We start from the raw sequence: 119728 nt of genomic DNA, 5'->3' as shown, positions 1-119728 counted from the left end.
GCTTTCCAGAGACCAGAGATTTCCATTTCAAAATTCAAGATTCCTGTTGCCTGGCTTACTAAATTTAAAAAAAAAAAAAAAAAAGTATGGATGCTATTTTATTGCCTTTAGTGGGCAAGAGTAAGACAATCTTGAGTCCCTCCAGACTTACCCTGTGTCCCGGTAACCAAATGTCTTTCTGTGTGAGTCAAACAACACTCTCCACCCCCAAGAAGGTAAACAAAAGGAAGAAGTTCAAATTTCTATTTCTACTGCTATTTTCTGTATGTCTTATAAAGGGAAATTAATTCAGTACTTTTTTAAATTCACTGTTCTTCTTCCTAGAGACCCTCTAGTAAGATGTTTCAAACTGTCAACTAAATAATACAGTGTCCTCCCACCTTTGTGCTGTCAGCGTGTTTGGAGTGGTGATGTTTGTGTCTCCTCTCTTGTGAATGGCTTGCACATTGACAGAGACTGGCAGCTAGGCCAGAAGGCATACTGCACACAACCAGATTTCACTCTTATTTTTACTAGAATGATGTCAACTGAGCAAAATGATTGTTAACCAGACATATTAATACAGGTCTATCAAACTACCATCAGAAGAAATTAAAAATAGGCCAATATTTCCTAATTGAAGGGCCTTGTCTTTATGGTTGTGAGACCAGCCCTTTATGGGCTGATCCATCTCTCCAACCCCTAACGTTTTTTTTCTGAATGGGTGATGCATCTATGGTCCATCAGTCCTTGGGGGGGTGGCCTTGATCTGGAGGTGGTGGGAATGGGGGGGTGGGCTGGGGGGAAGGGGAGGGGGGCAGGAAGGGGGAGAACAAGGGAATCTGTGGCTGTTATGTAGAACTGAATAGTATTGTAAAATTTAAAAAAATGAAAACTCCAAATTTTTTTAAAGTATTCTGTAACCAGATCAAATAGACAAGACTAAACCATAAATGAATTGGCAAAGTAAAAATGCACCTGCCATAAATAAGCAATCTTTACAACTAGGGCTTTTTCAAGGTCTGAGAAGAGAGTCAAGTGTTGGCCACACAATCATGAGGATCTGGGTACAGATCCAGATGCAGTGGCACATGCTACTGATTCCAGTTCCCAGGAAGTGGGGCCAGGAGAATCTCTGGACTGGCCAACCAGACTCGATGAATTGGTGAGTTCAATGTTTAGTGAAAGATGCTTTCTCAAAAATTAAGATAATAGGGCTGGAAAGGTAGCTCAGCTGGTAAAGGCTAGGCTCACAACTAAAAATATAATAAGCCACAGAGGGTGACACCTAGTGTTACCTCTGGCCATTACATTCATGTACACATACATCTACATAACACTGTATACACCACACACCAAGAAATTGATGGTACAAATGAGGATGACCACTATAGGCTCATACATTTGAATACTTGGTTCACAGTTGATGGAACTGCTTAGGAAGGATTAGGAGGTATGTCACTGGGGGTAGGCTTTGAAGTATAAAAAGCCCAGGTCATTCCCATTCTCTTGCTCTCTCTGCCTCTTGCTTACAGGTCAGATATAAGGTCAACTAGTGCTCCAGCACTGTCTGCCTGTCTGTTGCTGTACTCCCAGCCATGATGGTCATAGACTCAACCCTCTAGAACTGTAAGCAGGCCCCCAATAAACTCTTCTATAAGTTGTCTTTGTCATGGTGTCTCTTCACAGCAATAGAAAAGTAGCTAAGGCAGAAGTCTAGGAACATTTCAGTCAATAATATAACACTACTGAGGGAAATAGTTACTGTGCTAGCTAGTTTTGTATGTCAACTTGACACAAGCTTGAGTCATCAGAGAAGGAGCCTCAGTTGAGATGCCTGCCTAAGGCATTTTCTCAATTAGTGATCAGCGGGGAAGGGCCCAGCCCATTGTGGGTGGTGCCATTCCTGGACTGGTGGTCCTGGGTTCTATAAGAAAGCAGGCTGAGCAAGCCATGGGAAGAAAGCCAATAAGCAGCTCCCCTCCATGGCCTCTGATCAGCTCCTGCTCCAGGTTCCAGGTCTGCTTGAGTTCCCATTCTGACTTTCTCCTGTGATGGACTATGATCTGGAAGTGTAAGCCAAATAAATCCTTCCCTCCCCAACTTGCTTTTTGGTCACGGTGTTTCATCTCAGAAATGGAAACCCTAACTAAGTTACCAGTATCATGAAGGGGGAAGAGGTACTTATTGCCTTGCGCTAAGTGAAAGAAAGGCCAAGCCTGTGTCTCATGAATATTACTTTCTTTCACGGCTGGGGTAGGAGGAACACTAAAATAAGTCGATATAATAGAAATACCAGATCATTAGCTCCTATCAAATTGGAAATTTAGATGACATTTGGAGTTCAGGAAAGAGGTTAAAGATTACCTGAGAAGATGGAAGAGCAACGACAGATAGGAAAAGTTGCAGATAAAAAATGCTTTCTGGTTGCTTTGAGCTGCAGGACCATGGTCCCTTTTATATAGTCTGCTCAGGAGGCAGCATACCATCATGGTCAAGATTACGGACTGTGAGAACTGCCAAGTGTTTAAATCCACTTTCTTTACTCATTGTCCCCCTTATGCATTCTAAACCATGTTTAGACTTCCATTTTCTCATCTTTCTAATAAGAGTCCTAATATCACACCTCAAACACGCCCTGTGATGAGTAAATTTACTACTTTATCTGAATTACTTAGCGTAGTGCCAAACACCAGCCTGTACACTGCTTAAACTGCACCTAAGATGGACCGTTTATGTGTTCACCTTAGGAACTGGCAGGCCACTGAGTTATCCATAGAACTACACTTTAAAGAATTTAGGACTGGGCCAAAGTTCTGAAGAAAATTTGGACATCCAGGAAGGAGACAAATTTATGTCACAGCTTCCAGGAAAGCACCTGACACCAAATCAAAAAAGCAGACCCACCTAGAACCTTCCTCCTCACTGCATCTGCTCCCAGACTGTCAGCACAAATTTACTAAAACTCCAAAACGGTACCACTAGCTTTTGAGCAACCATTTGCCCTGGATCAGTCTTCAGGGCCTGGGAATGGTCTGAAGGTGGAAAGAGCCATGATGTAACCAGCACATCAGAGCCCCAGTGGAAAAGCATGTGACTGAGTAAGGACTTTGTCAAGTGTTTTCCTTAGATTGCACGGCAAGAGATGTAGTTATTTAGTGTCTCACACTCAAAGCAAAACTGACTCTTAGATCTGGAACCTTCTAGTTGTACAAACTAGGCCAATGATAATATTTTCATCTATATTGAGAAACCCAAGGGAGTCTGCTTAAGGGGTATAATGAATTTATTAGGACATAAATTGGAAAAGACAATTCACTAAACAGAATAGGCGAATCTTTGCAGGGTCCTAGAAGGCTAAGGTCCTGTCCCATACTGTTCTGCCACCTGAGTGAGTCTGTACCATCCAAGGCCATGAGGGAGAGAGTGAGCATATGTCTTAAGGGTATAGTCTCTCAGGTCTTAAGGGTAGCCCCAAGGCCACACCCCAGGGGCTGGTACTTCAAGGTCATAGGTAGAACAGGTATCCACCAAATGTCCCCCCTTTGTCTAAATAAGAAAGTTCTAACTAATAAAACTATAAATCATTATACCCCATAAGCAGACTCCCTTGGAATTCTTGCTATATTCATCTTCTCAGAGTGGAAACAGAAAAGGCCATCTACAGAAGGCTGAGAGATTTAGACAGGCTTCATCAAACAAAGTTGTTTCCCTCTGGATTTACTATCTCTTTCAGGAGCTGAAAAGATGGCTCAGCAGTTTAGAATGCTTGTTGCTCTTCCATAGGACCTGAGTTCAGTCCCCAAGACCCACTAGCCAGGTAACAATTGCATATAATTGTAGCTCCAGGGGATCTGACACCCTCTTCTGGCCTCCATGGGTACCCACACACAAATGACGCATCCCTGTTGTGGGATATTTGATTGCATTGTGAAACCCAAGACTGTGTTAATAAAATTAACCTTGGATGGGGGGGGGGGTTAGAGCCAGCAACTAGTTGACAGGAATTAGTCATAGAGAGTACAGAGGAACCAGGAAGATGGATAGAGAGATGCACAGGAAGGAGTCATGAAGGACTTGGAGTTTCTCAGTCTTTTTGGTTTGGGACAGCTGGAGAGATGCTCTCTTGCTGGGTCTCCCACCAAAAGGGAAGGTCAGCTGGTTGCTTCTCAGCCTCTCTGGGCTAATAAGTTTTCACCCCAACATCTGACTTCTAAGTCTTTACTGGTAAATAGAATGATAGAGACTTAGTTAAAAACTACATTTGGTGTCAGTGGGACCAGAAGTCCCACCAGGCAGCAGCCTAGGTGGCAAGGGGTGGGGACACTAACTGAGGGGGCCACTGGCCACAGATGGTAGTTAAAATATCAGTAGATTCAAGTACAGCCACTAAGCTGACAGAAAAATAACATATCCTCATATAGATAAACACATACACATAAAAAAAGTAAATCTTTAAAATATATTTTTCAGCCAGGCAGTAATGGCCTATGCCTTTAATCCCTGCACTCAGAAGGCAGAGGCAGGTAGATCTCTGAGTTCAAGGCCAGCCTGGTCTGCAGAGTGAGTTCCAGGACAGCCAAGACTTATACAGAGAAACAAAAAAGGATTTTTTTTCAAATGTGAGGGTGAGAGGGGAGGAGTTATGTGAAGTTGCACACAAACTTTCAATAAATACACAACAAATGAGAAAATAAAAAATATTGAAAAAACTAAAAACTCATAAACGGAGAAGAGTATAGAAGGTGGCTGGACAGGAGGGTAGTGGAGACATAATTGATAAAACCTATAAACAATTAATGAATATAATGAATAGAGATGCCAAAATGCAGGGACTGCTCAGGTTCCTAAGAAGATAAGAGTTATGAATGAACCACCTGTTGTCTGTTTAAATGTTTTCCTTTAGAAATGATTATGTGTCTCCTGGGCATTAGGGAGTCTAATAACTAGGCAAGATTCTTTGGTTTCAGTAAGTCCACTGTGACTATGAACTGTTGTCTCCAGCCTCGGGGTAGAGAGGAGAAACGTATTGCACTGTTGTACCTCATGCAACCTGAGGGCAAGAAGGCAAAACCTGAAAGACAGGAAATCAAGCCTGGGAGCTGTTAGGATGTCACTGCTGCTAAGACTCTGCAAGCCATTTCTTCTCCCATTCTGTGGTTGATTTTCTGTCTTGTGGATACTCTTTGTAGAATAAGACCACCCTCTGTTCAGTGTAAGTTACATAAAACATCATAACATGCAGAGGCATTCTCCTGGTTTCATCTAGAATTTTTTAAAGAATCTTTAAGCATTCTTCCTATAGTCTTACTCATCGGAGATACTTTTTTGATTATTATTTTTAACATGAATTTAAGGGCTGAGGATATAGCTCAGTTGATAGAGCCACTTGCCTATCATGCACAAAGCTGTCCCAGCATGACAAAAAGCAGTTGTGGTAGTGTATGATTGTAATCCTGGATTCCAAGAGAGGCAGAGGCATGAGGATCAGGCTACATGGCCAGCTCGAGTCCAGCTACATGAGACTCTGTCAAAATAAATAAAAGGACATCATCATCTTATTTTCTAAATCAGTGGGGGCCAAAAATTAAACCTGGTCAATCTGTATAATATTACGTGTATGTATGTTTTCAGGGCTGACCATTTAGTATTTCATAACCATTTGATACATTTTCCCCTGGAGAAGACTAAGTCTCCTCACTCAGAATTCCTTGGTTGCCTGTCGTTCTTTGTATAGGGTTGATGGTTCCTAGGCTCCCCGACACCAACACCCCTATCCACATTAGCATGTGTACTCTTCTCCTCGTTGTTCATCTCATGTTTATGCAGTCATATTGGTGAGACTTTATGGCTGTAGCTTCTGACATTCCTAAAAGACACAATTTTACAGCACCCTCCTGGATCCTCTGGCTCTTACAATCATAATGACTCCTCTTCTGCAATGATCCCTGAGCCAGATTTGAAGGGAGAAAAGGGAAGGGCAATGGTGTAATTATATTGTGATCTCCAAAAAAAAAGAATAGTTAAAATAAATCTAAAAACTAGGGCTGGAGAGATGGCTCAAGCAGTTAAGAGCACTGACTGCTCTTCCGGAGGTCCTAAGTTCAATTCCCAGCAACCACATGGTGGCTCACAACCACCTGTAATGAGATCTGGTGCCCCCTTCTGGCCTTTAGGGACACATGCAGGCAGAACACTGTATACATAATAAATAAATTAAAAAAAAAACAAAACTAAAGACCAGTTAGTTTTATGTGTTTAACACTATCTCTAGAGGCCTATATATTTACAATACTGCTAAAGCCTTATGTGAGTATCAGGGTTACTAATCACTTAAAAAAAATGTGCTGGAACTTTTTCATCAGAGCCATGCTCTTCAGCAATCACAGGGGAAGATAATTAATTCAATTTATAAAATAGCTAACTATGGCCAAATAAGGAAGGATATCAATGAATAAGAAAATAGGGTTGAGTATAACATGTTAGAGAACAGTCACGTATTCAACAAGCATTTATTGAGTGCAGCTGAATACTGGGGACCCAATGTTAAATACCCCCATCTCCTTACCTAGAGGAGCTTATAGCAAGAAAAATGAATATTATTTCTGTTCTCAGTGCTCAATTTTGAAATGTTTTTTATTGGGTAATATTTTATATACCAAGGGTAATTCATCTTTATATCTAGCAATAATTTTAATAAAACAAAGTGCTTACCTTCATGGTCTGTGCCCAGGCTCAGCTGACTGCCTGTTTCTGGGGGCCACTCATGCAGATGTAGGAAGTCAACGACTGTGAGCCTCAGCTGAGCCCGGCATCCAAGACGGTTCGTTCAGATGGAAGTTATCCTCTCAACGATCAGCAAGCACCCACTTGGATTAGTTAGGGTTTCTGTTGATAAGATAAAGAAAGCACCATGACCAAAAGCGACTTGGGGAGGAAAGGATTTATTTCACCTTATGGCTCCTACTCACAATCCATCATGGAGGGAAATCAGGGAAAACTCAAGGCAGGAACCTGGAGGCAGGAACTGAAGCAGAGGCCATGGAGGAACACTGCTTACTAGCTTCCTCTCTATGATTTGCTGAGCCTGCTTCCTTATAGCATCCAGGATAAAGGGCCACAAGAATATATCATAGAGATTCAGCTGTGTATTAAAGCTGAACTTTGACCGGCCAAGGGTCTGTCAAGAGGCAAGCCATGTATTATGAATATTTGGTGCTATCCAGCCTTTACTATTCCAGCTGTCTTCTACTATGAAATTCTTGCATGCCCAAATATTTCCAGACATGCTGAACTCCTAGGTTACTAACTCTACCCCCCGCCCATTTTCTGTAATAAATGGACAGAACAGCATGGCGAGAGAGAAGAGAGGACGACAGAGGTTCTGTAGAGGGTGAGCAGATCTCTGGTAGAGTGTTCTGAATGCCAGGAGTAGAGAGCAGCAGAGATGGAGAAAGAGGACACAGGGGACCAAGATGAGGCTGGAAGCAAAGGAGTTTAGTTGTTAGCAGGGCTATGAGCTAGGGAACTGGACGGAACTGAAGCTATGGAGACAGGATTTCAGACCAGAGAAATAAAGTAGATGGACAAAGAGCTTGGTGTCTCTAGAGTTGTTCCTGCCCTGAATGTCCGACAGAGCTGTAGCTGAATTGATAGAATTTTGTCTTAGAGGAATAAAGTTAACAGACATAAGAGCACAGTATACGTAGTTTTTTTTTGCCTCAGACATCCCACACACGCCAAACACAGCGAAATCCCTGGGAACCCTGGGTGCTCTATATCTGGCACCGGAACAGGAACTTGAACCCTGGACCCTCAGATTAAAAGTCTGATGCTCTGCCGACTGAGCTATCTGGGCCCTAGAAAGTGCCCCACACTCTTGCCCATCGGCCAATCTGGTGGGGGAGTTTTCTCAACCTCTTCCAATGTGACTTTAGCTTGTGTCGAGTTGACACAAAAAAAATTTCTGTGTGACTTTGGTTTTCCATAGCATGTTCTGGAGAGAGCATAGCAAAAATAATCATTGTTTACAGAGCAGAAACTGTTTCCTAATAACCAGAAAGGTAACGAACAGTTAATGACCGCTCCCCAAGAACTAACACGTTTTTACTTCCACTCTGCCGCTGGCCAAAGTACCTATGGGGCTACCCAAATTCAAGGGCATACACAGCAAACCTCACCTCTTAATGAGAGGGAAGAGGGGTATCAATGCCACACTGCAGTGTAACATAGGATTACACGTATTTTGGGGTATCCTCCAAAATACCATGTGATGCAGGTAGAAAAGTCATTGTTTCCTGCCATGTCTCATCTCATATTATTTTAACCTAGCACTAAACTTTTAGGTGCACTAGGTGATAATAAATCTAAGAAAACAACGGTCATTCTATCTATAGTTTCTTGTTGTAAATAAGGGAATATCTCAGTTGGAAAAAGACCTCTCACAAATGGTAATATAAGTATATATTCTGATTTGGCCTGTACCCAGCACACCCTTGCCCTCTCTGTATCACAGAAACAGATCTTTAATATCCTAGACAAGACACTACATACAGATGTCTAACCCATCTCGGGACATTACATCCTGGTATTAGCAACCTCTAACAAAAGGCAGAAAATTACCTCTTCTTCAGTATTACTCTCAGTGACAGTGGCTGTGTCTCCACACCTTTACTGGGGGATTTATTAAGGCAACTCCATGTAGTTTAAAAAGGAGGTTTATTTGGGGGTAACTTATAGCCAGTAAAGGGGTTGGTTACAGGATCCAGGAGAGGTGGGGTACAGTCCAGCAGTGTTCTCTGGAAGACTCTGCTCGGTCGTCTGCCATCCAGCATCCAGGATCACAAGGAGCCAAGAGAGCGAGCAGATCCGGATCTCGGTTCTTTTTTTTTTTAATTAATTATTTATTATGTATATGGTATTCTGTCAGCATGTTTGCCTACAAGCCAGAAGTGGGTACCAGAAGATGGTTGTGAGCCACCATGTGGTTGCTGGGAATTGAACTCAGGACCTCTGGATGAGCAGCCACTGCCCTTAACCACTGAGCCATCTCTCCAGCCCTCCCAGATCTCGGTTCTTAAGGGCTCCTGTATTCGCCCCGCCCCAGGGGCAGGTCATAGGTAGGTGTGGCAGTTACCAGAAGCCTCACTAGGGGTACTGCTTCCAGGTCAAAGCTGGAACAGCTACCCACTACACACCTTCAAATAGCTACCTAAATACATTGCACAGGTACAGAATTTGATTTGAATATGATGATTTTTTACCTTCATTCATTCAGAAACAGTTTAGCATTTAACAGAGTGTAGGGAGTGAGTGCACCCTGAATGGATGAGCATTCATGACATGATCATGGCCATATCAAGGGCCCCAACACCTCAGACCTGTGGCAATGACTAGGCCTTCCTGGGTCAGACTCAGGTAAATGGCAAGGCCTTCCCTTGGTTCAAGCATGGATGGCAACTGTATGTAGAAAGTATCAACCACAGCTTCCTCCTCACAGATGACTGCAACCTGAGCCTGCTCACCTACAGAGACCTTCAGCTATGTAGAACAAATGCATTGACTTTCCAGGCTGCTGTGCCTCGGTCAGAGTGTGCTGTCCACTGATCCAAGCTTTTCTGACCATGTATCTGTCATTTCTTCCTTCCCTGCTGCCCCAGTCAGGTCTTCCCCAAAGTTGCACAGGACTTCATTGATGATAAATCCAACACTTATCTCAGGACATTACATCCTTTCCATTCAATTTAATAAAAACTAGCCTGTGAATTCCATGTGTTTGAAGAGACAACACTTGTCTTAGTTAGGGTTTCCATTGCTGTGAAGAGGCACCATGACCATGGCAACTCTTATAAAGGAAAAACATTTATTTGAGGTGGAGGCTTACAGTTTCACAGGATCAGTCCAATATCACCATGGTAGGGAGTATGGCAGCCTGCAGGCAGATGTGGTGCTAAAGAAGAAGCTGAGAGTCCTACATCTTGGAGGCAACAGGAAACAGACTCAGATACTGGGCGGTATTCTGAACATAGGAAACCTCAAAGCCTGCCCCCACAGTGACACACTTCCTCCAACAAGGCCATAGCTACTTCAACAAAGCCACACCTCCTAATAATGCCACTTTCTATGAGCTTATGGGGGCCAATTACACTCATACTACCACAACGCTACTTTAATTTTTTCACTATTTTATCCCCAGTGCTCCACATTCAAAACAGAAGCATGAGGTGGCTGGAGAGACAGTTCAATGATTTAAAAACATTTATTGCCCTTAGAGAGGCCTTGGGTTCAGTTTCCTGCATCCACATGGTGGCTCCCAATCATCTGTAATCACAGTACCAGAGGATTCAATTCCCTCTTCTGTCCACCATAGGCACCAGGCATGCACATGGTGCAAATATATATATGCAAGCAAACACTTGTATACATTAAATAAAAATAAATATATATTTTTAACTTGTTTTTTAAAAAAAGAAGAAGAATGTGCATTTTGTAACCAACATGATCTAACTTTGGGAAACGGTTAGCCCACTAGCAGGTTTTAGAATATTAAAATATTTTCCCAATGCTTAAAAACATCTCTGTGGGGCTGGAGAGATGGCTCAGTGGTTAAGAGCACGTAAATAAGACTGCTCTTCCAGAGGTCCTGAGTTCAATTCCCAGCAACCACATGGTGGCTCACAACCACCTGTAATGAGATCTGGTGCCCTCTTCTGGCCTGCAGGGACACATGCAGGCAGAACACTGTATACATAATAAATAAATAAATCTTTAAAAAAAAAAAAAATATCTCTGTGAAGCCAGGCAGTGGTGACTCACGTCTTTAATCCCAGCACTCGGGAGGCAGAGCCAGGTGGATCTCTGTAAGTTCAAGGCCAGCCTGGGCTACCAAGTGAGTTCCAGGAAAGGCGCAAAGCTACACAGAGAAACCCTGTCTCGAAAAATCAAAAAAAAAAAATCTCTGTGTATTTTAGTCTTATTGAAAAGAACATTTAGTGATGCAGAGACCTCGAACATCCTAGATTACGGTAATAACAGGTTCTCATAGAGCAAGATGAGAGGAAGGCATGTTAGAAGCACTCAGGTGCAAATTTTTCCTGACAAGAATTTCTTCCTGCTTTGCCTTTTGGTTCAGTGGAGAGAAGCATATCCCATAATTCTTATCACATAAGCAAAGTTCCAATGCCTTTCCCTAGCTGGTGTCACCAGCAGGAGTATTGCTACTTTTTGTCAGTATGGGTGAGCTACTCCTTCCTGTGCTTTCCTAAATGATAGGATTACAGAAACTGTAACTGGAGATCAAGTCATTGGAAGATGCCGGAATCAATTGTGAACATGCACTGTATATGGGCCGAGAGCTCCTTGGCTCAGTGAAGACAGTTGCGTTTTTGGGATATTTCTGACTTCAATTTAAAAAACTTCTTTATCATCAGGATTATGTTGTTTTAAAAGTAAACTGGAGAAGCCAATGGGCAGCACAAGCCTTGCCTATTTTGAAGCCTCTCCCGGCCCCACAGAGATGTGATGCACTTAGATCTTTGAGGGAAAATGAATAGGACCAAAGCAATAGAGGTATAGAAAGAAAATTTAAAACAATTACCAATAAAATAGAATTTTCCATTTTGATCTGCCTCCATCCAATAGGTAGAGTGTGGACCAAACCTTCTTTGTTTTAAAAGCATTGGGGATCAAACCCAGGGTACCCTGCACACTAGGCGAATGTTCTCCCATTGAACTGAACCCCCTAGCTCCTAAAAATACAGTCAATGTATTTGTGCTTGAAACAAGATAACAACTTTTTCTTTACTGATTATACATTTGTTCACTTGAGAATCTTATTCGCTTTCTCAAGGTCACTAAGTTATATCAACCCCAAGCAACTACAGTGACCTCTGTTATCCTTGCCCACACCTATTTCCCAACTATCCCCAGCTGCTTAGATATGTTTAGGCTAAACAATTAAACTACTAAATGAACATTTGAGGTGATATGCCAAGTTTCAGAGACAAAGAAAGGAGAAAGTGCTCTTTTTACCCCACCCATGGAATATGAAAATGGTGAAAGAAACGTTGGCTGTAATCCAAACTGCTGCTGAAGGCAGGAATGTGGTGTTTCAGATAGAGATCTAGGACATTCTAGCCCTGGGTCTTCAGTGTCTCCATCTCCTACCTTTGAATGACTCATCTCTACAATCTGGTTTAGCTGGCCTTCCTCATCTGCAGCTTTCACAGAGCTGGCCTATTATGTAAAACAAGATAAATTTCCCAGCAGTACTTCTGAAATCTCTTTCTCATGAGATATTGTGCAAGGAAGCTTTCCCTTTGATATGTAACACAGCACAATATTGCATCAAGTGTAGATTAATGTGGCATTTGCCTCAAGATCAATTACCTGACAAGTTTGGTTATCTAGAATGCATCTGATAATAAGTAGGAAAATGATAAGTTATTGGAACCACTAATGAAATCTTTTATCTGAGTATGTGTGTGTACATGAGTGGATTCATGTGTGTATGAATGCATACATCTGCATGTAGAAGCCAGAGGACAACTTCAGGTGTTGTTTCTCTGGTGCCATGTGGCTTTCTTTCTTTTTTTTTTTTTCTTTTTTTTTTTTTTTTTTTTTGGTTTTTCGAGACAGGGTTTCTCTGTGTAGCTTTGCGCCTTTCCTGGAGCTCACTTGGTAGCCCAGGCTGGCCTCGAACTCACAGAGATCCGCCTGGCTCTGCCTCCCAAGTGCTGGGATTAAAGGCGTGCGCCACCACCGCCCGGCGTGGCTTTCTTTCTTGTTGGTATGTGTTCATGAAGGTTTGTGTGCACATGTGCTTGTATGCATTCAGGGTGTGCATGTATGCATGCAGGGTGTGCATGCATACATGTACTTGTACATGCACAGGCCAGAGACTAATGCCTTCTTAAGTTGCTCTCTTCCTTATACTTTTTGAGACAGAGACTTTTACTGAACCTGGAGCTCACCAGTTCATCTTGGCTGACTGTCTAGTAAGGTCCAGGGTCTACCTACCCCACCCCCACCCCAGTGCCAGGGCTATACATGCATGACAACATGCCCGGCTTTCTATGTGCTACACACTCCACTCTCATCCTCTGTCTTTGTTTAATTTTGTATCACTAAGGCCTGAAAGATAAATTGTCTGTGTATTCCTCATGGCATTCTCAAAGTTACTCTTAGTCTAAGGCAGGCAATAAAGGTACAGGATAACTGACCATAGTTCTCACTTCCTGCAGGTGCACCATAGCCCCGTTTCCCTCAATGGGATGTTTATGACGTGATGAGAAGACGTTTAAGAAGGCGATGAGAAAGCCCAGTAAATCTCATTGCTCATATTAACTGTGTAAATCAATAAAAATAATAGATACTAGAACCTGAGGATGCATTTTCTCATATTAATGTAAGAACTAGTCACCTATTGTTGACATTATGAATCAAATATTGATTTTTTTCCCTGTATTGACTTTGTTTTATAAAACTCAAAGCCAAAATGGTGACCCACTTCGCTAACATGAAGGAATTCATGGCAATTATTTTGCCTACTGCATTTTATTCATACACTTTTTGTCTAATTCTTTCCACCTATTCTGAATTTATATTTGAGATGTTAAGAGATTAGCAATCATGTTATTTTAGTCTATTTTCTAGTGTTATAACAAAATTCATGGTTCTGAGTAATTTATAGAGAAAAGTAGATTGTGTACCTCACAGTTCTGGAAGCTAGATGTCCAACATACAGGGTCTGCATAATCTTGGCTTCTAGGAAGAACTTCATGCTGTTCCAGGCATGATGGGAAAACAACAGAGCAAGCAGGTACATGTGGAGGAAAGTATGTGTGCAGAAGAGAAAAGGAGATTCCAGACTTGTTTATAACAACCTGTTATTACACAATTAACACACTGCCATAGGGGTTTCACTGACCTCTTCATAGAGCTTCAGCCCCGGACCCAGGCACCTCTTCAAAGTCTTGTACCTCCATCACATCAGAGACTGAACCTCCAGCATGCACATTTAGGGAACATAGAAACCATATTACATATAACTCTTAATCTAAGTAAAATCTCACAATCTGCAATTAGTTGTTAAATAGAGTTAATAGAAAATTCATTTATATGAATATTTCCATTTCCCAGCAGGGTCAAACGTATGAGTGTGTGTATTTGTACATTGCATGCCTGTGTGTATGCATGTTAGCTTAAATGTAAATGACAACACTGGACATGGTGGTGCATATCTATAATCCTTGAGGAGGCAAGAGGATCAGGATTCAAGGTCATCCTCAGTTAACATAGTAAGCAACAATAAAAAAGGAAAATAATTCAAGTAATGTTCACTTGTTTTATGTTTTTGAGATTCAGTCTTACCACGTAGCCAGTACTGCATAACTTTTCTGGGGTGCCATGAACAAACATCTGTTCACCCCAGACAGGTACTAACAACAGACCAAAGAAACAATTCTACCCAAGTCGAGCCTAGAGAGACAGTGAGCTTACTGGAGTTGCTGATAGTAGCACAGCTGAGGAATGACTCACACAGGTGCACACTAACACCTCACTGCAACGCTGGTCCCCACAGCCCCCTGCCCAACGTGTAGGCAGTTCAGCTAGTCCCAGACTCCTCTGTCTAGCATTGCAAATGCTTATATAACCTCGGGGAGGAGCCTCATCATTCTAGCTCTACAGTTTCCTGAGACATGAGTTCTGTTTACTTTGAGAGACTTTATAGTTAACTTCCTTTCCCTCCTGAGTCTTAAAGGAATGTTTCAGCAAACACTCTGTGTTGGTACTACTGATGCATCCCACCACGTCCACTATCAAGTGATTTCAAAGTCTGTTTCTGATGCCCTGTAAAAACATCTGGGTGATCAGTTGTGAGGGTCTACAAGCTCTACTGCTCAAAGAGAAATGAACCATGAGAGGTAAGAGGGAAACCCAGGTCAGCATGACTTCGTGAGCCAGGCAGGTTCAAACTTCTGGAGTCTGACCCAAGCAGTTTATTTTTACATACTTAAAGACATTGCAACTTTGGGGGGAAAAACGGTTTTCTTGTGACACTTATCACAATAAAGCTCAGAGCAAGTGTCTTAGTTAAGGTTTCTATTGCTGTGAAGAGATGCCATGACCATGGCAACTCATATAAAGAAAACATTTAATTGGGGTGGCTTGCTTACAGTTTCAGAGGTTCAGTCCATTATCATCATGGCAGGAGCATGGCGGCATGCAGGTAGACATGGTGCTGGAGCTGAGAGTGCTATATCATGGAGGCAACAGGAAGTCAACCGAAAGTCACATTGGGGAAAATTTAAGCAAAAGTGTGGTGATATTGTGTTCCCCAAAATATCGTGTACCTTAATAAACTTATCTGGGGTCAGAGAACAGAAAAGCCACTAGTTAGGCAGTGATAGCACATGCCTTTAATCCTAGCATTCCAGAGACAGAAATCCCTCTAGATCTCTGTGAGTTCAAGGCCACATTGGAAAAAGCCAAGCATGGTGACACACACCTTTAATCCCAGAAAGCCAGCCTTTAATCCCAGAGAGTGGTGGTAGAAAGCAGAAAGATATATAAGGCGTGAGGACCAGAAACTAGAAGCATTTGGCTGGTTAAGCATGTGGCTGGTTAAGCTTCAGGCTTTCCAGCAGCAGTTCAGCTGAGAGCCATTGGGATGAGGACACAGAAGCTTCCAGTCTGAGGAAACAGGATCAGCTGAGAAGTTGACCAGGTGAGGTTAGCTGTGGCTTGTTCTGTCTCTCTGATCTACCAGCATGGACCCCAATAACTCACCTTGGGTTTGATTTTATTAATAAGAACTTTTAAGATTCCTGCTACACAAAGGAGACCTCAAAGCCCGCCTCCACAGTGACACACTTCCTCCAACAAGGCCACACCTCCTAATAGTGCCACTCCCTTTGGGTCCATTTTCTTTCAAACCACCACAGCAAGATGACACTGGAACTCCTTTGCAAAGCCCATGTCTTTTGTGAAGTACCACCCTGTAAATGAGGAGAGCAACCCCACCTCATTCCACACCTACACCAGAGAGAATGCAAAAGGAAAAGGATGACACTGCTGTACCCGTTTCTCAAAACTCCCAGAGACCACCAAGGAGCCGGTTTCCGATGCAAGCACATGAGGGTCCTTTTATTCAGGTTCAACCTGGGCCACTGCATGGCAGATGGAAGGAAATGTGGCAGTGGCCACAAGCCCAGGTGTAGAGAGTTTTTATAGGGAAAAACCACAAGCCAGGAATTGGCAACTTGGGATTGGGTAGAAGGGATATGGGGCAGGTGATTTTTTAAACTATTGGTCTAGGCTTTGGGTGCAAAACCACATTTGAAGCCATTGGGTTAGACTTTTGGCGGGGAACCACAACCCACTGAACAGGATTATCTGGACTGCTCAGCAGGGTTATCTCGATATCTTCTAGGGCCATAAACCGCAGACAGGATGTCTGCAGGAGGATACCGCCATTCAGTTGTCATGGCACATCCCTGAGGTCCTTCCTGGAACTGAGTACAGCAGGTGGTCTGAGATGGTGGCCCTTCCCTAAGATGGAGCGTATAAAATCAAGTCTAGACCTTCACAACAGAAAGTATATTTCCTGGCCAAGAAGTTGGATTCCAATCCTGAGAACAAATAAGGAGCTTTTGTAAATTGAAAATATCTAATATTGAAATTAAATAGCTCACTGGAAAATTGAAAAACTAGCCCAAGAAACCTCCAGGATCAAAGATCCAAGTGATAGACAATGGGGGAGAAGTTTTTGTTCCTGTTTTTCATCTAAAGCAACAAGTCTGGCTGTGAATATTAACTCAGTAACTAATGAAAACTAAGCTAAAATAACACTGGAGGAAGAGAGCTAAGGAATGCCAAATAAAGGAAAATTTAAGTCAATTTGCTGAGAATTTTGGACAGGAAAAGCTGTAGTACACAATTTAATCCATTTTAAAATCGTTCTTGTTGTTATTTTACTTATGTGTATGGGTGTTTTCCTTAAATGTATGTCTGTGTGCCCTGTTTATGCCCGCTGCCTTCATTTCAATAAATAAATAAACAAATTTTAAAAGTTTGTTTCATTAAATATAAGGATAGGCTTGGCTGGGCAGGGAGAAGGGTATCATATACAGGGCACATGTTCCTGAGTGTCCTCCATTGTCTGCACTTTGCCATACAATGTTTAAAGAGATGGTGATGGGTATCAAATCACTATGATACATAGATTTCTTTCACTATGTGAAAAAGATATTTATTTTAAAATGTCAACATTTAAAATATATCAGAAATCATGTTTTGTTATAACAAAACATATTTAAGTCTGTACTTAGAAAATCATAAAGTGAAATGTAAACTCTTTTAGAGAATTTTAATTTCAGGATGTCTTAATGAAATACTCTTGCAAAACACCACTCCAAAGGTGAGCACTGCAGTTAATTTAATAAATAGGTGCGTACTGCCCCCTAGTGGTTAAAATGATCAGCAACACATCTGGTACATAATGTTTGGGGGAAATTTTTTATTCCTTTTGTTGCACTAAATAAATAGAAAAATTTATAAACTCTGGATACAGAGAAGAAATATTCTGAATATTTTCAACTCAGTGGACCATGAGAACAATGCATATGCCCCCATCCTGATCAACAAGACTGTTTTCTCTACTGGATCATTTCAACAGTAGAACACATCAAGTAGAACACATCAAGTTAGAACAACTCCCCTCAAAAAGAAAAAAACAAAAAACCTCCCTGAGGACATGACAGTCCATGTTGTTTGAGCTTGCTTTGAAGGCACCCTAAGCAGCTGGTACCAGAAGCTCTGTGCCTCCACACCCTTACAGCTGTGGACCTGCTTCTGTGGCTTGTGGTACTGACTTCCTGGAAAAGTTGATGTAACCACACTTTGTATTTTCTCAGTGAATATGCACCTGGGTTCACTTGCATTTTCTTTCCATTTCACTGAAACTTTCCTGTTAGGGTCTACAGTTAGTTGTCTGGTTGCAAATCCAGTGAAACCTTCTCTGTCCTTATTTGAACACCTTGGTAGTTTTGCACAGTTGATCACTTAAAAAAAAAAGGTATTATGTAAAAAGGGTCCCTAGGAATGACTTGATAGCTAGAAAAATATATATATAAATCGTGCAAACCTTCCAGAACGGAAGAATACGTTAGAAAACTCCCATGCAATCTCACAAAATACAAGGGAAAGAAATACATGCAAGCCCTCAAGGGGACTCACTGTGTACCCTGGGTCCATCCTATCTGTTATTCCTGCTTCTCACTACTCATGCCCATGCCCTTTTGAAGATGACCAGCATGTAACAACCAAGGTTGGGGAGCAAGAGCTCCCATGAGAAACACCCAGTCAGCACAGCCTACTGTACCCATCCTTTCTCTGCTGGCTGTGCAGGTCCACTATGATGAGAAAACTTAATGTATCATCTAATCTGTTCAAGGACCAATCCAAATGTTGTGTGGAAGGTTTCTTCTTAGATGTATTATGGTTGCCTAAGTGCACTGACATTGAAACAAGTATGTTACAAGTATCCCATTATAATAGAGGCATTCATTATCATAAGTTTTGCATAGATCAAATAAACAAAGAAATCCAGCCAAAGAAATAAACCTATAACCTAGCTTTAAAAAAGTGAACATTAATTCATTTCAAATGAATTAATATAAAGACAAATAATATAATACAGGAAAAGAGTTTATGACTTATGTATAGAGAAGGGACTTAATTAAAATGCAAATGTTTTACCTATAAGGCAAAGAAAAAGAATTAAGGGTTTGACTATCTTTAAGAATTTCTGTTCAGGGTCTAGGGAGATGGCTTGGTGGTTAAGAGCACTTGTTGTACAAGGGCTGTACTTGTAGGTACAGTTCCCAACACCCACATGGTAGCTCATAAACCATCCATAACCCAGTTCCAGGGGACTCAATGACTTCTGACCTCCATGGGCACCGTGCATGTACATGGTGCAGAAACATACATGAAGGTTATGGTGGTCTGAGTAACAACCGCCCCATAGGCTCATGCTTTAATACTTTGAATAATGTTTCACTTAGTGAAACTGTTTGGGAAGGATTAGAAGGTGTGGCCGTGTTGGAGGAGGTGTGTCACTGGAGGCAGGCTTTGACTGCCATTTTGACTCCATTCCCAGTGTGCTCTCCGCCTCCTGCCTGTGGATCAATACACAAGCTCTCAGCTGCTGCTCCAGCTCCATGCTTGCCTGCTGCCATGTTCCTTGCGTTGATGATCATATGACCTCTGAAACTGTAAGCCCCAAATAAAGTCTTTCTTCTGTAAGTTGCCTTGGCCATAGTGTCCCTTCATGACAACAGATCTGCAGCTAGGGCACAGACAAAAACGTGTTGTGGAATATTTCTTTACACTGTGTGAAGGTGTGTCAGTGTGAATGGTCAATAACTAGGCAGGAGAGAATAGGCGGAATCTCCAGGTAAAGAGAGAACTCTGGGAAGAGGAGAGCTGGAGATGCCAGCAGACTGAGCAAGTCAGATGTGCCATACTGAGTAAAGGTAACAGCCACATAGTAGAATGTAGATCAATAGAAGCAGATTAATTTTAAGTTATGAGCTAGTTGAGGACAAGTCTAAGCTAAAGGCCAGGCTTTCATAATTAATAAGAAGTCTCCATGTCATTATTTGGGGACTGGTGATCCAAAGATAGTCTGAGAAGAAAGCTTGCTACAAAAATGAATACATCTAAAAAAAAATTCAGAAGAACTTATGAGATATTCACCAGTTACATTAATTTGTTTTATCATGTGACTGAAACAATCAACTTTCTGATCCTGAAAGGCATAATCTTTTGATTTGTATGTTTGAAATATCTTGAGACTGTGCCACTAGCTGGTTTAACCCTCACCTTTAGTGCCTCATACACTATGGGTCCATAACTCACATGATGCAATTCTTCATCACTTCCCTATACTGAGAGCAAACTGAAAAGGGGCTTTCTTCCCATAATTTCAGATCCATTGGGAGGCCAGAGCAGGGCACTAGACATCCTCCTCTATTGTTTTTCAACTTACTCCTTTGAGAAAGGATCTCTCACTGGATGAGAACCTCACTAATGGGGTTTATTCGAATGGTTTACAGGCTGTTGTCCAGCTAGTCCAACAATGGCTGTCTACCAATGGAAGGTCCAGGAATCCATTAGTTGTTTATTCCATGAAGCTGGATGTCTCGACTAGTCTTCAGTATATGCCAGAATTCCAAAGAAGCAGGCTCTAATGCCAGTGAAGGAATGGACTTGCCAGCAAAAGCAAGGGCAAACTGTCAAAGAGAGAAATCTTCCTTCTTCCATGTCCTTTATATAGGCTACCACCAGAAGGTGTGGCCCAGACTAAAGGTGGATCTTCCCACCTCAAAAGATCTGAATTCAAAGTGGGTCTTCTGATTTCAAATGACTCAATTAAGAAAATCCTTCACAGGTGTACCCAGCTGCTTGGGTTTAATTCCAGATGTAGTCAAGTTGACAACCAAGAATAGCCATCACAACAGGTAAGACATTATATCCAAGGACACACATATGTGGTCAACAGATTTTTTTATATATGTAAAGAAGTTAAAATAACCCAATTAGAAAAGAACACTATTTTCAACAATGATTCTCGAAAAATTGAATCTATGTGGAGGAGTGATAAATCTCAAGTTGTTCTTTTTCTGTTAAAAACTGGTATGTGGGGGCTGGAGAGATGGCTCAGTGGTTAGGAACAATGGCCGCTACTCCAGAGGACCTGCGTTAGAGTCTCAGTACCCACATGACAGTTCTCAACAGTCTGTAATTCCATTCCAAGGAATTCAACACCCTCTTCTGGCCTTCCCAGGTATCTGGCAGGCAATTGGCACACAGACATACATGTGAAGGCAACATTGACACACACAAAATAAATTTAAAAGCTTTACTCAAAAAAATTGATTCATGCCAGGCGGTGGTGGCGCCTTTAATCCCAGCAGTCGGGAGGCAGAGGCAGGCGGATCTTTGTGGGTTCAAGGCCAGCCTGGTCTACAGAGTGAGATCCAGGAAAGGCGCAAAGCTGCACAGAGAAACCCTGTCTCGAAAAACCAAAACAAAAAAAAAAATTGATTCATGATGGGACAATGGCATAAAAGTAAAACCCAAAATGAAAGCTCAAAACACTTCCCCAAACCATAAAAAGCAATTTTATGCTTACTGGGTCCCCTGGAGCTAGAGTTAGATGGTTGTTAGCTGCCATGTGGATGCTGGGAACCAAACCTGGGTCCATTGCCAGAACAGTAAGTGCTCTCAACCACTGAGCCACCTCTCTAGTCACCTAGTTAATTTTTTAATGAAATCACAAAACCCTATTTGATAAGGCATCCCAAGGAACAGAACACAGCAGGAGGCATTATTACACTACTTGACTTCAAAATATAATACCAAACTCTAGTAATCAAAATAGCACAGTACTGGCATAAATACAGACCAGTGAGGCAAAACAGAGAACCCTAAAGTCAATCCATACAGCTACATCAACTGAATTTCAAAACATGTGCACAGAACATGCATCAAAAACAAGATGCTAAAAGAAGTGAAGATCCACATGAAGAAAAAAGAAACTGGGTGCCTATCTTACACAGTATACAAAAAGCCAACTCAAAGTATATTAAGTAAATAGAAGGCCAGAAACAGTGAACTGCTAGACAAAAGATCAGGAAAATGCCTCAAAACTCAATAGGAAAAAAAACTCATAACCTAATTTACAAACACATAACGGGTCCAATTAGACACTTATCTTCAAAAACATATAAATGACTAATAAGTGTATAGAAAATGTTCACATTAGCCGGGCGGTGGTGGCGCATGCCTTTAATCCCAGCACTCGGGAGGCAGAGGCAGGCGGATCTCTGTGAGTTCGAGGCCAGCCTGGGCTACCAAGTGAGTTCCAGGAAAGGCGCAAAGCTACACAGAGAAACCCTGTCTCGAAAAAACCAAAAAAAAAAAAAGAAAAAGAAAAAGAAAATGTTCACATTAAAGAAAAATACAAGTCAAAACCTCAATGAGATATCAGATTACCTCAATCAGAATATCTAGGGTCAAATTGCTGGAGAGCATGTGGAGAAAGTAGTACCACAATACACTATTGATAAAAATATAATTTAGTCATTTAGGAAAAGCATATGAGACTTCCTCCAAAAAAAACTGGAACTACCACATGATCCAGGTATTCCACCAGCTGGTTATAGTAACAGGGAAGAAAATCATATGTTAAAGAGGATTCACGTGCCCAAGTTCTCTTACTCACAATAACCACAAAATAGAAATTCAGAAATGGACAGCTGACAGGGGGGTGGTGGGAAAAGGTGGTACATATAAATGACGGAATACTGTTCACTCATAAAATAATGAGATATCATTTATGACATTGATGGAAAGGAGGCATATGTTGAGATAAGACAGGCAGATTCAAGCACCGTATCTCCCTTGTTCATGGGATCTAAAGGGTTAGTTTATAAAAAATGAGTGTTGGCTCTGGGAAGCTAGGGAGAGTAATGGGGAGAAGAGGCAGTGAACAGATGGCCAGTGGGAACAAAGTCACACTGAGTAAGGGCAGAAAGTTCTAGTGTGCTGTATGAAAAACGTTTCGAGTGTTCTTAACACACACACACACACACACACACGCACGCACACGCACACGCACACGCACACGCACACGCACACAAAATGAAAAATGCCTCAGTATATGTTTATCCTTATTTAAAGCTCCAGTAGCTAGTTCCAATACAATAGTCACATACATGGCTTGAGTTACACTAAAGAGGTCACACACAAAAAAAAATCATGAATCTGTGACAGGGACTCGTAGGGATGACATGGGGTTGACAGAAATAGGAGAGAGATAACAGAATGTGTGGAGGAGAGTAATAAGAGTATATATGTGTTTGAAATTATCAAATAACAAAATTTAAATTAAAAAAATTCAATGTTCTTGCCACACGCCCAAGCTAAAAACATATATAAAACAATTTTCAAAAGAAAACAAATAGAAATGTTATTCCTGTTAACTAAAAACAAAGCAGCCTCTTCATTAGGTGAGGAGCGCACCCACAAATAGAGTATCACAAGGCAGTTAGAGGGACAAAAAGAGTTGGGCATGGCAACACATGTGTTTTGTCCAAGCACTTGGGGGATGGCAGCAGGAGGGTCAGGAGTTCAAGGCTATCCTCAGAAACAAAGTGAGAATCTGTGCCACCTCTAGCAATTAAAAACAAAAGACAAACAAACAAAAAACAATGAGCTACTGACACACATGGATAACAGAATCTCAAAAACTCTGAGTGGGGCAAAGTCAGACCACGTGAGTATGCACAACATGATCTCAACTACTGGCCATTCAAATTCAAATCCTGGCAAACACAGATACATGCTGTTGTACCTTAAGGCAGATCAGTGTGTGGTTTCCTGCACCATGGATTCTGAATGAGGGTTAGTAGAGAAGGGGCACAATGAAAACTTTCAGAGAGAAGGGAATATTCTGCATCATTATTATAGCAGGATAGCACTGTCAGGGCTCACCAAGCACACATTTATAACGCACTATATGTATTTTACTATATGTAGTGTTTCTGGATAAAGTTGACAAAGAAAAACAAAAGGACAACTCACTGATGTTTTGCTTCTTAAAACACAGATAACTTACAAAAGAATGCACCTCTTATCCTAAGAAAAACAAGCAATGAATTCCAGAAAGTGACAGAACTTTTAGAGGAGTTAGACTACATGAACTCTAGACTCGAGGTTTGGCAGGAAGCATGCATAAAGCTCATCAGGACAATCAGTTACATCAGAATGAATGCTTACAGGCTCAATGTGAACAGCAGCTGTCTTGCATGCACACCAGTGCTGCAGGCAAGTATTCACAGGAAAGACAATGTCTATTTGGGTACAGCACAAATTACCCATTTGAGATGGTTCAACATCATCAGTAGATGCCAGTACATCATAAAGCTCTTGGCTGGTCATTTCTCTGAAAAAAAAAAAAAAAAAAAAAAAAAAAAAAAAAAGCAAGTATTGTGAGATCAAGACAGAACAGGAAGACCGAGTGGCAAGGCCAATGGGATCCCATGACTCCCAAGTCATCTAACTTCACAAATTAGTTTATGGGGTTTTGTCAGGGGGTTGTAGCGCAAGCCTTTAATCCCAGCACTCAGGAAGCCGAAACAGGAGGATCTCTGAATTTAAGGCCAGCCTGGTCTATAGAGCAAGTTCCAGGATAGCCAGGGCTACACAGAAAAATCTTGTCTTAAAAAACCAAAATAATAGTAATAATATGGTGGCTATTCTTGGTTGTCATCTTGACTACATCTGTAATTAACTAAATCCCCAAAACAGAGGGCACAACCTATGAGAGATTTTTGTTTAATTTGAAGTAGGAAGATCCACTTCTAAACTGCATCTATGAGGTAGGAAGACACACCTTTAATTCAGATCTTGAACTGGAAAAACCCACCTCCAATCTGGGCCCCCCCTTCTGCTGGAAGCATTCATAAGGACGTGGAAAAAGGAAGCTTTTGCTCTTTGCCTGCTTGTCCTTGCTTCCATAGCAAGTCCATTCCTTCACTGGCATTAAAGCTTACTTCTTCAGGATTGTGGTAAATACTAAAGACCAGCTGAGACATGTAACCTCATGGACTAAGCAACCACTGGATTCTTAAACTTTCTGTTCATAGCCAGTCATTGTTGGAGTAGCTGGACCACAGCTTATAAGTCATACTAATAAAGAGATCCACTTACAAGATCTGTTACTCAAGAGAACTCTAGTACAAATAAAACACATCTTTTTAAAAATTGCAACAGAGTATAAACAACTAACCTGATGGTTAATACTGTAAACAGTAGTTTAAAATGGAATTAATTCTACTCAGGGATAAGACAGATATCTCCTCTTAGGAACACTAGAAAGCCTACAGAATACCTAGTAAGTAAAAAAATAAAAGGTGTTAAGATTGTGATGATACAAATAAACATTTTTTTAAGACAGGGATATGGAAATCATCAAAGAGCCTGGAACATAGTGGCACATGCCTTTAACTCCAACACTTGGGAAACAGAATGAGACAGATCTACACGAGTTCCAAGCAAACTAGGGCTACATAGAAAGACCCGGTCCCACCCTAACTGACCCCCTCCCCAGGGGAAGAAAAAGAAAAAATTTGATGTATACCAAGGTCAGAGATCACAGTCATAAAAACAAGTTTTATGAAATCCTAAAAATTACAATTGTGTATGTCTAGCAACATACACAAAAGATTGGTAGCACACCAATGAAAGACAATCTTAAATAGTGGAGATCTATCCTATGTTCATGAGTTGAAAATCTCAATACTTTGAGACTATTCCCCAATGTGATTGCCACTAAAATCTCAGCATACTTTTAATAGAAATTAGTAAACTGGCTATAAAATAAATGTGGAAGAAAAGAAATTTAAAGAATCAGAATCATTCTAAAAAAGTACATAGGACTAATATTTGTAAACTTGGGAGCTTACTGCCTACATTAGTAAAAAATAGTGTGCTCTGGGCATAAGGACATAAATATAAGTGAACAGGGCAAAACAGGTACCTCAACAACAGATTAGCACATGTTCGGAAGCCTGATCTCAGAAAGACTGAAAATGAAATTCAGTGTTCAACAAACCATGAAAAAAATTTTAAGGTCAGATTGTTAGTATTATCTATTTTTACAATAAATTCATGGAAAATCGAACAGCTACTTGGTCTTATTCTGTGTGTGTAAACTAATATTGAAAAGTTTGGTAGTTTGCATTTTTTCACTTCCTTATATAGACTATAATGTGCACAGAATGCTGTGTATCTGCTAAAAATGTGTGTATTTTAGAATTCTGCATGGTGCCTATTTTATTTTGCCTCACTGTATGTCAGCAAAAACTAAAACTCCTCATATTAAAAAAAAAAAAAAAGATTTAACTAGAGTGAATATAGAATTTAAAATATTTCATTTGGCAATTTGTTCCTCCCTTTTTGCTATAGTTCAAGATGGCCTTATGGATAAATAACCCAGCATGGGAAGTACCCAAGAGAATTTATAGCTAGATTTAGGTTTAACTTAAAAAACAAGCATTAGCCGGGCGGTGGTGGCGCACGCCTTTAATCCCAGCACTCAGGAGGCAGAGGCAGGCGGATCTCTGTGAGTTCGAGAACTGCCTCGTCTCCAAAGCGAGTTCCAGAAAAGGCAGGCCCAAAGCTACACAGAGAAACCCTGTCTCGAAAATAAAATAAAATAAAATAAAATAAAAGCATTAAGTTTTTACAAAAGCTATTCAGAGTAGAAAATATAATTGCAATGGAAATTTTTTCTTCCAAATACCTATAACTGAACATTCTAAAACTTTTAACCCAACAAGTATCTCCAGATGCTCACACTGCTGCAGTGTCTTCACTCATGTCCCCTCTCCACCCCCACAAATCTTCCATACAGTAGCCGAGCAAACAAAAAAGATGTCTTGAGTTTTAATGTTTTACTTATCAATTCAGAAACATCTAAAACATGTTTTCTAAGTAATGAACCAAATTGATTGCTAAGTAATGAACTTTTAGAAATTTCAACAGAGGTACTTTCATATGTAGATGAAGCTGGTAAATCTTTGTTTTTTTTTTTTCTTGTTTTTTTTTTTTGTTTGTTTGTTTGTTTCTTGTTTTTTGTTTTTTGAGACAGGGTTTCTCTGTGTAGCTTTGCACCTTTTCTGGATCTCACTCTGTAGAACAGGCTGGCCTCGAACTCACAGAGATCTATCTGCTTGCCTCTGCCTCTCAAGTGCTGGGATTAAAGGTGTGTGCCACCACCGTCCGGCTGCTGGTAAATCTTAAAAACAACTTTCAACACAGTGGTTAGTTCTCCCAAGCCACAACGCTCTCCTGCCCCTTTAAAACTGTTGGATATAACAAGTTACTTATGACCCAATGGTAATTTTCTAGCCAAAAACAGTTATTTTGGTGCAGATAAAACTGTCTAAACATGAACTGAACAGCAGGTATCCCAAAGTAGATGGGGAAAGTCCACCAGGCCTCAACCATACGTAAAGAATTACAGGCAACTAAGGAAAGCCCAGAGTGGGAGAAATGGTTTCCCCAGGGAAGAACACCAATTGGCTGTCCGATACCGAATGGATCAGCCCTGAAAACATGCATACAAGTTAACATCATACAGACTGAGCAGGCTCTATTTAGGAATACATACACACACACACACATACACACACACACACACACACACACGTTCATAAAACAATTAATGGGAAAAAATCCATGAATGTGAAAGAAAGCAAGAAGGGGTATATTGGAGGGAAAGGAGAAATGATGTAATTATATTATAATCTCAAAAAAAAAAAAAAATACCATGCCATTTCAGTGGGACAGCTTTTTTAAGGCTGGCCTGTACTGCACGCCCAGTGAGTTCCAGGTGCAGAAAAAGTTACAAAACAAAAGCAAAAACCATAGAAGGCTGGTGAATATTCTCGAATAATCTTACCACAAAGTCCAGTCAACCCTTTCACTGTGAGTTGCAAAAATAGTAACTGAAACGATCACATGGTTAACAGGCTACATTGTACAAATTGCAGAGGTTCTTGTTTTACACAACCCTGGAGTGGCTGAAGCTGTTCTGGTCTCTCACTAGTCCCCAGTCTGAAGACTAACTCTTACGCCCTGAACAGAGGGTTTTCTTTATAAGCAGACAAGCCATTGCTTTTCATAAGAATTTTTATTGTTTGTTATTAAAATGGAAGGTTAATTGGTACAATGCTATGCATAATCTCTCATCCTTAAAAAAATTAAACAAACGGATAAAAATAGAGAAGCAGAGTGAGCATGTAAAAGACAAAAAAATAAGCATTTTTATAATGCCCTGTTATATCTACGGATTGATGTTATTCATTGCATCTCAGTACTTTATGGCTTGCTCCTTTACTATGTAATTGCTGGCTTTTTACAAATAATTAACAGACTCAATAAATGTTACATACAGCTTTAGATTTTCATTCAACTCAGCTAGTTAACTCAATTACTCAATTAAATGTCAAACTTTAAAAAAAAAAGCCCATTCTCCAAAAATGCATTATTTTTCTACAAAATTTGTACAACAGTCTTTTAAGCAAATGACCTAGCCACACAGGAATCTAGTGCTGACCCTGAGCTATTTGCTGTGTTAATATTAAGATTTATGGGAAATGTTCTTCAGGAATAAAATGATCATTTACATTAAATGTGGAGAAAGTGAAAATTTTAAAAATTTTGTGCCAGCACTGGGTTCTATCATCATTTTTATCTTTAATTATAACTAGATGTTTAAAAGTTGAGTTACTCCCCAACACATTACCTCACATATCAAAGATAAAAACACATTGTTTGCTTTAGGATAACTTTATGCCAAAGATATAACTGCTTTTTAAAAAGTTCGTTTTGTATAAATTTTAGACTTAACTATATAAAAGGAAAATACAAAAATACAAATCCACAGACCAACTTTGGATTTCCCCAACAGCTAAGCCATGGAGACAAGTCCAGGAGTAAATATTCTAATTGGTTACACAGCATACATCCAAAATTCCCACCAAATATAAGAAAAAAAAATTGTGAGTAAATAAGGCACCCAGCTATAGGAAGCAGACATCTATGACCTGTTGTACTTCATACAAAGATTAAGAGTCTTCAAACAGATAGTTGTAGTACTACATATTATCAATTTCCAATTGTTTACCAAGATACCTTTTTTTTTTTTCTAGTGGCTGTTACTTAACACACACACAAAAACAAAACAAAACAAAAAAAGATAAAACATTTGAGGGAACAAGAATGGAGCAGAAAACTACAGGAGCCCACATATCCTTTTTCTTAAATTTAATTTGTCATATATAAGGTTTTTATTTACAATCAGTGTGCACTGTAACAGTTTATATTAAAAAGTTAATCAAATTCATCTAAAATGTTAACCTGGCTGCATAGCACATTTGACATTATTGCCCACATGAAAAGGGAAAACAAATGGATTTACAATAACTTTTGGCCATTTTGAATTCTGAAAGTGTTCATACACATACCCTTTTAAACCAAATGCATCTGAAAAAAAGTTCCCAGAGCATGAAGTTTATGATTCACATATTACCCTCACCAGTTCTTCTGTAAAACTACAAACATAATATTGACTTTCAAAAGGAGGGATAAAACATGTATCTAATAAAAAATATTCAATATAAAAAGAGGACTAAAAGAAAGAAGTGGCCCCTTTCCCCATTTTTACATTCTAAACAATGATTCTATCAAGACAAATCATTAAAAAGTGTTATTACACTGATTTTTTTTTTAAGAAGGCCTGAGTTGGTAGGGAAAGGAACAGTCAGAAACAGCCTGAGAAGGGCAAGGAAGGAGAGCTCATTTAATACATTTACAATAATTTACAGCCATCTTCTTCTGTAAAAAGGCATAATAATAATCACAAACAGGAAATTCCCGGCTATATTACAGACATAAGTACAGGATTTAAATATTCAAGCTTGTGATGGGAAGCGGCAAGGTGGTCGCAGGGCACAATGTAAACAAGTAGCTTTGGAAAGTGAACAAAGTCCTTGAGTGTTTTTTCTTTATTAAGAAAAGAACTCTCTTTCATTCCTTCCTGAAACATGATCACAGGTCAGAGTCAAGTTCATATACAACATAATTTAAATGGAGTCAGTCAAAAATCACTGACATAAAAACAGTTTTATTCAGCCTAATACGGGAGGGCAGTGTTGAGGTCCCTGGTATAGTAAACATTTTCCATTTCTTTAAAAAAGAAAAAAAAAAAAAAGTACTACAGCATTTGCAGTACAGTGCAGCATAATCCTTAAATATAAAAATATTCTCTCTTCTGTTGGGATAATAGACCTTGCGTCCTGGAAAGAAGTAACAATACTGCTACTGATAGAAGAGTTGTTTGCATCTTCAAGTCATGTAAGGCAATTACTGTGTTGGTTTATGATCTATGGCTAAAACCAAAGTCCAGATAGACAAATTATCAGCTTCTGTTATGTTTTTCGGCTACTCCAGGTGTGCTCAGGTGTACTTTTGTGTTCAGCTGAATGTTCAAATGGAGACCTGGAACCATAAGGAGACCTCTGATCTAAAGGTGACCGAGGGCCAGTGCTGGCAGCTCGGTGGTCCATTTGCCAATCAGAGAGAAACCGATAATCCCTGGAAGATTTATGATGTGTATACTCAGAACTTGATCGATGGTCTGAATGCAGTCGATGGTCCGAGTGAGGTCGATGGTCAGAATGACACCTGTCCTTCAAGCTTCCTTCCAAACTTGACCTGTGATCGCGACTCCTGTGGTCGTCCAGTTTTCTGTGTTTCTCTCTGTCACTATAGTACCTAATCAAAGAGAAATTTAGCCTTTTAGTCAAATTAGTAAGTTAAAGTTCCCAGATAAAACCTTATACAAAATTATAAATATTTTAAAACATATTTTAATTGTGTAGAAGTTCAGTGTTTAATCAAATTTAGAATCCCTTCTCCACTGCATGACAGGGCCACCTCATAAAGTAGCTTTAGAAGTCACTAGACATCCCTACCTAGAAACAAATCACTCACTAGAAATGCCCATGAACATGATGGTTCACAAGACCATACAGAACCACAGAGAGCACCCTAGAAGCATTTTAATTTCACTGATGAATCATTTATATCAGTGCACCTCAGTGTCTGAGATGTACTCAAATAACCACAGCTACACAGAAGCCCCTCAAAACTGAAGCCCTTTACTAGCTTCTAGGAGAAGAAATTAAAATACCAGAATGTAGTCTAAAAGAGTCATATAGGAAACTTTTCACTAGTTTGAGATGTCCATTGAACATGTTCTCACGCAACTGGTTATGTAATAAGTCAACACATACACAAAGAAATTTACCCCAGGAGAAATCTCTAACATATTTTTGCCTTTTCAGATAAAAATGATCCTGTTGACCAAAGATTCTTGTGATAAACCCTTCCTCCAGAAGTTTGTGATATTACTGGCATATGCAGCTACAGACAGAGCTTTTCTTCCTGTTATATGCCCCTAATGGAAAGTCTTTCTACAATTAATGTGCTTATATTGTGATGGCTGTGGCCTTACACACTTAGTGAGTCCTCTTATTTCTTTCTGACCATTACTTTTATTTTTCGGTTTTCTGAATTTAAATTTTAGCAATGATCACAGGTCATGAAGGAGACTCTTTAAACAATAAAGGAATAAAGTATAGTTTGCAGTTAAATCATATTTTGCCTCACAGGATTTCAATATCCAACGCAGAAATCTCTCCATAGGAAGCCTGTACTTGAGCCAACACGCTGCCAGTGCAGCTGTAACACACTGCACTACTTAAAATGACAACACTTCAGATCTCATCACATATTCTGATGCCAATTTAATACTGCAAAATCATGAGAGAAAAAACTATAAATTTTTAATTTATAAGCAAATAAGATTTGATATGCTCTCATAAAAATGGAATAGGTCTATCCCAAATGCAGCAAATATAATTAAAAAGAGAAGGAAGGGTAGAAGAAAAATTTTTAAAGTTGCTTTCCAGTTTACCTGCTGTCTTGCTTGTAGTGATCCCATTCACGATGGTCTTTGCCATTGCTGAATGAAGAGTAAGGTCTCTTCCTGGACTCTCCCTGGTGGCGGTCTTTGTGATGGTCATGGTACTGAGATAAGTGTCTGTCAGAAGAGTAACTGTCCCTGCTGCTGTCATCATGGTTTGTGTTCTCTTTTAGCCTTTCCATATCTATTAGAGAAGTAAGTGAAACTCCATTAATGGATTTTAAAATGTGCTACAAATACTTAAAATTAAATTAACAGTAACTCCTGCCAAAACAAAATCAATTCTGAAATACTGGTAGCTAAAGCATTTTAAAAATGGTTTATAAACACAGAACTAAAGCTTTTAAAGCGTTTTGCAGTAAGTGTAGCTAGGATCCCTCACCAAAGCCTCTTTACAGCAAATGGAAACCATCACAGAAAACCCCAAGTGGACACTATGAAGGAATCCATGGCTCATGGGCACAGCTCGGTCCCAATGGACCACAGTTCCTCCATCTATGGTTGAGAGAGCATTGCAGAAGAGGAGGTAGAGAAGCAAAGCACTAGGAAGTCTGTGGTAACACAAGTCTCTCCTAGAAAGGACTGCAGAAATATGCCCAGAACAATGGCAATATTAGTGGACATATTAATATGGGACAAGAAATTTTATGAGGTCTCACCCTAGACAAAGAACTACAGGCAGCTAGGGATGGCTCAGGGGAAGCTTTCTAGCCTCTGCCAGTGATGAGCCCTTACTGTTGTCCGGTGCAGAGTGGTGAGCCCTGAAACCATGTACAAACCACAAATACAGGCTCAGCAGGCTCTACGCACGCACGCACGCACGCACGCACGCACGCACGCACGCACATACACACTCACTAACCGAAGAAAAAGAGGCTATCAACATGAGACTGGGAAAGCATGGGGGGTGGGCAGAGACAGATTAGAGGAAGGAAAGAGAGGGAAAGTGATGTAATTCTCTTTCAGATAAAAATTTTTTTTTTAAAAATCACCACTGGAAACTATTGAGGCACATATATTTGTCTCAGACTATATTTTGTGACTAACAGAATGAGCATTTTTTTTTAACAATAGCCCTACAATAACTGGCTTAAAGGCTTGTTTTTAGAAGAAATAACTAAAACATTATTTTAAATGATTTAAATAATATAATGAATTAGAATTACAGCACTTTCTCAATATAAAATACTTTGAACAAGAATAACAACTTTTTTTTTTTTTTTTTTTTTTTTTAAACAACACATTTATTTAGTGTATGTGCCATGGTATGTGTGTGTGTGTGTGTGTGTGTGTGTGTGTGTGTGTGTGTGTGTAGATCAGAGGACAACTTGAGGGAGTTGGTTCTCTCTCTCTACCATGTAGATTCCAGGGATCAAACTCAGGTCTTCAGGTCTGGTATCGAGAGCCCTTACCTGCTGAGCCATCTCACCTGGCCTAAGAATAACAACTTTTAAAAAAAATAATTTTGTTTAAAGAACAAAAGGAAGGAATTTGGACATCTTACAAATTAAAAGTGTTTATTGCGCCATTATGAGGCCTTTAGTTCAGATCCTAACAAAAACATAGCAAGCCTGGCCAAGCTCCAAGGAAGCAAACAGAAGAGGATTACTAATACTTGCCGGATTGCAGGCTGAAAATTGTGGGCTCAGGTTCACAGACCCTTCCTCTGAGGACAGGTAGAAAGTTACAGGGGAGGACATTCAAACCTCTCTCTGGCCTCTGTGCTCCCATAGGCACACACACCTACACACACACACACACACACACACACACACACACACACCTACACACACACACTCACACCTACACACACACACACTCACACACATACACTCACACTCACAAAAGAGAAAGAAAAGGAAAGAAAAAGAAGGAAATCTTAAAGGTTTACCTGGATTTCTAATCACATGAGTAGTAACGTTGCTATTCTGGTCACTGTTTTGCTGAAATAAAACAAACATCAGACACATTCAAGTAGCTTAAAATACTCTTATAGGACAGTATGTGCAGTGGTGGGTTTAAGTTGGGTATCGTTAAGAAAATGCTGATGTTGAATAAGGTATACATACTATATATGTACACATACTATACATACACAGAATACATAAATATAAAATTTACAGTTCTCTTTAGGCAAAAAACTTTCCTCCACATTTTTAAAAACTGATTTTAAAATAATTTTAGACTTGATAGAGAAGCTGAAGAAGATGTGACAGTCTCCAATGTGCACCACCCATCTGCTGATGTTATTCCATATGTGACACAGCATGATATGATACACTATCAGCCCAACTACGTTCCAGTCAGATTTCTCATTTCTCCTATGTCCTCTGCTCCAGAAGCCAATCTGAAACCCACATTTCAATTAGTCATCATGTCTCTGAGGCAGTCTTTTCTTTTATAACTTTGACATTTTTTATGGGTATTGTTCAGTAATTTTATTGAGCAACACTCCAATGCAGTTTGTCTGAAAATTTCTAATGGTTAAATACAAAGCATACACTGTCAGTGACAGCATCACAGATAGGGTGTGCTTCTCTGTACTGTAGCTGAGGTTTCACACTGTTTTGTTGTGATTGTTCTAGATAATACCGAGCAGTTTCTCTTCCATATAAATATTATGTTCCTTTCATAATTACTTCTCACAAGGCCAATTTAATATCCTGTTTCCCTGCCTATTAATTTAAGCTTATGCTATGGATCTTGTTTGTGCCAGGCACAGCACTCTAGTGGTATTTGTCAATTTTTTCATTACTTCTACATTTTCTTAACTGAATTCTCCATGTTATTGGATAATAAAGAATGTGTATGGTTTTAATGACATACTTTAAAGAATAAAGTATTATATACCAATTACCTGAGATTCTTGTCGTTTTTTAATAGCATGCTTATACAATTTATGCAATTTTCTTGCATCAAACTCAGTAAACTTAGATACAAAAATCCACAGGTTTCTAGAAGAAAAAAATGGCAAATTAATCTGGTAAAAAATATTTAGTTTTGTCATAGAACCTCTTATACTCTCTTAGCCATAGCCCTCTATGGAAGAAACAAAGTCCATACTAAAGAAGTTAATTATCAGAGACCAGTAAGGTAGCTCAGCAAGTACAAGATGCTGAGCCTCACACCTGACTTCAAACCCAGGACTTCCATGGTGGAGAGAACCAAGTCTCTCAACAAGTTCCTACATGTGCTGTGGCGTGCTCAGGCACACATGCATGCACATGCACATACACAAAGAAAAAACAAAATAATTTTTAAGTAATAAAATAATGAAATTAATCTTCATGTTTACTTTTCAAAATTTCATGCACACATAAGTCTCCAATCACATGAATGGTTTTATTTCTCTTTCAAATCCCTTCATTTTTAGAGGATGAAATCTAGTGTTTTATCCTAATTTGAAATGTACCATATATATATACATATATATATATATGGTACATTATATATATTAGTGTGTGTGTATATATATGTATGTACACACACACACACACACACACACACACACACTAAGCAAGCAGTCAAAGATCCATTCAGTAATATAGATTATGTGTGTAATATCAGATATGTTAATAGTTGAGTAAGAACAATAGCAGATAACAGATTAAGTTTATAAAGAATGGTCCTAAGTAATACATTACAATAATTTTCATTTTTAATGGGACATAATAGCCACAAGAATAATAAACAGGGAATATGAATCTGGAGTATAACACAGTACATCTAGTGTCTAGGCCTTTCCCATACAAAGGTAGACATTAATAGTGGTTATCTCAATATATATATATATATATATATATATATATATATATATATATATATATATAATACAATGCCAAATTATCAAATATCCTTCCAAATTAAACCTGTTAGATTAGTTGTCATAAGACAAAAAAGGCAGTAGTTATATTTATCTTAAAATATAATTTGAAAGCAAACTTGGTTGAAATAACAAACTGAATAATACCTGAAATCTACAGAAACAGAAAATTCACCTAGCTTTTAAATTATAGTCTACCTTTAACATATACACAGTCTGCAGTTACAACAATAAGAGGTAGGGTACTTATTAGTAAATTGCCTTTTGGTTAATAATTAAATTTTCTATAAAATACATTTATCTTTAGAAAACTCTAGCTAGAAACCAAATTCCTGATTATGTGTCACTTGAACAACTTCTCATCCTGGGCAAAGCGCCAGAGGTGAGTGGGATTACCATCAGGACTCACAAAGACCTAGAACAAGCACCACATTCAAGGAGTTCCAGTGCAGGGTGCTTCCTTTGCCATACCCAGTGCAGGCCTACAAAGACTTCCCCCTTATTTTTTCCCCCTTGTAAAATATTAGTATTACTTCAAATATTTTGTGTGCTGGTGTGTAGTGTGTGACTATGTTCACATGTATGTGAGTACATGTGTATAGAGTGGCACGGACACATGCAAAACTGTGTCTTCCTCAATCACATGACACCTTACAAACTGAACAAGGTCACACCTCACCTGGCTGACAAGTGCTCTTGGGATTCCTGTCCTCCACTATACACACACTGTGGTCTCTGGATTTCCAGAGGGCTGTCACACCCACCTGGCTTTTCTGTGGGTTCTGGAGATCCAAACTCAGGTCCTCATGCTTGGAATAAAAATTCTTTATGCATGAAGACATGTCCCCAGCCCTAACTTCAGATTTTTTCACAAGATATTGTTGTATAAAGGGTAAGCATTTGAGACATATGAAAATGGCAAACAAATAAAATCCCGTTGGTCCTCAATGTATTACAGTGGCCTTTAAATGAAACAGCATTTCATTTTAGTTGTTTTTAAGACACATGAAACAAAAACAGAGAAGCAGGGAGCAATAACTAAAGCAGGCAACTAGGACTGCTGTGGAGACATGTCTAGTCGCTGGCTCTACAATCACGGCTCCGGTCTTCACTATCAACTTTTTAAGTGCAGTCTTTTGTCTTCTTTCATCCTGAAAACTCAGTAACTATTCTTGAGTTGTCAGGAGGCCAGCTCTTTTATTTTATCATTTGCTTTTATTTTCTTTCTTGTTTGATTTCTGTTTCAACAGTGCTAGCTATAAAATCCAGGACCTCATGCCCAATGATAGGTCTAAATGTAAGCTATTCTTTCTTCTGTTATTTTATTATTTTAAAAATATTTTTATTTATTTTGTCCATGTTCTATGTGCATGTGTGTGGGCATGTATGCCGCAGAGCACATGTGGTAGCTCTCTACTTCCCATCATGTGGATACCTCCTGGGGATCAAATCAACAGGGTTGGCAGGAGGCACCTTTACCCACTGAGTGATCTTGCTAGACTCAACTTTTGTTCTTAAAAAAGAAAACCTTTTCTCCAAGAAAGGGAGGAACAAAGGAACATAAATAAAGAGGAGAAGGGAAATTCATCATTTACTGAGCCCAATTTATAAATTAAATGTCATTACAGGTATGCCTATAGAGAGAAATAATAGTGTATCATCCAGCCTTCAGTACAACTGTGGTATCACGCACCATCCATGGGGAAATGGTTGTCTTGAAACCTATCCCTATAGAAAAGGGAATTACTTTCTATCTATTCCATCCACAAGGGAAAAATTAAGCCAGACATTATGAATACAGAACTTCAGGGTTGTTTCTCATTGTTTGCAATATACTCAAAGTATACATTAGTTGAAAAATGAGCTTTGACTGTGTATGGTCATAAAAACCAAAGTTAGCCAAGGCGAAGACTGAACAATTCATGGCAAACCCTGTGATCACTCCAATAGGTGAGTGATTTCTCTAATGTGACAGCTCAATTTTTTTTAACACAAATTCTTTATTTAACCTCCTAGTTTCTTTTACAAATGGGTCCTCCAGGAGTGTAAGAAGACATGGGCACAAGCATAGAACACTTTAGAATTTTAATCACCATCACTCGGTACAAGTGTCATTAACTTTGGTTTGATGTGTAGCTGAAATGAATACGGAGTGAAGAATCAGTAGGTTAACGGGCCAGTGTCATTCAGGGGCGCCTGTTTTCTTTCCTAACTTGTCTAGGAGACTGAACACATCCACACCTAATAATCTTTAAAATGGCTGACTAATGAAAACCACACCTGATCATATTTATAATTTTAAAATCGCCTGTTTCTACTAGTCCTAAAAAAAAAATAGGTTTGTATTTTGCACTGTTAAAAAGTGAGTCTATAGCATAAAGATTAATTGCCAATTTCATTTTGTGAATATAAACACATTTTTAAGTAGAATGTAATCTGAACTTTAGTGAAATTATTTTCTTTTTTAAAGATTTATTTATTTATCACGTATGCAGTGTTCTGTCTGCATGTGTCCCTGAAGGCCAGAAGAGGGCGCCAGATCTCATTACAGATGGTTGTGAGCCACCATGTGGTTGCTGGGAATTGAACTCAGGACCTCTGGAAGAACAGCCAGATGCTCTTAACCACTGAGCCATCTCTCCAGCTGGGAGATTTCTTTTTACTACTCACTGTTTTCTAAAGGCAGAGATGCCACTTGAAGCTTATGAAGCAAAATTAAATACTCATGAACAAAAAAACGTAAAAGGAAAGAAAAATCGAAACCAGGTGTTGCACAGACAGCTCAGGCGTTACAAACACACACTATTCTTCTAGAAGAGCGAGGTTCAGTTCCTAGCATACAGTCAGGCAGCTCACAATCGCCTACAATTCCGGATCAAGGAGATGAAAAACCCTCTTCTGGCTTTCATAGGCAACTACATACACACAGAGACACACATAAAAACAAGAACCATTCAAGTTTACCCTCTACGCACTGTTTCCCACTATGTGTTTGGAAGTAGAAAAATAAGTGAAGAAACACTGTTACACTTAAAATTATGAATTCAACATCTCCTCAAAGGTGTCCCACTTACTTTCTCCACTGCTTAATTTGCTCAGGATTAGAATACTCCTTCAGACATTCTGTGATATGGTCTCCGATCTTGATCAAACACTGTCTAGTATGTTCTAGTTGCTCTCTTTCCGAAAGGCCTTTCTCAGGCCTATCAAGTTGTTTCAAAGCTGCTTTCACTGGCCTCATTCTTTCTTTACACTTGAAAACAACAGAAATACACGTATTAAAAACCCAATTCAGGTAAACTGTATTGTTCATGATATTTACATGAATGAACACAGCATTGCCTAGTTTCAAAATAAGCAGTTACACGTCACCTCAAACATTCTATACATTCGGTATTTTCTTCTTTTGCTTTTTTTCAGGCAAGGAAAGCTTCCATTATCACCTGACATCAGCTTTTGTGGAAGTAAAAGCTTTTGATTTTATAGAGCTTTGGCTACTTTTAATACTACAGTGTACCATTCTAAGGAGTTTTCAACATTAATGACTAGAAGTATAACAAGTACATTCCAGGCTGAATACATTATAATAGACGGAAAATGTTAGAGAGCAGATCCACATAATGAGCTCACTAGCAAACGAGCAAAAAACCAACAAGCAAGCAAAAAATTATATATATATATTAAAATGAATTAAGCAACTGGTATAAATCATCTATTCTTTAAAACCTTTAGGGCAGAACACTGTGGCTACAAAAACTTCTGCTGCTTCTCTGGAAGATTGGAGAATAAGGCAAAGCCAGCAGAAACCACTTTTCTTAATAAATACCTTACACAATTATAAAATGATACACAAATTTTCTGACTCAGTTTTACTGAAGTAACACTAAAAAAAGCCCAAGAGTTTAGATAAATTTATGAAAATGACTGTTAAGTACGAATTTAAGTTTATATTGATGACAAGGAAATTGGTTTAGTTCTACAAATATACAGATAAGTCATCATCAGATAATATTTAACTAACATAATGCTACTTGGTTTTAAAAAAAAAAAAATCTTTGTACTTTTGCCCTGAGAGGCCATTATGAATTTTTTTTTTTTCTTTCCGAGACAGGGTTTCTCTGTGTAGCTTTGCGCCTTTCCTGGGACTCACTTGGTAGCCCAGGCTGGCCTCGAACTCACAGAGATCAGCCTGGCTCTGCCTCCCGAGTGCTGGGATTAAAGGCGTGCGCACCACCACCCGGCATGAATTATCTTAGTTGTAGATTTGTTCATGAATAATTTACTCTGTTTTACTACCTATTGGTAGAAGTTGGTAGACAGTTCTCCATTATTTGTCAGGAATAATTTAAAATCAAATCTATGAATTATAGTTTTTTTCAACTGAAAAATTACAGTCCTGCAACATGAGAAGGCAGGAGGATCTGGGTGGAAGGACGTCCTGAGCTGCACAAATGGTCAAGGCCAGACTGTGCACAGGACACACACAGCCCCACCCATGAAGAGAGGTCTGTAGCTCAGTCAGTAGAATGCATGTGGAGGGCTAGATCTGCAGCAGAGCGTAATACTGGGTGTGGTGGTCTGTGCCTACATCTAAGAACTCAGGAGGCAAAGACAGGAGGATCACAAGTTCTAGATCTTCCTTGGCTATGTTTGAGGCCAGCCTGAGCTACATGACATACTTCCTCAAAAAATAAACAAAACAAAAAATTTTAAGAGCCAACCACACTAGAAAAAAAAAAAAAAAGGAGGTTTGGGGCTATGTGAAAGAACTCTTCATTTCCTACCCAATTTTAGTTTTATTTATAATTGCTCTCTGCCAACTATTACTGAAAACTTTATAAGCCAGGCAGGTATGGTGATTCAAAATTATAATCCCAGTACTTCAGAGGCTAAGGCAGGAGCATGAGTTCAGGGTCAACCTGAGCAACAGGTGAGACCATGCCTCAAAAACGCAAGTGGGCTTGAGAGGTGAGGCACTGAGCACTTGCTGATCAAGCCTGGCGACCTGAATCTGAGTCCCGGAACCCACAGCAGGAGAACCAAGTCTCAAAAGCTGTCCTCTGACTTCCATGTGTGTATGTCCTGCTGCAGGTATCAGCACTGACATACACACATTATACACTCACACAAGAAATATAAAATTTTGAATTTAAAGAGATAAAATATGTACACAGTGTATATATTGCTTTATGAATAAACCTAGAAAATAGAGAAGTAAACAAAACAGGTATGACTTTATGGAATCAAGACTCGATGATAAAAGAGATGGTAAGAAACAGTGATGACAACTAAGATAAAGACAAAAAGAAAACAGGGAGCCTTCTACGTAATTAGAATCCAGGAAAAAGTGATGTTTGTGAAGATACTGAAAGCGTTTTTTGACAACAGGTTTAGATCAAATGCTAGTGTGGCTGGAACCATGTGGGAGAGGTGGCAGATGGTGAGAACTAACCAGACACTTAAGCCTTTTACAAGTTTGAGAGGAATTTTTAATCCTGAAAGAGATGGAAAAAACTTTGAGAGCTCTATGTACAGAGATGACATGATGTGATTCACCTTCCTTATCATTGTAAATACTGTGGGGACTGTTTCGAGTACAAATTTCCATATGGAAAGAGTACGGTGTAGGATGGAGAAGACCAAAGCAGTAAGAGCCTCTGAAGGACACAAGACATAGCAGCTATAACTTAGTGATATAGTAGCTATGGCTTCCTGAAGTAGAGTCAACAGAACTTGCTTGCTAGTAAAATCCAGTGGAAGCTCAGAATGATTGTCTCAAGAATATATGCTTAAAGTTATTACATTCTTTTTCTCTAGGATATACAAAAGAATAAAGAAATTCATGCACTGGGTACAATAGGAAACTTTCTATTTTAACAATTCCTTGAAAACCAGAAGGCTAAAGAGGACGTGTGAGGAAAGTTAAGAGGTATGATCTCCCCTTACTCAGTAAAGAAGCAGATGGAGTAGGGGAAGAAGTTCAAGTGAAGAATTTAATGTTTCCACCTCAAAACACAGCACACGATCTTCCCCTCCACCTCTCTCCTCCATGGCAGAATAATGAAAAGCAATCAATTTTAAAAATGGACAAGGAAGTTAGATCTAAGTCACAAGCAAAAAGGCTATCCTGAAAAAGAAGAAATGGAATCCCAGAGTTCATAAACCCAAAGAAGAGACACAGTCCAGACATAGCACATATGCTTATGCAAAGAAAATGGAAGCCTACAAAAACTATTACAACCCATTATAGTTAAAAGAACATGAAAAAAAAATGATTAAACCTACATTAAAGCACATCTCAGAATCAGATAATGAATAAGCGCTAATTATTTCATACTTTGGAGTCTAAACACAAGGGACAAAAGCCAGAGTTGGGCACAGTGGCTGCTGAGGTGACAGAGTCTCTTTCAAGTGCTAAAACTGATTAACAGTGACAAAACTGACCTAAGACGAAATTCAGGTCTAACAACAAGCAACTAAAGAAGCTAATGACTCACACTAGAAAAAGATCCAAATTCTACAACACTCTAAGAGGAGACACATGAACAAGGTATGCATTTGTACACAGTAAAACTATTTGTATATTTATACTATTTCCTTCTTGGCAGCCTGTAACAACACATTTTCTATTCTTAGTTTAAACTTCAGAAATTTCACACCTTCTTGTTGTATCACTGGGGGCACTTCTCCATTATTTCATCTTGATTTCCTTTATAAGTGAAATTTTAAGTCTTTATTGATCTATAGTAATTTTTTAACTGATCTATAGAAGGTTGAATTTAGTAAGAACAACCTTTGTACACTAGTACTGGAGCAGGAACTGAAAAATTTAAAATCCTCAATATAAAAGTTGCCTGAGTTTTTTAACCCCTCTACTTCAGTCTTTATTGAAGACTGAACAGTTCTCATAAGAAGCTCTGGAGCTTACAATACTGAATGTCTTCTGATCCAGCTCCTCAGACTCCTCAGCTATGGGAACTGGCTCTCCACTGGCAGTGATATGAACTGGAGCATCTGACACCACAGACTTTTTAGACCGGTCTTTACTTTCAGGTTTGGATTCATTCAACTGGAAAAAGAGAACAAAACAAAAGCCCAACTATAAAGACAACATGATTAGCTCTTTCAGAATAATTACTCTTGTTTTCTTCTACAAGTACTTATTTCAGTGAATAGTCATCCATTTCACTTTCTCCCAGCTTCACTGGAGACCTCTCAGCCCTTGAACATGGCCCACTTTAATATTGCTAAGTTTGTTACTAAAATTTCCTTGCTAATTTGCTAAATAACATCAACAACAAAGAATAAATGTCTCCTAGTAATGTTATCTTGTCAAGGTGTTCAAACCAACTGCTCCCCTCAAATATACGCCCACACAAACTTCTGAAGAACTCAGTTACTGAAAATAGTTTGGGCTGATGCTATTATCTTCCAAGATGTAAATATACAACTTTTTACTTTCTAAGTTTTATACTATGATTTGCCTACTTTTTCTTTATGTCTTTTTCTTTCTACATAGCTTCTTTGTCTTATTTTTCCTTAAATTATTTCCCTATCTTCCTTATCCTCTTTATCTTTTACCTTCCTTTTAACTCTTTTTGCATGTATGTGGGTTCTAAAAAATATAACTCAGAATCCTTTTACTAATGATACATGCAATATTTACCTTCCTCTAAAGTAAGCCAGTCTCATTCAAGTTCAGAATAAAATTAAAAGAGATGGCTCATTTAATTGGCAAGAGTATGAAAGGAAAGGGCCTTTGATCTGTGTCTCACCCATGTATCTATTACAGCTATGATAAATCTATATTATAAACCACCAAAAAATGAAAAAATTCCATTTCTAAAGCTCAACTTCCCTTCCACACTAACAGCTGCTGTTGCAAAAGTGTACCTACTTTATCATCATCTTCGTCAGACTTCTCTGAAGGCAGAGGAGATGAGTCACTCTTTATTTCTTCTTTTATTTTTATGGACTTCATTGCTTTATTCTTTTTGGTTCTTGTTTTTCTCCTCTTTGAACCTCCCTAGAAGTAATTATTTATATTTAATCAATGTCACTGATTTCCCATTTTAAAAACATCAAAAACCTATTATGAAGCTTAGACACATAATACTGGCATGTAGGTAATGAGTCGCACCAAGGTTAGAGTCAATAGAGGGAACACAACTTATTACATCCAGCATATTAATGTCAAAGGTACTGACCACTGCAATTCAGAGAGACTCTCAGGTTATCACCTACAACTAAATTCAGTGGCACCAACACAGTGATACAAGTTTTTTTTTTGATACCACACAGGTAGTTGTTGACATCATGGTTACAGGCAAACTTTTAAAGGTCTGAAAAGATTCGGGAGTGAGGAATCAATCCCTCTGGGGCCTGTAGAGATAACTCAATGGTTAACAGCATGTGCTGCTCTTGCAAAGGACAGAACTCACATGGCAGCTTACAACCATGCATTATCTCCAGTTCCAGGAATCTGATGCCCTCCTCTGGACTCCATGTGCACCAGGCAACATACATGATACAAACATGCACAAGAAATGTTCATACACATACAATGAAAATACATTTTTATAAAGTCTTTTTAAAAATCTTTTGAATGCCTAATAAAATCTATAACCTTTGACACTCTCCATTAAACTTTATAATACTTTGAAATAATATATAGGCCTGGCCTCTCAAAAAGCATTCCCTGTACTGTCATAACCAAATAAAACTATTAAATTAAAGAACAATGCAGTTCTTAACATTAACTACAGACATCTAGCATGGTCAAATAACTCTACAAGAGTAAACTGATTTTAAACATCCACATTTTTAACTTACCGCACCAGAAAGTCTCTGAGCCTCTTTTTTTGCAAGGTCTCTGCTAAGTAATTTGATGAGGTAGTCTGCACGTGTCTGTAACTGTTTTGCTTGTGGCTTTTTATCAGGATCATCTGGAAGAATCTGAAAGGGCAATGCATTTTTCAGGCTGTCTTTTGTAAATAACATAAAAATTTTACTGGTGAAAAAAATACAATTTAATAAATATGAATATATCTCACACACTAAAGTTTTTAATACTTATAATATTATTGGAAGAATAAAGTATGTAGTATACTACAAGAGGGCAGGAAGCTGGGTAGTAATAACAACTTCGTCTGGCTACAAAATACAGTTTTTAAACTTGTATCATAAACAAATTTAATTTCCTTGGAAACAAATTCATTCTTCTCTCTCACTCTCTCTGGTTGTTGTTTGTTTTTCCAAGACAGAGTTTCTCTGTGTAGTCCTGGCTGTCCTGGAACTTGCTTTATGGGCCAGGCTGGCCTCAAACACAAGAGATCCACCTGCCTCTGCCTCCCAAATGCTGGAATTAAAGGTGTGCGCCCCACTGCCTGTCCATTCTTCTCTTCTTTATTGAGATCCAGTCTTCAAACTTGGGGTAATTCTCCTGTCTCTGAGCACTAGGATTATTACCGGTATTCACTGCCATCTGTCTCTTGGAATAAATGAATAAATTCTGTAAGTATACTGAAGAAGAACCCTCTCAGATTAGCCACTGTAATGGCAAACACATGAAATCCCAACATTCAGGAGAAAGACGATCACAAGCTCAAGGCCAGCCTGGATGAACAGGCTAGTAAGTCCTGTGTCAACACACTGCATGCACATGCACACACAGCCTCAAAACACATACAAAGGCCAAACAAACAAACCAAAGCAACAAGAACTCTCATGCTACAAAACAAAACTGTCTAAGGTACTCCCTGAGCACTGCAGAGGAAGAGACGGGAGGATACCTGGGGCTAACTGGCCAGCCAGCCTAACCTAACTAGAAAACTTTACGACAATGAGAAACTCTGTCTTGAAGGAGCCAGATGAACTTTCTGAGGATGACAGCCAGGATGCTCTCTGATATCCACAAACATGCACACATGCTCCCACAAACACATATACACATAAGATGGAAAAAGACAACACAAAGAAATGCTTCCAATATTTTCATTTTATAAAGAAAAGAATAGGAAGAAAAGGAAGGAAGGAAAGAAGGAAGGAAGGAAGGAAGGAAGGAAGGAAGGAAGGAAGGAAGGAAGGAAGGAAGGAAGGAAAAGGTGTTAGCTAGTACAACAAAATAAAATCACCCAAATTACTAACATTAGTTGATATTTCCTTAAAATATATGATTTTCTAAGACACAATGATCCCAGAATTCAAGGGGCCATGACAGAAGAATCAGGGTTCTGACATAGTGAGACCATTACTTAAAATTACTAACTTTTTAAAAGGGTATTTTAAGACTTTAAGGTTCCTTTTTGTTTCCTTTAATAATGGAAAAATTTTAACCAAGTAATGTGAAGGAAAATTATACCTGTCTTAATAACAAAAACGTAATTCAGAAATAAAAGCAAAATCTTCAGATTTAAATTCAATTATTTCATTAGAACCAAGCTGTAACGTAAAAATCACATAATTAGGACCTTTATTTCCTTATTCTCAATTACTTATTTTCAAATATTTTCAAAATAATTTTTAAAAATTAAAATAACTCAAAGCCAATATTAATAATTAACAGAGTAAAAGAATAAATACTTAAGTACCTTGTGTGTTAAACTGAGGTCAGGATCCATTTTAATCATTTCCCAGCTTCCATAGCCATACTCATAGATGCCAATTAACAAATTGGAATCATCTTCTCTGCCCCAGTCTATATCAAAGTGAGCTGCCTTTGTGTGGCATGGGATTGTATACCTAATATTAAAGGAAGAAATAACTGCAACTTAGTAACTCCCTAAAATAAAAATTTTTATAATAACTAAAACTTTTCATTGACAGATAGTCAATGTCAAAAAAATGTAGCCTATGTTCATAACACAATTACTAAGTAACAGAATCTGTAAGGCAAGTCACTCACTGCTTCCTTTCCTCTGGATCCGAAGGAATGGATTTATGCAAAGGTATCAATTCGTCTTCATGAGCAATGACTAGCTTCGCATTCACTTGTACTCCTGATATTCGGAATGTTGGCCCCTTCACTTTTCCAAGTCTGCCACCTTATTTTAAACAAGAGTATAGAAAAGCATATCTGTACATATATCTATGTATAGATATGTGGATATCTATACATATCTATATATAATTATGTAATTCACAAAACAAAACAGCATATGCTAGTACTTATTTTATATTTAATATGTATTACTTTTTTTGCTAAAAAATAAAATCTCATCAATTTAACTAACTATACATACTACTAACTAGACCAGAAGGTATGAATTCACAAAAAGTCCCTTGTGAGATTGTGTCAGTTAGTGCAAGAGATAGGTTAACACCAGCAGCCCCTAGACAAGAATTTCACAATGATTTCTCCAGTGCATCAGATTACTAAACCTTATGTAGATATTCTTCCTTAGGTAGATGAATGAGAAAATAAGCATAATGAAATAACTATGCATGTTCCAAAATAATGCAGCCTGTGGATATTTAAAAATCTCTTCATCCACTCATGTACTCAAGACAGCATAACAGTAATTTCTGAAATTATGTTCCAAGAGAACAACACATCAGGGACTAAAGCACAGACTCACACTGCCATCAAACTCCGATTCTCTTCTCCACTCTGCACTTCCTATCGCTCAGAATGGCTCAGTATCATTTGAAACTGACAACCAGGTTAACTGAGGGGAATCTACCTGTTCGCTCTGTTCCGGAAGAACTGTCCTTTAAAGCTTTAACACAACCATTATGCACCAATTCTCCTAGTCTTCTGAGGTCTGTTTCTGACTTGTCAACCAATTCAGCATCTCGAGCAATTGCATCTAATCTGTATTAAGATGATACAATTTTCAGGTAAATATGCTAAATGAAATGATACAATTAAAAAAAACAAACCTAAGCTTATTTTATTTCAAAATCCAAGTATTACTCTATTGTTTACCCTTTAAATTCCAGTTCGTATAACAGAAGACAGAAAACTAGGATGACTTATCAGAGAACCAATTCATTACATGTTCATGAGCAATAATAACGGTGAACAATTCACTACAGAACAATGGTAGGCTCCTGGAGATTGTATACACCAACCATGAAAAATCTTAAGATCTGGTTGAAAAAGGAATGATAAAATTTTATGAAAATTATAAATGAAAAGGTCCTGAAACTTGTATTATCGTGGAACTGATAGATTAACATTCAACACTATTTCCATTATCTAAAATAACCATGCAAATGTTGTTGCATTTTAAGCAATCCAGCTCAAAATAAAATTGAATTTATCTCTATTTTGTGAATTTTTATGAGAAAGAAATGAACAAACTAATTTGAGTCTTTGATGCTCTGTATTCAGTGAGTTTACTACTACAAAATACAAAAAAAGCCAGGTTAGGTTAGTAACTTAGTCCCTCTGTAGTAAATCTGTACACTTTCTTAAGTAGTTAAGGAAAAAGAAAATAAGATAAAGTAAAAATGCATTACAGTTGCCAAATTGCAAATTAAGGTGTGTTTTGCAGACATTGATTTAAAGACAAGAAAATTCTGGAAACTTAAAATCATACAAACATATTTAATAATTAACCTGCAACTTGGTCTCTACCAATTTTTAAAAAATGTTCATTAAAGCAAATTCAATCAAGTAGCTAAACTGAATGGCAACCAAGCAAATAAACATGCCAATATATTACACATTTTATAACCTTGTGAGAATGACAAGTGTATTTACCTTTCCAGAGGGCCACCAAATTTCTTATAGCTCTTGATAAACCTAACAGAAAATAAATGTTTGGTTCAAATGTGTTTTATAAAAAAAAATGTTTATATATGTATATATATATATGTGGGGGTGCGTGTATATATGTATTATGTATGTATATAATATATACTATACACACACACACACATATATATTTAAGTGGACTGGGGATGTAGCTCATTGGTATAGAGCTAGCCGAGAATGCACAAAGACCCTGGATTTGATTCCCAGTACTGTAAAAAACAAAAACAATAACCACAGACACAGACACACACCCCTCTGCATTCACAATGCATATAAAAACAGAAACTACTTGAGTGCACGTCTACAGTGCTAGCACTGGGGAGGTGGAGGCATGGGGATAAAGGGGTTCAAGGGAAGCCTGAGACCCTGTGTCAAAAAAATAAAAACCAAATCAAACCAAACCAAAACACTTTTTGGTAAAAACTTAAAGGACTGTTCCCTGATTTAAAAAAAAAGAAAAGAAAAGAAAAAAAGAATGAAAAAACTAAGCTATAAATTTATGACATTAAGTTATACCAAATAAAACATTGTAACACCCAAGAAGCAGCTAAGATAGCAATATAAATAAAACAATAGAAGCTAATTTTTATTTTAGAAATTACTTTATTATTTTCATAAGACAAAAAAAAGGTTCAAAGCTACCACAAGTGGAGTGTCTCCAGAATGCTCACCAACCACTATGCCTCATCACACTCCTAAAGCTGATCAAGGTTTACTCAAAGGGTTAATTCAGGTGATCCTTATACCAACAATGGAAAACAAAAAATTACGTCACAACAAAGCAACTTAAGTGGTTGAGAGATGAGGGAAACATCCAGAAAGTAGAAGATGAAATGCTTCTTCAACTAAAGACACAAAGTCCAGCAAATCAGATGGTCATAAAAGTTCCCTTAATGAAAACTAACAATGCATTTAGTTTTCTTGTAGGAACAATGAGGAAGAACTTTGTCAGGTCTATGATTTAAAGGAAAAGAGTTAAAAATAACTTGAAAGAAACAAACTTATAAAACACAAAAATGAACAAGCTTTTATCAGACTTTACAGGTGAAGGTACTCCATAAGCTAAGCTGTTCTCACTCCCTTGAAGGCATGTGCAGACAAGTATACTCTCAACAGAGGCAGGCTTATCCTCACAGCCAGCCTGACTTGACTTTTACTTGCCCATATCAGAGACAACATTTTTGTTTGTTATTTTTCCTCTTTTTTTCTTTTTGTTTTTTGTTTATATTTGTTTTGTTTTGTGGCACTGAGGATGCAACCCAGGTTCTTAGACAGGCAAAGCCTGAGTATTATTGCTGAGTTCCATCCCTGCCCCAGAAATGCATGGCTACTTTCAAAGAACAATCACCTCAAAGTTAAACAAGAAAAATACAGAGCTAAATTAATCACCTGCAAATTTAGCAATGCTGGGAAACATAAATGTAGTATGAACTGTGCTAAAATGACTTTTTTTTCTTCAAAGGGATCATTCTAAACCACAATAAGAGGAAACAATTTTAATATTCAAGTGGTGTAATAATAAATAACATGCAAACATTAGATGTTACACCTTTTTTTCAAAGTTATAATCAGTACCTAAAAGCAGAACTCTCCAAATATTTATTTTTACCCTCTAAAACCCTTTAATCTTGTTTTTATATTTAGTTTCATGCTCTAAAAACACCAAGTTAGCAAAATGGTCTTATGTCCTCTTACCGCCTAATTTCTGCATCACTAAATCCTTTAATATTCTCCCGAGGGATGGTGCGTGGTCTCCCACGTTTCTTCGGTCGTTTCCTTTCCGAGATTGAATCACTATCAGACCCAGAGTACCGTCTGCTTCTGCTCCGCCTCCCTTCACTTCCATTGAAACTTATCTGGAAAACAAAAACAAGAATATCCCCAAATACAGAGTAAAGAAGTCTTATATTTTATGGACAAAGATAAACACAGTGAACTTACTATAAAAACTTGAAAAGTGCTTGCTTAGACAGCACATATACTAATTTCTTCTGTATCCCAGAATCTAAGCAATATTTATATGTATAATTCAGCTATCATTTGGCTTAAAAGGGCTTATTGGGAAATGTTATCATTTATACTATTTTCTACAGAGAAAATATTTTACTGTTTAAAATAACCCTGGACTTTTAAATTATAACCTGTTTTTATGTTCAGGCTATCTGAGTATTATTTCTCCTGCAGTTACACATAAAATGTTTTTACATTCAAGAAAAGGACAAATACTATAGAATTGTATTACATGAAAAATACAGAATATACAAATTCATAGAGACAGAAAGGTTAGACGTTATCTCAAGACAGAAAAGAAAGGAATATAGAGCAATGATTTCCTAAGTACAGAATTTCGGTTTTGTGTGATGGAAAAACCCCACAAATGGACAGTAGTATCAGGATATAATATCATGAATGTAAAAAATAAATTAAAAAAAACCTAATGTTAAAATTTTTTTTGCCGGGCGGTGGTGGCGCACGCCTTTAATCCCAGCACTCGGGAGGCAGAGCCAGGTGGATCGCTGTGAGTTCAAGGCCAGCCTGAGCTACCAAGTGAGTTCCAGGAAAGGCGCAAAGCTACACAGAGAAACCCTGTCTCAGAAAACCAAAAAAAAATTTAAATTAATCCACATATGGCATATATTCAAAGCCAAAAGCTATAATCAAATAGAGAATTATATAACACGTAATGATAAAGGGCTACTGAACTTCGTGTTTGAGGAATTCTTATAAAGCAACAAGAAAATAATCAGCTTTCTGAAAAATATAATAATGGCTATTAATTGGCAATCAGTTAAATGGCATAAATACAAAACTCTATTAGCTCAGTTATACTTAAAAGAAAAATAATGAAATATAATTTCTTCTTAAATGTATCTACTTGATAAACACTAAACAATAATGGTCACTATCTGCAATGTTAGAAATAGGTACAATTCTTGTATGTCTGCTGTTTAATTAAAACAGGATAATTTGGCAATATTCTATCATAAACATCAAACGTCATCATTCTGCTGACCCAAACACATCACTTCTAGGCATTTTTCTTCAGAAAATGAAGGAGATTGATCAGTAAAATTCTTTACATAAGGAACAATAAAGGAATTCAGGCATTTCCTAAAGAGGAAGTAGACAGTAATCCACAGAATGGAACGCTGAGAAGCTATTCAAACGTGTGTTATAAAGGGAAGAAAAGAAGTTCAAAATTAGCTCATGTGCCAAGTAATGGCGATTCGAAATGCTGTGGTGATGCATGTTACAGCAGCATTGTTAGGGATATATCTGGGGAATCAGATTCTTCTCCCTTTTAAGTATTTTCCATCTAAATATCATCCTCCATTGCTTTTCTAAATAAGCTGATCAAATATTTTCAAGGAAAAAAAACACAGCACATGAATACCTCTTTGTAACATTTTATTTTTAATGAATATGACAAACCATAAACTGAATCTCTAGAGTTTTTCCAAAGCCTTATGTGCTAAAGACTAAGTAAGTCAGTACATTCTTAATTGTTTTAATTTCATCTTACCCTTTCAAAAGAACTAATGTCTTGCTATGCTTCCTGTTCACTATTTAAAAAATGTAACTGGAGTCTGCAGAAACAAGCACAAATATGAAATACCATTTATAGTAATGTTACTTCTGCCTGTTGTGTAAGAAGTTGGTAGGGACACTGTTTCCACCCAAACTGAAAACCTAATTTATAAAGATATAACTTTAAACATATAGCAAAACTAAGTCCCAGAACAACTTCAACATCTAAATCAAAGTATTTCCAAGAGGAAAAGAAATTTGAACCATGGCTCATTTGTGAGGACACAGGTGGTGGAAATCGAGGACTATAAAAGCAGGTACAAGAACTAAGCCAGCTGCAATTTACTAAAGGTGAGAATTAGCAAACCTGAGAACACAAGACACCTGTGTGCGAGGGCTCCTGCAAAACCCCAAAAACCTATGCTGGGCATTTAATAAAGACCAGCAGGGTGAAGGACTTGTGAAACTGACTTTTAGAGTAAGCCTAAGAAAAGGCAGGAGTCGACTTTTCCAGGATGGGTAGCAAGCCTCAAGATTCTTACTGACTCGATTCTACTCCTTTGGGGGAACAACAAGGAACAGAAGTTTCTCACTTATTCAAAATGTAGTAAGATGCCAAAACACTCAGTAATCAAGACAATCTTAAAATGTAATATCCCAATAAAAGAAAAAAGAAATCTAGTACTGAGTGTTTTTCTTTTCCAAAAGATATTAAAAATATCTTGGGGGGGGGGGGAGCTGGAGAGATGGCTCGGTGGTTAAGAGCACTGACTGTTCTTCCAGAGGTCCTGCGTTCAATTCCCAGCAACCACATGGTGGCTAATAACCATCTAAGCAGCAACAAGCCCTATGAATAAAGTTTCTGACCTTCCACGGTGAAAGAAAAAAAAAAAACATCTTCGGAAAACCTGCCAATTAAATTATGGATCAAAGAAGCCAAAGTGAGAAGTAATACAGTGATGTGAACAAAGGGAAACACCCACAGATGATAAAATATGGAAGATTCAAAAAAGGCTGTGTTTAAAAGAAAATTATAGCACTAGATGTGGTAATAGTGAAGAATGATCTCAATTTAGTTTCTAAACTCATCTTGTAAGAAAGAACAAATTAAAATCAAAAGAAATGATACAGAACAGAAACATAAAATAGCGAAACAAAAAACTAGTTCAGGGGGCTGGAGAGATGGCTCAGAGGTTAAGAGCACTGCTTGCTCTTCCTAAAGGTCCTGAGTTCAATTCCCAGCACCCACATGGTGGCTCACAACCATCTGTAATGAGATCTGGTGCCCTCTTCTGGCCTGCAGGGGTACGTGCAGGCAGAACACTGTATACATAAAAAATAAATCTTAAAAAAAAAAAAACTAGTTCACTAAAAAATACATAAAGCTGATTAATCTGTGCCTAGAATGATCAAGAAAAAGTTACCAACATTAATTAGGAATGAAAGAGCATTCATGACTCAATACCTTAAAGACATAAAAATAATAGGGAATGTTGCTAAGTTCATACCTGCAAATTCAGCAACATGGAGTAAAAGGGCAAATTCCTCAGAAGAAACTATCAAACTCATTCAATAAGAAAGATCTCGTAACAGTTCTTATACATAAAAGAAATGGAAGTCAGATAAAATCTTCCAACAACAAAAATCACAGGCCAAGATAGTTTCCCTGACAATAATCGCATCATTTAATAAAGAAAAACTCCCAGATCTAAATAATTTGCTAAAATAGAAGGAAACACTTTCCAACTCATTTTATAAGGCAAATTATCAAAGACATTAAGAAAACAAAATTATGAATCATTACCGTTCATAAACCAAAGAAAAAGAGCATTTCACTATAAATGTGATACTGATATTATAACAATATTCTAAAATTACAAAGTCACCTGCTTTGCACAGTTTCTCATTCTTGGGAGCATATAAATTTCTTCAAGTTCCTTTTGTCTTTCTTCCTCCTCTAACCGTCTTCTTTGATCTTCTGGAATGATTTCCTCCCAGTTCTTTGAATTTCTTTCAGGTTCCAATTCAATGTCATCTTCATCCATATTTGAAAAGTTGGCAACCTGATAAATTCCAGAATTTTAACAGAGTAAGTATAACAGACAATATTTAACCCTCAGTCACATATTTATTCTTTTAAATGAGAAATAGTAGAATGCCAGAAGATAGAACTAAAACCTACGCATCAGCCACCACTGCACCTGGCATGATCAACCCTAGCTAGTATCCCCAGATGAAGTACAAGAATCATTAATGCCAAGTGTTTGAGGCCAACCTCAAAACCCCTCCCCTCTATCTGAACAACAAAACAAAAACCTAAATATCTCAAGACAATGACTATAAATTAAACTATCACTGCTAATTATCTAGTTATTTCATTAGAGCAAAGTAGATCAAACCAAACCAACTGACTTCTACGATTCCTCCTTCCTGCAATGATTCTCTGTGCTGTTATTCAGCATTACTAGTAATTAATAACAGAACTCAGGGCAGACAACAAACTAGTAGTTGACAAAGTAACAAGAAAACAGTAATGTGTATTAGTCAGATGCTGTATGATATTCTGAAGGAATTCCGAGACTAGTCTATGAACTACTAAGTGCCAAAGAATGATTCTCCCCTTTCATAAAAACAGAACATGAAGAGTAGCCTACAGATTCCTAGAGCATTAGATAAATAACTAAGTTTCTAGACCATTTCTAAAGTAATGGATAGAAACTAACTTTTGTGAGGATAATTTAATACATTTAAAGTTCTAAGAAGATATTTTGCCAACACTCATCAAAGCTAATATATGAAGACTGACACATAACTGAATGAAGACAAGAAAACTTATGCCTACTATTCATACAGATAAAGAGCGTGAAGGTATTTATTATCTAATATTAAATGTGCTCAGGCATGCCAGTACATATCTGTAACCAAAGTACTGAAAAAGTGGTTGTCAGAAGCTAAGTTCCAGACAAGCATGCACGCACTCTGTAAGTCCTTACCATAAATAAATAAATAAATAAATAAATAAATAAATAAATAAATAAATGACAAATAGGCAGCTTCAATAGGTAGCTAGCCATATAAGAGTACCAATGCACTGGTATTTAAGTCATCTGCATTTATTCTAGTTATTACTCAGCTGTGAATCCATCCTCCCCTTTTCTTGCCTCTCCCCCACAAGCAGTTAACCAAAGGCAAATAGTGCAATGTAATTACAGGAAAAACAATTTGTTAGATCAAGCCCAGAGTGACAGTTTCCAAATCTTTCTTTTTTTTTTTTTTTGGGGGGGGTGGGTGTCGAAACAGGGTTTCTCTGTGTAGCTTTGTGCCTTTCCTGGATCTCACTCTATAGACGAGGCTGGACTTGAACTCACACAGATCTGCTTGGCTCTGCCTCCCGCGTGCTGGGATTAAAGGTGTGCACCACCACCACCTGACTCAGTTTCAAAACCTTTTATTTCATTTTGTCTTCCACTTTATTGCCCCACCCCCAGTCCATTCTCTAGCCTCCAGAGTATTGAGTGACTGACTTCTAAGTCCCTGGTATTCAGATACTACAATTAGTACCTGTTGAATGAACAAATGCCAACTAATCCCTAAGAACTCCCACTCACAGAAACTGGCTAAGATGCAGGGGAATTTGTTTGTCATTTTTGGTTCTGAGCTTGAGCCAAGGAACTTGCTTTAAAAAAAAAAAAAAAAAAAAAAAAAAAAAACTGAACACTGCTCAACTACCCCCTGAAGTCAGGTGATTTATGTTGTGTCAGCCCTCAGCAAGCCAGGGGCGTTTACAAGTGGTACAGCGGTTACTTACTCTGTCTGACTCATTTGCTGCTGCAGTGTTCTTATTTTTTTTTTAAAAGATGTATTTTTTTAAGATTTATTTATTTATTATGTACACAGAAAAGGTGCCAGATCTCATTACAGATGGTTGTGAGCCACCATGTGTTTGCTGGGAATTGAACTCAGAACCTCTAGAAGAGCAGTCGGTGCTCTTAACCTCTGAGCCATCTCTCCAGCCTACTGCAGTGTTCTTATTTTTGATAATTTTTCAATTAATTTTTGTTGAAATCTGCTCCAATAAAAATCCAAGTTGTGAAGGAGGCAGAGTGAGGGGCACTCAGGAGAATTTGAGTTGTAGTAGTAGAATATGATCAAAATTCATTATATAAATGCATAAAATTTCCAACGAATAAAAAAAATATTATCTAAAAAAAAAATCATCTGAGAAGTTCAAGGCCAGCCTGGTCTACAGAGTGAGATCCAGGACAGGCTCCAAAGCTACACAGAGAAACCCTGTCTCAAAAAAACAAAAACAAACAAACAAACAAATCAGCTGAGAGTCTTCAGTCATGGAAACCTGAATACATTCATTCATGTATTATCCTAAATATGTGGAAGATGCTATCTGCTGAGCATAATTCTGGCTGTGAATTAGGAACCCATCTCACACAATGAATTTCATCATCCATAAACAACTTGGCCTCATCAGGTGCTGACAGTTTGAGCACAAACTTTTGTATTAACATAAAAACTATCTTGTTAGTTCTGTTTAAAGATATCAAAATATTAACTCAACCGCATAGCAATCAGCAGTGACGGAGAAAGGAAAGAAAGACTTACCTTGAACTGGGAAAGCAGCTCATCTCCTACAGTCAGGGGACCTGGCTCGTTTTCATGAGTTTCAGCTCTCTTTAAGATTTCATCTATATCCATTTCCTGTATTAAAAGGAAATGTTTAAATGAACTGGAGTCTTTCCCTTATCTAAAAGACAGCACATATTCTGATATAACTGTTGTTAACCTGGGGCTCTTGCTCTTCTCCTTCAGGCTCCTTAAAAAGCTCCTCAGCACCAAATTTTAAAATGGCTGATAACTCCTCTTTATTGAAGGGGGTAGAACTGAAAACAGGAAAAAACAAAAACTCAATCTTAACAGCAATATTTTCAGAGCATATTCAGTATAGTCATTTTTATAAATGATGAGGAAGTCACATGGGTAAAGTTATTTTAAAACTAAGAAACTTGAGACACAGAAATTAGGAGAATGTCTCTGGATCATCAATATGCAATGGTAAAGCCAAGTATCTGTATGTATGCCTCTAACACAAACCAGTCTAAACATCTTTAAAAAGTAAGTATAAAAATTAACTGCACTAAATACAGGACACTGTCAGAAAACATGAGTTTAGGTGACCCCTAACGTGGCTTTTCTGTAGTGAAGTGCCCACCTGGATGGAGCAGAGCCCGTGTGTAGCACTGTCTTCCCAGTGGTGTCCATCCTTTGAATCACAAGATGATCTAAAACCATTTTCTTTTTGGCCCTTTCAAGAATATCTTCTTCAACTGATCCCTTTGTAACTAGACGATATATATTCACCTATAAAGGCAAGCATGAGAAGCAGCCACAGTAAAAAGGGTCTTTCTCTAACTTGAATGCCCAGATGGCAGTACATAGATAGTTCATCCTCTACTAATTTCCAAATTCTCAAATGTAAACCAAAAATTTTAAATTTTCTAACACACTGTTAGAAAGCTAAAGTTCTGCCATTTATAAAACTATTTGAGGAGCAGGAGAGACAGCTCAGCAGTTAACAACACCAGTTGCTCTTCTAGAGGAACCTGGGTTCAATTCCCAGCACCGACATGGCAGTTCACAACTGTCTGTAACTCCAGTTTCAGGGGATCAGAAACCTTCACACAGACATGTGTGCAGGCAAAACATGAGTGCACACGAAATAAAAATAAATTATTTAAAAAAAAAAAAAAAAAAAAAAAACTATTGAATGCATCCTTCCTTCATACTTTTTTTTTTTTTGGCCTTAGCTCTGCTTTATTGACCTAAAAGCACACTTTGAATAGTTTTAACAACAAACCATACACACAGTGGGAATTGGACCCAGGCTGGTGCCACTTGACTCCATAATCCCAACTGGTGTTTTATACAAAGTGTCAGGGAAATGAGACAATATGGTACTGAGTTGAGTGGTCTGGTTGGCAGAGAGGCAGTTCAGGGATGGCCAGGTCACGACTCCTTCAGCCCACACCGCCATGGGTGAGTCAGGTGCTTCCCATCACTTAGCTCCCACACAAGCATATTCAAGGGACTTGACTTTCCTGTGATATGCTGTTGTCTCATCAAACTCCACCTCCAGCTGTAAACTGATCACTGTGTTCTTGAAGGTGCTATGTGTCTCAGTGCTAGTACTCTGTTCTCCAGGTTCCTCTGGAAGAGCCACCAGTGCTCTTAACCACTGAGCCACTTCTCTACCCCCAGGAGTGATTTGTTTTTAAATTATGATTTATCTAGTGGGGAAAAAAAACTGTCATTATACAGTTTCTTTGATTATAATGTTTTGTTATATGTTTATATGTATTATAAATATATATATATGTTTACATATTTAAGTTTTGTTATATATTTAAGTACATTCTAGGACACTACACAGATAACAAAGCTGTGTGAGCTATCCCTGAAGTTCCACTATGAACAAACTTTAACCAAATCAACAAGGCTGATGCTTGGATAAATTCATCCTGGTCAAAGAATTAGGACCACCTTGTTCTGTACAGAATCAGTCTACTGGCGCTGGCAATTGTGTGTGGAGAACCTTGTATACCCACTACTTGAACCATCAAAGGTTAATAAACAAGCTAACAAACGAAGTTTTTATACTGAATAGGTCACATTCATTCTAGTTTACAATCTAAACAGAATGCAGAGCCTGGCATAAAGTTCTCTCAGTTCTATCAGACTCTGGGTTTCCTGCAGCTCATCAAAAGCTATGTGACTGGGTCTCAATGATCTTCCCATTGCCTTAGTCAAATCTACACAGTAGTTTTGAAAAAGAAGAAAAATATTCAAAACAGTCAAATAACGAATTAAAATACCTGTTTCTTCTGTCCAATTCGATGAGCTCTTGCTTGAGCCTGAAGATCATTTTGCGGATTCCAATCAGAATCAAATATAACAACAGTGTCAGCAGAGGCTAGGTTAATGCCTAAACCCCCAGCTCTTGTAGAAAGCAAAAAGCAGAAATCCTACAAGGAATTTTAAATATACAAAATTTTAGATCTTCTAAACTGTTACCAGTATCAGACTCAAAGTAATTTTACAACTGATTTTCTGAGTTGAAGGTGTTTCACCAATGGCACTATTAAACTGAAAGGCAACACTGATGCTCCTGTGGGAGAGCACTTGCCTAGCAGCACAAGGCCCTGGGCCTGATCTCCAACAATGTAAACAACAATAATAACAATGATAGTAACTAATGTGTAAACCTTTATGAGGATCAACCAACAAGATTTCAAAACATAAACCCATGTAATAATAACAAACACAAAATTCAACATAGTGCTTATTACTTCCAACAAACAGAAGAGGTTGAAATAGGAGAGTAATTTTCTTCTTAAAAAATACAAGTCACACAACAAATTCTAAAGACAGAAGGCTAATTTTTACTGAAGTACATTAACTATAATATGTTAAAATGCCAGTGACAGATCAGATTTAGCATAAACTACAAACTCAAAGCTAGTGAAAGCAGGCCAGCACCAACTCGTTCAAAAACCAAGGACATGGGCTGGAGAGATAGTTCAGTGGTTGAAGCACTGGCTGCTCTTCCAGAGGAACCAGGTTCAATTTCCAGCAGCACATGGTAGCTCACAACTGTCTGTAATTCCAGTTCCTGAAGACCTGACACCCACGGCAAAACACCAACGCACACAAAATAAAAATTTTAAAAAGGACATATGGTGACTAAGCAAAACAAAATAATTAAAACAAAATGTATAATTTTAAAAGCAATCATACCTCTGATCCCTCAGCATTAAAATGATCTAGAGCTTGTTTCCTCAGCTCCCCTTTTATTGATCCATCCAATCTCTAGAACAAAACAAATTAAAATACTTCATAAACCACAGTCAAATGTTAAACAACTAAAATCACTAAGTCCAGTGTGCTTACTAGGTAACAGCATTGGAACCACCTGAGCACAAAGAAACTGTGGTTACAGAGCCCAACCCAGATCTTCTGAACCAGAACCCTACTGCTAGAGTTCAGCAAACACCATCTAGCTAATTCTGATGATGCTCAAGTCTCAAAGGTGGAATCTGGTCAAGCAGCCTCCATGAGTGGCGTCTTCAACTCAGGCAAGTGATTCAATTTTCCCCTTCCCTGTTTCTTTGGCAGTACAGCAGAGCCAGTGAGAAAATAGCACAGCAGTCAGTGAAGCGTCTATTAAACATCAGCTATTACTGAGCTTGGGGTGGGACTTCATAGTAGAGAGCATTGGCCCAATGTATGTGAGGCTTCTGGTTCAATCCCTGGCATGGGGAAGGGGCTGTTACCTAAGTACCCATTGGTTATACACTAGAACTAACTTGCTACTCCAATCCATCCATTTTCTTTTCTGTTTTTCCAATGCTGAGGAGTAAGTCCAGAGACTCACGTATGTGTGGCAAGCACTTTATCACCTGAGCTACATCTGCTGCCCATGAGCCATGCTTTCAGTGGCTCACACATTAAGTATCATTTTGGAAGCAATATGCCAAGCTCTGCTTTGTTGGCATTTACCTTTTTAACAGCTAATAACATGCAATAAATCATTTTAGTACTAATCTCCATTGATATCAAGAAAAAAATTAATATGCTGAAATTTATTCATAACCAGTGTTACAATCATTGTTGGACCATTATAATTTTCAGTACTGTCAGGAAAAAAATAGCTCTAAGGATTGGCACAAATGTAATCATTATTCAGAGATAATGACTGCTTAAGAAATGAAAAGCTGGATGGATGGTGTTGGCACACGCCTTTAATCCCAGCACTCAGGAGGCAAAGCCAGGCGAATCTCTGTGAGTTCGAGGCCAGCCTGGGCTACCAAATGAGTTCCAGGAAAGGCGCACAGCTATACAGAGAAACCCTGTCTCGAAAAACCAAAAAAAGAAAGAGAGAGAGAGAGAGAGAGAGAGAGAGAGAGAGAGAGAGAGAGAGAGAGAGAGACAGAAGAAGAAGAAGAAGAAGAAGAAGAGGAGGAGGAGGAGGAGGAGGAGGAGGAGGAGGAGGAGGAGGAGGGAGGGAGGGAGGGGGAGGAGGGGGGAGGGAGGGAGGAAAGGAAAGGAAAGGAAAGGAAAGGAAAGGAAAGGAAAGGAAAGGAAAGGAAAGGAAAGGAAAGGAAAGGAAAGGAAAGGAAAGAGGAAAGGAAAGAGGAAAGGAAAGAGGAAAGGAAAGAGGAAAGGAAAGAGGAAAGGAAAGAGGAAAGGAAAGAGGAAAGGAAAGAGGAAAGGAAAGAGGAAAGGAAAGAGGAAAGGAAAGAGGAAAGGAAAGAGGAAAGGAAAGAGGAAAGGAAAGGAAAAAGGAAAGGAAAGGAAAAAGGAAAGGAAAGGAAAAAGGAAAGGAAAAAAGGAAAAAGGAAAGGAAAAAAGGAAAACGGAAAGGAAAAAGGAAAGGAAAAAGGAAAGGAAAGGAAAAAGGAAAGGAAAGGAAAGGAAAAAGGAAAGGAAAGGAAAAAGGAAAGGAAAGGAAAGGAAAAAGGGAAGGAAAGGAAAGGAAAAAGGAAAGGAAAGGAAAAAGGAAAGGAAAAAGGGAAGGAAAGGAAAAAGGGAAGGAAAGGAAAAAGGAAAGGAAAGGAAAAAGGAAAAAGGAAAAAGGAAAAAGGAAAAAGGAAAGGAAAAAGGAAAGGAAAGGAAAGGAAAGGAAAGGAAGAAAGAAAGAAAGAAAGAAAGAAAGAAAGAAAGAAAGAAAGAAAGAAAGAAAGAAAGAAAGAAAGAAAGAAAGAAAGAAAGAGAAAGAAAAGATGAAAAGCTGGGTTGGACAATTAGCTCAGTAGCAGAGCAAGCCCTGGGTTCAGTCCTCAGCTGGGGGGGGGGGGGGGGTGGAAAGTCTAAAGAAATTCTCCTTAAAATCAAGATGAATAACCAAGTAAACCAGCAACAAAACCAACAAAAAAATTAAGACACTATCTACAACAGTAAAGACAAAAATTTGGGAAGATATTATAATACAAAATACATACAAAAATGTTTCAGGTTTCTGGGAGTGTGGCTCTGTGGAAGTGCACTTTCCTATCTGTACAAGGCACTGACTTGACTCAGTGTCACAAAAAGCAGAGGAGACAGTACGTTTTTGGTTGCTTGATAAGCTTTACTTTTGGGGGGTTTAATCTGTTAAACAAAAACCAATTAAACTGAAATCTAGGGTATGACTTAGTTAAGTTTCAAGCAGAGTAGAGGTAAAAGAAGTTTAGTGTTTTTGTTTGCTTGTTTGTTTGTCCCTGGCTGACCTTAAACTCACATCAATCTGACTGCCTCTGTCGCCCCAGTGCTGAAATTAAAGGTGTGCAATAACATGACCAGCAAAACAGGTCTTTTCAAAACAGTTTTCAACTACATTTAATTTTACATATATTACAGCCCTACCTCCTTCCATTCCTCCACTCTTACAAAACAGTGGGCTTCTCACATCTCACACTGACAACTTAGTGCCTGCTTCCTCCAGTCTGTTACCAAAGCTACTGAGCACCCAGATCCTACTTTTCCACCTCCTGGCACTGAGCTTGTACAGCTTCCTTTCTGTTCCCAGACCTCGATACTTTCCTCATGTTAGACTTTCTTGGAAAATGAAAAGATAATGTATGTTAAAGTTACAATTTTTTAAGATTACTTTTATTTTTGGTTGTGTGTGCATGTGTGGTTCTGTGTGCCCTTGAAAGCCAGCAGAAAATGCCCAATCAGTGGGATGAGCTTCCAGTGGAGAGGAGTCACCTGTATGTGTGCTAGCAACCAACTCAGGTCCTCCAAGAGCAGCACATGCTCTGAACTGCTGAACAGCCCCCAGCACTGATCTTTAAAGATACCTGGGACTACTGGAGCATCTTAGGAGGCTGAAGTGGGAGGATCTTGCTCAAGGCCAGCATGAGCAATACCTTGTTATCTTAAAAAAAATAGAAAGAATGGCGGTCATGTAGCTAGCATGCACAAGGCCCTGGGTTCTTTCCACAGCACGACATAAAACAAGCATGACTGTACATGCCTAGTGCTTGAGGGAGATACAAGCAATGTAATCCATGACTACACAGTGAGTGCAAGGCAAGCCTGAGTAGAGAATAAAAGGATTGAGAATTTTACTAATGTTTTTATATTATAAATGTAGTTTTAACTCTAAAAACTTTGTTTTAATTTTATTTTTTACTATGTATATGTACACATGCATGCAAATTCCCTCAGAGGCCAGAGAGGGTGTAGAATCCCACAAAGCTGGAGATTCAGCTTGTTGTGAACCACCCAAAATGAGTACTAAGAACTGAACTCGGGTCCTCTGAAATAGCAGGAGGTGTCCTCATTGGCTTCTCTTTTCTATCTCTCCAGGCCCAAGAAAAACATTTAAGGAACTCGTTCTCACTGGTTTTGAAAGAAGTGGTCTAAACTTTCTCCCAAATGAAGCGGTCTAAACATGAAATAAGAATCACTTTTTTTTTTCTGCTAAAATAAAAATTACAATTAGTAAAACCTAGAATGCTTATGTATCATTTATTTTGGCATGGCTTAAATAAATTAAAAAATATTTCCAGCCAGGCAGTGGTGGCGCACACCTTTAAATCCCAGCACTCAGGAGGCAGAGGCAGGTGGATCTCTGTGGTCCAGAACAGACACCAAAACTACACAGAGAAACCTTGTCTCAAAACAACAACAACAACAAAATATTTCCATCTGGGAAGTAATCTAGTAATGAGAGGAGATCTGGGCAGAGGACTGGAGGAGCTTTTAGATGAATTTCTGTACATTTTCCCACTTGGTACAGCACGAAGCAGGTGTTTAATTACAAATAGTGGTACTGTTGCTCCCCTTAAATTACTACTTTTTTTATGTACTAATATCTCCCAGTAACTGTCTTTCACAACACATAACAGATGTAGTATTTCCACTTTGAAATTGGTAACATACCACAACGTAAGCTTCAACAGCACATAGACTGTGTACATGTTCCCATTTGATTCTTCTGCCTACATTAAATATATACCACTTAGTAGTGTGTATACTGAATGTCTGCTGTACTGGTACTATTCCAAGCAGACAGTAAGATGACTTGGTAGGTAGAGGTGTTTGCAAAGCAAGCCTAGGGACCTGAGTCCAACCCCTGAAGCCAACATGAATGTGGAAGAAGAAATGGCTCTGGCCTCCATGAGAGCACCCAAGCACACATTCAAACACAACTGATGAAATTATTAGAGGTTAAAGTACTGAAAACAGGACCTGACTGTAATATTAAAACACTCATCAGTGTAGGCTTTAATTCACGGAATAAATGTCAACATGAATTTTAAGTAGACAGAAAGGACATAAGCCTACTTTGATCTGATCCCTTCTCTAGTTTTATTCAGCAAACTACGGATCAGACTGACCACAAGTACACAGATCATCAGAACCTGTACCATCCTGGCAGTGTGTCCAAGGACGGCTTCTCCTTCCTCAGACTTCAGGTTAATTCACAAAGATTCTTAACCTAGAAACACTGCCTTAGTCCAGCTTTTAACAATATACAACATAAAAGACAGAATTAAAATAAAAATTGGTGAAAAAAATGAAACTCTTAGAGAAAGAACAGTGGCAAATATAATCCTCTAAGCAGATATGTTTAAGAGAAATATAATTTATATGCAAAATAATCTCAAAAGCAGTTCTACAAAATAAGCTCAAGAACATGACGAAACTTAAAGACAATGAAATGCTTACTTGAAAAGGGAATTGACGATACTTCAAATATTCTGCAAGTATATCTAACATCCGCACCATCTGAGAAAAAATGAGTACTCGGTTGCCTCTTTCTCTTAGGCGAATTAACAGCTTGTCTAGAAGAATTAATTTTCCGCTACTACGGATTAAGTGCTAAAGAAACAATAAATTAAAACTATTATAACATGTGATAAAGAAATAAATAGTACAGTGCTCCACCTAATCATGTACTTAATAATGTAGTTCCTCCAATTATTTCCAATTGAGAACTTAAGTTCTTCAAAATGCTGAAGAGAAATTTAGTTAGCTTTCAAATTTTCTAGGACTTTTCCCATTTTACCCTATTACAAAATTAAAACCACCCTGTCCGTGCAGCACTGCCCTCTTATTGTTCAGCAGGAGAATGGTGCTGCCTCGTTCTATCTGCTGGCATTTCACTATTTCTCCAAATATTAACCAAAACAAGCATACATTAAAAAACAAACAAAAAAACAGCAATTAAACAAACAATATTTTAAAGAGCAAGCAAACATATTCTTTTTAATTCAACGATTCTCACCCCTCAATGCACTACTGTGAATTACAAACGTCTTCCAACAGTAATGGATGGGTAGGATCTATGGAGATGAGCCCTCCTTTAGAGTACCATCTGCAGTACTAAGGGATTTTTGTCTGATAAATCACTACAACCCACTGGCTTGGAAGACTATGCTTTTAAATTATAACTTTAAAGCTTTCATAAATATAAAAAATAAATATAAAAAATAACCAAGACCATTATTTAAAAGAAACATTACCCAAAGAGAACTTCTGATGAATATATTAAATCACTGTGCCATTTTAAGCTAAATCTGAAATAAATATTCTTAGAATTCTGCTTTACCAAAAGTAATAGTTAAAAATTCTTACTTGTAAGGCCTCCTGTTTATTATAGAATTCATTATTATCTGGTGGTTTAATGAGGTAGCAATGGTTACAACATTTCTTTAGCTCCATCATAATGTTCAAAAAGCCTGAGGTACTGCCCTTGGAACCTTTGCTGAGGGCTTTGTAATTCCTAGTTAAAATCCATCTTCAAAAACAAAAGTCACACAAACAATGTTCAGCAGATCACCAAGACAAATTCTGAAAGCTTAAAAAACAACACTAGAACCAAATCAAAATTTCACCATTCTGAAGCCCATGATTAGATATAGGATGGACTGAACCTCATGTAAAAGACTTAAAAAACAAAACAAAACAAAAAAAAACATAACTTGTCTGATCCATCAACTACACACAAAGGCTTAAAGTCATATAATAAATACATTAATTCTTTTTTCTTGAGTTTTCTGGAGCAGTGAGTAGTCTACTATATCAATCTTCTTACAAATTTCATTTCATCTGACAAGTTTTTAGAACTACATCTTTTCATTTTAGTCATACTGTCCTCTCTAAATTGTAATTATGTAATGCGCATACAACTTGGGGGGGGAATACTTCAAACTACATACAGTGCTCACCAAAACCTACTTTAGTTACCTATTTATTATTAACTTAAAGCCCCTAAATTATCTAGATATTCTTTTATTATCTTTCTTTTCTACTGGTTACTCAGCATTTGCCTGAACTTATGAAGCAAAAAGGAGTCCATGTGCAATGCTCGATTCTGTAAGAGGTCTTAAAGGCACAAAACTTACTTTACTATATTGACAACTTCTCCTGTGTTTTTCTGGAGAAGATACTCTAAAACTTTTTAGAGAAATTTGTGGCAGTCTTTCACCTAGGTTCAAGGCTAATTTGGGCATCTGAGAAGATTGTCTCCACCACCACACCACCACCCCAGCAGGAGGTACATATAAAATTCACAACCATATTTTATTACCATAGTAACAAGAAACTACCCAGAAGATGAACAAGTTTATAATTAATAATGGGTACTGAAAGAATTACGGGGTTATATCTTTCTCCTTCTAACTTCTACAAATTCACTTTTTAAATTTTCCCATTTTTCCAAACACAACAACAACCACAAACAATACTTAATAAGAATATTACCTTTTCCATTACAAAGTATTCCCTCCATAAACAAACACCCAAATCTAAACAAGCACCTCATCTACAGGAAATAAAGGGAATATTTTTAAACATTCCAGAAGTATATACTATGCTAAATCCATACTGTACAAAAAAACTTACCCAGAAAACTGTTTTCCTTATCAAAGGAATTTTAAGGGGGAAAAAAGAGAGGAAGGAGAACCCACAAATGCAACACTGAACTGCCATAGAAAGATCCTATTCATTTCTGAATGAAGCACAATTTACTGTCTGAGGTAACACAGGAAAATCTGATTGAACACTGACATCAAAAACCTTTAAAATTTTAAAGTGGGGTAATAATATTTTAAAAAATTATTAGATAATGAAAAAATATGGCTAAAAAAACTACCTCTGACATGAGTGAAAAGAACAAGTAACTGGAGAAATAGAAGAAACCAGAGTACTAATTAACTTAAACTAAGTCGTAGGTACCTGGTAGTACTTTTCAATGCAGGTCATGCCCAACAGCCCAGGCTTGCCTACAACTCTGAGCACCTGGATGGATATGCAATCTCAATCTCACTCTGATAACCTCCCATATCTGATCAGTGTGCACCATAACACCTTCAATAAACCACTTTTAAGGGCAGGATATATACAAATTTTCACCATAAAATTTAACTATTAAAGATTCCAAATAGAGTTGCAATACAATTAAATATTAGAATAGATGTTAGGACATATTTTTGTTTCTATTCTTTGAAAAGTCACTAAATAAATTTGACAAAGAACTTACACAAAATATGACTTGTTCATGTTCTTAAAAAAAAGGTTTAAAATTTTGTCTCAGGTTTCTTTTTGTTTGTTTGGTTTTTTTTGTTTTTTGTTTTGGTTTTTCGAGACAGGGTTTCTCTGCGTAGCTTTGCGCCTTTCCTGGGACTCAGTTGGTAGTCCAGGCTGGCCTCGAACTCACAGAAATCCGCCTGGCTCTGCCTCCCGATTGCTGGGATTAAAGGCGTGAGCCACCGCCGCCCGGCTCAGGTTTCTTTAACTGTGTCAATTATCACAATTACTGAACACACTAGGCTTGTTGAAAGGTAAAAAGTATGAAACCTAAGAGAGCACATAACAATGTGTTAAAAACACGGCCTGGGGACTGGAGAGATGGCTCAGTGGTTAAGAGCACTGCTGCCCTTGCAGAGGACCTGGGTTCAGTTCCCAGCACCCACACGGTGGTTCACAACTGTGTGACTCCAGCTCCAGAGCACCCTCTGCTCTACTCTGGCCTCCAAAGGCACCAAGATGTGAATGACACACATACATACATGCAAGCAAAGACTCAGATACATAAAAATAAATCTTTTAAGACAATGTTTTAATTTTGGACCCAGCATTAAAGCTACCTACTAATTATAATTAGCCACAGAATAAACTTATTCTGAAATTATATGAGTTCCTACAACTCTAAGACCCTGGATGTGAGGAAGTGGGGCACCATAAGGACAAATACAGGTAACTCTGAATTCAGTGTTCTGTATTCAGCTTACTTGTAATATTGTTTCTGTAAAGCACTCATTTCCATTCTTAAAATCTGCTCAACTTTGGCAGGAAGAGATTTTTCCACATCTTTCTTAACTCTGCGTAACAGAAATGGCTCAAGCTCCTTGTGGAGGCTTGCATAACCATATTCTCTGCCTTTGCCATGTTCTTCTTCAAAATCTTCCCATGAAGAGAACCTAAAAAATTTAAAAAACAGTTACTGAAAATAAGCAAAATTGTGTATTAGAGCTAAAATTAATCACCTCTAAAAGTCTCCCACTCAAGAAGTCCCTCCTATACATACATACACAAATATAAATATTTATGTGTGGGTATATATGTATACATATGCAGATATGAGTGACTATGTATGATCCAACCTGAGATACAGAGTGCCTTCAAGGCTAGCCTGAGCAACTCAGGGAGTCCCTAGCTCAAAACAAAAAGCAGAACAAGGGCTGGAGATCAAGCTCATGTAGACTGCTTCCCCAGCAGGTGTGATGTGTGAGGCTCATCTTGCAGAATTCCACCAAAAGATGAAATGAATAAAGTTATAATTTGTATCTTACATAAGTGTTGTGATGACTTCTTGAGTTAAATCCAAGGACACACAGAGTTGTCACTAAAATGTTTCTCAAAAACACCATATAAAGTTCAAGACACACTGAGAAAGAACGGGTATGTGACCTGTGACAACTTATTTAGCCTTTCCTGGTCTAGTTTTCACTTACAAAGTAAGATTACTAGCACACTCTGAGGGTATTGTAGCTTATCCTATTAAATATAAAGAACAGTATTATTCTAGTTTTCCAAGCAAGGTATATTTTGCATATGTGAAAACTCAATGAAAATTTATCAGGCTAAAGGAATGACACAGCACGTCAGAGAATCTGCTGGCTCTTCATGGGACCTGGGTTCCATTCCCAGACCCACTAACTCTACTTCCAGGAAAAATCAAGCCCTCTTCTGGCTTCCTCAGGCACTGAATGTACATAGTATACATACATATATATATACATGCAGACAAAACACTCAAACACATAACATTTTTTTAGTGTATACACTGCAGTTTATCTCTAAGAACTTAAAAATTCAAATTACAAGTCCAAAAATTATTCCACCCCATTTTTTTTTCAATTTTAGTGATCTGTGACCCATTATCATTTAAATCACTAACCTGATGCCCTAAATTTTTTCCCAACTGAATCTAAGCATATAAAACTATGTATATCCCAGGTTGTCTTACTTTTCTGGCATAATGAAATGTAGCAACGACCAGAGCTCTTTCAGGGAGTTTTGTAGAGGAGTTCCAGTGATAAGGAGACGATGATTAGATTTAAAATCAATTAAAGTTTTATACAGAAGGGAATCATCATTTTTTAATCGATGTGCTTCATCAACACCTATAAATGCCCAGTTTAGACCACCAAGGAATGCCTTAAAATGACAAAAGAATAGTTAATATATTTAGAGAAATAATTCAAATTTAATTTTCTCATTTGATTTGAACTGAAGATTACTAAACAAAGCGAATTAAAATTAGAAACTAAACCTGGCTGTGGTTACACACGCCTTTAATCCAAGCACTTGGGAGGCAGAGGCAGGCAGATCTCTGTGAGGTCGAGGCCAGCCTGTCTACAGAGTTCTAGAACAAAAAGGGCTGTTACACAGAGAAACTCTGTCTCGAAAAACCAGAAATAAATAAGCAAATGCATAAATAAAATTAGAAATTATCATTTAAATATTTTTGTTGTGTTGTAGAACATGCCTTTAATCTTAGCACTTAGGAGGCAGAGGCAGGCAGATCTCTGAGTTCAAGGCAGCCTGGTCTAAAGAGTAAGTTCCAGGACAGCCAGGGCTACACAGAGAAACCCTGTCTTAAAGAACCTGAATGAATGAATGAATGAATGAATGTTTCAAGACTTAACTGTAATCCTCAAATCAAGTAACTTACCATTCAAAATAAAATTTTTTCAATGACTAACTTAACCAATAGAAAATGGAGAATATCAGTCTGTATTAGCTTATACAATGAGTAAAAAGGAAGGAAGCTGATATTACCACCTCAAAACTTTATTCACAATTTTTAGTCTAAACCCAACAAAGGTCTCTATAAATGCCAACTTCAAATAGTGTCATGCTCCAAGTGTGAGTATAATTAATCACATGACTTCTATAAATAGCAGCTTTCTAATACATGAATTTAGGTCTCTTGAGATGTGAAACAGAGACAAGCCTGATTCTGCTATTAATAGCTGAGTTACATTATTAGACAAGTTCGTGATACTTTTTGAAAACTGACTTTTCAATAAAGTAGAAATAGCAAATACAAACAGGCAAGAATTAAATAAGACAACAGTTACAAAGATGTGATGTAAGTTTCACTAACACTGTTAGATAACGTCCTGGTAGTCTGAGGAACTGTTTGGATCAGACTGGCTTGCCTTGGCTGCTAATTACTACAGGAGGGCTCAGGCCACCATAGGTGGCACCATCTCTAGGTAGGGGATCCTGCGCTGTGTATGAACTTGACAGCAAGCCAGCAAATGGACTTCGCCATGCTTTCAACCAAGAGTCTCTGCTTGAACTTCTGCCCTGATTTCCTTTATGATGACATAAGGGAATGAACCCCCTCCTCCCCGACATTGTCGTTGGTCAGTGTTCTATCACAGTACAAAGTAACAGAAATGAAACTACACTAACAAATAAATTCCACCTAAGTAAGAATTGGTAAACTTTTTCTAAAAATACGAGATAAGAAATATTTTAGACTTTGCAGACCAATGTGCATGGTTACATCATTTCAATACAACCCTTTAAGGAACTCCTCTAAAATCTTTTTAAAATATAAAATTAATTCTCAGCTCAATGGCCATTTAAAAATTAAAAGCCCCAAGGTTACTGTTTGCAGACCTAGTCTATGACTTAAATATCCTTTCATTCTGACCACAACACATGATACAGGAACACTGACACTAAACAGGAAACACTAACATAAGAAATACATACCTTATCCTTCAATAATATTTCATAAGTTGTTAAAAGTATATTAAATTTTAACCGTTTGGTCTGGGGATGCATCCATTCATGAGTTCTTATCTATTATGAAATTTTAAAGACAAATATAAGAGAGCCACCAAATAAATTATATTTCTACTTAAATATCTAAAATGAATGAAAAAGTCATTTAAAAGACACACACAAAAAGATACATATGTAATAACAGTTAGCAATTCTTTATAAAATCCAACATTAGGTATGCTGAACTAAAACATTTTATTAAAAGAATGGAGCAAACCTAATTTTATTATATTCCTTTCACTAAAGTAAAGTTCCCACATTTGGTGAAACAAATAATTCACTTAGTAACTGTTGTGAAGTATTTTAAGATGTGTTACATTTGTTTATGCTGTAGAACACTTGTTTTAATGATGCAAAGGTGTGTTGCATTCTTTTATGCTGCATTTGTTTAATTCTGTGAAGCTGTGTTACTTTGCCTGCCTAAAACACCTGATGGTCTGATAAAGAGCTGAACAGCCAATAGCTGGCAGACAGAGAATAAATAGGAGGAGAAATCTAGGAAGAAAAGATCAAGGAGCAGAATAAGGAGGAGGACTCCAGGGGCCAGACACCCAGCTACACAGCCAGCCACGGAATAAGAAGTATAGAAAAGTATACAGAAATAGAGGAAGGTAAACGCCCAGAGGCAAAAGATAGATAGGATAATTTAAGTTAAGAAAAGCTGGCTAGAAACAAGCCAAGCTAAGGCTGGGCATTTATAAGTAAGAAAAAGTCTCTGTGTGTAATTTATTTGGGAATTGAGTGGCGCCCCCACCCCCTCAAAAGAGTCAAAGAGCAAAGAGTAAAAACAACTAACTACAAGTAACATTTATGGATGAGATATAGCATCTAAGTTTTATCTCACATAACTGCAAAGAGAATAATATATAGAAGTACAGATGAAAACAGATAAGCAACCAGTTAAAATGGTAAAACTTGAGAAGGGTATATATGAATATCCACTACACTCCGCAAACTATTCAGGAATATTTGAAATTTTTAACAAAAGAAAAATGTAATTCATATACATTCATAATATGTCCATGTGTAAGTGTGCTTGTACATGTGTGTGTGGCACATGTCTATAATGCTAGTACATAAGAAACTGAGACAAAAGGATTCCGAGTTCAAAGCTAGCCTGGGCCAAAAAATGGTATAGGGGTGTGTGTGTGTAGGTGTGTGTAGGTGTGTGTGCGTGTGTGTGTGTGTGTGTGTGTATGTACATTTATATATGTATACATATATATAACATATATATATATCCAACTATACTTGAACCAGGTATGATTTTCAAATTTATTATATTTATTTTGTTTGTGTATATCTGTATGTATGCAGCGAGCGGTCAGAGGACAATTTAAGAGAGTCAGCTTTCCCCTTTTCCCCTGTGAGTGCCAGGAATCAAACTCAGGTTATCAGGTTAGGTGGCAATCACCTTTACCCACTGAGTCATCTCACTAGCCCCACAACTTTATTTTTATTATAACCAATTAAGCATATGGTAGGCACTTATTTGTGGCTACTTACATGTTAGAATTAAAAGTATGGAAACAAAAAAAAAACATTTATACTAAAAGATAAATTTGTCTACCCTTCTAAATTTATAGAAAAACTTACCATGTTTCTGCTGTTAATGTCACCTAAATAAACCACCGCATTCATCTGAGATGCCCATGTCTGAATCTCCCTTTGCCAGGAAGTGAGAGTGGAAAGTGGTACAACTAATAGAAAAGGTCCATACAATTGATGTTCATGAAACAAATAGTTGAGAAACGAGATCGTCTGTATTGTTTTTCCAAGGCCCATTTCATCAGCAAGTATGCAACTATTTCCTCTACAAAGTTAAAAACAAAAATCCATGTATGCAATAAAGATCTAAATTCATGAAAGAACTGTTTTCATACCATATGCTCCCCTTTATATGAAGTTGTGTAGACTGAAACTGTAAGAGGCGTTCTATGCAATACACTAATTCTATCAGCAACATACATTAATAAATACATGTCAGTAACATTATAGGAAACATAAAATGAATAACTAATATGTAAGGCTAGATTTTGTTTTAATATTAAATATTATTAGTCTTAGTTAATTACAAAGCCAATATTGCAATTCATCTACCAGTAGTAGACTACAGATGTTACTAAGTAAAAAGTATCTAGGAAGAACAAAAGTGAAAAAAATATAGCTAAGCTGCAACCTAAAAAGTTGTGGACTCAAGAATAGGGACCACAGGAGGCAGGGAAAAGGTAGAGGACTGAGTGGTTATTAGAAAAAACTAGAGAACAGAGAAATATTCAAGGAATAGTGTGGATGGCAACATAAAGTTTTTTTCCAGTTGAATAAAAACATTTAAGAATTGTAATCATCAAGTAAGTTAAACTCAAACTTTATTAACAGAAATCATCCCTAAATTATGTATTTATAAAATCTATTCTTACGCCTAGAGTTTGTCTGGTGTTACCATTAATCCCATCCATGTCCTTCCTCATTATGTACACTATGGAAAGACAATGTGACAGCAGTAAGGGACCTGGCACCCCATGCCTCTACCAGCTGCAGCTTTCTGTACCTTGTGAAGGAAGCATGATGATACTGTGCAGAAACCATCTCTTCCCTAGGTAGGCATGGTGGTGTACACCTATAATCTTAGCACCTGAGGTGAAAGGGGAGGATCAGCCAAGGCCATCCTTGGCTGCAGAGTGGGGTTGAGGTCAGCTGGACCATATGAGACCCTGCCTCAAAACCAACAGAAAAACAAAAACTAAAGCACACCCTTGAGTAGACTGAAAAATTAAAATAGAAAGTAACTTATCAACAATCAGGGCAATATATTGGTTGACTAGAGATAAATCCTAAACCTCTTACCTCTCTAACCAATTTTTAGTGCACTGTCTATGCAGCCAATCTAAGGGACTGGAATCTCACCATCAAGAAACCATTAACATCCTAGAGTCAGGGCTGTGAATCTAAGGATGTGAAAAGATTCTAAAAACTCTCAAAACACTTTCCATTCTGACATGCCTCCATGAACACATTAAAATGAAGTGAAGCCGGGTGTGGTGGCGCACACCTTTAATCCCAGCACTTGGGAGGCAGAGGCAGGCGGATCTCTGTGAGTTCGAGGCCAGCCTGGGCTACCAAGTGAGCTCCAGGAAAGGCGCAAAGCTACACAGAGAAACCCTGTCTCGAAAAAAACCAAAAAAAAATGAAGTGAAATAATGTTTCTATGATGCCTGCTGCAGACCCCAAACCAGACGTGTGCTGCTCCCTGAACACTAAACCTCAAGCAAATACTGTTTTGCTTGTGGAAATCTGATTCCCCTAAGTAGTTATTAGAGGAAACTGACAACTGGTTTAACATTTAAAGAAAGGACTTAGTAACCTGTGAAGATAGGGAAGTCTCATTCTTTCAATGTAAGTAGATAACTCAGAAGACACTTACTTGCACCAAGAGTGAGCAAGCCAATTTAAACCATTCAACTGATAGTCTCTCAACTCTAAACCCTCATGTCCTCCAATGTAGGATGGTTGCTTCTTCAGAGCTACAAATCTTGGTCTTTGTTTCAATACCTTTGGTCAGAATAAATATCAATATGTAGAATTACTTAATATAAGAAATCATCAAAAACGATGAATGTCATTTAGCCTTTCACCATAAAAATTAACATTTATTTTAAATCATTTATTTCACAAGTTCTATGATTCAAAATGTCTGAGAAGTCAAGTACAATGGCATACACCCATAATCCCTCAACTCAATAGATGAGACAGAGAAGACTATTTCTAAAAACATGAGGCATGAGGATCCTGAGCTCTACAATAGCATGGGCAAGATAATAGAATCCCAGTTCAAAAATAAATAATAGTTTCATCAAAATTATTTACTACTAACCAATTATACACTTCACTATCTAATACTGTTTCTGTAGATCACCTCTAAGTTCTTGCTGGTAATAATATTCCACATATATCTCCCGGAGATATATATGTATCTGATGATGCATTTGTACATGGCTAATTTCTATGATTCCAGCAAGAATGTAGAGTAAAATGTTTGGTCTTTTTTTAAACAAAAAAATTACTAAGGAACTAATTCAGTTCCCAACAGTAAGTACAGGTCAAGTACTTCATCATAAAGAAGGAAAGTCAAATTCATTCATAACCATTGCGCCAATGTAATAAAGTAATATCTTACTTTATTACTAATACTAATATTTTTATGTAAACTGTTTAAGTTTCAAAACTCTGGGGAAGGTAGTCCTAGTTTCTCATGAGTGTGTTCTGACTCTGATCTTACTTTCAGCAACATCTGCTGCTTTTAACCAAACATACACCTCCAACTTCAAGGGAAATGTTCTCTGTTCAGTTTCTCCATACCACCATCATTACCACCAATTTATCATATTTTAAACAGAGTGCCACTAGAAGAATCTCAGTTTCTCTAAAAGGCATATCTAAGTACTCTTTCAGCCTATCTGACATCAGGATTCAACTCTCTATAAAGGCTTATAACTTAACACCTTTGCATTAATTTAAAATGTCAGTACTCACTTTGCAATCTTTAAAAGGAGTCGTTTTTGACTGATTCCTGCTAAAATATTCATCGATGCATGTCTGAAACTTTTTGGAAATGAGAGCTCCATCCTCCCAGCTGCACTCTGAGTATGGAAGCCCCTGCCATTTGCAATAATAATCAGGAAGACCAGCTGCTGATTTTTGATTGGAATGAGCTGTGAGATGAATCAGAAATTCATTTTATTTAATTATGTGAGAGGTATACTCAGTAAAGGCTACACAAGTGAAAACAGATCATCTACATTACAATATTAATAAAACCAAGCTACTGTATTTTATGTGTAAATAGTAAACTTCTGGTGTAGATGTAACCAACCATCTTATTAAATAAGAAACACAGAACCAATGTAAAAGAGAAAGCCGAGAGGTCAGAGCTCAGAGCTAAAATCTCACCCTTCCTCCTGCGTACTCCTAGCTTCCTGAAAGAGACCTATTTCCTGTCTGTCCGTCTTTTCACAGTCTTTTGTTCTGCCTTCTCATTGGTTGTAAACCCAAACACGTGACTGCCTCGTCACTGTCTGTATGTACAGCCTCCCAGGTCTTAAAGGCGTATGTCTCCAATGCTGGCTGTATCCCTGAACACACAGAGATCTATGGGATTAAAGGTGTGCACCACCACCGCCACACTCTGTCTATGGCTCTAATAGCTCTGACCCCCAGGCAACTTTATTTATTAACATACAATTAAAATCACATTTCAGTACAATTAGAATACCACCACATTCTGGTGTTTGCTTACATGACTTCAAGCAAGATATCAAGTCTAAAGGCAGCCTTGGGAGTATATACTTGCGACCCCAGCTCCTCAGGAAGCTGAGGTACGAGGATTCTGAGACTGAGATCATCACTGGCAACATAATGGGATCCCATCTCAAAAACACACCAAACAGATAACAGTTTATCAAATTTATTTACTACTAACCAATTATACGCTCCACTATCTGATACTGTTTGTGTAGATCATCTGTAAGTTCTTGCTGACAATTATAATATTCCACATCTTCTGGAGAAGCATTTTTCAGCCTGAAAAATTTTAAAACAACAACAGACTTCAGATGTTCCTCTAAATAACTTTATCGCACTGATAATTATCTCTTAGACAAGCTCCCACTGCACCCTTTAATGGAGTAAACCAAGTCTGAACAGTGAAGAATATGAAAACATCACTAGTCATTTTATCTTCTCCTTGGCAAGCTAGAGACTGAACCCAGGGCTGTGCACACTCCAGGCAAGCTATATATCCTGACCAACATCATGAAACAGTCTGTGTGATTCTTATAAAAGACAAGGTCAGACCTGAACTTCACCGTGACAGAAATAATACAGACTATAAATATTTGAGGCTGTCACTGTATTCTTAGCTATGTATTTCTTAATACCATAAAGCTTAGTTAACTGTAATCTTCAACTATTTAAAAAAAAAGGTTTTTTTACCATCGTTTTGTTTCCTGATCTTTTTTCTTATAATTATCCAATTTTTTCATCCCTCTAACATTCTGCTGCTTGAGAGTTTCTTCTGTCTCCCAAGTGTTGTGGATATGTGACCATCCTTTCCATTTGATTAAATACTGTATGTCTCCTGGCTCTTTGTTTTTTTCGAATCCTGCATTTGGGTCACCATCTGCTTCAACAGCATAAATGGTTGTAGTAGCACCAGTAGCTAGAGACAAAAGAAAAATCCACGTAATACGGTTACAGGGTTATTTTCTTCCAAATATAAAGTTTCAAGAATGTGTACAAAACCACTCATTAGATACGCAAACTATTTAATACAAAAAAGTATAGAAAATGTCACATATAAATAAAGGACATCTCATTCAACCCTCTCTTGAGCTTTCAAAACAGGGAACACAGGTAGTGTGACAGCTCTGCAGGCGGACACACTCGCTACCAAGGTCACCACCGAGTGCTGCCTCCCCGGACTCATATGACAGAAGGAACCAACCCACAAGGGTCAGCCTCCAGGCACCACGTGAGCCATGCATGGTACATACATCCTCAGACACGTGTGCACACAACACACATCCTCAGGCACGTGTGCACACAACACACATCCTCAGACATGTGTACACTAAATAATTGTACAATTTTTTTAATTAAGTAAGGAAAGCCAATTTTTCAAAACACAGTGGGATACTCGACAACACACCCATTAACATATGGTAACTAATAATTTGTTAATTGCTATTTTAATTATTTTATTTTCCAGTTACATTAAGCAATAAGAAGCCCATATATTCAAGACATAGGGGGAAATTGTCAAAAAACCAAAAATTCTTTAAGTATATAAAGAGAAACAAGTGATTTAAAATATAAGAAAAATGCAAATCTACTAAGTTAAAAACCTTCCCACCCCTATAATACAAGGACAGTGTGGTCGGGACATTTTCAGAGACATGTCAGCTAAGCATATTGTGACAGCAAATATGCTAAATAAAAGAAAATTCACTTTCTTTGCTTTCAAAACTGGAAAGTCTTTAAGAAATACTGTCCTTTACTGATAAAAATTTAATGAGCAAACCATACAATATTTTTGCAAACATACCTCCTCTTCTCCCAACTCTGCAATCCATAAACCTTTCTATTGTTTCAAATTCCTCCTCCTCAGGTTGAGGAACATCCTCTCCACAGACTTCCAGGAGGTCATCGGAGTCTGTTTTCATGTCCTCGTCCTCCTTGTAGCTCACATTGACTGTGGCCTGGCGGCGAGAGCTTCGCTTATCATTATCATAATCTTCATCATCCTCATCTTCAGACGAGTCAATCTGCCTCTTTTTCTGTCCAAGAATTTTTTTCCCATTTTTTGACTTAGATCTGGAGAGGGAAGGAGGAATAAACAGAAACATTGACATAAAATTTTTTTAAGAAACTATTACCCCCCCCCCAAAAAAAAGCCCTTCTCTAAAGGACGATTTTTTAGCTTTAAAACACAGAATACTATACTCACCTACTTTGAGGTTTTCTGCTTTTGACTTTGTTTTTTGGCTCATAGTCAGATTCTGTCTCATCACAGCTACTTTTATCTCTCTCTTCTTCAGATTCTGAATCTGAACCAGACTGAGATGGAGATCCTGACCCAGACATTTGCCAATCTTCACTGTACATAAAATATTTTTATTTAGATATTAATCATAAGTAAATTATATTACTAAAATACAAGCATGATCAAAACTAACTACAGTCTATTATTTCATTGAATATAAAGGAAACTACTGGTTTGAACCACACTGAAAGATACTAAATGTCAGCAGAGTAACAATGAGAAGTACTTTGTAAAGATTTCTCTATTAACACCACAGTGTTTTACTGATTTATTTAATCCTCAAATGAAAGAATACTGTATGAACAAATAGTTACAGGTTTGTATGCTACACTGCTCTTTAAAAAACAAAGGGGATTCATTCACCCCTCTCATTTTTTTTAGAAAGTGTAATTTCTAAAAAACACTTCTTTTGGTATAGAAGCAGTGGCACAGCGTGGCTGAAGTCTAGGTGATCTGGCCACAGGGAGCTGCATTCACCAATGCATCCTGCTCAGTGGTGCCGCACGCCACTGGCAGAGTTTTGTTTTGTCTACACATTGGGGAATCAGGACTTTGAGCAGTCCAAGGGGAAGATTCCACCCAAGCACGTAAACAACAAGTAAGGACCTGCACATCTGGATGACAGTTTCTTGCCTCTGGAAGACCCTTCTCTGGGAGAGGACTCTGCATTGTAGTGTACTGAAAACACAGCAAACAACTCATGGGCTGTAGAAAAAAAACATATCCCTTTCTGTGTATGGGTGTTGTGTGCATGTGTGTATGTCTGTACACCACCTGGATTCCTGGTGCCTACAGAGGCCAGAATGGGGGGTCAGGTTCCCTGAGTCTGGAATTACAGATAGTTGTTAGCTACCATGTGTGTGTGTGGGGGGGGGGGGGGTATTGGGAACTAAACCACTGTCCTCTGTAAAAGCAACCAGTGCTCTTAATTGCTGAGCCATCTTTCCAGCCCCTAAACTGATTTTTAAACAATAGTAAATGTTCTGTAAGAAAAAAATTTAATTATAGAAGAATGTAACCCAGACACTAAACCACTCCCAACAGTATCAACTCAACCAACACTCAATGAATAATGACCTTTATGACCTTGATCTTCCCTGTTCTAGTCTACTTAGTTTCTTTTCAATCAACATGTACAGAAAAATATTGGGTCTACATGTTAATATTTTGCAATTATATAAAGTTCAGATGAAGATACATATTACACTCTTACACTTGAATATCCCTAATATGAAAATCTTAAATCTTGAAACTTTTGAAAAGTTTCAGATTTGAGATTTTGGAGATTTGGAGCTTAGGTTACAGGTAACCCAAGAGGTAAAGCATATGCAAATATTCTTAAATTTGCTAAATTCTAAAACCTGAAATACTTCCAGCCACAAGCATATGGTAACAATATACAACCTGTACTCTATCCTAACTCAGGTCATGTTGTTTTTGTTCCATGGCTTGATATATGCTACATCAACTGTGACTATGAAGAAGTTAACAGATTATGAAAACACATAGTAGAAGCCAATTATTTTTATCTTGGGGTCTTTTTAGAGCATGGACACTCAAAGAAGTATTATGTAGGACACATGGAAAAAAGTCTTCCAAATAAAATTTTAAATGTAATTAATTTTTATACCCAATCAAGTCTACGCATCAAATTACTCATTTATCATATGTGTATGTCTATGCTAATTGAGAAATTAACAGCCCAATAAAAGATTTCAATAGCCGAGAAGCACCACAGTTGAAAATACAATATTGAGTTTTCACTGAAACTAGAATACAGGGTAGTTCAATTATCAGTGCTTTTGTGACATGTGTGTAGCCTTATGTTTGATCATACAAATCTATAAAACAGATCTGAAGAAATTAGACACAATGCAACACATCAAGACAAAGACAAAACATCACATAGTAAAGCTTACAGAGTAAAACTACATTATCCAAAACACACCTAGTAACGGGCATGCTGAGACAGGTCAAAGAGAAACAGAGATATCCAAAGATACAAAATCAGAATTTTCATAAACTTAAAAGTATGAATCTTAAGATTATAAACATACAAGGACTGTGAGAAAAATAATAAATCAAAACATACATAGAACAAAGTAAATATACAGAATACCCAAGACAAATAGAAAATCCTCGGTCAAAACATCAGAATGAAAAACCAAACCAATAAAAATGGATCTAAGGTGAGAAAGTATTGTTACTGCTTCTGGGTCAGATTTTGTGGAAGTTATAATGAGTTTCTAAGTGAGTTCTGCAGAAGTGAACTTCATGTGTAGATGAACTAACTGTATGAGTGTAATTAACACAACAACAAACTCAATCAATTATCCTATGATCTTACATGCTTTTCTCCCAAGTTATAAAAATATCTGGAAAGTAATATTTTGATATCATTTAAAGTTTCTTTACTTCACAAATATATAGGAATGGAGAGGTCGCAACAGATAAAGAGCTGGCATAAAACAGACCTCAGCTGGTCACAGAAAGACAAATGTTACGATAGTGGCTTAAATTAACTTTGAAAACACCATGAACTAAGAACTTCAGAAACGACTTTTTGAAAGAAAATTTACAAAAGAAATACAAAACAATATTATTTCCCTGGCATTAAAACCATCAGCTGAATACAATACATACTCGTTATGCTTTTTCCTCTTGACCTCACTAGAGGAGTCCTCTGAGTCTTCGCTGCTAGAGGAATCCTACAGAGAGCAAGGACAGGGACAGTCACCACAATCCAATCTGACCAGGTTAGCAAGGTTTCACTTGCTATGCTAGTTAGCATTCATTCTGTAACAATACCTGTTTTGTTTCATGTTAAAAGCATCCTTATTCAAATTGAGACAATGGAACTGAGTATGACAACATCAGCATTTTGAAAAATTCAGACCTAGCTAGCATCCTAGAGATCATTCATTACTGTTGCAGATTACAGATTCAATAAAATCTTGAATTGGTATTTTTTAAACTTTATTTGTAGAAACATCCAGGTATTCTTGTCAACACATAGAAACATGTTTATTCTTTTAAATTTTATTCTCATAATATTTCAATAATTTGGGGTTATTCAATAGCCAATATATGAAATAAAATGTATCCATTAATAAACGAATTAAACAATTGGTTATGTACACACAAGGAAATACTATTCGGCCATACAAATTAAGGAAATGCAGTCATTTGCAGCCAACATACATGGAAGTGTAGTTCATTAGCTTAAGTGAAATATGTCAGATATAAAAGACAAATACTGCATGTTCTCATGTATAGTGAAAGCTAAAAAGCTGCTTTTTTTCAGAGAAGTAAAAAAAGAAGAGTGGTTTTCAGAGCTGAGGATCAACCAAGGAGGGCTGGAAACAGATGGTTAATAGGTACAGCATACTGCTGAGTAAGAGTCTGATGCTAAGCATGATACAGTTCATGACAACTGATCATTTTATATATAGTAGCCAGTAGAGAAGATTCTGAATGTTCCCAACACAAAAACACAATGCATGTGTGAGGTAACAGGCATATCGAGAACCTTTGTCTACTTCAGTGTGTGCATGCATTGAAATGTCCGAGGACGGACGTGTGAGGTGTGACAGAGTGCTTCCCTATGCACAAGGCCCACTGCCATAGTGTGACACTAGTATACTAGTCATAGTGTCTCCCCCCGAAACAAGGACAATTCCTATGTAGTAATTAAAAATAAAAATTCTAGAACTGGACAGACATGTTGAGAGTGCTTGCTGCTCTTGCAGATGGCCAGAGTTTGGTTCCCAACAGCCATATGGGTTGTTCACAACTGCCTGTAATTCCAGCTCAAGAAGACCTGGCAGTCTCCCATAGCCTCTTTATGCATCCCCAGACAGACACAGACACACATACACTGAATGAGATGTCCCCTATAATCTTGGGCATTTGACTACTTGGCCCCCAGTTGGTGGCACTGTTTGGGTAAGTTTATGAAGTGTGTCCTTGCTGGAGAAAGTATGTCACTGGAGGCCAGCTTTGAGGTTTCAAAACTGGGCCACTCCCAGTTTGTGTCTCTGCTTCTTTATTCATGGTTTAAGTTGTGAACTCAGCTTGCTGCTCCAAGTGCCATGCCTGCCTGCTGTCATGCTTCTCCATTGTAATGGTGATGGGATCTTATCCCTCTGCAACTGTAAGTCCCAAATAAGCCCTTCTATAGGTTGCCTTGGTCTTGGTGTTTTATCACAGCAACAAAAACCTAAGACATGTACACATAAATAAAAAAAAATCTTGCCCCAAAAAGTGGCATATATGCCAGTAATATTGTAAAAAAGTAAAATAAAATAAAATTTCTTTAAGTATATTGACACTAGAATACACAAATATATACAAATATATACAGTGACAGAAAGTAAAGTAATCCATAGTAGGATATGTCTATAGTACTATATTGTATATGGCCTAAATATTAATAAATTCCAACAACATATACCAACTGGGAATACTTCAGATCAAAGTACCATGTGAATGAGTACACACAGGTGCTGGTTACTTTTTGCCAACTTAACACAAACTAGAGTCAACTGGCAAGAACCACCTCAGTTGAGAAAACAATTCCATCAGATTGCTACAGGCAAGTCTATGGGACATCTTGAGTAATGACTGATAAGGGACGGCCTAGCCTAAACACATGTGGTGTCACCATGGCAGGTCCTAGGAGATATTAAAAAAAAAAAAAGTAGCTGATGTAAACTTGTACAACCACTGTGGAAATCAGTATGGTGGTTTCTCAGAAAATTAGGAATCGAACTACCTCAAGACCCAGCCATCCCACTCTTGGGCATATACCCAAGGAATGCTGATTCATACCATAAAGATACATGCTCAGCTATGTTCATAGCAGCACTATTTGTAATAGCCAGAACCTGGAAACAACCTAGATGCCCATCAACGGAAGAATGGATGAAAAAAATGTGGTACATATACACAATGGAGTACTACTCAGCAGAGAAAAACAATGAAAGCATGAAATCTGCAGGCAAATGGATGGAACTAGAAAAAAATCATCCTGAGTGAGGTAACCCAAACCCAGAAAGACAGTCATGGTATGTACTCACTCATTGGTGGATTCTAGATATAAAAATAAAGAACAATCAGACCACAACCCATAAAACCATGAAGGCTATATATATAGCATGGAGGTCCCTAGGACGACTGTGACTTATAATAAATTTCAGTTTTTCTCAATTATTGAAAAAAAAATAGCCAAATGAATGCAAACACATGAACTATGAACCAAAGGGTGAGTGGCCCCCAGCTGGATCAGGGCCCTCTGAATAGGTGAGACAGTCGATTGGCTTGATCAGATTGGGAGGCAACTAGGCAGTGGGACCAAGTCCTGGGCTCGTTGCATGAGTTGGCTGTTTGAAACCTGGAGCTTATGCAGGGACTCTTGGCTCAGTCTGGGAGGAAGGGACTGGACCTGCCTGGACTGAGTCTACCAGGTTGATCGCAGTCCTCGGGGGAGGACTTGTCCTGGAGGAGGTGGGAATGGGGGGTAGGCTGGGGGTAAGGGGAGGGTGTGGGAAGGAGGAGAACAGGGGAACCCGTGGCTGATATGTAGAACTGAATGGTATTGTAAAATAAAATAAAAGGAAAAGAAAAAAGAAAAAAAAAAGCAGCTGAACCGTAAGCCTGAAGAGCAGCCGCCACTCAGCAGCACTCTCCCACAGCCTCTGTTTCAGTCCCGGCCTCCAGGCTCCTGGCCTGACTTCCTTTTATGACGACTGTGAGGCATGAGATAAAATAAACCCTTTCCTCCCCATGCTGCTCTTAGTCAGTGTTTATTACAACAACAGAAACTAAACTAAGAAAATACACAAGTATTCTAAGTAACAAGCCCAGGCTCATTGTACAAAACCAGTATGTCTATATCCATTGAAATATGTGTGCCTCTACGTGTGGATACAAAATATTGGAGGTGGGACACTGAGAAAAGGCCTCCAAGTCACAAACTTTGTGCCTCGGTCTCATAAGTTCTAAGATTATAAACACACACTACCACGCCAATTCGGCCTATTTAATTTTATTTCTTGGAATAAATTTATTTCAAATAGTTAATATTTCTTGAAATTTCACCTTTGGCTTCTCTAATTCTTATCCGGAAACAGTGTTTTCCTAGGTATGGTAGGTTGGTCTCAAGCTCATAATTTACAATTCACATTGCTTTAGCCTCTTGAGAGCAGGGACAGCAGGCAGGTACCACCAAACCTAGCTATTTTATTTGTTTGGCTGTGATGAGCAAATGTACATAAAGATTCCACTATTTGTTATTAACCTTTGAAAGTAGAAATATTGGTATAAAAGAAAAAGATGTCTACATGCCAAGATTCTTGATCCATGTATCTAAATACAGGGACTCCTTCTATTCATTCAGAGCAATCGTATTTAGTGAGTTAGTCTGCTTTTAAAGAGCAGCTAGCAATGAACTTACCTCTTCTGATCCACTGTTAGATGAAGCTGGATGCTGCTGCTGTGGCTGCTGTGGCTGCTTCTTATTAAGCATTGCAGATCTCTGAACAGCCAGAATACTAGGGTTAGATTTCCAAAACTGTACCAGAAACATAAACCAGGGAGAGCTGAAATGTGGTTAAAAACTATAGTTCTAACATTTACACCCCTCAAAGTAAATCATTTTCCTCATTCATTATATAAATGCAGGTCCCTGCAATACAGTGAAATAAAATGCAGAGTTTTAAGTGAATATGAGAAACTTATGGCATGTTGGATTTTGTATGTAATAACCATCATGCTTTTGGTGCTTCAAATATTATATTACAAAACAAAGTGGTAATGTGATATACTACTCTTATTCACAGTGTGGTTACCTATTTTCTCCTGTGTTATGTGAAGGTGAAAAGCCAGGGTCAAAATATAAATTGTGAAGAAACTAGACATCAAAATACTAAACTAAACAGTCCAATTAAAAAATGGGCAAAGAGCTAAACAGAGAATTCACAAAACAAGAATCACAAATGGCTGAAAGACATTTAAAGAAATGCTTAACATCCTTAATCATCAGAGAAATGCAAATCAAACGACTGTGAGATACCACCTTAACACCTGTCAGAATGGCTACGATCAAAAACACCAATGACAGCCAATGTTGGAGAGGATGTGGAGCAAAGGGAACACTCCTCCACTGTTGGTGGGAATGCAAGCTTGCACAACCACTGTGGAAATCAGTATGGCGGTTTCTCAGAAAATTAGGGATCGAACTACCTCAAGACCCAGTCATCCCACTCTTGGGCATATACCCAAGGAATGCTGATTCATACCATAAAGATACATGCTCAGCTATGTTCATAGCAGCACTATTTGTAAAAATATATATATATAAATCGTGTCACTAAGCAATTTTTGCTCATGCACTTTGACCTTTTTTGGGAGGTGATGGTAGAGGGGCCTCTCCATTAACAAAGCTGTACATGATTTATACTTTTGACCCAAGCATCTTAGTTCACAGGATTCTGACACTCTGAGTGATACAGCATGCACTGCCATGAAGTACAGCAGGTTTGGTTATCTTGCAGTGAGTGACCTGCTGATTTCCAACCTTGGTCTATTCTACCAGTAACTTCCAGTGAACACTTCTGTCAAGTACGCCTGCTATTAGCCATAAGCACCTTTCTGTAGACCTTGAGGGCAGACCGTGCAAGCCTAACAAGACTACCTCAAGCAGTCTTTACTTCTACCCAAGAAACTCCATTCTATCATTTGGTGTTCGTGGTGCTAGAAACTAAATCTGAGTTTCATGTACATTAGGCAGGGACTGTACTCTACTACTGTACTCCCAGCCCATGACAGCTCAGTCACAAAATTCAGCTTCTGTCTTAAAGAGGCAGAAAATGTTTCCCTTGTGTATGTAGGTATTTTCTAGCCATTTACTTCTTTTAATCCAGTTAGTTAAGATATATGGCCACAGTTTCTGATCCATGAAAAATAAATGTCTATTTTTTCCTAAAAACTCTAGTAGAAGTAATATCAACTGCATATGTTTTTCTAAAGTAATACAAAAATAAAATCCTACTTTACACTGAATTACCTCGGCTCCATCAACTTTTGGTGGTTTTCCATGGACTTTGTTGTCTCGGGATGTATCTGATTCAGACTCTGATTGACTTCCTGAGTCAGAACCAGAATCAGAGTCGCTGCTCCCAGACTGGCTGCTACTTCCACCACTGCTGCTGCCGGAACTTGAGCCAGATCCAGAGCCTGATGCTGACCCAGAATCATCTTCTGACTGGCTACAATTTGAAAATAAAAGACTTGAAGCAAAATTCAACAGGAATTTAATTTTTTCAGCAGAAAGCTAGACATACAATTTAACATTGCAATTATCTGTGGCCAAATACAAAGAGAAATGTTAATTTATAGTAATGGATTATAATCTCCCTCAAATATAATGTGCCAAGCCTACCAAGTATGGGATCCTGGGCTAAAACTGGGAAGACAAGATGTTGAAGTCATAGTACAAAAGCCCTTTAAGAGACTAGCTCTAACAGTTTAAGTTAGGAACTATGTAAAAAAATTAATAAAAATGTTGGGAATTCTTACTACAGTGGGTAGAAAATGAGCCTATTTCTAGTTCCCACTTCTCTTCAAGATTACTTCTCGCAATGTGTAATGCAAGCCTGCAATTCCAACACTTGGAAGGCTGAGCCACAAGGCCCTAGCTTTCTGCCTTCTGTAATTCTCAAGAATACCACCAGATGGCACAACTTACTGACAGACTACATTAGAAGCTGTTCTTTGCCCAGAACATGGAACTAATAGATGTGTAAAATAGAGTAATAAAAGTTGCTAAATGGATTTTTTCTACAAATTAAATATATGCTAAAATTAACAAATATATCTATGTTTTGAAATGTAGTAGAATTTTGTCTCATAGAAACACAAAGCAAAACTTTGCCTCTAGTGAGAGTTATGGTTTCAATGATATTTCCACCAATATTGCTGTCTTCTTTTCTCTCCATTCTCCACCCTTCCCACCACTATTTCCCTCCCCAAAACATATAGTTCTGAGGCCCCCAGATATCATTAAGTGTCTTTTAATAAAAAGGAGGAAATGTCCTATTGTACTTGAACCCCTGGAGACAAACTGTGGCAAAGCCATCAGAGATTTTTTTTTTTTCCTGACCATTTTATTTCTCTATTAATTCACCAGATAAGAAAATCATTAATTCAAATAACTTTACTGAGAACCACTCATATATCAGGCCTGGAGGGACTGAATTTCTACCTTGAGGTAGCTATGTGCTGATAAGCAATTTCCTGTGCTTTGCTTATGTTTCTAACAGCTGATCTCAACATGACCAGGTGTGGTAAAGCAATAAAGGACGCTTAATATGAAGTACTGTTAAAAAATTAAGAAGATGGAAGGTCTTAGATTGCTACTTTTAGGGTGCTTATTTTTGCTAAAGCAAAAGTTCAGTGACATCCTTGGTTACAATATGAGACCTAACATACTGTCTCCAAAATGATAGAATTTAGGGCAGAGGCTCTATCACAGATTCCTGTTCCTGCCTCAGTAATAGAGCATACTTCTTATTAAGATTTAACTTTGGTATCAAAATCCAAAGTAGCTTATTGAATTGTTCTCTAGTGGAATAAAGAATATGCCAAGATGGGGAAGAAGGGGAAAGTTTTAGCAGAAATAAATTCTGGTGTCCAACTGCACAACAGGGTGACAATAATATACTTTTTAAAAGAGCTAGGAAAAAAAGATGTTTTCAATGATTCAATATAAATAATAAATATTTCATGGTATAAATGTTTACCCTAACTTGAACATTATACAAGTAAAATTATTGCAGCTGACTTGTTTTCTGATAGGGCAAAATGTATCATACTAGGTTCCCTTTGTATATTTCTTGCCTCAAGCTATAACTGAGTTATTTTATCAAAAATTAAGTAGAATTCAAGCATGAGGTAAGCCTACAACTATGTACTTGTCATTGTATATTTAACAGAATGGACAACAACATGTATATCTTTAGGGAAAATACGCTAATTTGTGCTAGCATCTCTAATTCACAATTATGGGGCTTTTAAAGCCTTTGGTTTTACATAATTTCAGTTGTTTCCTGATTCTAAATGACACTAATAACTTGTTTTATCTTAGGGGAAGATATATAGGCATGCACATATACACATACACATCCTATTAATCAATTTCAGATGAATAACACTATTGCTAACGATTACTAAAGTATTTTCTTTGCTTTCTTTTCGTTTTCAAAACTGCTAATCCCCAGTTAAAGTACTGCCTTAAAGTCAAATGAAGTAATTCTGTGTGGCCGAAAACTTAACAGAATCATTCTTTATTTTTAAAGACTTTGTTTTGATTTCCTATTGCATTATTATTAACTGGAATCCAATGGTTTAGACATACAAAGTTTGATCAGTTAAAACTAAAATATGACTTTAACATTTTATAATTGCCTGGCACCCAGATCTTGATTCCTAAATACTACCACACACTTAAATGACAGCTCCCCTAAGAAATGGAAACTGTACTGCTGTGACACAGAAAGTGAAAACTAACCCTAAACAACCTGGATGTGTTAGAAAGAAAACACTTTAAGACAAAGTTAAAGGAGGGAAAATAAAAAGACATAAGAGCTGGTATGAAGAGCTTTCACTGGTTTGACTTAAGGATCACTAGCACTAAGATTATTGTCCAGTAAATAAAATAGGAACTCAAGTTCCTGCTGATTGGCTCAGACAGTGGGTGGGTCTGACATGAACAGAGTGGTAGTTTTAGAAAAGCCATACATATTACAGTCATCACAGAAAATACTAGTACAGATCAGAATTATCAGTGGGCACCAAGGGCAGAAGAGTTTGATGAGTCAAGTATTATTTACACAGCTTTAGACTTGGTTTCTCTAGGTAACAGTCCTAGCTGTCCTGTAGTTTTAGAGCAGGATGGTCTCAAACTCAAGTGCTGGGATTAAAGGTGTGCAGTGCCACACCCAGTATCTTTAGACTCTTTAAGACAGGGTCTCAGTATGTAGTCCTGGCTGGCCTGGAACTCACTATGTAAACCAGGCTGGCCTTGAACAAAAGAGATTCACCTGCCTCTGCCTCCTAAATGCTGGGAATAAGGTGTGCCACCACATCTGGCAATATTTACATAGCTTTAAAACATCTTTTCACTGGGGCTGGAGTGGTGGCCCAGTAGTTAAAGAGCACATACATATTTTCTAGAGGACCTGAGCTCAGATTCCATCCACAGCAGGCAGCTCACAACCATCTCTAACTCCAGCTCTAAGGCACACAATGCTCTATTCTGGCCTCTGGGAAGCATCGGAAACTCATGTGTGGTAAGTTAATACCAGTGAGTCAGGCAGTCTTTGCAAAGACATGAGGGTAAAAAGTGAACAATTAGAGATATGCAAGAAGGAAAGGTAGTTAGGAAGGACAAGAAAGAGGGACAGAGGAGTAAAGATCCAAAGCACATTATCTGCATGTGTAGAAATGTATCAATCAGCAGTTCTCAATATGTGGGTCACGAACCCTTTCACAGGGGTCATCTAAGACCATCAGGAAACATATTTACATTATGATCCGTAACAAAGTAGTAAAATTACAGTTATGAAGTAACAACAAAAATAATTTATGGTTGTGGGATCACCACAACATGAGGAACTGTATTACAGGGTCACAGCATTAGGAAGGTTGAGAACCACTAGTCTAAATGAAACCTTACTTTATATAATAAATACATGCTACAATAATAATAATTAAAAAATAAAAAAAGGTAATGACACTAACAGGAGCAGACAGATTTCTCTTGGGATATATCATTTGAAGGATGTGTAACTTGAACTTAATTTTAAGTGCACATCAGACAAACACAAACTGAAATATATAAAGTGACTGGTGTGTAGTCCTCAAAGACAACTTAACAAAAGACAGAACTGTTACAGACTAAAGGAGAGAAAACAACAGCCAATTGTAGTATATGATCTTAGTCTGGATACTAATGAAAGACTGAGCTGACTGACCAAGATGAAACAGAAACCCAGACTTCCTGAACATGCTAACTCACAGGGATTAGGTAAAAGACCTTATTCATAGAAAGGGTACACTAAGTTAAATGTTCAAGAGGCAAGATTCTTGCAACCTATTTTCAAATTAGACAGACAGACACCACAGCACAAAGTCCCTGGAGCTAAGTATAAGTATAAACATAAGACAGCAGAAACGTTGGGCTGTTCTTCCCAGGAGACCATCCAAAGGTAGGTGACTCAACTAGAAGATGCTCACTATTTGGGATTTTATGATTTTCCTTCAAAGTATGTAGGTGAAGCCACCTTGGAAATTAGAATAGAGGTTTGTCCAAAACTAAAAATACTATACAACTCAGTTATCCCATGCCTAGGCTCTAGTCCGCAAAGACACCTACCTGTACATGCACATTGCTACACTATAGTAACAGCCTAACTGTTAATCAGCTTACAAATGGATAAGGAGATATGGTGCATACACACAGAATGATATCTGCAGGAAAATGGAGCTGGGATTTATATTGTCAAATAACACAGACTAAAAAGACAAATACCACATACTTTAATTTTTGTATGTGCAAATGTATGTGGGTATGAGAGTAAGCTGTGATCCTAGAAAGGGAAGCATGAGAGAGGGAAAAGGTCTTAAAGAAGTGGGGAGGGAGAAAAAAGTGTAATAGTATACATGTGACATGAAAATAGATGGAAACTATATTATATGGGGTGGAGGTGGAAGCAAGGTGTGGTCAACAAAAACAATGTATAAAAATATGATTAAAAAACCCTATTACTGCCGGGCGGTGGTGGCGCACGCCTTTAATCCCAGCACTCGGGAGGCAGAGCCAGGCGGATCTCTGTGAGTTCGAGGCCAGCCTGGGCTACCGAGTGAGTTCCAAGAAAGGCGCAAAACTGCAGAGAAACCCTGTCTCGAAAAATAAAAATAAAAAAATAAAAAAAAAAAAAACCTATTACTTTGTTAGTTAAAAATAAATCTCACTGTGTAAAAAGTAGTATGATTTTTCAGAAATAAAAGCCAAAGTAAAACTTAAATAAAATTTTAAAGTTTGTAGCCAAAGCAGAAAAGAGAAATATGCTTAGCATTCATATCTGCAATAACTTAAAAACCAACTCTCTTCCAGCATCCCCTAAGGTACTGACAGTCAATGTCAGCTTGAGGGCTTAGAAAAATATTAACGGTCTGTTAAGACACTAAAATCATTTTTACTTTTATTAATTTTTCAAAGAATTCTGTGCAGCTATACCTCCTGGTTAAATTCTCATCAATTCAATAACTAAAATGTTATGATTCTATATCTATGAATTACCTGACAGAAATGTTTTTCAAATTCTAACCTGTATCAAGATGGCCATTCCATCCTAGTTCTAAATTGTGGATACCTGGGGATCCATCTCATACTTACTAAACACCTTGTGGCAAAGCTATAACCACAACTTATTTTGATGATGTTAAAGGCTTATGTTTACTGCCTGACTAAAAAGCCTAAAATGTGAACTCTGGTGCCCTGTGCTGTGGGATGTTAATGTATGTCCTGTGGGAGCCCTTCTTGGGTTCCTTGTGGCGTTACCCAGCAGGTTTGCATAGAGGATGATTAGGACCATGGGCCTGAGTGCAGGTGTCTGAGATGGTCTGCACTTGGCTGTACTGGGGGATGGTCTGTATGTCAAGTTGCTCTGATTGGTCAATAAATAAAACCTGATTGGTCATGGCTAGGCAGGAAGTATAGGCGGGACTAACAGAGGAGAAATAAAAGAACAGGAAGGCAGAAGGAGACTGCCAGACACTGCCAGGACAAGCAGCATGTGAAGATGCTGGTAAGCCACGAGCCACGTGGCAAGGTATAGATTTGTAGAAATGCGTTACTTTAAGATATAGGAACAGTTAACAAGAAGCCTGCCACGGCCATACAGTTTGTAAGCAATATAAGTCTCTGTGTTTATTTGGTTGGGTCTGAGCGGCTGTGGGACTGGCGGGTGACAGAGATTTGTCCTGACTGTGGGCAAGGCAGGAAAACTCTAGCTACAGCCCTGTTTACCCCACTTAATCTAAAATCATTTTCTCTCTGCTTTGCCATTTAAAAACCTACCTTCCTTCAGCCCGTGAATTCACATGCCTTTTCCCTACCTCTTAGCCAGTCTTGATGCAAGCTCTTACCCTTCCTAGAAAGCTGTTAAACACCACCTTATTGCCCCAGAGTTCTTACTCCACTCAGCCTGCACTTCAAGCTGGCTTTTCCATTCAGTACTCCACACACAACTAACATAAGCCAACGCACAGTAGCACAGTGTTGACTTAGCAAATACATTCCTATTTCCTAGCATTCTACCTCCCAGACTCAGGGTATTTTATGAGTTAATGTACTACTGATACTACATCCCCTTTCCTTCCTATTCTACAGTAATATAAGTCTAAACTTCTGCATATCTTCTCATTCTCTTTGCCTCTACACTACTTCATTTTACTCTTCCTCAAAGTGATTTAATTAAAACCATAACTTTTTTGGAATAATCAAAAAAAATTGATACACTGAGTCCTGTGGTGATATTGTGTTCACCAAAATATTGTACACACTAATAAACTTATCTGAACAGAACAGCCACTAGATATAGAGGCCAGAAAATGGTGGCACACACGCCTTTAATCCTATCACTTGGGAGGCAGAGATCCATCCAGATCTCTGTAAATTTAAAGCCACACTGGAAACAGCCAGGCATGGTGACTCATGCCTTTAATCCCAGGAAGTGAGCCTTTAATCCCAGGAAGTGATGGCAGAAAGCAGAAAGGTATATAAGGCATGAGGACCAGGAACTAGAGTTGGTTAAGCTTTTAGGCTTCTGAGCAGCAGTTCAGCTAAGATTCATTCTGGATGAGGACTCAGAGGCGTCCAGTCTGAGGAAACAGGATCAGCTAAGGAATTGGCAAAGTGAGGTGGCTGTGGCTTGTTCTACTTCTCTGATCTTTTAGCGTTCACCCCAATAACTGGCTCCAGGTTTGATCTTATTAATAAGTTCTTTTAAGATTCCTGCTACAGAATCCACTTCCCATACAGTCATACTGACTACATATAAGGAACACTGACTGTGGATCACGCTGACACTCTACCTCAGGAATCAATTCCCCAAACAACTAATAACTGAAAATGTCTTGTGTTGTCTGGTTGGTCTTAGGGTCCTTCTTTCTCACATTTTTCCAGTAAGATAAAATTTAAGATATGACACTCCACAAACTTAAAAATATTTTCATGCTGTGTTTTACCTCTACAACAACAACAACAAAAAAATTTCTTGAAGGCACACACAAGTTTTCTTAGACCCTTTTGATAGGAGACAATCCTTTCTGTTTCTTTTAATTCTTACTACAGCCAAATTCTCAGTTCTAACCCAAATCCAGTCTCTTTCAAAGGTTCTGTGATCCTCCAAATATCCTACAGCGCTGAAGAATATTACTTCAAGGTGTGCTGTTTTTGTTTATGTTGCATTTGTTTGTGAAGCTGTGTTACTGTGCCAGTGAAAAGCACCTGTTGGTCTAATAAAGAAATGGCCAATAGCAAGGCAGGAGAAAGGATAGTTGGGACTGGCAGGTAAAGAACATAAATAGAAGGAGAAATGTGGGAAGAGGGATCTAAGGTCTAATAAAGAACTGGCCAATAGCAAGACAGGAGAAAGGATAGGTGGGGCTGACAGGTAAAGAACATAAATAGGGGCTGGAGAGATGGCTCAGAGGTTAAGAGCACTGCTTGCTCTTCCAAAGGTCCTGAGTTCAATTCCCAGCAACCACATGGTGGCTCACAACCATCTGTAATGAGATCTGGTGCCTTCTTCTGGCCTGTGGGGATATGTATAGACAGAACAATGTATACATAATAAATAAATAAATCTTAAAAAAAAAAAAAAAAAAAAAAAGAACATAAATAGAAGGAGAAATGTGGGAAGAGGGATCTAAGAGCTAGCAGCCAGAGAAGGAGGCCTTCAGGGGCCAGCCACTCCAGCTACACAGAAAGCCACAGAGTAAGAGTAAGATTTACAGAAGTTAGAGAACAGGAAAAGCTCAGAGGCAAAAGATAGACTGGTTAATTTAAGGAAAGCTGGCTAGAAACTAAGCCAAACTAAGGCCGGGCATTCATAATTAAGAATAAGCCTCCATGTATGATTTATTTGGGAGCTGGGTGGTGGGCCCCCCCCAAAAGAGCCAAAAAAAACCAACAAAATGGCGTTCCAACATGGGCCCTTATTTCCTCGTAGGGTTTAAGAAAGCTGGGGGAAAAGAAAGGGGTGGGACTCCTTTAAGAGTTTCGGCCAGACAGTTTTTGCCGGTCAGTGAGCTTTTGAAGCAGCCAGTACATGAAGTAGGAACAAAAAACTAGGTAAAAACACCTGCCATAGTGCAAGCATCAGCATTCTAGAGCTCCAGGAAGGTTGAATGCAGTTCCTGGTCAGACAAACCTCTCACTAGCAGCAAGTTTCTGCTTGGCTTTCACAACCCCAGAAGTGGGTGGAGCCAGCCAAGAGCCAAGTGTGTGGAGAATCCAGATGTACCTTATCAGTCTAAGATTTGCTCCTATGGTCAAAAGACGAGAGCTACGAAGTAAAAGAGATCCAAACAGAAAAACCTCTAAACAGGTTACAGTGTGTTTAACAATGTGTGTAGGCTTAAGAAAGAAAGAAAAAGGGTATAGACAGTCATAGAAATAAATTGTTCAAAAATGGTCTTTAAAGAGAAAGTAAAAGTAATTAAAAAACAAAACCACACATAAGATGGAAAACACAGGGAGTCTGGATTCTGTTTGTTATTGCGTTGATTTTGAATCTTTTGACTGCTGAGAAGCAAGACAGCTACTAGGACACATAGGAGTGTGACCTGGACTGCTAAAGTGAACCAGTCCAGATATTTTAGGAATGCCTTAACTTTAAAAAATAAGTCAAAAAATGTATTTGTTAAGTAGAAGTCAAAAATGCTTTGGGGTTTTGTTCCCCCAAGGAGCTGAGAGGCTGTGGATTCCTTCATGGTTAATATGAATTAGATTTGATCAGGCGAGACGCCCTGAGACTTGACAGGTGATATCTGTCAGCAAAGGTTCCTGCTGGTCTTCTCAGATCTTAGTCATCTCAAAATCTTCTCTCTGGGACCCTAAAGATACTTCGTCCACAGATAGCAGGAAAAAAGTATAGAGAAAACTACACTCACATTCCTAAGAGTTGGGGGGCATGGATGGTTTTTGGTTATTTGGTGGGTTATGGATGTTTGTTATCATTTAGGATAATACAGAATATTGATAAAAACTTAATTATTTTGTTACACTGTATATGTTTCTACTCTTGTTTAATAGTTTTGTATATTGAAGCAAATTAAGATTGTTTTTGTTACCAAATATTGTATACGTGTTTCTACTCTTATTTGAGGAATTGTATCTATGCAGTTCATTTTAAAGGTAAGGTAAAATTCTAGTTTTGAAAGCTATTATTATAAACTATATAGGACAATCAGGAAACATAGGTTAGTGGTTAGTCATTTATAACAATCAAATGTTAGGTATGCTTTCCAGATTATATAGAGAGATATTTTAGATCAATAAATAGATAGACAGACAGACAGATGGTCTTCAAACCTTTCAAAGACATACAGAATGTGGCATTTAAAATGTTTTGTTAACGTAGGGCTTTTGATGAAAATGAGATACATCTGCTCCTGGTAATACTAATTGACTTCAGAGAAGATGATGGGCTTTCAAGAAATTCCTTATGGAGTTTGCTTTCATTGTGGCAAGATTAGCCACTAGGCAAAGAAACTGTTCTTGCCTTTGACTGCTGACAATATACTGTGCAGACTCTGGACATGCAAGACACACAGGAAAGACTATTGAACTTGGCCAAAACAAGGCAGAACAGTCCTTCAAAATTCCTGCTTCACAGAAGAGTCTGCCAGATATTCTGTAGAACACACAGGAAAGTGACTGACGAACTTTGCCAAAACAAGGAATGATAGTCCAAATTCCTGCTGCATAGAAGAGTCTGTCAGATACTTTGGGTCTGAGGACTGAAGATGGATGCCCCAGTGTTGCACAGGAACTTTGGGTGACTATCCAGGAAGTCAGATGTCTCTGCCATTCTAGAGTTTTGGAAGTTGTTTGCAATGCACTTTTTGTTTACTCAAATAATATTATCCTTGTGGGGCCTTTGATGGAATTGAAGACTAGATAGTTATAGCTGCAGCTTTCCTTAGTTATGATGGAAAGTAAGTTAAGTATAAAACTTTAGAATCATTAAGATAGATAATGGAGTATTTCCTTTTAAGTTGCCAACACAAATGAACTAGAATTCATTACATTGTGAATGTAATCTTTACTTGATAATTATTCTTATTGTGTACAGTCTTATTCTGTTAAAGTTAAAACCTTTTTTTTTTAGACAAAAAGGGGGAAATGTTGTAGGATATTATTTCAAGGTGTGTTACTTTTGTTTATACTCTGGAATGTTTGTTTAATGATGCAAATATATGTTTGATTTAATAAAATTCACCTGTGATCAGGAGGCTGAGTCAGTAACTAGCTGACAGAAAGTGGTAGGGAGGAGCCAGGTGAGAAAGGGTTTGTAAGGAGGGGTGAGGAGAAGCATGGGAGGGGGTGAGCTGCTTGCTATTTACTACAGGCTGCCAGGTTTGCTCAGAGCTCTGCCTTTACTGCTCCGGCTCTGCATTCCCCTGTTTCTGGCACATCTAAGTTCTTTCAAGTTAACTATACTTTTTTCTTTGATATATTTTATTTCACATATTAAAGGGGAGTACCCCAAGAGTCAAAGTCATGGTTCAGTCCACCATAACAGAATGATAACCCCTTCTCTACGCTTTACATTCAAATTATTCCTCTGAAATAAAAAATTTAAAAAATTCATCTTTAGCACGTGAAAAAATAGTGACCTCTTTAAAAACAGTTAGCATTGACCAGTGTTGACAGAGGCAGGCAGATCTCTGTTGTAAGTTTGAGGCCAGCTTGGTATACAGAGTGAGTTCCAGTACAGCCAAAGCTACACAGAGAAAGAAACCCTGTCTCGGAGAAAGAGAGAGACAGAGACGGACGAGAGTAACAACGACAGCTATCAGATTCCCAACCAAAAGAAAAAGAGAAAAACCTTATCATAAGAAACTCTGGAGTGACCATGAAGGTGGCGAAGAGGTGTGAGAAGAGCATCCTAAACACAGCACTAAGGAGTAGCCACATCTCACATTTAAGCACTGTATCAGACCCCCAGTCATGCCTCGATTCAATGGTTTATTAGTTATTCAATAAAATTAAAATATGTCATGTATTTACTGTCATCCTTTGCACATAAAGGCTTTCCTACAGCCAAGTAGTTTTGGGACTCAGAGGCTGCAGAGGAACATCAAAAAACCAGGGGACCCTGAATTGCAAAAGGAGATCAAGTCTCAAAAACAAAAGTTTTGGTTTTTTGTTTTGTTTTGTTATAGGTCTATTTCCCTACTTTCAAAAAAAGAAAAAAACTTAGCAGTACTTAGGTTCACTGACAGATGGGAGCATGCTCTTAGACACATGGTAGAAGGCAATCATTCTACAGAGTTACAGGAAGGATATGCGCCTGATAAGTAGCCATACTTGTACACGTCAAAGTGATGTGATGTCTGCATTATCACCCTAATATGAAATATTTATCGTCTCTCCTCTTCCCCATCACTTCCCACATCCCCTTCCTACTGGAAGGAAATGACCAGTACCCACCACTGGATAATTTAGAGAGCTGTCTCACTAGCCAGGACAAAATAAGGGCAGGTATCCATGCTAAGGGAACTCATAATATCCAAGAGTAGCACAGCCCACCTGACAGTGAAAAAAGATTTGCATTTGAGGCCTCTGCTTGGGTGGTCTCCAATACACCACACTGTTTGTTGAGTGCACAATTAATATTTCAATTTCACTTGTTTACCTCCTCAACTAACGATTGCTGAGCAGGGGTTTCTACTAGGAACAAAAACCTTGTGTATGTCTAAAAATCAGCCAAAATTCCTGAGAGATGAACTAAAGAGAAGAAGGGAGCCAGGGCAAATGTAATAGAGAAAAGAGCTCTCTGGGAGGCAGAGGCAGGCAGACCTCAGTGAGTCTGAGGCCAGCCTGGTGGTCTACATAGCAAGTTCCAAGACCCAGCCTCAAAAGAGGAAGAAAAAGTCCTAGATGGACAGATATGCAAGTAACTACAAACAAAAATATGCACAGTTTATGTATACATGTATTTCCTAGTTTATCTGCCAAGAGGGCCTCAATCAAAACCAAAGTTTGTGGCTCGGCCATCTTCCCAGTCCTCCACCTTCTCTTAGAGTCAGGACCTCCTCCCACTGTCACTCACTCAGTAGGTACATCTCTGGGGTCCTCATCTCCAGCTCCCAATGCTGGTATTACAGAGAAATGCCCCCATGCATGGCTTTTTATGTGGGCTTGGGATCCAAACTCACATCCAATGTTATGTAGCAGGCAAGCATGTATCCACTGAATCAGCTCCCAGGCCTCATATTACTGACTTTAAAGCAATGATTGTTAAACCTGTTATAGGAGCTGAAGTGACGGTTCCATGTAAGAGGACTTGCCTCTCTTGTAAGAGACCCAAGTTTAGTTCCCAGCACCCATGTGTAGCTCACAACTGTCTATAACTCCATCTCCACAGGATCTGGAGACCTAACACCCGAATTCTGGCCTCCTCAGTCATACAATGTGGCATACACACACACAAATAAATAAATAAATAAATAAATAAATAAATAAATAAATAAATAAATAAATAAAATTTTCAAGTATTTTAAAACTGTTTATAATCCTTACTTTCCTACCTAGAAAGCAGAAATTGTTAACACTGTAGATAGCAAAGGAGTTTTGTGGGACTGTGTTTGAAATTTCCACCCCTATGTGCAATTTGCTTGGTTCAGTCAGAAAAATCACCAATCACACTGTTTGTCACTGTTAACTGTTTCTAACAAAATAAAATTTACCTAGCCTCTTTCTGGCATGGCTCATGACATTGTTCCTCAGAAATTCACAGAAAATAGAACCTATATAAGCAACAACATCAATAGTAAAAAGCTGCAGGGATGAGTGGTTCAATGACTTTAGGAAGACAGGTTCATTGTATTTTATGCATTATATACATACACATATCAGTACCCTTGAATTTAACACATATACAAATCACTCAGGAATCTGGTAAAATATGAAGATTCCAAGATGAAACCCAACTCCACATTCCAAACAAGCTACAAGCAGAAGAATCACAACTGAGTTCTAACATTTCTTTCTGTACATTTTAAAAGCTTCCCATTTAAAACAAGAAAAAAGTTACTGCTGGGCATGATAACACACCTTTAACCCAGCACTCCCCACTTGTGAGGTAGAGCTCCCAAAAGCTCCAAGCCAGCCTGGGCAACAAGACCTTGTTACATACACCAAAAAAATTAAAAAGTTAAAGAAAAAATTTATCTTTCAACCATCTCTTTCTGAAAGACACACTTATTTTTAAACATAGAGCCACAACAGGTATGACCCAGTTAAGCACAGGAACAAAGAAGCAACTTCACTTGTTCACTGCTGTACATTATCTTACCTTTACATACAGAAGAGCACCGCACTCACATCACACATGTCCTCTTAAAACTTACACTTAAAAATTATAATGCTAGAGGCGGGCCGTGGTGGTGCACACCTTAAACCACAGCACTTGGGAGGCAGAGGCAGACAGATCTCTGTGAGTTCAAGGCCAACCTGGGCTACAGAGCAAGTTCCAGAACAGCCAGGGCTACACAGAGAAACCATGTCTCAAAAAAACAAAAAAAGAAAAAAAGAGAATTATACTGCTAATTATAGTAACTTCTATTTACCACAACCTCAGGAACTCTATGAAAACTGTAACTGGGTTAATTCTACTCAAACAGAGAATAACCTGTTGGTAAAATAAAGCTGCTAGTGCGAAGGGTACTGAGTTTCCCAAACAGCCATCTTAGCTTCAGAAGCATGTATAGGATATGAGGGGAAAAAAAGTAAAGACAAAAAGTACAACTGAACAAAGATGTGGATTAGGAGAAATGAAATTTAAGAAATGAAATTGTCACAGCCAGCTTTCTTAACTGGTGATTTCTGGCCATTCCAGCTTTAACATTTCCTAGTCTCCTGTGTTCCTGAAAGTACATAAAATAAATAACAAGTAAAAAATAAAAAAATTTTAAAGTACATAAAATTATTTTACTTTATGTACATGGGTAACAGTATCAGATCCCCTGGAACTGGGGTTACAGATGGTTGTGAGCTGCCATGTGGGTGCTGAGAAATGAACCCGGGTCCTCTGGAAGAGCAGCCAGTGCACTGAGCCATCTCTCCTGCCCTTGAAAGTGATTCTTAGCATTACTTCCCAGTCAGCATTAATTCACAAACCTGAATTGACTTTTTAAAAAGTGATTGTAGAATGAAGACCAAAAAACACCATTTTTTACAATGCTTTTTAAAAAGCATTCAAATTTAATGTAAAAGAAAACCACGATTTTTTTGTTGTTTTTGCTTGTTTTTCTTTCCAGACAGTGTTTATTTGTGTGGACCAGGCTGGTTTCCAACTCAGAGATCTGCCTGCCTCTGCATTCAGAGTGCTGGAATTAAGGGCCTATACCACCACTGCCCAGCAAAAAACTATTTTTATGTGTATAAAGTATATGCATATTAACATAATCCTTGCATTAAGGTGGCTAAGGCTGGTGGCCCATCCTAACCCACACAGGAGTCCGAAGTCAGGCAGGTATTATACTCAATGCTTTTAATCAACACTCAGGAGGCTGAGGCCATCCTGGGCCATACTGTGATCTGAGTGAGAGTAGGCTACAAAACAAAATTCAACTTCAAAAACAAACAACAAAAGACCATCTTTCACAAATGGTGTACCAAGCAATATTCAACTGGTCACCAACAGGAGAAACTGATCTGTACCAGATAGACGCTGACCGAATACACTTACGATCCAGTCAAGCTCTTGAGACGCAAAGGCAGAGATAATCCCAAGCTAAGGCCAACCTGGGTTACTCAAGAAGGATCTTGAGTGCAGGGAGGTGGCTCAGTGCTAGAGCACTTACCTAACTTGTAGGAAGCCCTGGGTTAGACTTCCTGCAGTGAAAAAAGGGAGTGGTGCCTTTAACTCTGACTTGGTGTTTCCTAACCTCAACAGATTAGACTGAGCCTTAAGGCTCTACCTGTCTCTACAGTGCTGGGAATCAGATCTCAGACTGCATTCTACATGAGCTCTCTACTGCAGCCACATGTTCTAACCAAAGAAATTATAACTTCATAAATCCTACTTAAAAGTTGGAGATTTTCTTTTTAATCTTTGGTGTGTGTGTGTGTGTGCGCACCAATTAAAAAGTCATATAATATATATGTATTAATGTATATAAAAAGAAGTTATATATTATGATGATCAGAGTTCAGAGCAATTACCATGAAAGTTGGTTTTCACTCATCAGACCTCCATTAATCCTAATTCCTATTTCTCTACCTACCACTACTGAACACTGAGATCCTAAAAAGGTTCTTCAAGAATAAACAAGGTAAAGAATTTTCTAAGAAACAAGGAAGTTTAGTACAACACATAAGGCTCCTCTATAAGTATAAATTTATATACATATTTAAAATATATGCATTAGGGTGGAGAGATGGTTCACTGGTTAAGAGCACTGACTGCTCTTCCAGAAGCCCTGGGTTCAATTCCCAGCACCTGCACTGCAACTAACAATGACCTCTAACTGTGGTCCAGGAGCTGACACCACTTCTGGCCTCCAGACATACAGGTAGACAAAATGCTCATACACATAAAGTAAAAATAATCTTTTAAAAATGTGTATTAATATATTAAGCATTATTGACATTGTTTAAAAATAAAGTAAAATAAGATTTTAGTTTGGGGGTTGAATTCAGTATAGAAAATTTGCCTAGTGCATACATACATAGTGCAAGGTTCTAGGTTCTATCCTGTGTCCTGGAACATTGTACACACATACACATACAAAAGATTTTATTCTAAGATTCAGGCCAACTAAATTCCATTAACAACTACAGACTAGGTCAGACTATTAAAGCATATTACCAACATCTCCCAATCTTCAAGAATTATCAAGAGCATAATATATATTTAGAGCAGTGGTTCACAACCTATGAGTCATGACCCCTTTGGAGGTCAAAGGACAATTTCACAGGAGTCACATATCAGATATTTACATTACAATTCATAACAGGAGCAAAATTACAGTTGTGAAGTAGCAATGAAAATAATTTTATAGCTGGTGGTCATCATGGCATGAGAAACTGTACTAAAGGGTCACAGAATTAAGAAGGTTGAGAACCACTGATTTAAAGACTACAGTATCAAATTAATAATCCACATAACAAACTTTCTAAAGTTGAACCTAACAAGCAACTATCAGTTATCCAAAAAATAAGCAAATATGATCACGTTTCAAATGTTTGCCCTTAACCTGAACTAAATCATTCTTTAAAATAACCTTTTGATGAAAATCTGTGGGTTTCGGATATAGCAGGGGGTAGGAGGGTGTTTAGAATATTTTGTCTAATACGTGAGGCCTTGGGCTTAATGTCCAAGACTACAAAAATAATGAGTGAATAGAATCTTTTAAAATGTTTAAGTAAGGTTTGAAGAACCTGATCACAACCGGAATCCATACAGGTGGAAGTGATGGCTTGAAACCTCCGAGCACTATCTTTAGAGAGCATGACCTCAGTCACGTGAAACTATTAACTATTATACAGGTGCATCCTGGCCTGCATCTAACAAAATAAAGACTTGCTAGAAACACAAACACATGGCAATTTTGTTTTATTTACTTCTTTTTTTAACCCTGACTGTCCTGGAACTCACTTTATAGACCAGGCTGGCCTTGAATATAGAATCTGTCTCTGCCGCCTGAGTGCTGGGATCATAAGGCATGTGCTATGAAAAACATTATCTTCATACAATCTATTCTGATGCATCTTTTCCCCTCTCCTCCTCCCAGATCCTCCCCGCCCACCCAGCTCCATGCTCTCTCTAAAAAAAAAAAAAGATGCACGCACGCACGCACGCACGCACGCACGCACGCACGCACGCACAAAAAGCTCCACAAAAACACAAATCAGAAACCATAATATACAAGCAAAAGATGAAGGGGAAAAAAAAGCTCAAACAAAGCGAAATGAAACAAAAAGTCTACAAAATTACCACTGATTAATTTGTGTTGCCAACTACCCCTGGATATGAGGCTTACCCAGAAGTATAGTTAATATACCAAGTGAGATTCTATTGGCGAAAACTAATTATTCTTTGCCATCAAGTATCAATTACAGATAGCTTCTTTGCCTGTGTCCACATTCCCTCCTCAGTCATAATGTACATTTGTAAGCAAGAAAGAGTCAAAACTATCAGTTATAGTATAGCCAAAGTAACTACTTCTCGAGAATTCTTTCTTTTCATCAATAATTAGAGACTGCTCTATACAGGAATCAACCCCTTCACCTCCACATTTCTTTTTCTGTAAAAAGTTAAATCCAACCCAAAATAGCAAATGGCAACCTCATTTCAGAAGCTTCCACAAATAAAATGAAATTCTGTAGAAAAACACATTTTACATTTCTTAGCTTCACTATTTACAATGTATACTAACTTCAAAGGTGGACCTAAATTACTATTTTCAGTTGTGATACCTTTTGGTTCTTTTTTCCAAGAAAATCCTATCTGTAGAGTTTACCTCCTCAGCTACCAAGGCACAATCCCTTTTCTTTGTACTGCCTTACAATGAAAGCATTTGGGAGAAAGGGTAGAAGTATCAATGACAAAGGGTGCAGAGAAAATAAAAGACAAAACAGCAAGAGGAAGGCATGATAAAGAAAATGCTAACCCCTCCTATTTCCGAGAAATTCCAAAGTCAGACACTTGAATAGTAATGCTCCTCAGAAGCACTTAAGTCTGTATGGCAGAATTACTGACTCAGAATAATTAGAACTATTCTAATTATTCTAATAAGCTTTGCAATCACTTAAAATGAGTATGAATTGTGAAAGAGTATAACCATGTACTCCTGACCCTCTTGCCTCCACTTCCTGGGATTACAGGTGTGCAGCCCTATGCCCAGTTGGAAAGGAAATCACTAGATAATTTCAAAGATTTTGTTTGTTTTCACCTGTACTATCAAATTGGCTTTATTACTTCTCCTAGCTTTAGATATGGTAGCAAACACTGGAACAGGTTGAGTGTTGAGAATGTTCCAGCAGGTGATCCCCTGGCTAAACAAGTAGATAAGCAGTCAAGAGTCTGACTTCCTATTATGTGAGTAGCCTGGTTCCTATGTTTACCCAGCGTAGAGCTACTTATTAACCATTTCTTTGCTCCAACAGAATGAGAGATCTTAAACAATGTAATTCTTCTAGTCACTTATTACAATGTATCTACAGATATGTGACTTAAAACTGAGGCATAAATATCCTCTAATATGGCATAAGCCTTTAATACCAGCACTAGGGAGGCCAAAGACAGGAGGATCTCAGTGAATGCACAGCTAGCCTGTCTATATTATGAGAATCAGGTGAACTAGGAGTACATAGTCAAACTCTGTCTCATCTCTCTCTCTCTCTCTCTCTCTCTCTCTCTCTCTCTCTCTCTCACACACACACACACACACACACACACACACACACACACACTCTAACTTCAAACTCCATTGATTCTATAAACTCTACATTATACACTATGTATCTTTACTGCCACCTTTCCCCGCCTTGCTTCTTTGAGGCAGGGTCTATGTAGCCCTGACTCTCCTGGAACTCCTATGTAGATCAGGATGGCCTTGAACTCAGAAAGCCACCTGCTTCTGTCTCTGGAACACTGGGATAAAAGGCGTGCACCATAATACTGGTCCCTACAACTTTCATAGAATTCTTTCAATCCTTCCCATGTTAACTTGGGAATATTCTAAAACAGCTATTTCATGCTAAGATGGTATCAATTCAGGCTTTGGTTTTTTTGTTTGATTGTTTGGGTTTTTGTGGGTTTTGTTTTTGTTTTTGTTGTTGTTGTTGTTGTTTTTGCTTGTTTTCAATATTTATTTATATATGGGCATTAGAGAGAGCCATGGCATGCATGTAAAGAAGACAATTTGAAAAAACTAATTCTCTCTTCCCATAATGTGGGTCCCAGGGATCAAATTCAAGTCAACAAGCTTGGCAGCAAGTATCTCTACAGAGCCATCACACCCACCCTCAACCCAGTTTTTGAGGGTTTTTGTTGTTTGTTTGTTTTTGAAGACAGCGTTTCTCTGTGCAGCCTTGACTATCCTGGATCTCGCTCTGTAGCCCAGGCTGGCCTTGAACTTACAGAATCCGCCTGCCTCTGCCTCCCAGTGCTGGAATTAAAGGCAGTGCACCACCACTGCCAGTTCAACCCAGGTTTTTAACTTCTAGATTCATACTTGGTTTAACTAAAGTGCTTCTTCCATAGCTATGTATTTTATTCGGTATGTTCCTGTTACTCTCTTCTCATAAACCATCTCTCACATTTCTGTACCCCGTAATTACTTCAGTTAAGTGCCCTACATGACACAAAACATAACACTGACTAATAATAAGCAAATACTCAATGTCCATTGTAGTAGAAACCAGGTTAAGCTGATATAGAGCATCTCACATAAGTCTCAATTTTTAGTAAATAGTGTAATTCCTGTTTTACAAGAGCAAAAATCAGAGCAGAGTAATTTACCTCAGTTCACATTGAGTAACTGATAGTTGGGATTAACTGTATAGTCAGATTCCAACACCTACTATGTAAGTATATATAAATATATGATTTTAACAGTAATGTGAAGACTATTAAAAATGTAGAGGGTCAAAAAAATATAGAGGGTCAAAAAGAATTTAATGTTTTTGGACCAGGCAGTGATATATGGCTATAATCTCGGTGCTCCACTTGGGAAAAGGATGGGAATTCTTGTTGAGGGCAGCATGAGTTATAAGACCCTGCCTTTAGAGGAAGAGAGAGAAAGAGAGAGAGCAAAGAGATTGCCTTACACATTATTAAAATGGCTTAACATTTAATTTCCATAAACTTTATTTCTAAGAAATAATATGGTCTGAATTAAAAACTCTAAAATTCCAATATACAAATAAAATAGACTAAATTCATGTCAATCTTGTCTAAAGTTTTCTGCAGGGGTAGAAATGTTTCTATTAGCGCTGTCCAATATAGTTGACACATGTCATATGTCATTTACTTACCATCTGAAATGTCTGGTGTGACTAACAGATTTTGGAACATTTTGTAATCTAAATAGTTGCATGTAGCTAGTAGCCACAGCTACCACACTGGACAACACAGGTGTAAAACATAAAACGCCAGAAAAAGACAGTGCAGAAATCCTTACTGCATTAACAGTCAAATCAATTAATATTTGTCTTTACTGTCTCAGCTCCAATTAACTCAAAACATATGAACCTCCAATAGATTTAAATAGATCAAAGTCTTCTACAGTTGTTCTCTGATATCCTCTCTCTCTCTCTCTCTCTCTCTCTCTCTCTCTCTCTCTCTCACATACACACACACACACACACACACACACACCACCTGTAACATCAACAAAACTGCCATTAGGGGGACCCTTCAACTTCTGCCTAGTAAGACAATTTTATAGAAACACTCAAACACATTTTCAATTCTCAAGAAACATGCCGATTTAAAGTGCTTGCTTACCTTGATTCTCCACTGCCATTTCTAACACTTTCTTCATCACTGTGTCCATTCATTGTAAATATCAAGTAGTTTTAAAATAAAACACAAATCTTCCCACGTTAATAAAAGATGAATATAAATGCGAACTTCCTCGAATATCAAAATTTCAAAGATGAATTTTCTTCAACATTCACAGGTTTCCTGGGACTCCTCTCTGAGTCACCTGGGGAAAAAATACATTAGCAGTTAAGAATATACGCTGTAGGAAAAGAAGTAAGCCCGATTTAGAACCCACAGAAATGTGCCTAGGCCATTAGACTAGCGGTGGCAAGAAAGATGCAGAAGCCTTTTACTTACAATAACTAGGCATCTATTAAACACATTCTTAATTACTTACAAGAATTTAGCCCGCCACTGCTAGTGCTGTTTTGACAGAAGGAATTTAAAGATTTGTAGGGCAACAAACTTTTCGAGGCTAATTGCTACTGTGTAGCACTATTTATATAGATTAAAACAAAGTGATACCATGTAGCATATACATACACCCAAGAGTGGAAAATGTCGTTTTATTTGGTAACTTCGCCAAATAAACGAAGTGAGGATAAAGGTTATGTTAATGAAGCTCTAATTCCTATTACCAAGAACTTCATACTCCAGCTAAAGAAAGTTTTTAAATGCCCGTATGGAAAAGAGTGTAATAAAAAGTATCACGATCTTAGCAAAAATGCAAACGCCAAAACCGAGGTTCTTATCAGGTATGAGTGAAAGGGGAAAAAAAATGTATCCAATGTGGTACTTAAGACGCCTTGAAAAACATAAAAGGGTAATACAAAGAATACACATTGTATCTTCTTTTCAAGGCCAGCGATTGGGGGGAGGGGGTACCAAGACACAGTATTTCCACCTCTTAAGATTTCACCAGAGCACTCGAGTCACCTACAAGCCAACCACGAATAAACAAAGGAGATCTCTGGCAGGGGAGGGAGAGGAAGAAGCGGGGGAAGGAGACGTCAGATCCTTCCCCAGCCAGAAAGTACCAAGACACACACGGAAAGGCAGAGTTGTCCTGTGACTCCAGCAGAGACTTAACTCGGATTCTTCCCACTCCACAGAACAGGGAGGGTCAAACAGGCTGCTGCCACCTCGGCCGGGGCCGACCCTGCACCTGGATCAGGCTCTCGAACCTGCAGAGCTAGATCTTCATACCACCTCTGCAAGAACAGGTCAAACCCACAGCACTCAACAGTAATTCCTAACGTTAACTATTAATTCCAGCCCGGGTGAAAAAGCTTTACTATTAAACCGTGTGTCCAAGTCCTCCACCACCTCCTCCTCCTCCTCCTCTCCGGAAAGTCTACGCTAAGAAAGTTCACTCGCCTGGGCGCTCTTTCCCTTTCACCTTCCTCTCGCCCCTCAAGATGGCTTTCCCCGTCCGCTGGAACTTCCTTTCCAGCCTCACCTCCTTTCTCCGCCTCGGCGTCTTGCCCTAAGTTCTCTGCTCCGGAGTGCCGGGGACTCCGGACGCTCCCGCGCCTCAACAATGAGCGCCCCCCGAAGTCGCCCAGCCTCTGCAAGCCTCCCTTTCCCGGCCTGGCAGTTGCCGGACTCCGGGCTAAGTTTGCCGGGCGGCGGCGCCGGCGCGCGAGGCCGCAGCACCTTCCCTCCCCGCAGCCGGGCGCCGCGGCCTCCTTCCCGCCTCCCGCTGCTCCCGCAGCCCGCCGCGCGCCCTCCCGGGCTCGCCCGGCCGCCGCCCCCTCCTCCCTCCCTCCCTCCCTCCCCTGCCCCCCCTCCCCTCCCCCGGTCCGGCCGCCCCGCGCTCCCACGTGCTGGTCCCCGCCGCGCGCCGGGCAGCGCCGCCAGGCCGCCGAGGATGCGCCGGGCCGCTCTCCCACGCCCCCGGCCGCGGCCGGGCCTCGCGGGCCTCGCCGGCTCCCGGCCTTCCCCGAAGGCCCGGCCTCGCCGACCCGTCCTTACCGGCGGGCGCAGGGCGGACGGTGGCGCGGGCCCGGCGCCTCGGGTGAAGGATGCCCCGCGCGCGCGGGGGCTGGGGGGTGGAGGGAAGGTGGAGGGGGGGCCCGCGATCCTGGACGCCCAGGCCGCGGGACCCGCGCCGCGGACGGCCGAGGGGGAGGGGGAGGCCGCGGGCGGAGACGCGCGGGGCTGCGGAGCGGGTCCCACGATCAGTTCATCTCCGGGCGCCGCCGAGGCCGAGCGGGAAGTACCGAGGGCGCCGCCTCCTCCTCCGCCGCCGCCTCCTCCTCCTCCTCCTTCTCCTCCTCCTCCTCCTTCTCCTCCTCCTCCTCCGTCCGCGCTCCCGCCCCGCCGCTTATCGGCCGCCGGCAGCCGCCATGACGCCGAGACCGCGAGCGAGCGAGCGCAACCGTCTCCGCCGCGCGGCGCCGCCGAGGTCGCCGTCGCCTCCGCCTCCCGAGCGACGTCACCGCCTGGGCTCACTCCCCTTCCCGGCGCGCGGCGGCGGCGGCGGCGGCGCGCACGCCCGGGCCTTTCCGCCGACGCGCGGGCGCGCGGGCGCGGGGCGGGGCGGCGGCGCGCGCCCCTCGGGGGAAGCCGCGGGGCTCGGGTGGAGGCGCGGGCCCCGCCGCGGGTCTCTAACCCCGAGGTCGCGTCGGGGGGCCGCTCCCGGAGCTGGGCGCTCCTGTCACCGCACCGGTGCGCAGGGGGGTGACCCGGCCACGGCCTGCGGCGGTGGGTGTCGGTAGCGCGCACCCGTGTGCCGCCGGAGTCCGGCCTGAGCTGCTGCGTCACCGGGACAGCCTGGGAACCCGGCGATTGGGCAACCTCGTCGCCTCCCGCTGTGTTACTCGCCTGGGCGACCTGCGGCTAAGTCTCTTCCCGGGCGGGGCTCCTAGTGAAAGAAAGAGAATAGAGTGCTGCCTGTTGACATCCCGTGACGCTGCTCGATTCGTGTGTGGGTGGCCCCTGCCGAGTTCATAAAAGAACTTTTACAGCAGAGCCTGGCTGGGTCCCTCCCTGGAGGGCGGGTGGAAGGGTGTCGTGCGGAATTGGAACAAGGAGGGGCGTTGTAACTGTCCGGGTCTAAGGTGCTGCAACTTTGTTGACAGTTTTTGTCATTATGTATCCGCGGGCCTCGGTGTGCCGGAAGCAGGAGCTCTTCAGGCATGGTGATGTAGCTAATCTATGTATGGTTTTTTTATTTTGTTTTTATTATGCTTTTTTGGTTTTAAATGAGCGTCTTATTACGTAGCCCAGGGTGGCCTCAGGATAATCCTGTTGCCTTCGAAGTGTTGGGATTACAGGCATGTGCCACCACACCAAGGCTGTTTTTGCAAGTGTTTGGATTTTTGTTTGTTTGCTAACTTGTTTTTAAATAAAAATTCTTTCTGGCTTCATTTTTCCCGTCTGTAAATTTTTTAAAAAATTAAGACAGTATACAATCACCATGCTGTAGTGGCACATGCCTTTAATCCTACCACTTGGGAGGCAGAGGCAGGCGGGTCTCTGAGTTCAAGGCCAGCCTAAGTCTACGGATACAATCCAGGCTGTTCTGTGTATTGGTGAGATTACCATTGTACCCACCATGTGGGGCTAATTTTTAAAACTTCCTAATTTGTTATTTGAAGTTAGATTTGCTATAAAGGCCCGCCTTTGATGTCAAATGAGTTTGGCTACCATAATATTCTCCAAATTTGGGAAATTTCTTTTTTTTTAAGATTTATTTATTATGTATACAGAAGAGGGGCACCAGATCTAATTACAGATGGTTGTGAGCCACCATGTGGTTGCTGGGAATTGAACTCAGGACCTCTGGAAGAACAGTCGGTGCTCTTAACCTCTGAGCCATCTCTCCAGCCCTATTTGGGAAATTTCTAATAACACTTTTAACTTTGAAGCTTTATGTTTTGAATAAAATAACAATATACTTCATTGCTCTGTAATGTCTTAGAGTGACTTCAGAATATAGAGAAATACAATGTATAAAAAATTCCAAGAATCTTGCCTGTTTGGGTCTTAAAGGTCAAGGTATAATACAAAAATGTGTTTTGGATATTTGTTAGCTGCATGATTAAATTCCCGTGTTTGTTTGTTTGTTTGTTTGTTTAATAAACAGTCTCTTACATTTTATTTCTTGTTAGTGTTTGCCTGTGTGCCATAGCACACAAGTGCAGGTCAGAGACAACTTCCGGGAGTTGGTTCTCACCATCCACCATGTGAATCCAAGGGATGTAACTCAGATTCTGCAAGCACTGAACCCAACCAATTGCATCTCTTGTTAGTACATCAAATAACAGCCTCAGAGTGATTATCTAAGCATGTAAATAGCAGAAAGTCCAGAAAATTAGCATCAACCATGAGGGGTTTGGGCTTGTTTTGCTACTATTCAATTTCCATTTGGAACACTTGATAGTCCTTTGGGTGAGTATGACATTTACAGATTCTAACACATTATTCTGTGAATCCTTATTTCTGATACATTGTATAAGTAAAGCTTGCCAGTGGGTGTCTGGGATGGTTACTCTTTATTGTCAACTTGATTGGATTGAGAAATATCTAAGAGATGATGTGTAAAATATAGAACTGGATATGTCTATGAGGTCATTTCCAGAGAAAATGAAAGGATTAAAGCACCTACCTCATCCCTGCGTGGATTCAGATTTTGATGGACTATGGGATGTTGTGGAACATGGGTAGGGCCTCAGTGGAGATAGTGAGTCACTGGGGGTGTGACTTAGAAAAAAACTATATCATGGCTCTGGCCTCAAAACAATGAATCAAAGTAAACCTTTCTTCCTATAAGTTGTTTTCTCTGGAATCAGGTCATAGTGACATGAAAATGACCTCCAACAGTATTCTTAAATAGATATACTGAGAAACACATCCAGAATGGTAAAATATGCCCCCAGATAGATGGAAAACAGTAGCTCTTTCTCCTCTAACTTTGGGGTTGCCAATATAGGAATAAATATATTCTTTCTCCTACTTAATATTAAAATAGAGTCTGAGCCGGGCGTTGGTGGCGCACGCCTTTAATCCCAGCACTCGGGAGGCAGAGCCAGGCGGATCTCTGTGAGTTCGAGGCCAGCCTGGGCTACCAAGTGAGCTCCAGGAAAGGCGCAAAGCTACACAGAGAAACCCTGTCTCGAAAAACCAAAAAAAAAAAAAAAATAGAGTCTGACTTAAAATTGTTGCAGTTAATATTTTTTTATTTCATGGTCATGTGGAATTGACATATTCTGTAAGAACAACTTTTGAATTTTAGTGTTTTTTTTTTCCAGTCTAAAGACATGCCCTATAAGACAGTGCTTTCTCATAGGGCCTCATCAGACTTGGTGATCATAAGGTAGACAATACAAACTCAAGTATCAGTGTTACTGAGTTATTGTATTGTGTAGGTCACGTGTTAAATGCACTTTCAACTAAGGGTGTTTTCAATTTTAGCCTATGACATCAACCTGAGTACCTTGCCAAACAGGAAGAATTTTCCAAATGTCATGTGTAAATTTATAAAGTTCTTTGATAGGCTTGCAAAATTTTAAGTCATAGTAAATGTGACACATTTTCTACTTTTCTAGTCATAATTTTGTAAGAGTTACTGTTTGCAGAATTGGGCAGAACACTTTTCTCAGGACAGTTGCCTGGCACTTCATTCCACTGCATCCACTGTGGGTGATTTCCAACCTATGAGGTGTTTGGAAGAATTCTCTAGTACATTCTGATAGCCATCTCAGTTCAGACATCTTAGTTACTATATTTGGAGATTTTGACTGATAAATTGTTTTCTTTTAAAAAGTGTTTTCGGGCTGGAGGGATGGCTCAGAAGTTAAGGGCATTGACTCTCTTCCAGAGGTCCTGAGTTCAATTCCCAGTAACCACATGGTGGCTCACAACCATCTGTAATGGGATCTGGTGCCCTCCTCTGGCTTTGCAGGCAGGATATAATGATATACATAATAAATAAATCTTTTTTTTTAAAGTGTTTTCTTACGCTTATTTTTTGTGTGTACATGCATGTGCATGCACATGGTACAATACATATGTATGTGTAGGTCAGAGACAACTTAAAGGAGTCAGTTCCTTCCTTTCATTATTTGGGTCCTAGAGATCAAATTCAGGTCATTAGACTTGGCAATAACTGCTGTTACTAGCTGATTAATTTTCTTTTTAAGACATGGGTACCTGTAGGAGACAGTTTCCCTATCATAATAAGCATGACTTTGGTTCCCGGGCTCAAGTGACCCTCCTGCTTCAGCCCCCTGAGAGTTGGAACTACAGGCTTGCATGATTCTACCACTTTAAATTTTAAGTCCCTTAATGTCAATAAAATTGCAAACGAAAAGTTCTTAAAGATGATTCTAAGAGGCCACTAGATATAGAATCTAATAGGCATAGAAAGATATAACTTCGTCTGATTTCCAAATTAAATGTATATGTGTATATGCAGTAAAAGAAAAGAGATAATTAAATTGTCAGATTAGTTCAACAGTGTTGCCATGCCTTCTTTTCAGTTTTTTTGTTTTTTATTTTTTGTTTTTTCACTTATTTTTTTGAGACAGGGTTTCTCTGTGTATCCCTGGCTGTCCTGGAACTCACTCTGTAAACCAGGTCTGGCCTTGAACTTACAGAGATCCGAGTGCTGGATTAAAGGCATGTGCTGCTACCACCCTGGCAAACAAGGCAACTCTTATAAAGGAAAACATTTAATTGGGGCTGGCTTACGGTACAGAGGTTTAGTCCATTATAGTCATGGTGGGAAGCGTGACGGCATGCAGACAGACATGTTGCTGGAGAGGTAGCTAACAGTTCTACATCCAGACTGGCAGGCAGCAGGAAGAGAGCGGACACTGGGCCTGGCTTAGGCTTCTGAAATCTGAAAGCCTACTTCCCAGTACCACCCTTCCTCCAACGAGGCCACACCTCCCAATAGTGCCATTCCCTGTGAGCCTGTGGGAGCATTTTTATTCAGACCAGCACACTACTCTGCTTCTGTGTTACATTATGAGACCCTTGAATATGGAAACTGTCCACATTACATCATATTAAGTCATTCTAGAAACTTATTTCATCTCAGATATTCTGCTAAGGGACAGGGAATTTTCATAGAGTGAAACCAGACACATTTAGGGTTTAATACAGGAAATAACCACACTGAATTCAAAACTGAGAAATATAAATATAAGAAGAAACTTAATCCTATGAGAGTATAAATGCTAGTTAGAAAAAAAATCTCTCCAAAGAAAATGCAGTGACCTGAGAACTGAGGAATTAGTATCAATTAGACAAAAGAGGCCACTGAAGACATTCTTTGTAGATCAATGTGAGAAAACATTCTTGGGCCAGAGGAATCATCACACTCATTTGTTTAAAATGGGCTTCATTTTTTTAAAAAGTGTCCTTCAAGGATGTTAGAGAAGCATTTCAGTGATGAATAGATCAGCACCACACCTTCAAATGTATTCATTACTTTTCTCTTGCTGTGGTGGTTTAAATGATAATGGCCTCTGTAGGCTCATATATTTGAATGCTTGGTCACCAAGGAGTGCAACTGTTTAAAAGGATTACAAGGATTAGGAGGTGTGGCCTTGCTGGAAGAGGTGTGTCACTGGGGGTGAAACTGAGGTCTCAAAAAGCCATGCCAGGTACAATCTCCCCCTCTTTCCTTCCCTCCCTCCCACTCCCCCCCCCCCCCACTCTCTGCCTGCAGATCAGGATGTAACTCTTAGCTACTGCTCCAACACCATGAGCGCCACCATGCTCCAGCCATTACCGCCGCCCCCCCCCCCCCCCCCCCGTGACAATAATAGACTAAACATCCGAAACTATAAGCAAGCCCCTAATTAAAGGCTCTTTTTAAGAGTTGCCTTGATCATGGTGTCTGTTCACAGCAACAGAACAGTGACGAAGACAGCTGCTATGACAAGTTCCCAGCAAAGATGGCCTCAAGGAAAAGCTTATCCAGGCTTACCGTTTGCATGCATTGTCCATCATGGTGGGGCAGTCATAATGACAGACATGTGAAGCAGCCGGTCACGTGGTTTCTATAGTCAGAAAGGAGAGAGAGATGAATACTGGTGCTTAGCTTGCATTCTTGTTTTTACTTAGTCCTGGAACAGTGCTGCCCACATCCAGAGTTAAGTTTTCCTCCCTTCTAAATGTATCATAGACACAAGCAAAAGTGTTTCCCTGGTAACTCTAAATTTAGTCAAATTGACAGTGAGGATTAGCCATCAGAATAAAGGACTATAGAGTACATAGTACTGAGAGAGCAAACAGCGACTGAGTGAGAGGATCTACAAAGGCAAGGCTATTCAGGGACTAAGTGGATTGTGTAGGAAATTAGGAAACCATCAAAGGAATTTTAGCTTGATGGTGACTTAACAAGATTGGTAAATTGAAAATTGTACTCTAGATATAAATCCCAAGCAAAGATTAGGATGTATCAAAGTAGATAGGATACTCCCAAATTAGTTAGAGGTTTTTGCAGATAAAAGAAACTGAAACTGGAGTATTGGACCAGGATAGTGTAATAGAGGTAGAGTGAGTTGGAGGAACAGTAGAAACACTTCCTGGAGCTGGACTGAGCATTAGGAGGAAGAAGTTACTTGTGTATTTACAGCTGAATGGTAGTGGCATTCATTCACTAGAGTGTTAATGTATTTGGAGTTGTCAGGGAGGTTGGAAGATCATTTGGTTTAGTACTTCCTGAATTTCTGCTGTCTTTGAGTCATCGAAGCAGCTTCTAAATAGAAGCATGGATCTGGGGACAAGCTCCTTTGGGCAGAAAGGATTTATATTAGCTCCATTCCAGGTTACAGTCTATTACTACTGGGAGGTCGCAGCAGCAGAAGCCTGAGAGAGCTGGTTACATCACTTCCAAAACAGAAAACTGGTGAGTGTATAGGGAAAGATTAAACTCCTGAGTATACATGAAACTGACTTTGGAATAGCTTAAGTCCTAAGTAGAGGAAGACGAGCTAGAATAGCTGTGGTTCCCAGGGGGTGCTGTGCTCGACAAGACAAATGACTCCGTGCTTCAAGGAAGGAGCCGCAAATAAACAATGTCAAATGCCATTGTGAAGTCATGTGAAACAAGGCCTGGAGAATGTCCATTGGGTTAGTGACGTGATGGTCATCAGTTACCACAACAAGAACTGTTTTGTTGAGCAATATGGCCATAAGATAGATTGAAATGGAATGTGGTAGATGATAAATAAATGGAATGAATCTAAATTCCTCACAGGATTTGACTTTTTTGTTTTTTTTGTTTTTTCGAGACAGGGTTTCTCTGTGTAGCTTTGCGCCTTTCCTGGAACTCACTTGGTAGCCCAGGCTGGCCTCGAACTCACAGAGATCCGCCTGGCTCTGCCTCCCAAGTGCTGGGATTAAAGGCATGCGCCACCACCGCCCGGCAGGATTTGACTTTTAATTGGGAGGGAATATATCTTTTTTGTTATTTTAAATGTGTATATGTGTCCTCTGTGGGCATGTGCACATGAGTGGTATCCAGGAGCTGCAGTTGTGAACCTTGGAACTGCAGTTATAGGCAGATGCAAACCACCTGACATGGGTGTTGGGAACTGAACTTGTATCAGCAGAAGTAGTGAGTGAATGCTTTTAACCCCTGAGCAGCCCCTTCAACCTGGAAAGTATTCTTTTCTGTCTTTGAGGATTTTGACTTATTTGCTTTGATAAAAGCCTTAAGGTGTTCCAAAGACAGTTATGGACAGTTGTGAGCTGCCATGTGGGTGCTGGGAATTGAACCTGGGTCCTCTGGAAGAACAGCCATTGTCTTAACCACTGAGCCATCTCTCTAGCCCCTTCCTTTTTTCCTTTTAATAACTTTGTTTTTCACCCTATAACCCAGGCTGGCCTCAAACTCATGATCACCTGCCTTAGCCTACTAAGTGCTGGGATTACAGCACATACAACAATTCCTACTTCCAGCTGGTAATAATCTTTTGAGATGAGTTTGAATATATGAGAGAAGAGTTGGATATAAGAATTTTCTGCAAAGACTAAAACATATTAATCACTGGAGAAAGTAAATATATGAATTTCAAGTCTGATTAAAGCAAATATGTTTCCTGTATTTTTAAAATAAGGAACTGAACAGCAACTAGCATTGTTTATCCTTACAGGATATGGGTGGCCTGGTGATCTGAAAGAGATGCCCTCTATAAGTCTCAGGCATTTGAATACTTGGTCCTCGGTTGGTGGCTGTTGAGGAAGCATTAGGAGGGGTAGGGCACTGCAGAAGGAGGTGTGTCCCTGGGGGTGGACCTCTAAGTCTCAAAGCCCATGCCATCCCAGTTATCTCCTTCTGCCTCCTGACTCTCAGTGGCAGCTCCAGCCACCTCTTGCTGTGCCATCACAGACTAACCCTCTGAGATAACCACTTTATTCTATAAGTTGCCTTGGTTATGGTGTTCTGTCTCAGTAGACAAGTAACCAATACAGATGCTCACTTAACTGGTAAGAGTTTCTGTGGGCTCTCTAGTCCCCCACTAATACATATACTTCCAGAAAGACTAGTATTTTTAGAAGATATTTGTTAATTGTGCCAAAATGTAGAGCTACCTGAAATGCTTTGCAATAAATTGTTCAAGCCCTACCTCAAACTCAAAGGAGTCTGTTCCACTGCTCTGGGGTAGAGCCCTCCCCTCACCCTTCTGCAAGTGCATTCTTTTAAAGCTCCCCAGGGTGAGTGTAAGTGCCATTAGTCTTGAGAAACACTGATGTCACCCTCATAACAACAGCACTGACTGCAATAACTTAGTGTTTAGATGCAGTGTGGAGAGGCCAGGATAGAAACAGCAGTTCTTTTCTTTTCTTTTCTTTCTTTCTTTTTTTTTTTATTTTTATTTATTTATTTATTTATTTATTTATTTATTTATTTATTTATTTATTTTGGTTCTTTGAGACAGGGTTTCTTTGTGCCTGACCAGGTTTCGTGCCTGACCTGGAGCTTGCTCTGTAGACCAGGCTGGCCTCAAACTCACAGAGATCCGCCTGGGTCTGCCTCCCGTGCTGGGATTAAAGGTGTGGGCCACTATCACCCAGCCTAAACAGTGTTTTGTTTGTTTGTTTTTGTTTTTTGAGACAGGGTTTCTCTGTGTAGCTTTGGCACCTTTCCTGGAACTTGCTCTGTAGACCATGCTGGCCTCAAACTCACAGAGATCCACCTGCCTCTGCCTCCCGAGTGCTGGAATTAAAGGCCTGCGGCACCACTGCCTAGCTTCAAACAGTGGTTCTTAACAGCAGTTAGAAGGCAAATTTTATCCCCATGAGGGATAAGTGGCAAAAATCTGGGAACATCTGTGGTTGTCATGGCAGATGAGTCTCATATATTAATGTGAGTTAATGTGCTGATATATAGTATTTGAAGACAAGGGCGCTTCTGGAGATCCCACAGTGTGTCAGTCAGCTGCCTTTTTTCCCCTTAACAAATGCTCCAGTGCCATGCCTGCCTGCCACAATGCTTCCCACCATGATGACCATGGACTAACCCTCTGAAACTGTAAGCAAGCCCCCAACTAAATGCTTATCTTTTATAAGTTGCCTTGGTCAAAAGCCTTCTCTGAAGTATAGCTGATTATTTCCTATATTTTTAAAAAGAAAATAAACATAAAAGCCAATTTTAAGCTACTTCAGGTCTTCTGTCTTACATGCTTAGATACATGCAGGAAATATGTACGTCTAAAGAATTATTTAGAGAAAAGAAATATTGGATTTAGAGCCAAGCTTTGCACTATGTCCTCTTCTGTCATTGGTTAAATGACAGTCAACAAGTCAATTACTTGGGGGATTTTTGTGATTATGAAAAGAGGTGTTAAGTGACTTGGGACAAATAGAAAACTTTTCGCTGGGGATTTTAGCCTTGATTAACACCCTTCCACTAAGAAAATTCTATACACATTTGGAGTTCAACCTCAGCCACAACATACGAACTAGAAGACCAAACTTTAACTTTTCCTAGATGAACTACTGGTCCTATCTGGATCAAACAGGTTGTCCTGAGAATGTAAAATCAGAACTGAGAAATGTTTGTCAGGTTGTTATCATTTGAACTAGAAACATGTAAACTTGGGCCAGGTCTGCCTTGTGTGATAGCATGTGGCAGGTGGAGAATCAGGGTCTGTGGGGAAGAGGAGGCAGTACAGGCCATGTCATAGTCCTAGAGTTCTGTGAAGATGATTCAGTCTTCTCTCCCTTGCAGATCAGGAAGCTGAGACTCTTAAAGGAGATGTGGAAGCTGAAGAAACCCGGGCAGTTTTACTAAAGT

General features: G+C 38.9%; 1 protein-coding gene and 1 non-coding gene across 5 annotated transcripts; both read right to left on the bottom strand.

The window, feature by feature from the left end:
- Nucleotides 1-7764: 7764 nt before the first annotated feature.
- Nucleotides 7765-7837, bottom strand: Trnak-uuu (transfer RNA lysine (anticodon UUU)). The gene has a single exon. It is a non-coding gene; the product is annotated as a tRNA-Lys (tRNA).
- Nucleotides 7838-27730: 19893 nt separating this feature from the next.
- On the bottom strand, nt 27731-110395 carry Chd1 (chromodomain helicase DNA binding protein 1). 4 transcript variants are annotated; one of them, XM_076552993.1, is made up of 36 exons: nt 110296-110395; nt 107491-107692; nt 86745-86946; nt 85134-85250; nt 81323-81387; nt 78584-78733; nt 78182-78450; nt 77071-77296; nt 76559-76659; nt 75613-75791; nt 74504-74631; nt 72676-72892; nt 71008-71097; nt 69245-69435; nt 68007-68195; nt 65350-65512; nt 64441-64593; nt 59521-59592; nt 58599-58748; nt 56939-57087; nt 56513-56609; nt 56332-56427; nt 53601-53777; nt 49882-50042; nt 48133-48174; nt 47108-47238; nt 46330-46468; nt 46016-46166; nt 44259-44381; nt 43324-43452; nt 42355-42495; nt 38501-38679; nt 34461-34557; nt 33495-33546; nt 31595-31787; nt 27731-30390 (listed from the first exon to the last, which is right to left on the bottom strand). In XM_076552993.1, exons 2-36 carry the CDS (start codon nt 107541-107543, stop codon nt 30045-30047), a joined length of 5118 nt encoding a protein of 1705 aa, XP_076409108.1. In that variant the 5' UTR covers nt 107544-107692; nt 110296-110395; the 3' UTR covers nt 27731-30044. The 4 variants fall into 4 exon arrangements, with proteins under 4 accessions (XP_076409108.1, XP_076409107.1, XP_042117899.1 ...); XM_076552992.1 differs by lacking the exon at nt 110296-110395 and adding an exon at nt 109444-109736; XM_042261965.2 differs by lacking the exon at nt 110296-110395 and having other exon boundaries at nt 85134-85214; nt 107491-107686.
- Between the last annotated feature and the right edge of the window lie 9333 nt (nt 110396-119728).

The sequence above is a fragment of the Peromyscus maniculatus genome, chromosome 16 (assembly GCF_049852395.1).
Source record: "Peromyscus maniculatus bairdii isolate BWxNUB_F1_BW_parent chromosome 16, HU_Pman_BW_mat_3.1, whole genome shotgun sequence".
Lineage (NCBI taxonomy): Eukaryota > Metazoa > Chordata > Mammalia > Rodentia > Cricetidae > Peromyscus > Peromyscus maniculatus.
Note: the sequence above shows the minus strand (reverse complement) of the source record. Positions and strands in the feature narration are given on the sequence as shown.

Coding starts and splice junctions, on each gene's coding strand:
- Chd1 (XM_042261964.2), bottom strand. CDS start 107,539: ATGGACACAGTGATGAAGAAAGTGTTAGAAATGGCAGTGGAGAATCAA. Junction 81,388..85,133: donor CTAACAGTGGATCAGAAGAG/GTAAGTTCATTG, acceptor TGCTCTCTGTAG/GATTCCTCTAGCAGCGAAGA. Junction 43,453..44,258: donor CTCAGAGACTTTCTGGTGCG/GTAAGTTAAAAA, acceptor AATTACTTCTAG/GGAGGTTCAAAGAGGAGAAA.